The 144,179-nt window shown below is 40.7% G+C and overlaps 4 protein-coding genes across 8 annotated transcripts in view; 1 reads left to right on the top strand and 3 right to left on the bottom strand.

The window, feature by feature from the left end:
* Positions 1–37,969: 37,969 nt before the first annotated feature.
* bckdhb (branched chain keto acid dehydrogenase E1 subunit beta) lies at positions 37,970–109,499 on the bottom strand. The gene is made up of 11 exons (XM_033639803.2): positions 109,268–109,499; positions 107,779–107,856; positions 102,761–102,829; positions 97,210–97,343; positions 91,901–92,056; positions 89,152–89,260; positions 84,925–85,022; positions 81,476–81,586; positions 56,382–56,468; positions 41,017–41,168; positions 37,970–38,454 (listed from the first exon to the last, which is right to left on the bottom strand). Exons 1-10 carry the CDS (start codon positions 109,461–109,463, stop codon positions 41,028–41,030), a joined length of 1,179 nt encoding a protein of 392 aa, XP_033495694.1. The 5' UTR covers positions 109,464–109,499; the 3' UTR covers positions 37,970–38,454; positions 41,017–41,027.
* A 1,746-nt stretch (positions 109,500–111,245) lies between these two features.
* ttk (ttk protein kinase) lies at positions 111,246–121,194 on the bottom strand. The gene is made up of 25 exons (XM_033639928.2): positions 121,113–121,194; positions 120,384–120,471; positions 120,068–120,290; positions 119,546–119,652; positions 119,312–119,455; positions 119,059–119,173; positions 118,891–118,972; positions 118,633–118,757; positions 118,200–118,278; positions 117,939–118,047; positions 117,584–117,806; positions 117,238–117,344; positions 116,828–116,971; positions 116,559–116,731; positions 115,994–116,139; positions 115,724–115,850; positions 115,187–115,279; positions 114,939–115,096; positions 114,543–114,694; positions 114,283–114,407; positions 113,836–113,910; positions 113,558–113,734; positions 111,839–111,935; positions 111,637–111,722; positions 111,246–111,557 (listed from the first exon to the last, which is right to left on the bottom strand). The coding sequence occupies exons 2-25, from the start codon at positions 120,469–120,471 to the stop codon at positions 111,489–111,491; spliced, it is 3,024 nt and encodes a 1,007-aa protein (XP_033495819.2). The 5' UTR covers positions 121,113–121,194; the 3' UTR covers positions 111,246–111,488.
* A 1,852-nt stretch (positions 121,195–123,046) lies between these two features.
* ebag9 (estrogen receptor binding site associated antigen 9) lies at positions 123,047–133,902 on the top strand. Its single transcript, XM_033641737.2, has 7 exons — positions 123,047–123,356; positions 123,875–123,969; positions 124,422–124,503; positions 125,068–125,232; positions 127,084–127,194; positions 131,523–131,614; positions 132,194–133,902. Exons 2-7 carry the CDS (start codon positions 123,887–123,889, stop codon positions 132,309–132,311), a joined length of 651 nt encoding a protein of 216 aa, XP_033497628.1. The 5' UTR covers positions 123,047–123,356; positions 123,875–123,886; the 3' UTR covers positions 132,312–133,902.
* A 2,245-nt stretch (positions 133,903–136,147) lies between these two features.
* sybu (syntabulin (syntaxin-interacting)) overlaps positions 136,148–144,179 on the bottom strand; it is a 13,451-nt gene continuing 5,419 nt past the window's right edge. Inside the window, exons 3-8 of one of the 5 annotated variants that reach the window (XM_033641136.2) lie at positions 143,885–144,071; positions 142,991–143,137; positions 140,762–140,861; positions 140,442–140,594; positions 138,857–139,012; positions 136,148–137,997 (exon numbers count right to left, since the gene is read on the bottom strand). In XM_033641136.2, the coding sequence (XP_033497027.2) occupies positions 136,794–137,997; positions 138,857–139,012; positions 140,442–140,594; positions 140,762–140,861; positions 142,991–143,137; positions 143,885–144,071 (1,947 nt within the window). In that variant the 3' untranslated portion in view covers positions 136,148–136,793. Of the gene's footprint in view, positions 137,998–138,856; positions 139,013–140,441; positions 140,595–140,761; positions 140,862–142,301; positions 142,456–142,990; positions 143,192–143,884; positions 144,072–144,179 lie in introns of those variants that run through there. The other 4 variants (XM_033641134.2, XM_033641135.2, XM_033641137.2 and 1 more) reach the window with 4 other exon arrangements.

The raw sequence follows: 144,179 nt of genomic DNA, 5'->3' as shown, positions 1-144,179 counted from the left end.
AAAACTCTGGGCAGTTACCTTCACCGCAATCATTTTATCTTTCAGCACAACGATATAAAGGATATAAATATACAACCCCCTGCCTACAAAGGTCCATGCAAATATCCTAAAATTCTATAAACACCCCTGGATGAACCTCCAACTTACATCACTCCTGAACATGTCTGAGTTTAATTTGAGTGTATGGGGCCATCTTCTACCCATACAGAAACAGTTTCAGTATCTCAAATGAATGCCAGATGATAGGCCTATACGGTACGAATTCCTCACCTCAATGTTCCTCACAAAACTTGAATTTTCCAGTCCTCCTGTCCAACAGGTATCCCATAGCACGTGCTGGACTCTTGATCTCATGTCAGCCTCTAACTTTAATAAAAAGCGCACGTGATTCAGCTTCAGTCTGATATTTATGTGGGGTGTTGTATAGTGTTATTTTTTGAACGATAACTATAGCATTGTGTGATTGTCTGGATCTTGATCTGGGGATTTTAGCAAATCCGGCATAGTACTTGGAAAGACAAAAACACACTTAATTACATGTCTGTAGCATGTTCGGTAAACGCTATATGGTTTATGGCTTCGAAAGGCTGTATGTCTTGAAACCATTAACACAGTGTGCAGGGATGGTTGGGTGAGAATAAAGATCTGCATTTTGGATCAAAATGGCATTTTTGTGGTTTTAAGTCTCGAGTCAATATGTGATCCATATGGTGAAACGTCTGTTCTGCTTTTATTTAAATCATGTGTGTGAGACGTTCAAGATACACAAAAAAGCATGCTGTCTCTGTCATGTCCTAAAGTGACTGTTATTGATCTGCTGTCAGGGGACAGTGCCAACAAACATTTTAGATAACAAAACAAAACTGTTGTCTCCTTTTCACCGTGCCCTGCTGTTGTCTGCTTTGTTGTTCAGCTCTGTCCATGCTTGCTGTTGTAAACTGCTGCGCCTCTGAGCTTGATTATCACTTTGGAGCCTGGAGACAGAGTGGATAGATGAGGTATTTTATTGTCATATTGCGAGCGGTGCGACTGCTGTCGACTCTTCGCGGCTCTGGCTTCAATGGGGGACACACACCGGTCAGCATCTAACCAGAGCAAGCTGTTTTCCATCGCCTCTGCTCAGGCCAGCACATCATTATTTTGTTTGGATGCAGGCCCTGTCACATGTGTGTCACACTCTCTGGATGTTTCATCTCCACTGTAGCCGCTGGTGAACTTTCTTCCACTGCCTAGAGAGTTCGATATTTGTGATTAAGTGCTCCCATTACACAAAGGGGTCATTAGGTGCATGAATAATAAAATATTACACAGGTTTCCATGAGTCCTTGAAAACCTTGACAGTTTGTGAATATGAGGGGAAAAAATAGGGCATTAAAAGTTTTTGAAAAAAGACATAAATAGATAGTGTTTAAATTTAAGTGTTTAAATTTATACATTTTATGCAAAAATAGGAATTGTCTGTCTCAATCGCTCAACTTGTGTTTGAGAACTGTAAAGGCCCTGACACACCAAGCTGTTTGTGGTGTGTCCCGAATCATTGGCACTTGTCGACAGTTGTTGGCTTTATTTCAGCTGATCCAGCATGTTGTATCAGTTTCGGATATATGGCGGAGCCTGTCGGTGAATAAAATGACACTGATTTCAGTTCAGCGTGGTGCATGAGAAGAGAAACAGAAGTGAGGAAAGAAAACAAACAACCAGAGTCAAGAAGGCATGAGATCAAAACAAACTTGTTATATTAAGTAAGATTGTTATATTTTTTTAGCCATTGAGCTCCTGAGCAGAAATGGTTTGTATTTGTTGATGTCATTGTTTGCTAGCGCACGGTAAATATACTTTGTTCTTAGAATGTTGGGTTGTTACAGCGCTAACAGACTAATGTCTTAAATCCAAAATGTACAGCACAATTAGAAAGCTCTCTTTCTATTCAATTGTTGTCTCTTAGCTCCTGTAAAGCCTGCTAGATCTGATTATACGTAAGAATTCTCAATGTTGTAACCAAGCGGCAACCTATGACGCTGAATGAAGCTCAACCTGGTGTCACTCTGAAGTCGTCGAAATCCAGCACTTGGTCAGTGACTTATGCTATCAGACACAGATGAAAAAAGTCAGCATAACACGCCACTGAGTGCCGTTATAGATAAACGGCATCAGGGAGAAACGCAGCGGGACAAGAACAAAAGTTGAGGTGGCAAAAGTCCAACTGGGGCGCATGGGAGGGATGGTGGATAGGTCCAAGAAACACCGACTTTCACGCAGGAGGGCAGTGTTTGTGTCCCCTGAGATTATAAAGCCAAACCCTGTTCTTTTTTCCTAAAACCAACCACGTGCTTATGTTGCCTGAATCCAGCCAAGTGTGTTAGTTGTTGAAGGAAAAAAAAAACATCAATTTGTGGTGATTTACAGACGTAGTACATTTATTTTGAAAGAGACTGTATGTAAACGTTAAATTTCCTGTGAAAACAGAAGTGCATTTTGAAGGAAGACAATGCATGTTACAGGCAGAACTTGAATGTCAACAACCAACACACCCAGGGTACCTTGCACGTCATATCTGGATGTGGAAAGTCCATGACCAAATGTCGATTTGTGATGAGGTCGAAGTGTGAATGTGTTGAACACGGAAGTGCAAAAAAACTGCAGTTCTTTGAATGGCCACCCCCATGTTAAAATGCCCAACTTTAGCCTACAGCACAAACAAACATGTTTACAGGCTGGTACAATAAAGCGGGTTTCCCTCCTCACAACAACTATATGGGGGATTTAACTTCTGTATAGTTCAGCAATTATACTTTATTAAGGCTTAAAGTTAAGCATAATAATGGACAAGCTGCTTTGAGTGACTGGCTGATAGTGTCCTTGAATTCTCAGACAGATTCACCCCTCACTCTTCCAAAGCGCCAGCCTCCCACTTAAATATGGTCACTTCTAGCTCCAAAGAACCACAATGGTTCATGAGGCTGAACTCCAGGCTTCAAAATGGGAGTCCACAAACATGCTAGATTCCTCCATAGGTTTTACAGTTTAGGATTTTAACAATACTTAACCTTGATCCGTACCTTGTTGGGTCCTTGGATTTGAGGGAATAGAGCCTGGAAAGTCCTTGAAAAGTCAAGGCGATGTAGAAGAAATTGTGGTAACTGATTTCACATGTTTAGATCACCACCAGCAAACATGTATTTGTGTTCAGACTACCTGCAAATACCTCATTTGATCTGATTAACAGGGGCTCAGTGAGTGTGATAGTGAAGTCTTATCTGGGCTGAATCAACCAAGTGCTTATATGACTCAAAAACAGAAGTTCTGAAAGGCCTGTGTCACCTGACATCAGGCTGAAGAGTTTGAATAGTCAGAACTCAATAACATCACACTGTAGGAGCATCACTATTCACTCCACATGAAATATCAACATCAAAGAGCAGACAAGACAGTAAGAAACACTGTTTAACCTTGAAGCCATAAAGACGGCATATTAGTTTGTGCCAGAGGAAAGTTTTTCCCACCAAGGAACAGAGTGAAGTGGTTACAACAACAGAGAGGCGTAAGGATAAGAGGTCTGTTTCATACAGCTTGGAGTATGAGATCCATGTGGACAAAACCAAGACCATGTGAAAACATATGGATCGTGAGATTTTATGTTTTCTCGACCAGGCAACGTGCTAATGTAATGTTTTCACCCAAGAACAATTACAGAATCATGTTTTATCATTTTATGGTTAGTAGTGAAGAAATGACATGTAGTAAAAAGAAATGACAGGACACAGATTAAAAAGAAAAAGATCAATCAATCCTGATAAAAAAAGTATGTAAACAATCTGTTTTCCTCTTCAGCATAAAACTGAAATTAATGAATGAACAAAAGGTTAGAGGATCAATTTTAACATCAAAATCATTTAATCTTAATCATTATATGAATAATGAATAATCCTCCACTCTGCCCTCAACACGACAGCATCTGATTATCTGCATTCAGAGTCCTCGACTGTGCATGCGAGGGGCTAAATGTCCCCGCTCCAGTGACTCACTTCTTCACAAATTCATGACGTTGAATCAGTCAACACCGGAGCACTGCCGGGGACACAAGACGTCACTCAGAGAGTCAAAGATCAAGGGACAGGAATTAATAAGTGCCGGCTTGTATCAGAAGCATGTAACCCATGGCTCGACAGCGTCAGGCAAAGATCAGCCCTTATGACGTCTATTCATGGGCATGAATCACAGCACAGTGGCATATCATACACTAGAAAGTACGCCCTCTGGAGAGCCTGATGTCGTCTTGAACTCTGGGAACAGAGGAGAACACATCAGTCATCTGAATGTGTTTGTGTAAGAGCCAAGGTTTTTCTGATTTTTAGGGTAATTTAAAGCTGCAATAAGCAACTGTGAGAAGATGAGAGAGGAAAAAGACTGGGGAATCTACCTTTCTTCCAGTGTGTTCACAATCTGCTGAGGGACATTTTTGTCTATCAGACAGCGTTTCCCTTCAGGGCATGTCTCATAAGCTTGACCAGTCAAATGGTTAAGGTTAAAGGTGAGTTTCAAGTCAGTGGGTGGTGTTGGAATATGGTGAAGATCTTGACCATGTATATGGGAGTCGCATAAGTCCTGATTACAACTGGTATTAACATGTGTCTTGGGTAATCGGATCACAAGTGAACAGCTGCAAGCACAGGTGTGAATGCATCCAATGCTTCCTCGATGCATCTTGGGATTCAATAGCTTAAGCCCCATTCCCACCAAGCAGTCGGGTATGGTTCAGTTTGGTTGACTACATATTTTTTTCTGTTTCCACTATGAAACGTTATGGATGGTACCAATGTAACCGTTCCTTACCATCCCCATTTTTGGTCACCCCTCTGTTGGGGTACCTAGCACACAGATCTGGTACTAAAAGGTGGAGCTGTGAACACCGCAGTCCATTGATTGATCAATTGAGAACGTCACTCTGCTCAGGGCCGAGTTGTGGCTGGTTTTGAGTCTTTTGTAACCAATGTTCATGCTGTGGTGAGTTTTACATACATTGTTAAACTACAACTATAAAATGAAAGAATGTTTTGCTCTCTTGCAGCAGCTGTACATTGAAAAAAAAAAATCATATTTACTGGGCCAACTGCTGGGAACTTTTAAGGTGTTACTCAATGCATGAGCTGACGATGTGAATCCATCAGCACACTTTTTGAATGACATACACTTTTAGTAATAAGTGATTCTTCAAATTCTTTAAAAATATAAACTAATTTCAGCTGGATTGTGTAAACTGCATATATTCTAATCCTCGTTTGGAGAAAATAAAGCGGTGTGGAGCATCATTCTTGTGGGCTCTGGCAACACTAACCCCCTGCACTTACCAGAGGACTGAATGCACAAACCTGCTATTTTTGAATATCCAATGGAGAGGGACTCTCACTCCAGCTTGTCCTTTTTTGTTTTAAAATGTGGGCATACAACCTGGTCCTGTGGACGATAAATGAGGTGCAGACTTCCTTCTCTGTCATAAGTAAAATAGGAAATAGGAGGAAATACAGCGAGTGGTGGACGGAGCAGTGAGTGACAACAACACCATCCATGTTCAAGAGTACTGTTTGAGATGGAAACACTTAATGCAGGTACCATGTCTGAAGGGTTACTTTTGGTTCCAAAGGTACCATACTGAAACTGTTTGGTGGAAACAGGGCTTAAGTCTACATCTGGAGGTGGTCTGGGCCGCATATGGTCATACTCTTTGAGCTGCGTGGATGCTAGAAATTGTCCTGGGCCACACCGAAGGAATGCCTTCTCAGCTGACATCCTTGCTGCTTTGACTCAAAACTGTCTGTTGCTGCTGTTACACAGTTTAGACACACAGTGCTGATGGATCGTCTCTGAAGCCACTTTCCTCCCAGACTGGCAAACCACCAGTTAAATGTGTGCTTGGTTAGGACATGCTGACAAAGCCACAACTGTGAAACGGCTAACAAGCTCACCGTGACACCTTAATGGTTCCACTTGTTAATAACGGTTAGGTAACTTAAGCCATGGGATGCTAACAGTTAGCTCTGTCACTGCGTTTGTGTGTGTGTGTGTATGTGTGTGTGTGTGTGTGTGTGCGCGCGCGCGTGCATGTGCGCGTGCGTGTGTGTGTAGACTCTCACCAACTGTCCACGGGTTGAGCAAATCAATGCGCTGTGCACTCCACAATAAAACTAATAATCTAAACTAATATCTACCCATTTTAAATACTAACAGCTATAAGTGTGCATCTGGCTCAACAAACCTCCAGCAGGTTAAAAACAACTGCGTATTTGTTTTTTGCAAACAGAAAAAATGTACATGTTTATTTGCAATTAGCATGAGGAAGTGTGATCCAATCACAAGTGGTCGCTCGAGACACATGGAGATGCATTATAATGGCAAGTGTGAACAGACAGAGTTAGAGCTGTCCACTTGTGATCAGGTCAACCAAGACCCATAATAATTCCAGGTCTGGACAAGCTCATAGCCAAAGAAAGTTTAATTGGGAGATTTAGCTAAAGGCTAAAATGATCTCAGGCTCTGATTTGGTTGTGTAATACATCGTATTTTTCGCTGTCGTTTTTACTGTTGCAATTTGTTTTGCTGTTTTAGATGGAGAAAAAGATCTCTAAAGTAAGGATGGGATTTTTATTCCAGTCAAATGGAACTTTATGGTTAGCACTAGGTTTAAACCTTCACACAAACCACAGTCTATTCAATTCAGTAAGCATTTTTTTTGACGGATAGAAATAGATTTGTGCTTCTCTTGAGAATCATTGAATTAGCTGGAAGCAGCATTAAAGGATTTTTTTTTTCATCTCATGGGCAGTGGACAAAACTGTAAACACATCATCGATGTATTGTCACCTTATAATGTTATTGCAGACACAGAGCAGCATTTGCATGTAGTTAGAGTTGTGTGTCTGACCTCTCAATGGATTTAAGTCATCTCAGTCAGCAGGAGATAATGTTGGCAGCGTATATTTCTGCAACCACAAATACGGCACATTGGTACATTTCATGCATATCAATGTTTCTAAAGTGATGTAGTGTATAAGCTGACTTTGTCATCTGGGGTTGGTGCCATGAAAACTGAGTATTTTAAACCAAAATGTGATATTTTCCCACCAATCAGCAGCTATGGGCTCCTCTAAATAGCACTCTGAAAACTAAAATAACTGATGCCCACAGAACGGGACAAGACATAAGAAAATAGCAAAGCATTTTCAGGTAGCTGTTTCCTTAGTTCGTAATGTAATTAAGAAATGGCAGGTAACAGGAACTGTTGAGGTGAAGTTGAGGTCTGGACAACCAAGAAAACTTTTCTTCGTAGGATTGTTGGAAAGGCAAATCAAAATTCCTGTTTGACTGCAAAAGACCTGCAGGAAGACCTGCAGACTCTGTAGTGGTGTAGCACTGTTCTACTGTGCAGTGACACCTGTACAAGTAGGACCTTCTTGGAAGAGTCACCAGAACAAAACCTTTCCTGTTTAGAAGCTGTGATACTTGCCAAAGGGGGTGCTACTAAGTACTGAGCATGCAGGGTGCCCACACTGTTGCTTCAGGTCCTATTACCTTTTTGTTATTTTAAACTCTAAAAGACTGAAATAAAAAAAGTAACCTTGCTCAAAATATTGGAGAAATGTGTCATCTTTAACTTACTGCCTTTTGCACAAACTTACAATGCCAACACTTATTCTGGTGATTGGGTTGTTTAAGTCCAATATTTACCCTCCTTTTAGCTCTGTTTTGGTCTTTACCAACTCCAGAAAAAAAATATTGGCCTCCTTAACTGCTAAATGCTCCATTGTGTTTACCAGCTAGTTGTTAATCGTGTCTGCGTGTTGTTTGGTAATGGACAGGTAAAGTACAGGAGGTTTCTTTTTCTGAAAAAGTCTGCCAACTGAAACAAGAATTGAATTGAAACAAGACTGATAAGAGCTGTGAAAGAGAGCCAAAAAAAAAAGCTGCAGGCCGTAAAACCAAAACATATAGCCGAAAGACACTATATTGCCTGGTAGAGCTGAGGTGTACTACAGAGTGAGGCAATAATGCTCTTTGGTTTTATCACTACAGGCGACTCTTGTTCCATTACTCACAATCATTTGATCCATAGTTTATATAAAAGTCTGACTAGGGCAGCTTTAAAAAGATAACAAAGATTAAAATGTGACATAAACGCTGAATTACTGCATAATAAATTATAAACTAAAAAAAAAAAAAGACTCAGACTGTTTTTCAAATTGAAGTTGTTAATGACTTTGCCCTTTGTAACTTCCCTTAGTTTTATGGAGTAGACAGCATTGAGGAAGATAAGTCAGATAATGTTAAAACACAGACTGATCAGAAGGATAGGTTCACATTAAAATCAAGTCTGGTACAACACCAACGATAATTATAAGCAATCAGACTCCTATCATCTGCTGGGGCTGCATTTGTCTTTAAAATCCCATTAGGAGTTTGGAGTACATTTGCGGCAAGCAAGATTGTCATTGCCTTCCACATACTGTCCATCTGTAAAGTCTGCAGTGCAACATTTTGGTCAGAATCCATGGAAAAACATCAATTGTAATTAGGGGTTACATCAGCACGGGGTGGATGTCGTTTTCCTTCACATGGGAACCCAATTTATGGTTGAATTCTGAGGTTGAAATCACAGAGAAAGTGAAGGCGCAGCTGTCAGTCTGCTTCAGACGGGACAACATGGATGGAACGAGGAACACACAGGGTGGTACGGCACTTGAGGTTTCGCTATAGCGTTGTCTTGGGCTGCTGCCTGCATACTTGATCATACCCGGAGGGCTGGGCAGTTCGAGGTCCATTTTGAACAGTGTGTGTGGGAAACGCTACTGTAGGCTGGTCAGTTTAAGACAGGTTATTACAACAAAGCGAGGGCTTTCTTCTTGTTTGGACCTGCATGCCTCGTAACACAAGTATAATATACAGAGGATGTAGCGCACAGTTGTTGCATATAGCACAATTCAAAACAGGAAAGGGACCTATATACAGTTTCATATGATATAATCTTGGGGATCTTGGAAATGGGGTTAAATGATAGGGTGCACTTCAGTATAGAGAATAGGAACATGACACCAAAACCTCTCACGGTATAACGCTGCACAGTTTCCACTCATCCAAACATCACGGAAACCTGATGAGCCAAAGACGACACACACATGTGTCTTTACTGCATCCTTAGAGGAAAATAATATGCTGAACTAGGAACGTGGTGAACTGTGTGTAGGTCAGTGTCCACACCAGCGACACTGTGATTATGACTGACCTGAGTAAATATTTTACATGGCAGGAATGGGGATCAAGAATGAAAGGAGGATAAAAAAACCGACGGACATGTAATTACGTCAATGTCTCTGGCTCTTTGAAGCCATATCGCCCGGTACTGCGGAGGACACATGAGGCACAAGCACTGGCACAGCATGGTGCTACTCAAGGTCACATAAATACACAATAATTTAACAGGGATGAGCAATCCACAGAGTCCACAGTGGTAGAGATGGCTCAGAACATCTCTGAATTACCAGCCAGGACCTGCAGCACAATTTCCAGTAAAAAAACAGCAAAATGAAATACCGTCTTCATATCTTTCTTCAATTGATCTCAAGGCGAAAAACTGCCTTTGGGATGGGAAAGTGGAAAGCGATGCCGTGTCTCACAGGCCGTCTGGTGAGTAATAGGAATGAATGATACAGAGTGAGTCAGGATACCTGCAGCAGCTGTATTAGCTTCCTGATATCCTGTGTTAATTCCCTAACATACCGTCAGGGTTCAAAAAACGGTTTTGGTTCTAAAAACATGGCTGTCATAAAACACTGCTGTCCACAAGAGACTGATTTTGACAGGTTTGCCAATTTATGAGTGTAATTATGCTAATTTGATAATAATGAATCATGCTGCAATTTAGCCTGTTTGAGCCCAAAGCAAGCCCGTTTATAAGTCAGGGTTTTGGCATCTGCGGTTTCAAGTTTTCCTCTGTTTCTGTCTTTAATTTGTGACCTCACAGGTTAAGCACCTTGCCAAGATTTTATGTTGAATTGTAAGTTTATCTGAGTGAGTTTGTCTTCAGCTGATACTGAACGCTCCTCTGCACCTCCAGCTGGAGGGATCAGCATGCGGATCCAAATCTTTAACTACAAATTCTCACAATCCTACAGCGCTGAATTATTTCCTGGATCTCACCTGCACTCTTAATCAGCTGCCTGGCACGCAGATTGATGGAATGCTGTGAAAATCAATTAAGGGGAAACTTGGGAGACTTTTCTGTGAGGGAGGCACACACAAATCTATGGGAAGGTCAGGGAAAAAAACTATAAAGCTAAATCATAGAGTATGTTAAAAAACAGTTGCACATTATCCTCTCAGTTGGTGGTAAAGACTGAGCTCTGAGAATATTTGAAGGCTGTATTTTTCTTTCCCTGCTTTAATGAATAAAGTGTTTTAGGATATCAGATTCTGTGAAGAGGCTCTAGATTACTGCTGAGAAAGTGCTGATGTCACCACAAAATCAGACTGCACATACACATTCAATTTGAGTGTGTGTGGTCCGTGCTGATGCAGAGTATAAATGTGTGTCTGTGAGACAGAGTGAGTGTAGAAGTGGGACCTATCTTTTAAGATTCAAATTTAAGAAAAAAACTTGATCAAAACAACTTGTATTTTCATGTAAATCCTGTAAACGATAAGAGGGAGTCAGAGTAAGTTTGAAGACATTCAAAGGACAGAGGAGAGCATGGATAGACAAAGCGCTGGGTTATAAATGCAGAGTGGCTTAGCTGTATTTAGCCATGTGTCAAACAGGGCATGTGGAGATGAGAAACAGCTTTCAGTGCAAGTAAGTAACCCTGATGAGTGGGCGGGTGAACAAACAAACACAAAGACAAACATGAATAAATTAAAAGTCCGACACAGGGGGCTGGTGGGCGTTACAAAGAAGACAGAAATCAATGGGTTTCATTCATGACAAATAGTAAACGTGTGCGTATATTTGGATGGGACCTTAATTACTGTGAGAAAACAGAATGGCACCACTAGATAAACCAAAGGGGGAAATGTATTGAAGACCAAACCGATGATGGATAGAGGTGAAAAAGAGCAAGTGATGCTAAATATGAGGTAATTGTGTGTGCCAGTCTTTTCTTCACTAGCGGCTTTATAGCCTCTCAGAAAGATGACATACTGCATGGAAGGAGATCATGCAGTGAGTGAATGCCAATGAAGCCCAGATACAGCATCAGGCTCCAGAAGCAACAATACCAATCATGATTTAATTGACTGTGACAGTGTTTCACTTAGATTTCTTGATAAAATCTGACTGTCCAGCTGAGAGAGGAGAGGAGTTGATCAACATGTTATGCTCATCTGGGTCACTTTCAATTACTGCAATGCACTCACAGAAATTAAGCTTTATGAGCTGCAACAAGTGGTTTCCTAATTATATTAGCCATGATTTTTGCCTGTCAGAAAACATAGAGGCAACTATCCTAGCCTCTAGTTGGTAGGGGTTGGACAAGCAGCCCAAAAAATGGACATTACTCAGGACTGACAGAAAAAAAAAAGATTTGATTTACATTTTCATTTATAGTGTATATTCTTCTAAAGGTAACTGACCATCAATCAAAGTTGGAAGTGCGGAACAGACTGTACGGTTTCTATTAACGAAATCTAAATGTGATTATATACCACAATTACATGCAGTAGCAGTTCTACTTCTTTTATTAGACTACCATTATTTATAAAGCCTGATAACCACTTTCATAATTATTTGGTAATTCCTGTGTGAATATACTAAAAGGGGAAATGGCATTTGCATATTTTTCTTTTTATAAATTATTTCATTTTGGTTAAAGAAGTCTTTGTGTCACTCCCACCTCTGAAATCAAACCTTCCCATTGACCCTGAAACTTGAAGCCGCAAAATGGAATTTAGCCATCATTCATTTTATTATTTACACATGTACTTCTCCCACTGTGACAGGCCAAGATGTATCTCATGAAAAATGCTTATAAACCTGTCTCATAACAGACAGTTTGACAAACACAGGTGTAATTAATGAAGCTTAATTTAATCAGGGTGACTATTGTCATGGTTACTCTGTTTATTTAGAATTAAATTTTTCCCTTTCCTGCTTCCATCCAGGCCCCCAGGTACACTGCTCAGTCTTGCTTTCTTGTTTTATATTTGTGAAATTTTCCTTGTGCAGAGAAAATTCTGTGATGTCATCACGATGTTAAGTGTATGAGCCTGTGGGAAAAACACAACTGTGCATAATATTCAGAAGGCTGCATACTGTGGAAGCTTGAAACCTTTATTGGTGTATGCACTAGGTGAGCAACTACATTGTACTGAATAGGCGCCATCTTGGGGTCTGGTATCAAGGTATTACTATATACTCACCAGCCACTTTATTAGGTACACCTTGCTAGTACTGGGTTGGACTCCCTTTGGCCTTTAGAACTGCCTTAATTCTTCGTGGCATAGATTAAACAAGGTGCTGGAAACATTCCTCAGAGATTTTGGTCCATATTGACATGATAGCACACAGTTGCTGCAGATTTGTCGGCTGCACATCCATGATGCAAATCTCCCGTTCCACCACATCCCAAAGGTGCTCTATTGGATGAATGTCTGGTGACTGTGGAGGCCATTGGAGTACAGTAACCTCACTGTCATGTTCAGGAAACCAGTTTGAGATGATTTGAGCTTTGTGACCTGACATGTTATCCTGCTGGAAGTAGCCATCAGAAGATGGGTACACTGTGGTTATAAAGGGATGGACACGGTCAGCAACAATACTCAGGTAGGCTGTGGTGTTTAAACCATGCTCAGTTGGTACTAAGGGGCCCAAAGTGTACCAAGAAAATATCCCCGACACCATTACACCCCCACCGCCTGCTGCTGTAGCCCATCTGCCTCAAGGTTTGATGTGTTGTCCATTCAGAGACGGTCTTTTGCATAACCTGTGGTTATTTGAGTTGCTGTTGCCTTTCTATCATCTTAAAGCCATCTCCTCTGACCTCTAGCATCAACAAGGCATTTTCGCCCAGTGAACTGCTGCTCACTGGATATTTTCTCTTCTTTAGACCATCCTCTGTAAACCCTAGATGGCTGTGTGTGAAAGTCCCAGTAGATCAGTACTCAGACCAGCTCGTCTGGCACCAACAACCATGCCACGTTCAAAGTCACTTCAATCATCTTTCTTCCCCATTCTGATGCTCGCTTTGAACTTCAGCAGGTTATCTTGACCATGTCTACATGCCTAAATGTACCAAGTTGCTGTCACCTGATTGGCTGATTAGCTATTTGCGTTAACGAGCAGTTGAACAGATGTACGTAATAAAGTGGCCGATGTAAAAATCTATGCTTCCAACTCAATCAGCCAACTTAGAGTGTTCACACTTTTCAGTTCAGCCAGTCAGATTTTGCCACAATCTCTATGAGCCAATCATCCGCTGCTGCCAAACTTCTAAAACAGTTCATTTCTCTGCTGCTGTCAGCTGTCATTTCATCAGTCAAACCCACCTCCAGTTTCATGAGAAGCAGCTGTCCAGTGGGTCCTGCCAGCGAGCTCATCAGAGGTCCAGATCTTCAGCTACACTGATCTGTTCCTTCATCAGTGTCTAGACTCCAACAGAGGGATATTCTTGTGCAGCTCATGGCAGGAGACCATGGCTGGATCACGTAAAGAGGCTACCTGGCACATGCACCCAGGGGCCCAAAGTGTTAGGGGCCTCCCTGGCCTTCATGTCACTCAAACTGACAACCAGGAAAAGACTGAAAATGACCACAAAGAGACACAAAATTACCAAAAAAGACAGAATCACATCAAAGAGGCACAAACAACCCAAAATCTGTGTGAAGACTAAATAAAAGTGCAAAACAACGACAAATAAAGAGGCGAAACCATTATACAGTCTGTGTGTCTTGCTTCTGCGTAGAGGAGGTGGTGGGAGCTTTTGCATATCTGTGCCCAGTGGCCCATCGTCTCATAATCCACCCACGGGGACTACTCATGTAAAATGATGTCACAATGGGGTCTAATTGCCAGTGGCTTCTCACATGTTTCTCCAACTCCTCCTGTTATAAAATCCTTTAATTACTCCCATTCTTTCAATTAGTCTCTCCTGATTGAATTAAATGTTTGTTTTTCCTGCTCTGACTGTCAATAAATCAGATTCCTTTTATGAGCCGTAAAGAAACCTGAGTGCTCTGGCTGTTGGGATTCAGTTGGATTTAGAGAGCAAAATAACATGATGAGATGGACAGATTTTTGACACAGAAGAGGAGTAAGTGATGCTTATCAAGCCCTTTTTTGGCTTCAAAAATAAAGTTTGGGAACCACACTTCTAAGCAAACTGTATGAAAGCAACAATTCCTGTACACCAGCTGATTATTGTCCTGGAACAATCCCAATGCCAAGTGTTTACAAGAGCAAATTATATATATTTAAAATGCACGAGATAAAAGACATACACCTTAGAGTCTGCACACAAGGGACTTAATTAAACATTTCCAACTTGAATGCATCCTTGCCATGTCAAAGATAGACAGCAGCAAAATGGATATTTAAAAAAATGTCACACATCATTAATTAAAAGTAAAAGAATCGACACGTGTGAGAAGTCTGAGCTAAACTTCTTCCTGACACATGAATTAAATGATGTAATTCCTAAGATCTCAGCCAGTCCAGCCAGCATTTGTCAACATAACCCGCTCTCCAAAAGCTGGAAACCTGAGGACTTCAAATCAGTGATGTCATGACAAAACTAAACAGAAGATGTTTGAGATTTAATGACTACAAATGAGCTTTGTTTGATTGTGGTGTGTGTGCCCGTTCAGATCAGGATTGTCTTTCAGCAGGGATTTGTTGCTGATGTGATGATGAGACTTGGCTCTCTGGCTTCTGCTTTGGAGGAAACAGTAACAGCAGATCCCACAAGGCGCTGGAAGGTATCAAAGGCACATTATATGTATTATCACATTGCTTTATGCAACTGAACATGCAAAGCGTATTCATTTCTGCATGGTACAAGTGATTAATAGCTTGAATTTATTTTGAATTTTTCATGGTAATTTGATGATACATCATAAGAAAAGTCATTTCAACTTTAAAAGCATATCTGTCATGAATGGACCCTGATTTACTGTAATAATGTATTAGTTTCCAGGGACAAGTATACAAATAAATATTATATAAGCAGAACAATACAAAAGATGGATTGAGTATCTGGCTGAAACTAATATGCAGAGCCCAGTCCCTGGTTAGGCTTTGAAATTCACATTCACAAATCTCATCTGCTTCTACTTTCATTCTTTCAGCACCTAGAGCTTTAAACTGCTGAGCTTTGCTTTGCTCAATTCAGCCCATTTCTCATTGTCCATGTAGGATCCCAAACAGGCTGTCCTCATTCAAGTGGTATTATTACCAAGCAGTCCAACTGGCAAGCATCTCCGGAGACACTAAACCTATGGTGGTGTCTTTGTTTGGGGAAACACCCCAAGGCTTCACTGAATTCCATGAATAATTCCTGACAGCGAGGACCTGTTCGAATGGATAAACTTGTTCAGACAGAATGGCTGAGTCCAAATGTCCGGACTTAACTGCACTTGCAGACTTGCGGACTTTGCGAGCATGTACCCGGAGGAGTGCTGAGGACTGTCCAAATACACAGTTCATCTAGTCCACAAGCGGCCTCAAGTGGACTTTGTGCAGACCTCAGAGAGTCCGCTTGAGGTGCAGACTTCACCAGACCTCACCGATTTAATGACTCACAACTCATTGCAATATGGACAAATTGCAAAGTAGGCCAATGTTCAGTTGTAACAGTCAAGCTAAGTGCATTCCTTTGCTCTCCTCTTCTCGATTTGCTCTCCTCCTCTCCTCATTGTCTTCTCCTCTTTTTTCATTTAAATAGTTGTGTTCTAATTCTTATAATTATTTTCTAAATAAGCTTTAAATATTCTTAAAGAATGTCAGAGAACAGATGCATGCAAAAGCTGCAGGTCCACGCGATTCCTTTTCTCCTCTGCGCTCGTTGCGCACAGCATGTTAGAGCAGAACTGCATGTCAGATTTGTTTCAATGATTTATTATTGCCGTGGTGTGGGAGATGTAAACATTATTTCCAGTTGAGTTTTGGTTTGTAAAGACACACGGAAGTGAGAAAGCAATTCGGCATATGTCTTAGCTCACACCGGGCAGTTGGTGAACCTGACTCTTCCATAGAGTTGGAGGGAGATGGTGTAACTTTACGCCACACTAGCTGGCTTGTTGTAAAGTTTAAGAGTGGTCTACTGCTTACATTCGGCTGGCTGTGCTGAGATTTTTTAATAGTGGTTTAAATTCACAACACTGAACAACAATGGTGAGGCTTGGGGCAAACGCTTGGCTGTCCATGAAGGCCGGTCAGGGAGACAAGACATGAGCCCCTTTTACACTGCCAGATTTTCTGCGAATGTTGGGCCGCGTTGCCGGCAAGCTGTGAGCATTTAGACACACAGAGCCGGATTGGTGAGTTGATCCGAGGTGCCAAATTTTCCACCTCGTAGGGTAGTCATATTGGTGGAACCCTTTTAGTTTAAACAGACCGAGGCGGCCTTCCACAACGGGAGGGGCTGTTAAAGACTTGTGGGAGGAGCTGTTGATGACGCCGCACGTGCGACCCACTGGCGGTGGATAAACAGGAAACAGCTGATAGCAGGAATTAGTGAGCAGCTAGTAGCAAGAGGGAAACACAAACCTGACAGACAGTGTAAAGATGAGCAACTGGGGAGACAAAGAATTGCGTGCCCTCCTTCCCCTCGCAAACGAAGAGGCCATTAACCATCAGATGACGGGAACGGTGAGGAACGGACCGACTTACGAGAGAATCGCTGAAGGACTGACTAGCGTTACTTGCTCACGCCCCCCATTGCCCTGAAAAAGGCGCATTCTGTATAAACAAAAGTAGGTAGGCGGCATTTTGCTGTACTCCCCGATTTTGTTTTTATACTGCCAATGCTGAAAGAAGATTGATTGGGCTTTCCTGCAAATTTGCACAATTCCTATCTAAAAAGGGCTATGGATGCTGCTCCACAGAGTGCTTGATTTGTGTGTGTTAGCTGTGGTGGCTGTGAAAAGTGAGGGTGAAAAGGGATGTGCATCTGCATTCAGATGCATTTGTCAGGCACAGAACACGCTTCTAACTGAAAATGGATGCCACGGGCCAAATTTAAAAACTAAATAAAAAATTATTGAAAGAAAGAGAAAAAAAAGTTTTGCAAAAAGGGCATTTATGTGGTCAGAGGCCAGAAGAGCACATGCTTGAGCACTACCTGGGGTCTATTTGTGCATGCGCCTGAAGACGTGACATTTTTGACCTATTACTGGAAAAATGGCTACCATATTGCTAACTCTGATATTTCTGGTAACAAACACACAAAGGACAAAGACAAAAGTAAAGTCTCAGGCTGTTCATTGTTACCTGTTGTAATTTGAATCAGCTGTTCTACGTCAGCTTTGCTTTGAGCTCATTGCAAGCATTATCATAGTAATACAGTGTACGTGTGTGCGCATACATGCTTAAAAAGTCAGGTAATCACCAAAATCATTTTGGGTCTGACCAAACCTGAGAAAAACAGGCCAACATTTCCATCCGTAGAGCCAATATGTTTCTGAGCTGATACTGGTTAACATTATGCACAAAAATTTGGTTGTTAGATTCTCCAAATCAGTTTTTCTCATTTTCACTTCTAATTAAGTCCACACAGTTTCTTATGAGTCATTTTATTAATATAGTAATGGTTTATATAACTGGGAGCCTACTGTTTGAATTATTTTAGAGTCTGAGATGGACTGATCCATAGAGGGTTCTCACAAGTGCAGTAATACAAACGCAAGCATGTGTGTGTATATTTGTGTGTTTATAACACAGGGTTCATTGCTATTTCCCCAAATATTTGCCTTGGGTGTAGGGCTGGTCAGTGGCTGGGTGTTGGGGTCGTGGAGAGAGAGGGTGTCTGTAGCGAGTCAGTGCCTTTGAAAGAAGATCAGAGCAAGTTCTGGCCTAATTACCAGCATGTTTACACCTACACATCTGGGCCGTGCTGCCGTCTGCTGAGTGACAGGGAACAAGGAAAGATTATAATGGGAGCAGGTCCATACGGACACATTCGTTCAGTCAGGGATGAAAACACATGTAGACCACGAGGTTCAGTGGCAGCCAGTGAAAACCGAAGTTATTTAAAGAAACATTAGTTTGAATAAAGTGTACTGTTTCAGTTTGAATAATATGAGACTTATTTATCGAGGAAATGCCACAGCTTTTGTTTTAAAAACCATCCACTCTTGAATGAAAGATGAATGATCCAAATGATGTTTGACTCCATCCTGTGTGGATGAAAAGTTCAGGAAAGTAGAGTTTCTCCAAGTGAGAGTATTAACCTGTTCTATGAGTGTATCATACATGATTTTATTCCCTCCCTTGAGGGTGCTGGTTCAGTGATGCACATGTAGTCTTTTTTTCATCGATAGGACTGAACATCAGCTAGTACCTCCTTGAGCCATCAGAACATTTATTTTGGAGCATTTCCTTTGGTATATCAGTCCACAGACACACACCCAACACATATTTTAGCCAAAACTGACCTGAAATCTGGCTCTGGGGGGATACAAATCATACTCAGTCAGACCCAGAGAGTCTATGAGTAAATATCTGACTGCTAATTAATTGATGGCGCATCGTGTTGCCGCCAGTGTTCTCTCACAATTTGGCTCTGTTGGGGTTGACCATATTTTGGGTGAGGTCTTATTATCCTCAAGTCTACTCTGACCAAGTCTGACTGACCTCGGGTCCCTTTTGGATTGGGTCTCCAGCCCTAGGAATGGCAATGACAATGATAGACTACCACTTTCATCCAAACTGAAATATCTCAGCAACTATTGAGCTGGACGGACTTTTGCCACGAAATTTAGTAGATATTCATGGTCCCCAAAGGATCAATCTCAATGACTTCGGTGGTCCTTTGACTTTTCCTCTAGTGCCACCACGAGCTTCATGGATGAATGGATGAATGAATGTTAGCATGCTAATGCAATAAATGAGATGATGAGCAAAGTAAACATTAAACCCACTTAGCATCAAAATTTTGGCCTTGTCATTGTGAATATGTTAGCTTACTGATATTAGCGTTAAGCTCAAAACTTCCCTGTGCCTTGTGCCTGTGCCAAGAGCTTTTAAAAATGTATGCACATGGGGTTTGGGAAGCCTATCCAAAGACCCATTTCCGTGAGGAACTCCATCACCAACTACCTTTCCAAGTACTTATTAATCAATGATTACTCACCTTACTCAGTCTATCGCTTTAAGGTCAGGCATCTAGGCAATTCTCAGGCAACCTGATGAAATAGCCGAGAGGGACCAACCCGTGTTGACTCTGATAAATCTCTTGTGCAGATTTCTTAGGAATGCTTGTTTAGCAACCATTGCTTTATTATGTCATTTGCCACATCCAGAGAGCACATCATTATTTTCCATATCTTTTAAGAACCAGTACACACTTTTCTTAATGGAGTTATTTTCCAGCAGGAGCACTAAAAAGTAAAATGAGTATGGAGTGATATGAAACTCATGTGAGACTGCTCAATGAAAAATTGTGTTGTCATGGAGCCACCTAAACATGGTGTTGTTATTTTGATACCCTTTTATTTCAGGGTGAAATCTAAGCTCTTATTTGGGGTATCATTTACTGCACAGTTGCCATACACAACAATTAAGATTCATGTGAATTAATTCAAAAATTATAGTGCAGTAGAAGTGGAGTCCCCCTCTGCTTACTCATTTGCTCATTTGTGAACCGCAGACTAGTGACTGTGTGGAGGCGTTGATTTAAGTTTCACTTTTAAAGGAGCTTCAGCGGGGAGCCAAGGGAAATGTCTGCCAGCCGCACCCACACTTCCTGTACAAGCCTGCCTCCGTGTAGGACACAAACCCAAAACAGCTATTGGTATTAAGACACAACTTCCTCTTATCAACACTGCCACAGGGCGATTAAAACAGTTTGTTCCCAAAATGTCTATTATTATGCCTTAAATCACCCATGTCACCCATGATTAGGGGAACAAACACTTGTCTTAATTACAAGCAGCAACCACAATATTCATCACTTAAGCTATGATTCATTATTATTTATGCAACAAATGTGCCAAAAAACATTAGCTTAAACTAAATCCTTACCAGACATGGTACCACAGCTATTCATATAATGTGTAAAACCCTGCAGTACAACAATTAACTCCCTGTCACTGAAGAAAATAAACTAGTTTTTTCTCCGCAGTGAGTGGGTTGTTTTATAGTATCTCAATTTGAACCGGACTGTCATATTGAAAAGATCTGCACTGAGTCAGTGATGTGAACACCATGCCTGCTGCAGGCAGCCATTGTTTCCTCCATTGTTCTCCCTGGTGACTTAAATAAAGAGAGTCTCCAAAGCCACATGGCTCTAAATATGTATTTCTGCTGTGCTAATTAGAGACTGTCTGTCAAGCGGGCACTGAGCCCAGGACGAGGAATGGCTAAATATACCAAAACAAAAACAAAACTTCCAAACGGAAAATTATAAACATTTAGACAGAAAGTCATGGAAAAAGATGCAAATATAACTGGTAAGGTGACTTTTTGTGTGTGTGTTTGTTTTAGTGAACGGAGAGCGTGGCGGTGACAGGAGTCGGAGGTTTGGGCTCAAGCTTTGAGAATGTGGAGCGGGAGCTATTAGTGATTTTAAATTTTCACACTGTCAGTGAAGCACAGTAAGTAAGTAAGTAAATTTTATTTCTATAGCACTTTTCACAGATAAAATCACAAAGTGCTTTACAGCAAGAATAAAAAGCAATAAAATACAGAGTCAACACAGAATAACACACAACGGCACAGAAAACAGATAAAGTCACAGAGGCCTCAAAACATCAACATCAGTAAAAAGCCTGTCGAAAAAGATAAGTTTTAAGTTCCCTCTTAAAACCTTCAGTGGACTCTATGCTACGCAGAGTCAGGGGTAGTGCATTCCAAAGGCGTGGAGCACTGGCCTGGATAGAGCAATCTCCTCGTGTTTTGAAATGGGTGCGGGGGACCATCAGGAGTTTCTGATCTGATGACCTTAGTGAACGTGAGGGAGAATAGGGTCTCATTAGCTCAGTGATGTACAAGGGGGCTTGATCATGGAGTGCTCTAAAAGTAAGTATCAAGATCTTGAAATGGATTCTAAAATTAACTGGTAGCCAATGTAGGGAATATAGAATCGGGGTGATATGATCCCTTTTCTTAGACCTAGTTAAAAGCCTTGCTGCTGCATTTTGCACAGTCTGAAGGCGATTTACGGCCTTTTTGTTAAAACACATAAAAAGTGCATTACAATAATCAATGCGAGATGAAACAAAGGCATGAATAATCATCTCCATTTCAGTTCTTGAAATCATGGACCTCAGTTTTGCGATATTCCGCAGGTGATAAAAGCAGTTCTTCACCAACTGTTTACAGTGGTGGTCCAAGGACATGTCCTTATCAAACACTACTCCTAGATTTCGTAAGCTAGGTTGGACAGAGAGGCCTAACAGACCTAAATGCTGCTTTATGGGGGGAATGGCACTGGGGCAATAATTATTGTTTCAGTCTTGGCAGAGTTAAGTTGAATAAGATTGTTATTTAGCCATTTTTTGATGTCAGTCAAGCAGACAGTTAAATTATCTAATTTGTGCAGCTCGGTTTGCTTGAAAGAGCAGTAGAGCTGAACATCAGCAGCATATAGATGATAAGAGACATCGCTGAACTCTCTGATAATCTGTCCTAGAGGGGTCATGTAAAGCAAAAAGAGAATAGGGCCAAGAACTGATCCCTGTGGGACCCCGCAGGCTAGCCCTGTCGTGTCTGATGAAAACTGATTGACATGGACCAAAAAACACAGGAAGCAGCTCAGAGAAATTACACACATTCCTCTTGTTTTACAATGGCTCAATTTAGATGGCAGATTTTAGCCACACTGCAACAATGTGACTTGCAGCTCACATGCTAACCTTTTACATCTTTTGATTACACTGATGAAGTGTGAGAAATAGGCTATTTAACCCTGTCTGTAAATTTTGATATTTTGCATTTTAAAGCAATATTGATCTTTTTTTTGACACTTGGAGACAGCAGATCAAGCTGTAAACACAACTACAACAACATAATATCTATTGCTAGAGCAGAGGTCTGTCAATCTAAAGGGCTATTGGTCTGGTGAATCGAAAACCACCCCTTGGGCTGATCCAGTGTAGCCAGCAGATATCCAAGCCAAGACTGCATATGAAGTCACATAAATTTTCAAAAAGCTAATATAAAGCAAAACTGTCATAAGATGATAGCCAATGCGTTCCGCGACTGCATTTCGGCCAATACATTCCTCTTCTCAGGATTCGTAAAAAAATAATAGCAAATAGAAAATAGCAATTTCCAGGCCTTTGAAAAAATAAATAAACCCCTAAAGTTTTGGAAAAGTCACAGAAATCAAATGTTTGATATAGATTTTGAACAAAGGAAAGGCCATGCTAGCTACCCATGCTAAAGGAGCTAATGTTAAGCTAACCAGGCTGCTGCTGCTGCTCAAATGAATTCCCATCACTAGCATTTTTACACTGGTAACCAACGTGACACCCCCTGTCACGAAGAAAGTGACACTTTCAAAGTCTGACATGAATTATTTTTTATTTGTATTCTTTTTTTTCATATATGCACAAACGTTGCAGAGAATGTATGGTCATGGCGATTTCCCTTTAGGGCATGGAGAAGTAAAGAAAATGTATTGGTAAAATCGTGTATGAACCCTGGCCTCTCCACATGGACTATTTACCTGCCATTTAACATAATTGGTGCATATTATTTGGACAATAAAAATAAAACCAGAATCCATCAGACACTGAGACCAGGATTCCCTGAAAGAAGAAATCTTCTATCTCAATTAGACCTTCATGACTAAATAAAGGATAACTTAAAAAATAGAACAATATTTATTTCCGATGTATGTCCAGGCCAGAAAATCCAAAATGCGCTTTGATTTTAGCACTGTTTTGGTCTCCACCACCTCCTGATTGAGATGTCTGTCTCTTTAGCTGTGAGATGTTTTACTTTCTTGACAAGCTAGATGCTTACTTAATCTGTCTGCCATCTGGTGCCGGGCAGCTTGTGCACAGCTGCCTACTACTGCTGGAAACAAGTTGATTAGTGTGGTGGGAGTAACCCGAACAGTTAAGCTGCAGGTCCTGAAACTAAAACAGTGAGCTGAAGGGCACTAAGCACTATGTAGAGCTGAGGGGAAATGCAGACTTGGATGACAATTATCTGTCAGTTCATTGCTATAAGTAACCAATCCATTCTCATGCCCAGGGGGGTCAATTACAGCAGCTAGGTCAGTGGCAGTTTCTGTTACTGATGTACAAGGCACCTTACAGCATCTGATTGAGATACACCAGTCTTCCAACTAACTCCGATGCAATCCTGGCAATAGGTAGGTACTGTAGGTAAGGGAGGTGGAGGGGTCAAACACATCACCAGATTTTCACCCAGGAGACTGGTGTTCATGATCTGTATAAAACCAAATAAAACCTGGCTGAGTTTTTTTAACCATGTAACATAGTTATGGTGTAAATCAAGTGACATACTCTTTAAGTTACCAAAACAAATGTAGTTATTTTTAGCTTGACCATGCCAGTTCTTCTAAACCTAACCAAGTAGTTTTGCTGCCCAAAACTAAGGTAGTTTGGTGGCAAAACCTATATTTCCTGTGAAGATGGAAGTTTATTTTATTTTATTAGTTTATACTGTGGCATGTAACCAGTGGAAATTGACATAGACACTATCACATCCAAAATGATGCTAACATGGTACATAGAATGTCATAGTTTGACACGTAGGGTCACTGACCAAGCTGCTGTATTTGACAAGTTGGGAGTGAGAACATGTTGGAGCAGCACGCTTTTACATTTCATATAGTCATTTGATCCATTGTCTATATAAAAACATTGATTAGTACACCTTTAAAGGCCCACTTATCAAAATAGCACTACTAAATGAAATTAGTTTAAGATCCATATTTTTGGCAGTGTATTAATATATGACATGTGTGACACATTCACCTAACAAAAAAGAAATCATTCTTTGCCATCATATATTATGAGATATCACCTAAGTAAATTATAAAGAATTTACTTAAAAGTGTGTCTGTGAAATTGTAATTGTATCCCTGTAAACTGGTGCCAGATTCAAATTCATTAGACATACCTCTGAGGAAAGTTGGCACTGCATGATAAAGGAGTTCTTAGCAGGCGCATAGCAAAGTGTGTCTGGGGTCTACAATTTTGTTCAACTAAACTTCTGAACTATTTCCGAACTAACAAATGATTCAAGTCAAACTGTAAACCCCAGGGATGCATCAAATTTCTGACTAAAATATCTTTGCAAACGTTCAGATGTCTTCTCACCCAAACAACAGCTATATATGGATTTCCCTGCTACACCCAAAATCCTGCAGTAATCCTGGCATTTCAGACAGTAAAGGCATGCACGTCTCCAGTTTTTCTCCCAGAGAATCTCGTGCACATTTTTGTCTGTGTGTAGCACCAGAAGGGTAATAATCTAATTTACTCCTCCAGTGCGAGCTCAGCGGTGCCACGGGTCAGTCGATTCCCATCACTTTCACAGTCATTTCACCAGCCCCCCCACTCACTCTTACCTCTCTCCCAGCTCTGATAGAAGTGCTCTGACTCAGCCTCCAGGAAGGTGAAATGTTTTACTGTTCACACATTTCCCCCTCGCTGAACTCAAATGACTCCTCTCTTCCCTCCCTGCAAAATAGCGTTCCTTGAGATCCTTCAGCACCGCTGCTCAACTGCACATCTGACACATCTGGGAACCAAGAGTGGATTAAGTGCTCTGTGTCTACAAGTGTTTCTAAAAAATGAGAGTGTGTCATGGGCTGAAGAATGGAAGCCATGCCACAAGCCTGGACTGGCTTGTTCAAAGTGTAGAAATATGTGACCAGCAACAATTTCAAAGCATACCAGCATTTTTTTATGAAGTTGACTCGAAAGCTAAGCAAGTGTCATGCGTTTTTATCTAGTTGTGTTATTGGATTGGTAAAGCTGTCATTACAAACTACCAATTCATATTATAGCAAACAGTTGCTATAATAAATTCTCTGTAGTGATGAGTTCTGGGCATTGTTAAAAGTTCTCATAAAAATTTACATTATGAGAACGCTGATGTCTGGAGCTACTACTGCACATGAATGACTCTGATGGTTTGCATCCTGATTTTAATTGAACTTTCCCACTCCGCCTTTTCCCCCTTTGGTAGATAATGTCTGAACTGATTAACTACACACTCCAAAATGAGTCACTTTCTCCGAGGAAGCTCTTTATCTTCTGGAATGCTCCAGGGGAGAAAAAAAAGATGCAGCTCTGTTCATCTGCAAATATAAATCTTGGACATGCAGCTGCAATCAAAACATCATTTTGTGAAGAGTGATACGAGTGGTTTACACTTGTCCCTCTCTGTGTGAGCCTTACCACAGATGGACATCAAAGTGTTGGATGGAGATGAAGCACAGTGGACCCAGTTGATCCAGCGCATCCACGCTCTTTTTTACCTATGCTGAACTTCCCTCCAACCAGCTGCTGAGCAGAGTCTGCACTAGCTGACCACACACAGCAGATACTGAACTGGGGCTGTATACACACATAAAAGATAATATACTTAAAACCTGGCAGTGCTTCATCTGCAGACACTACATTCATTCGCTTGCTATCACATAACTCCTGACTGAAACTCCAGACGTAAGCATAAACTATATTTAATAGTTCACTCCCCAAAGAGATCTCACATACTGTAGCACTGGATCCCCCCCCCCCCCCCCCACTCCATCATTTCAGTTCAGTGCATCAATCACACAGCTGAGACGTCTGCACTGTATGTTCTGTTGGAACCATCGTGTGACTAATAAAACAGTGGAAGAACCCAAGAGGAAGGATGAAAAAAAAAGCAGGAAAATGGATTGTGACAGTATCAGATTTAAAGCCACTATGTGGAGAATTTGAAAAATTCCAACTCTGGCTCCGCCCATAGGAAGTATCGTAAAAGGTGAGCGTGCTGAACACATACAGACTGTGCCGGTTTATAGGTGTGTATTTAAGTTATGTTTGTTACTTTGTCTTATTTTGTGGCACCCTCAAGATAGGAATGATTTGATAAGCTCCAGTCATGTCAAGTGTCTGTTCTTAAATGTTGTTTTGTAATTATATATATTAGAGTTTGGTAGTGTTATGAGTCTCACCAGCTGTTCTGTTTTACTAATAGGATTTCCCATTCACTAATAGCTGAAATAGTGCTTATTAGTGTTACTCTAAACATGGATTTGTGTCCTATCAGCCAGTCTACCTGGAAGCCAGTTTGTAACTAGTGCAGTTATTAAAGCTGAAAGCAGCAGACCAAAGATATTTGGATAGAATAAGAGAATTTCTGTTCATTTTTATATGAAAAGTTAACAAAACACATGGATTACTGAAACGATTAGGCTATTCTTATTTGGGAACCTGAACTCTGATATGTTGTGATTATGCAACCTGGTAATTATGGTTCATGAGGAGAAATGTTAAGTGAAGAATTCAGTGAAATTACATACATGTGTATCAATAAAGTCAGTGATGGAAGGAAGCACGCTGCCTGTTGCCTGTCTCATTATTTCTCTGTTTACAGAACAAAGGAATAATCTCACGTCCAGGGCCTGTTACAAATCCAGTCTGAATTCTTCAAATCAGCAAATCAGAATGCTTTCCAATCCCTTATCAGATCTAGTTACAATTAGTTTTTAACTTTTGCAAATAACCAAATCTTGAATATTCTGTGTGTGTGTGTGTGTGTGTGTGTGGACGGCCATTTGTTGACGGAGGACAGAAACACTTGTTTTTAGTGGTCATGTGTTTAATGTTTACAACACAGCCACAACTGGAAAATGGGATGAGCAGCACTGAATTAAATATTGGAATAACAGGTGTGGCCTACAAGCTTTAAATACTGTACATATTGATGACATTGTTTGCCTCCTCATTTCTGTTTCTCTTCTTGCGCACTCAGCTGAACAGCTAATCAGAGTGATCTCTCACACTGACGGACTTTGCTTGCTCCACTGCTGATTTAACATGTTTAATCGACTAAAACACAGCCGACTAGTGCCAGTGTTGTGAGACACAAGGCAAAAACTAGGGCGACAGACCCTCACCGACAGCCTGATGCCCAGCCATTGGCTTGGTGTGTCAGGGCCCTAAAAGGCACGATCAGTGAGGTAGTTCCAAGTCTAACGACTCATTTCTTTGTTGGAATCCAAACTCAAAAGCCCAAACTGTATTTGTCATACTGTAATATGGTGCTTTTCTCCTTGTGCTATCCTTGGATGAATAAATCGCTGACATGCAGAGAGCACATCAATGAGACAACTGCCAAAGTTTAATTCTGGCCATTATGGAGTTAACATTAGCTTGCTACAGTTGAACTGCCATGAGGCTGTTTGACATTACAATCTGTTAAAGTGGTGGTCTGCTCAGTGTACAAATGAGAAGCCTGCTAGCATTACCACAATGCTGTGTATAAAGTTTTTTGCTAATCAAAGGAGAGATAAAAGGTTCGAGATACGAGATTTGTTAGCATTGGAGCTTAGTGAATTTGGACATTTTACCAACCAAGAATCAGATCCGGCAAAGTGGAATTAGCTATCAAATCAAATCCTACTTGTTTTAACCAGTTAAACATGGCAGCTCTGTTTACATATTTAAAGTTTGTGATGTGATAATTTTCATGTTATATATCGGACAGAAAGCTGTGCAGTGCCAAGTGGAAAATAGCACGCAAACTCTGTTCTTTGTGTAAAGAGTCACTGACTTAACCCCAACTTTGAACTGAAACCAAAGTTTTAATCCTGACTTAGTTATCCACCTTCTTGCTCACATTTTTCTAATCTTTCCAACATTATGATGACTTTTTCTCCACACAACCCCTACTAACTAGAGTGATAACTGTTTTCTCCATTCTCTAAGGAAACCATTTAAAAGAGATAAAGTTAAAAAGCTGGCGAGAGGAAATTGTATTAAGGCTGAAACTAAATCTAAAAAGCTTTGCCTGAAAAGCTGGCTTTCAAACAGCGGACAGCCAGAGGCTCTGCATGTTTTCCTTTATAGGTACAGTACACAAGTAGTACTTTGGCAAGTCATCTATCAGCATTTTAATTATCCCTCCCAAAAAAACCCAGTTCAAAAATAAAACCAAACCTGTTTCTATTGCAACCGATGATGACATAATCTCACCAATAACTATGATGTTTCCCTCACCAAAAGCCTTTCGGGTCTACAAAAGTCAATTGCGAGCTGGAGCTTTACAAACATCATGTTCCCTTCACAGTCAAACTTGGACAGATGGTACGCATTTGTGTCGTATCAGCTTTCATAGACAATAAAGTGTTGCTCCCACCGAGCTGGAGAATGGAAATGCTGCCCATGTTGAGTGGGGAACAAAGTATCATCCCTGAGTTAGAAACTGACTCCCTGTTTGCCATGGTGGGTGAAAGCGTGCGAGCCTGACATGCAACGCTCCTTCAATTAGGGCTGGAAATTATTTCTTTGCCACACGAATTAGCACCATTTACGTCAGATGAGACTGAACTACCCTCTGTGTCTAACAGGATGTCATTGGTACACAAACACCCCGTCAAGCCGACAGCCAGGCAAAATTACCTCCGTTGGACCAAGAGTGTTTTTGTCTCTCCCCCCACCCTCTCGCCTTAGCAACCATTTGTCGGCCCCAACAGTCAGAATTAAAACCACTCCTCGCCTGATTTTTTTTTCTTAAAGAAACGGATGCTGATTTTGAAGGAAGAGAAATTCATAATATCCAGCTCATTTGTGTGTGAGGGAAAGATCTGATAGACAGACGGGCAGATGTACATATGTTTTGTGTTTTAGCGCTGTTGTGAGTGCTCTGTTTGGGCTTAAAGAGGCAGTGGATCACAGCTTGGAAACCCAAATAGTATATGCTGTGCAGTGAACTCTTTCAGTCTTATGGCATCAGTGAACTAATGTACAGCGCATACTTTATGCGTGCGTATGTGTGTGTGAACTCGTGAAAGCACACTGCGTGCAGGTAAATGTTTGATGGGGTAATGAAGCTTTGGGTAAACGGAACAAAAACAGCCAGTGCTCTCCATCCGTCCCTTGTGATTCTGGTAGGCAAACACTGGAGTCTGTGTTTTTAAAGGCAAATACACATATCACATAAAAGCAGTAGTTTATAGACAGTAAAGTGGATATATGCCCAAAGATTCAACATGATATAATCTTTGGTGGTTCGGAGAGGCTTCAGTTCTGCCCTGGAGGGTAAGATTTGTATCACTAACACATCATAATCTTCTATTCTACAAAACACAATGTGAGGAATTGACTGCAGCACAAGGAACTGAACTCAGATGTCTTTTTTCAAAGTCCAACAAAGGCTTAGCATCATATCTCCCCATCACAAGGAAGTAATAAAGCATACATCCTGTTTAGCATTAGTACGTCCCAACTCTGAGTTCCACAAACCTCCGAACAGTGATGCTGTTTAGATCGGAACTGGAATAGGAGCGACGGGAACCCAGACACGGCGGCCACAAGTCTCTCTGGTTGGGTTTCGGTTTGAGAAGAGGAGAAATTGTATATTGAGACCAGTGATTGTCAACTGGCAGCCAACAAAAGCTATCCATCTGGCCTGCAGAATTTAATGAATTCAGACAATGTGGAGGGGTGTGTGTTCCGGTAGTAAGGATATCTAGTATTTTTTCCTCCTATTCTGAAGCAACCCCAAAAACAGTTGAGATAACAACAATTTTATTAGGAAGGATTTACCACCCAAACATGTTTGCATGTTCTCCCCGTGTCAGTGTGGGTTTTCTCCGGGTACTCCGGCTTCCTCCCACAGTCCAAAGACATATAGGTTGGGGATAGGTTAATTGGTGACTCTAAATTGCCCAGAGGTGTGAATGTGAGTGTGAATGGCTGTCTGTCTCTATGTGTCAGCCCTGTGATAGTCACCCTGGCGACCTGTCCAGGGTGTACCCCACATCTCGCCCAATGTCATCTGGGATAGGCTCCAGCCCCCTGTGACCCACAAGAGGATGAGCGGTTACGAAAATGGATGGATGGATGGATTTACCACCCCCAAATATGTGTGTCCTCCTATTATTGGGGAACAGTAGTGATGCATGGGTTGACCCACAGCTCACGGGGCGAGTTCGGATAAGCTTATTGGGACATTCTGAGTATGTTAATAAATTAAAGAAACATTGCGTGCAATAGTCCACCCTCCACCCCCTCTCTCAAACACACAAATACACACATGCAGCAGTGCTCAGTTTATGTCTCAGTCCTTGGTCCTGACAATTGTGCTACTGTAATGCATAAAGTTTGTGGTTTGCAGGTTTGGGTATGGTTTGGGTTGTTGATTAATGCATTATTTAACATTTCAGTTTATTTATTTTTTCTTATTATTACAATCATTTTATTACATTATTAAAAAATATTTTAAGAATAATTAAACAATGATATACTAACTAGGTCTAAATATATATATATATATATATATATATATATATATATATATTTGAAAGTCCAGCCCCCATAGTGTCTGCTTTAAAAAATTCTGGCCCTTGGATGGATGTAGTTTATGACCCCTGATTTAGACTGACAAGAAGGTTATGTGTGCTCACTGTAAGGCTGCATCAGTGTTTCCTAAATCTATTACTAAGTTTGTGCAGTCCCTAAAACCTTAAAACTATAAAAACTAGTTTGAAACTAGCGACTTACTAGCTGGTAAAGTCTTAAGTAATGTGTAAATTAGTTGCTAGGAAACATCTTTAGGGATGTCCGATTAAGCAACCAACTATGTAAAGAAGAAGACACTGTGGCAGCCCAAACTGGGGTAAACTTCCAAAACTTACAGCTTTATAGATTGCTCCAGGGATGACATTGTTTTGTAGGCTAAGGTGGAGTTAGCATCACCCTGGTTCCCTCATCAAAAAGCCTGTGGGATTTTTCCATTGGATTATTGTAGAAAATAAGCTCTTTAGCAAACAAACGTTTATGATAGCCTACTTACATGATTTGTTCAGCCAGATAATCTTCACCAATGAACACCACTTTCATGATTTTTGAAGCCTAAATGCAATCGCCAGAAGTAAAAAGCTAATGATATGCTACAGTATAAATGAACTTCTGTAGTCTGATTTAGCCCCTTGTTAGCAACCGCCTTTTTTAAAAACATATAAAAGCTTCAAAACTCACAAGCTGGGCATTTACCGATGTATTTTATGCTGTAGAACAAAACTTAAATCAGACATTATTTCAGGCATCTAACCAAAAACCCATTCAAAAAACCTACTGACTTTGAGACAAGGGAACCAAGAGTGCAAAGATGCTAACCATTTCCGGCTTTGAAGACTCATTCCTGGAGCACTCAGTGAGGGAAACAATATTAAACTCAACTGTTAATCCTTTGTAAATGTAGGTATGACTTTTTATGTGTGCATTTCAGAGCTAGTAATGATGCAGTTTAGAATTAGTTGGACGTATCTGATTATGCTAACCCAGCTAATGTTATTAGGCTATTTAGCAAAAATATAATTGGTATAACATTTCTAATGTGGTTTTGTTGTGTTATTTTTGTGAAATGTGATTTAAAACCATCAATCAGTTTACATCATTGTTAAATAATTAAATAGCATTGTATCAAGGCTGGGTCAGCTGTCTCAACAATATTTCATAGCTTACTACCTCTTTTTGCTTCATGCTAAAACCATGGATGTATAAAGAGCATAGACAGCATTGGAGGCGGGGCCTAGATAATTTGTATGAAAGTTGCTCAGTGGCGTATGACGCCAAAAAATTGATTTCCCGGGTGTAAAATTACCCATATCTTCCACCTTATTGAGCCCATAAAGCAAAAGCAATAGAAACTTTGCTGGTGAGCAGCTAACTTCTGCCAGCTGAGGTGTCTACTTACAGTTCAGCCCTCTATTAACATGAATTGGGTTAAAAGTAGTTAATCATGCAGCTCTTCTAAACTTTGGAAATGTTATTGAACCGAATGGATCAAATCCTGACAGCAAAACAAATCATTTTACAGGGGTTGTGGCACTCAAAAACAAAATGTATCCACTGATTTAAAAACATCTCTTTCACAATGTAAGTCATGGGGAAGTCTTTTTAGGGCCGATGGCATCACCTGACGGACCAGGAAGTTATAGCCTACAGTAGCTACACTGTTTGGCCAGTATATCAAACTGGCTAGAACTAGTTTGTTTGGTATTAAGACCCTGTTTTAATATTGTGATGCATTACCACTTAGAAAACGTGGACAAATAAGCTAAGTTTCAAGTTATAAAAAGCTGGTGCAGCTGGCTACTAAAGTATTACTTTGGAGCTAACACAAGTTAACCTTTGATTTAAATTGACACAGCCAGTGCCAGCAGTCATTACTGCAGGTATGTTGAACACAAATATGATAATGTATATCTAAACTGTCAAAAGCTGTGGGTGTGATACGGTGTACTGCTCATTTGCTATTTTCAATAAACCTGGTAGTGTTTTTCTTATCAGGGAAAATGAACATGTTTTTCAGGAATGAGTTCCTAATTCAATTATTGCAACAATGTAAGAAAAGTGCAAACAACCCTCAGTAAGTCTGGACTGAAATGAACTCATTTGGTATCAAACTAGCATTTTCTGTCCACCACACATCATTTATTTTACCATCATCATAACATTCCACTTTTACCACAGGATAAACTCTCCAAGGCTGTACCTATTATAATTGACTATCAAAATAAAACATGCAATGGACCTTGGATAAATGCAATCATAGCAATCCTATGAATGTGTAATGATGCTGTAAAACATGCCTCGACAAGCATTTAAATGCACAACAGGCCACATTACAGGCTAAGCGGTTCTATAATCTCCAGTAATCTCTGGTTGTACGGTTCGACATGCACCAGAGCATCTTCACCCCCCGTAGCTTCACGTCATGACCTACCACCCCTGGTTTTTTGCGTTTCATGTAAATATAGTGTGTAATAACACACTGTCAGAGCACAGATGCTATTATGGCCTTCCTACCAAGCAGAGGTCATCTTTGCCACCCCGCCCAAAAGAGGGGCCGCCTCACCACCGTGGTTAAAGGCCCTGCTTTCACCCAGACCAAAATGACAGACATGATTTTATCTTTACATTTTGACCAGGGTTTGTGGTGGAGAGCGCTGAGAATCCTATCTGGAACTTTACAAGGATTTAGCAAATTCGCACTGATTTGTGGAATTGTTTCAATTTTTTTTTTTAACACTGGGTAAACCACTTAAATCTTTGCTCTCTTTTGCCTGTGACTGCAGACTCTGGGTGCTGCAAACTGCCAAAAAGTTATGATAGGTGTCACACTGGCAAGGTGAGAGGGAGTCGAACATATCTCAGCGATTATGAGAAACAGGAAGAGAGCGTTTGGCGCAGAGGCACGCATACATTCCAGCTTTGAGCCAATCCAAGAAGACATTTACAAATGTCTCCCTTTGAAAGTTCAGATGGTGATAGGCTGTGTATGCACTGCAGAAAAGGTCTGGTCATTGTTACCATGAAATACAACAGTTCATTTCTATCACAACCATTCCAGATGTATTTATTCTTACAGGCCACAATTCAAAATACATGCTGCCAACTGGTTCTGCTTAGCAGCACTGCACATTACTTGGATACCCAACAAAACATGAGTGATGCAGTTTTCTTCTACTGCACACAAAGCTGGTCCCATCACTTTCACAAATTATTTACAAAGTGACATATTGAAAGCAGTTGCTCCAAAAAGAATGAGCGAGTCAGGCACACTGCTGCACACATCTTGATCTCTATACTCTAAAAATATTTCCAAATAACACACAAGAAATGGCCAAAAGTACAAACTGAGTAATGTTTGTGATTTTATCAGAAGATTTTCCAGATGGCTGTGCTACATGGGACCAAACCTTAGGACTCTCTCTGGTGTCCAGATCTAAATTTAAGCCATCCTGTGAGGACTTTTGCACTGTAGCCCCCGACTCTTAAAAAGCCCAGTCTGTGCCATGGGAAAACATTGCTCTGTTAATTCATTGGTCGCACTTTGAAGTCGTTCTCACCTTTCTCCTAAACTCCACTGATGAGTTGAGTTCAGCACTTGAGACGCAAATTAAAAGCAAAGACCTTGAGGCACGGGGCCATCTGGTCTGTCTTGTGCCTCCACTGTAAATGTTTCATTAGCAGGCTGATTATTCTTTCCCCACAGGCTTAAGACTCCTTGAGGAATAAATGACCATTAGGCAGCAATACTGTACACAGTAATAAAACAACATCAACAACCTAGCATGCTTTTGCAAAAATTTACATACAAAATGTGTAATACCACAATAACGAATAAATAAGTTCTTTTAGGTTTACATTTCACAAACAGCTGTTTCCACATGTTTATGTTTTCTTGTATGAAGTCAGTGTGTGGTTGAAAAAGCACAAGAGACCACAGAAGAATGACATGGCTGCAGTATTTTGTGGCGGAGGTGCTGGGTCTTAACATGCTTCTGGAATAAGAACAGGCACAAATAGAAAATAAGACTTGCATAAGAGTGCACTGAAGTGCCAGTATGTACGTGCAGGTTTGCATGCATGAAAGAGTGTGACAAAAGGTTCTCAAGTAGTAATTACTTCTAACAATTACTTTTATTATATAGCTATTTATAAAATGCTATGAGGAAAAGAAAGGTTAGAGGGTAGGGCTCATTTTAGGCAGTCAACAGGAAATCCCCTTGGAAAATCGATAAAATTGTTTCAGCATTGAACGGCTTAATTCAATTAGTCATTTTGGAGTCTCTTCTTAAGCTTAGGACACATTGTAGTCATGATCTAATCCAGAGAGAAATGCAGCCGCTCCGTGGACAGTGAATAATTGTACAACACCTGGGACACACTGACAGAACCAAGGGAAAATTTTCTGGTACACAGGTGTAACATTCAAATAAAACTTCTAAACTTATCATTTAACATGTGTTAAAGCTGCACTAATTAATGTTTACATAAAAATAACAATGGATCAAAGGACTGTAATTTGAAAGGAGTCTTGAAGTGGCTGCAGTTCCTCCTAGCTCTATGAAGTGTTTTAGCATCTTTCAGCTCAGTGTTTTGGTTTTATGGCCTGTAACTTCACGATTTTTGGTTCATTTTCATTAACACCATTTCCAGCAGCAGGCAGCTGTTTTCAACAAAAAAGATCCACTGTTTGCTACCTTCCCAGCACCAAATGGCAGACGGACAAACTTAAAAACTAGCTGGTAAATCTGGTGGAGCGTTTCAAAGATAAAGACCCAAACAGTTCTTAATCTCTCTGAACTGGAATTAAAACACAACTCCGAATAAATGTTACCATTGCTTTGCATCTGCTGGATGTTTAATAAAGCAAAAGTCTGCAAAATTTAGCCATGAGAACTAGGGATGTCCCAATCAGATCTCAAAGATAAGGAGAGAGGCAGATCAGGGCATTTTTTTAACTGATCACGATCAGTTATATTGAGCTATATACAGGATCCAATCCTTTGTTTAATGTCAGCTGTCACATGTGTTTTTACTTACATAGCTTTTATGCAGAGACACGCAGAGTGCAGCCGTTCCCAACTCTGCACTCTCCTTTTCTCCTCCACTCAGCTGAGTGCCCGTGTGTGTGTTTAAGAGCTGAGGGCTGAGCACTGTGCGCGGCAAAACACAACACAGCATAACTGACAGCAAAATGCAGTATGAGCATGTTCATTTGTTTGTTTGTTTTTTTATTTTTATTTTTTAGGACATTTTTGGCTTTAATTGATAGAATAGTGAAGTGTGAAAGGGGGAGAGAGAGAGAGAGAGGGAGCAACAGCCAGGCAACAGCCTTGTACATGGGGCGCCTGCTCTATCCACTAAGCCACCGATGCCCCGTTTGTTTGTTTTTTAACTAAAATTATGAATACTCACTTCATTAAAGCTCAGTTTGAGAGTATGTTGCGTTTCAGGCCCATGGCGTTCATCTAGAAAGGAGAGACAGACAGCGGTGCCACTGCAAAGCGCAACAAGTTCAAAAGATGTACAGACGACAAAAATAAACACTGACTGAAAAACCATTCATTCATGTAACTCAGGCAAAGGCTGCATCGAAAGCAACAAACACCAGAGAACAGGCTACTCCCTTAAAGGGAGTAGCCTGTTCCCTCCAAACAGCTACAAGGCCAAAAAGAATTACAGAGAGGGTTTGTTATTGTGGACCTATTTCCCTATCTAAAGAAAAGAAAAGAAAAAAAACACAGCTTGGATACGAGTATTTTTTTTTCGTAATGTGTTGCAGAGCGTTTCAGTTGTCAACCATATACATTGGATTGATTTCAATAACTTTAATATACTTGAAGTGCACACTGAAGAAAACAGAAGTATCGGATCAGACCTTGGTATCTGCAAGCACATTGAGTTTATGCCTGGCGTATGAAATGTGAAATCAAACCCAGCTCTAAGCAGCTTTTAGCCTCTTTTAGCTGGTTGTTTTGAGCTTTTCTCTTGCACCATCTTGAGGTGAAAATGTCAACTTTATACACAAAATATATGGTTTTGTAAAACTTTTTTGTGAGCATTCATGGACCCCAGAGGATAATGAACCTGACCTAAAAATCTGTTTGTATATCGTTGTCGGCATTCCAAAAAATTTATTGGGCAGATTACAAACAAGTTTAACTTTACACTTGTCATGCTCCCCAGAGGAACTCTACACCAAGCAGGTTATTGGTGTATGGCTGTTTTTTACTAGTTGATAATCTTCAGCTTTGTTGCAAATAACTATCATTCAAAAAGGATGAACCGATCTGAATTTTGGCATTTTGGATCATATTGAGAGCAAAACTTCTGCTTGTACACAAAGAATTGTCTAATGTTACAGGGTTGCCAAGTACTGAGAGCCCCTGTGATTTTTTGGGATTCTGTGACCTGCTCTTTAATACCGTCCAGAAGTCAGACCTTACATTTTTAGGCCCCCTCTTTGAATACCATAACTGTCAGAAATAGTCACTCCATCTAATTCTGTCACAGTGTGGTGAACTCTGCAGCCTCTAGAGGTCAGCATGTTTTACACATGATTTCACTCATGACACTTGTGTTTTCCCTGCACACACGAACTGTCAGGGTGGTAGAGCGACTGAGGACACTATCGTTTCTTGCCAGCGTGCCCTAATGGAGGCATGGGCAGAATTCCAACCTCTGACAGGCAGTTTTCATTGTTGTTTAGGTAACAGTTTACTTATGACTCAAGATTTCTCAGACACATGCATTACAAGGAGACAGGGGACCAACGATGGCCCTGATTTATACCATGACTCTCCATATCAAATTTTTGGACGACATGAGATGGACAAGATGCTTAACAAAAAAAGACATTTTCCTCACAGAAGCACTGATGAAATGGAAACGTCTTAAAACTTTACAACGGGATAAAGGTTTGTGGCAATAATGTAACGTTCTATGACTTCTCCATAGTTTTACAATTGTATTTTTTTTTTTAAATAAAAGTGCTACTGTGACTGAAAAAATGTTAGTAGTTAGTAGTTCTTCAGTTTTTCCTACAAAATATAAATCTAATGCAATAAATGTGCTCAACAAGTTGTAAAATATGTTCTGGTGTTGCAAAATTCCCAGACTTCATAAGATTTATCAAATTTGCAGACTTTGCCTGCTATATATTTTTCTTAATCTTAAGCCAGTGTGGCAATCTCATAGGAGAGGTAACTTCTTTACTTTTTGTTGCCAGAAGGACACTGTGAAATCCCAGCAATTTCAAAGCAATGCAAATCGCCAAACCAAATGTTTTCACCAATTCAAATTACTTTATTTTCCTTAAAAACCACAGATCCACTATATTAGTACAATAAGGTTCAGTTCATGTCAAACTAGATAAAGATTAAAGCAGAGCTGGACACATTCAATCAAAAGGTAACAGCACAGAAAGGCAGACAGTCATGAATTCAAAATACTATGAAAGTTTTCCCCAGTATACAACTCTTATTTAGGAGGAAATCAAATTATGTGCATAATATTGACGCCAAAGTAGAGTTTCACCATATAGAGTGGATCAAGTCATTTTTTCCCTTGCAACAAAATGAAGTTTCCCAATGCAGAGGTGCTGTAACAGTCTGTCAGCTGGAAGACACAGGGGGACATGGAGCCCATCTGGATGCTGCTTCCTGATTGGATGGTCAACAAAGTGTCTTTTCCTGGCCGTTCTCCACTGATTGATGAATGAAGGGGAAAAGGAGAGAGCGTGGAGTTCAGGGCTACCAGAAGTCGGCTCTGGAAGAGGAGAGAGGTTTAGTAAGTTAGAGGGAATAACTTGGCGGTCCACAGTGGATGGCAGATGAGGAGGAAAAGTAGAGCTGGATGGAGATGGAGAACAGTGAGGATGAGAGGTGACGTGTTGGATTCAATTAAATATTTTATTAATGGCTCCTTCGTCTTATTAATCAAGACCAACGTTTTAATGGCCTTAACTCTGACTTAGATGACACTGACAATTAAAAAGGGATTACGAAAGAGTCTGGCAGGCAGTCCGTCCCATCTCAAAAGATTATTCAACACTTATGCAACCAATGAAAGACAATAACATACCTACAGAATGAGAGCGCAGTATGAGGTTACACAAGTAAATTGGGCACATCGATGACATGTAAGCCCTGTTAACACTTTGCTTTAAATCAGTCTTGGGTGGTCTGATTACAAGTCGGCAGCTCTAAATACAGGTGTGAATACACCCAAAACAGATGCTTTACAAACCTTAAAACAGTCAACCTTCACATTGGGTGCCAGAGTGGTCCCAGTTGTGCTTATTAGGAGACAGGTCTCTCCTACCACTAGATATATCCAAACTAAAATTTACACTTGCATTGGCAGGCTTCATTGGCGCTTCAAGGACTGTTCTCTGCCATTGGAAGAGTCAGACAATGCCTGGCTTTGATGAATGGTTAAAATTAATGACATTTCTTCTTTTAAACCTTTACTCACACGGACTAATAATTACCAGGAAAGTTTTGTGAAGTCTGGTCTCACTTTTTAATGTGCATAAAGAACGAAAGAGAATGGAATGAAAATATTCCTAACTTCCTAACTAAGATAAAGGAAACCTAAAATGTTGTCAATTCATTTTCCCTCCATCAACTAATCACTTCATCAGCTAATTGTTTAAGCTTGACCAATTCTCCCTCAACAGTCACACCTGAGTAGAATTGGTAAGATTTAATACAGCCTGACTTTAGGTAGCATGCTAGCTATGCTAAGCTTCATATGATATGGAGAAGAGATGGAAAAGTATGTTAGATGGATGTGTACTGTAATTTTGAATGCCTCGGTGAAAATAATAATACCAGTGTTGTTTGTAACTGAGAAATTTTCAATGGTAGTTTTAAAAAGTGCAACAGCGGTTCCATAAAAGTTGGGATGCTGAGTATTAAATGTAAATAAAAACAGAATGCAGTGATGTGCAAACCCTTGTTGACCTTAAGTCAACTGAATACAGTCCAAAGACAAGAAATTTAATGTTCAAACTGATAAAGTAATTTTGACTTTGATACCTGCAACATTTTCCAATAATGTTGGGACAGGGGCACGTTCACCAGTTTAACCAGTTTAGTTTTGAAAGTGAAATTCTTCCAATTTTGATAAAATTATGGTTTGTAGATGGTAAAATCCCTAAATTCTTTGCAACTGTTCATTGAGAAAGGTTCTTCTAAAATTGTTTGACTATTTGCCCACAGTTTTTCATAAAAGTGGTGAACCTTGCACCATCCTTGCTTGATAACAACTGAGCCTTCCGAGGATGCCCCTCTCAGACCCAATCACAATACTTTAATCTGTTACCAGTTAACCTGTTTACCTGAGGAATGTTCCAAACAGGTGTTTTTTGAGCATTCTACAAATTTCTCAGACTTTTGTTGCCCTCGTCAGTTTGAACATCTTATCTTTGGACTGTATTCAACTGAACACAGGTCAAACGGGACTTGCAAATAACTGCATTTTGTTTTTATCTATGATTCACACAGTGTCCCAACTTTTTGGGAATTGGGGTTATATTCTTCAGTACAGAAACTATGTTGATCCCCTCTTGTTTTCTGTTATCTTAATTTTTTTCTTAATTTCACAACTGTATTTGGTTTTTCCTTCTTGGGTGAATCATGTTGGCCTCTGGACATCATGTTATTTGACTCCCAGACACCAATATTATTATTACATTATTTACCGCAGGTGGCTAAACAGAAAGCCAGTGTTAGTTGTCCAAGATAGTGACAGTGCCCCCTAGCCATGAGGCAAATTTGTAGAACGCATTATGTTTTGAAGCACCCACACAGTTTTCTGTGTAGTTTGAGCCTCTTTACAAATTGCTACTGTAATCTTCTTAAGCTATATGGACATCTTGGCCAAATGCAAATGTAGATCTTGCCACAGATAAAATTCAATGCAAGCTGGGAGATACGATACAATCCCACTTTGTTACACCAGAGCTTCAATTCAGACGTACATGATACTATGTCTGAACAGGGCCCTGGAATATGCATTAGCCTGTGGTGTCTGGATAAGAATAAAATATATATGTCCAGTGAAAAATCATATCAGACAGCTAAGTAAAAGAGTGTGTAGGAAAAAAAGACAAAATGCAATTTAAATTTTCTCTCGAATTATGATTCTTTTGTACTGACGGCAGATCATAGTTAGATATCGTGTCTTCCTAACTACATTATGGGAATATATAATGCAGATTATAGGGCAATGGTTGACAGGTACTAATATACACTAAGTGTTTGAAAAATTACATAATGCCTCTTTGTCACTTTCCTTGAAAGGGAGCTGTCAGATCTTTCCTACCTGATGAGGGTTCAGTAGTTGATCATCCTCTTAATTGCTTCGAAGCACTTCCACTTGTCTGGGATGTAGAAGGGTTCAAAGATGTGAGGGAAGGGGGTGTCATAACCGCAGACCCTACTGATGGGAGCCTCCAGGTTGAGGAAGCATTCCTCCTGCAAGGAAAAAAACACCAAGGTGAGGGGGAAAAAAATACTCTCATTATTGGGTGAAAGCCGTCAGTGCTCAAACATAATTCATTCAGGCAGGGAAGCCAAGCCAACATGTTCAGACGGCAAAGGCTCCGATCCTTCAGTGTTTGAGGGAAAGATGAGGGTTCATATAGGCTGCTGCATGTCACGAGTATGTTCGATCTGGTTTACCACTTCTCAATGCTTTGGCATATCCAACACTATCAAAAGGGGATATGTGATACTGACTCGAACGGGCAAGTATAACATGGGTATTTCAAACAGCTTGACAACTTAATTTCATTTTTATTGCCATATCTGATTCATATGCTACAAGTAGAAATGGTTTATTCAGGCTCCTTCAGGGCAGGCAAGTGCTCAGGCAATTTGGCCAGAGTGCAAAACAAGCCATGACTCGTGTCTCTATACTGGCTTCTGACCTCTTCCCATGGAGACAAAGCAGAATGAAGTTGTCCAAAACACTCCAAATGGGACAAACCCCCTGATGAGTTAAACGAACACACTTGGACGTGTGCTCACAGATTTTTAGAAAAAGACCTGAAGTACCCTTTTGCAGCTGAAACTGCAAACCTGCAAACAACTCAAGCAACTAAAATAAAAGCATACGAGTTGACTTTGAGGAAGCTGCACAGCACCGTCTTTGCGTAACGCCTGTTTGTGCGCAGTCTGTCTCCGACAGAGATGCAGAACGGATTTTGACCTGTTTCTTGTGACACTGACAGCATCACAAACTCAGCCATCTATTTAATCCCACATTACGAACCCACCAATTGGCTGCCATGGATCAGCTCGGCATTTGGCAGGGCAGGACTTGTATGTTTCACACTATGTTTTTCATTTCTTATAAAACATCTGGCAGAGTCCAGGGGAAAGTCAGTCTTCATGAGGAGCCCTTTGTGTTTTGGTACTTTTACAGCCTGTAAAAATATAACACAACAAGAGAAAAAGAAGGAGAGAGACTGCAGCAGAAGTCTGTTGCTCTGTGTGCCTGTGGAGATTACATGGTACAGTGAGAACTTTCCCGCCTGCAGGACATGTCTTGGGTTGTATCATTAAATTCAAAGGATTGCCAAGTAGGACTACAAATCCAGAATGATCAAGTTTGGATGCAGGAAACAATAAATGAAACAGGAACGAGACCAAGAGTCTGCAGCCACGCTAGCTGCTCCACAAGGCTGCATTTAGGCACAGTGATGCTTTAAGCAAAATGCTTAAAACTCACCATACTAACATACTCACAATGACAACAGTAAAATGTTGATGTTTGGCAGGTATAATGTTTACTATGTTCACTGTCATAGTTCTGTGTGTTAGCACGCTAACATTTGCTTATTAACAATAAACACGAAGTACAGTTGAGGCAGGTGGTACTGCCTTTAGCTTTATTTATGCACCAGAGTACAGGACAAATGAAAAGTTATGGGATCATCAAAGATAAAAACTCATCCTGTGGGGAACATGAATGTAAGTACTGAATTTCCTGGGAATCCTTTCAGTGGTTGTTGGGACATTTCACTCAAAACCATAAATATCAACCTTACGGGACTGCAGGAGAAAAAGAGTCTGTAGGATTCATTATCTAGGAACCATGAATATCTGTACCTAATTTTGTGACAATGCATCTTATAGATGTTGAGATAATTCACTAGAAAGTGAAACATTTGACCTTCTGCTGGTGCAACATAAAAAGTGAGAGAACCAAAAAAAGTCATCAAGATTCATCCTCTGGGCACCATGATGCAAAGTGGACGAAAAAATCTGAAGGACATTTGAGGAGTATGGATGGTGATATATTAAGTTACCTGCAATTATTGGTTTAAAGTGGAAACAGACAACTTTTCAGCTTACAGTAACTGCGAAGAACTTACATCGATACTCTTTGGTAACTGCGGCTAGCGACCAATAGCTACCGGGGAAAACAAAAATGATATCCTCAGTCTGTTTGGTTGCACGATGGCTGATGCACTTCATTTTGAGCTGTAAATTGAACCTTCATTTCATGGGGAGATGGTACCCGGTGATGGAATTAATTGCATTGTAAATGCAGGCCTTATAGGGAACCAATCTAAGCAACAAGGTGTCATTATTCTATAGTCATTATATTGTGCAATCAACATTTACTTCATAATGATAAGTAAAAGATCTTTTTCCACATTAAAGATATACTATGCATACTGGATATACTGGATTAAAAAACAAAACAAAAAAAAAACAAAACAAAAAAAAACAAAAAACAATGCACAGACTCATACAGGAGTAATCCCTCTCGTCATCATTTAGGACCCACGAGAATGTGTGGTGGTATTTTTTTCTGCAGACACTCTGCCCGCTGCCCGTATTTTCTTATTTTCCTCTTATTGTCTGTGTTTGGGACATTCCTATGCATGCACCTCCACAGAGCTCAGATGATGTTGGGGCTTTATAAAATGGTTGCGACCAGATGCCAGAACGTAAGCAGCAGGCATCCAAAAGATAAGCACTGAAATGCCGAACGAGTGTGAATCTGAGGTTGGCTTTTACTTTTACTTTGACTGGTAAGCTTGCTCACAAACCGTCATTGACACTCCTTCATAGTATGGCTTTAAAATTGTCTTCCAATTGATTCTTTGACATAAAAAGCCCATCGACAGAGGCCAGCCCAGTGGTCATGAGGTCTTTCATTTTGGTGACTGAAGAATGAACTCCCCAGACTAAGTGGAGCTCCACCTGATCTGCTGTGCAGGGCTCTATGCTGCCGGCTCTACTATCTGCCTGGCAGCTGGGCTCCTGCACACTTGGACTTGATCGGTCTGCTCCACCCAGTTAATTAACTGTGATTAGCTGTAATGAATGTACACTGAGTGGAGACAACTAGTTTAACAAACCCGCCTTTCCTTTTCACTGCTCTGTTTCCTCCTTCCTTGTGGACTTCAGAATAACCTCAGACAGGCCCAGACAACAGCCACTGTACCCTTGGTGACATGAAAACACAATCTTTGCATTTTCCAATATTTTCTTCTTTAATGCATTTATTTCATGTGCTGACAAATGCCCATGGCCCTGGGGTCTTTGAAGTGCAGTGAGAGTCAGATGTGTATTACAAGTGAATGAGAATAGCGAAAAAAAAGCCAGGGGTTCTGGATTGTGGCTTTTGTTGCAGAATGATGCTATGTTATGTTTCAGATTACATAACATTCAGTAAGCTAAACCTTGACCTTGTCATTGGTTTCTTTGGGTCTTGATCTAAAGAAATGGAAATTAAATATATCAAAAAGTCTGATCTATACCCATGAAGCTACTGAAACAGTTCAGCGTTGTTATAAGGATCATTTAAACATGATTTATGCATGTCATAACTGGCACCAAGCTAAAAAAGCTAACAGGTTATTTCTTGGGCAAAGCTCAGTCTCATTTATTGGAAACCTACAGCCTTGGGAATGTTTAAGTTGAACAGGAGTGTACTTGAATAGACTGAGCCTGGAGCAAAGCTGGATGTCAACGTCTTTGAATTACTGACAGGCAGGGGGAAGGTCCAAACAACATTAGGCTCATATTAGGGTTTCGTCTTTTCAGGTCTAGATCAATCCATATTTTCATATTTCATTTTGCCTCTGTGCAGACTTGACTTAAAAGCTCCATTTCTTGACAGTATTTTTTTGAAAGCTTGACATGCAGTGAATGAACTTTTGTCCATGGTATATATGAAATGGTGGACACAGTGTAAATTTTGTTAAGGAAAAAACTATGTCCAAAAATGTTTATATGTTTGATAATAAAAACAATGACAAAATGTATGTTTTGTTCTCAGAAACCAGACAAGGCTGAACTCAAATGTTAGCGGAGGGCTATCATTTACAGTTTGACAATGACATTTACAATGAGAGGAAATGAGAAAAGTGATTAATTATTTTATAAAATGTATAAGAAAAATGTTTTTAAATAGGAAGCCTTGGGCTGTGCTTGCAATTATTTTCCAATGCTGAATGAGCGGTTTGAGATTGGGGTGCCAACAGGTTGATAAACACCAGTAAGTAGTCAGTGCCACGATGTCTCACTATTCTCCAAATCACTCACATCGGAGCAGAATTAGCCATCAGCGCGAATCATAACTGGCCAGTAAATAAGCAGCTGTGTTTGTCTGACTGTGGATGGTGGAGCTCTGAAATAGATTTGTGGAGTTTGTTGGTTGCAGCACTGGCTGTTTGCAGCGAGCTCTGCTTGTTAGCCCCTAAAGTGCAGCAAAACAAGCAGCCACCAGCTGCCGAACAAGGTCCAGTTTAATCACCAACCCTATGAGAAGTTTAAATCTCCAGACCAACATGTTGCATATTTATAAAGAATTCAGCTGAAATAAAAATTATTTTTCTGCTTCTTTATAGTGAGATCGATAAGTCAGATTTTACAGTGAACCTGGGTACAAATCCTAGTTGTCTCAAATTAGTTTAAAATTAAAAGCTTTATAAATGATGATCACTGAGTGTGTGCTCGTAAATTATTGTTGAAACCCGTCAAAAAATCTGCTGGCGAAAAATAGGTTTCTAAATGTGTAGAAATTATTTGTAGTTCTAGAAAAAAATACATCTAAATCAAATTTAAACACAAATACAGAGAAAACACATTTTGACAAAAAGACAAAAATAATTAACGTTGACAATATTGTAATGACTTTTTGTCCACTAAAAGGTTCTGAGTTGTTGTCGGCTAAAACTGAACCAAAGCTAAGGGAAGCTAACGGATAAGAATTAGTAAAATGTGAAAAGCTATTCATAATTTTTAGTCTAAAGACTAAATAAAAAAAAAAAGAAAAGTCAAAATTAACATTTCTGATGAACCCTGAAGAGGAAAATACAAACCTTTCCTACCACCGACTCAAAATAACACAAGGTACTTTTCTTTCCTTTCATTGATGAAAAGTGACAATTAGATTATCCGTGACCATCGAGATTACAGCCTCAGGATCTATTCTCTGTTCGACTTCAGACTACCAGTCAGACAGTGCCAGGGAGTTTGCTCTTTTGTCTGGATCACATCTGTAATCTCCTCTAAATACATTTACTGGAAGTGGGAGAAAAGCACAGTAGTCTGCCTGCCACCACAGCTGGACAGAGAATGGCCACACAACTCAGATTTCATTCAAATCAGTGTTTATCTTTTGGGAAGTGCATCATTATATGTAATATACTTAAATACCAGAATAAAAATATGTCATCCTGGCAGTGCCAAAACACTTGCACCCTGCAGTGGTGCTGGATTTAAAAATACTTCACAGTGGGGGCTTAGACTTTCAGTGATGATATTGTGTCTCCTGTCACACAAAAATCAGAGTTTGTCAGAAACACCCACAGATTGGGGGTTGCAGTCAGACAGGAGTAGGAAAGTGCCAATATCACTTGCTATTACCAGCAAGGAAAGACAATGCCAGGGCCACAAACCAGCTTGATTTCAAGTAAGAACAGGCCAAGACTAGTTATAATTCTTTGATGTGTTTCTAAACTTGTAATGGCTGTTGGGCTCGTCTGACTGAGTAGCCATGAGGCCTGGGGGAGTCATGCCCACCATCTCGTTCTCTATCAGTGGATACCCGAAAGTGCCTTCAAAGGACTATTTACACTCATCACTTAGGCCATCGGAATGGTCAGCTAATATATCTTTTCTTATCTTCATAAAACCTGCACCAACATGCTAACAGTAAAATGTTATATGCCCATGTATGTCAGTAAAGCTGAAGCCAACAGAGTGCAGCTTAGATGGCTCATCTTTGATGTCTGTTGGGTCTGACAATGTTCTTCGGAGTCTGACTATATAGGGCTAACCTAGCAGAGTCTGAATTGTCATAAAAACTACAGTATAATGTACAGTGAAACCTACAGAGGATACCATAAAACAAGTCTCAGATGGGGGTGTAATAGCTTGGAGTGTTGGCTCTATGACCAACAGGGTTCCTACACAGTATGGGAAACTATGGAATTTGATTTTAGTAATTTCCAGGTTTGGATAAATATGGAAAAAGGAAAAGAGAATATGGAAAAATATTTGTGTTTCCAGATTACTTCCCCCTGTTCTGTTTTCTAAAATATGAAATCGAGAATCTTGAAAAATAAACTGCTGTTACAAGCAGAGTGTTTTATAGGATGTTTGGAGCAGGCAGCCAATGCAGCAAAAATGTTTACCGCTGTGTGAGAGAATGCTGGCAAGAGCAAGCTTTATGTTGTCAAAAGCAAGGCAAGAAATACGGAATGCAACTGAACCCGCACTCCCACAAAGAACTGCTTCTTTGACTGTACGTCACAGCCTTTAAAACAGCTCTGCCCGAATGGCCTTACAACTGTAGGCTACCAAATCCATATATCTGTGTACAAATCAGTTTGAAAGAAAATACAGCAATATCTTTAAACTATATTACGTCTCATTTATAAATAAGAACCTAAAATGAGTTGAAAAAAGTTCAATAATATAATCTTCACAGCGTTTGTGTAGCCTTGTTCATTTACTGTGTCCATGGAAATAACAACCATAAATGTATGGTTTCCTTATACGGAAAAATTTGATTACTTATCTGATGACTACATCAATGCATCACTCATTAATGTCCAGTTCAGACAAGCTTAAAATATGGGGGGAACAATAATATAATATTATTTATTTAAAGGAGAAGTCCAGTATTTTGCACTTTGAGCCCCATTTCTGGGTTGTTTATGATGAAATAGAGTGGCTAAGACCAAAACAATGATGATCGCTTATTTTCTGAGAATTTGGCTTTCCCCTGCCTGGCTTAACAGTGATGCCTATGGCCATGTGTGAACCTGTCCTAAAACCACCCTAAACGTTCATTTTCAAAGCCATGAAACTCAGTGGTCAGTGGTGTTCGTTGATGTTTTGACATAAAAATTGTAGCAAAATGTGGTTTCCATCTGCGTTTTCGCTATTCATCTCGATTTTGGAACTATTTTTTCAGCTGCCTCACACCCGTGTGTAAACTTCCGCTTGATCGTTCGTTTGACCCTGAAGCATTATACACTCCAGCCCACTTGATGGTGATAATGCTCCTTTACGTGGGTGTCGCCAACCGGCAGGAAACCATTGCAATGTAATGGGACAGCAGAAGAAGAAGGTTGGCATTGTGTTTAAAGGCATCATACTGCAAAGGTCGTTTACAAGCGAGTAGTCCATTGTGCAGTTGTTTAAACTTATTACAAAACTTTTTCATTCGTTCTCGTTCTTCCTCCAGGAGCGCACACAGCACTATTAAGCTGGCACTTTCGCTGAGCTAAAAGACCACAATGACTACAACCTTGTCGTAAACAACCCCCTTTCTGTCTCCGGTGGTCGATTACTACCAATGGACAATGAGGCTTCTATAGAAAACCAATGGGGTAGACTTTTTTCCCCGGCTCTTGCTCAGTGGTAGCCATGGCAACATCTACCCCTCGCTGGCAAGTCAGCATCTGAAATCCCTCGCTCCGAAGGGCTAGTTTCATACCCACTACCCCTCGTTATGCCCCCTACCCCTACATGCAAAAAGGAATTGGGACACCACTACCCCTCGCGGGAATGCGCAAATGTAGGGGGAGAGCCAAGTGGTAGGGCTAAGGGGGGGTATTGGGACGGGCCCCAAATGTCAAGTAAATCATCACAAAAATCACAGTTTGCTATGATTTTTATGTCAGAACGTCAACGAACACCACTGACCACTCGGTGAGTTTCAAGGCTTTGAAAACAAATGTTTAGGGTGGATTTAAGACAGGTTCACACATGGCCATAGGCAGCAATGTTAAGCCAGGCAGGGGAAAGCCAAATTCTCCGAAAATGAGCAATCGTCACTATTTTGGTCTTAGCCACTCTATTTCATAATAAACAACCCGGAAATGGGGTGCAAAGTGCAAAATACCGGACTTCTCCTTTAATATGGTCTTAAACAATTTGTAGGCGCACGTAGCTACAAAACTTTTGGCATTTGTTTTGGGCAATATAATAGAATACATAGTCAGAATGTAACATACATGTAATACCATTTATGCACATAATAAACATGTTGTGATTTGTACTCAGATGTCAAATATGATCTGAAAGTCTAAAGCAGTGTTCACATGGGACTTTATTTTTTTCACTGTCGCTCGGTTCAGCCCTTTGATATCGCTTCATCGCTCAGTTGCAATCGCTTGTCAATGTTCATTAAAAGTATAGCTGCAAATTAAAAGCAACAATAAATGTAAAAACACAAAGAGACAATACATCTGTGATCAGTTCCCTAATTTAACTTTAATAATTTTTTTTAATAATTATAAAAAGCCGACAAATAGTGTTAATTAATTGACATGAGACATTGGAGAGGTTGTCAGTCCTATTCTATAGTCTGTAATATTTTTTTTTATTTTATCATAACCTCTCGGAAATTACTCAAAAATGCATTCATTGTGTGCTTCTGAGCACACAGGCAGCATAAACAATGAAGTTACATATCATGGTCTGGCAGATCGTTGTGCCGCTTGGATGCAGTTGACAGTGACAGTTTTTTCAGCAGCCATTTTTCTTCCTACCAATAACCTATGGTTGAGGCAACTCCAGCTCCAACTCCGCTCACATGCTCTGACTCAGGCATCAGAGCCTCTGAGCTACAGCAATAGATGCATTGGTGCTGTCCGTGGTGCTTTATACTAGGACCGCCAGGATTACAGTGCCCCTCCAAGTGCCGCATTCCTGCCGGCTGGCGCGGTCACTGTTGAGATTACATTCGTTTTTTATTATTAACAAAATGTTTTTTTATTGACAGTATGAATGGTTTTGTTTTCAAATAAATATTTGGAAATGAAAATGTATGCTTTGGTGTACTTTTACAGAGTTTTGCAATATGTATAGCCTACCTGTATGTATCACAATGTACAATTTCAGTCGGAGGTATAAATGCTCAGAAGTCCAGTGTGTTTCATTTTTGTAACTTAAAGGCTTCAGAAAACATACAAGACACATTTTTAGGAAAAGTCATAGGAAGAGAAGCTTGTAGGTTTTATCTAAACAGAGTTATTTGCATTATAAAAACCGTTGTGGCGGTTCTAGGACAAGTGCATTTACATTGATGACTTCCATAGAATAAAACGAGAAATTGGAGAAGATTGAAAAAATTGTTAAAATTAAATTAGGGAACTGATCACAGATGCATTGTGTCTGTGTGTTTTTACATCTATTGTTGCTTTTAATTTGCAGCTATACTTTTAATGAAGCTGACATGTCATGACAGTCAAGCCCCCCCCCCCCTCGCTCTGTCGCTCGGAGATTGAGTGATTTTTCTCCCGGGCGAATATATGCTCAATCACCCGTTTGCATTGACTTTGTATGTAAACTCTAGCAACAAAAAAACAGGTCCGGTGTGAACACACCTTAAGAGTTTAATTATGGAAAAGGATGGAATTTTGGAATGCCAATTGTGGATAAACCCTGTACCCAGTTTTTACTTACTTGTTCATAGTGTTCATTATTTGAATACCAGCTTGGATTCCAGAATTTATTGTACATTAACATAAAAACACAACAACACCATACTCACCACTCTGCTGTGAGTTTCTTTTCTTCACAGAAAAGCTGTTGTATGATACTGTTTTCTAATAGCATTAATATTCTTCAAACCTTTTCACAGAAACAAACCCCAATATATATGACTGTGTCTTAGTCAGATGCCCCATATTACAACCAGATGTATTTACAGTACAAATAACTTTGTATTGTGGTGTTACCTTTCAAAAGAGACCAAAAACATGCATGTCATCCAAATGGTTCAAGAACAGATTTCAATTTACTTTGGGTATGTCTTAGGTTATGAATGCAAAATGCAAAATGCAAAATCTTAAATCCTAAGTCTTTCAAGGTTTGTAAAGTTTTCTCTCCATTTCTCATCTATGCAATATTTTTTTCTGGCGTGTGATGAGCCCCTACTGTGCTTCAATGTAGTTAGATATCGAGTCTTGTTTTAAAATTCAGATGCACCTCAAGACCATTTCTGCAGAACATGAAATCCAGATAAAACATTTGCATTTCTTTATTTCAGTATCACCACGAAAACTTGTATAGAATAAAATCAACATTAATTCAAAAGATTAAATACCATTGACTTGCATCAGTGATTTTAGTTCAGAAGTTTGCACAACACGTTGCAGTTATATGAAGGTTAAATGAGTGAATTGGGCTTTAGGCTATTGGGCAACTGATGGGATTGAGCAGCAGCAGACCACTGTTACATAACCTCCTTACCCAACATGGTGGTACCTGTATCCAATTCTCAAGTCTCTTATAAGAGCCCCCTTGTATAAACACAGGCCTTTGAAGGCACTTTAGTGTAACCCCTGATGGGGAAAACATGGGAAAGGTCTGCCATGATTTTTACAGTTGTGACGCCCCAGGCCTCTTGGCTTCTCTGCTTCACATTCAGATAACCCCAACAGGCAACTAGAAGTCTGATTCTAATTCAGAAAGCATTTACAGCAGAAAACGTGCAAGCCTTTATCTTCAGCTAACACCAACTGGGTCAGAGTGGAGTCAGTAGTCTTTGAACCACGTCCCGGAACAGTACCATATCTCAGCGGGGCGTGCTGGGTTGGATGTTGGACTCTGTTGGTTTAAATTACACACAAATAATGGAAAGCACTACCAGTGGAACTAGAACAAGGCAATCCAAGGGCCCCACTCTGAGACCCCCTGGGTGACAATGCCATATGATTAAATGCAGTCTTAAATATGTGTTGTGTGGAAAGTAAACTATAGTTAAGACAACTTTAGCTTCCAAATACCATCTTTAGTACTGTACTGTACACTTGGTGTGTCATCTGCACTTTTTTCTTATTGTTCTAAGAAGCCGAGAGCTCTTGTAATACGCAGTGGTTACAGTTTTATAGCATTTTATAATGTCTTTGACAACCAATGGAAAAATCATCAAATCTAAATCCACATGATCAGCCAAAATGTGTACTTGTTGAAATATGAATCAACTATAGTCAAGTCTGTCGTGGTTTGGAGAGTTAAGGGAAGGAGGATGATTCACCACTTCTCTCTGTGCATCCCTGAGGTCCATGAAAGCATCGTCTTTAGCCACATCTCATTCTGCCCTACTCTGTCCTGTCCAGTCATCAGCCAAACACTCAGGAAAGGGCCAACCAATGACACATTATTAAATCACTAGTGCTGAAGCCAAAGCTTGATAAAGGAAAATTGCCAAGCCCTACTAAACTCCCCACTGATTTTTAGACAAAAGGAAATCATCCATAAATGGATCTGTAAGGAAGGGCCTGACAGAGATAGGTAGTAGCCGAAGCCACTCTCTCCAGAAATAATAGAGTAAAGCACTCCCAGACAACAGTGCCCAGACTATACAGGCTTTACTGACAACCAGTTTCTCTTTTTCTCCCTTGATTTTGAGCTTGGGAGGGGTACTATAATGGCCACACTAGTAAACAAGAAGGTGTGGTACAAGTTGGAACCTTTAACATCAACACTGCTGTTGATCTGAATTAGTCTCAGACTCAGAAACCTCTTGTTAAAAGCTGTATTTTTTACTAGCTTTCCAGTAGGATTGCATTATCAAATGAAAACTGCCATTTTCTTTTACGCCACAAAGCAATCTCACTCACACATGACATTTCTGCTGCACAGTGTCCAGGCATTGAGTTAACTCATTAAACCAAACACTTATGACTTCATCTTAAGCTGCATCAACAAATGAGAAGGCTGTGTTATACCAGTGGTTCCCAAAGTGGGTGCCAGGTAACCCTGAGGTGCCTTTAGGAAGTGTCAAAGAGTGCTGCAAGATTTAGCGTATCATTGTTTATTTATCACATCATCACATAAAAGGTGGGGTAGGGTGAGCCCAGCCACCCTACCAAGGAAACTCATTTCGGCTGCTTGATTTTGCAATCTCATTCTTTTGGTCACTACCCAAAGCTCATGACCATCGGTAAGGGTTGATACATAGACAGACCTGTAAATTGAAAGCTTTGTCTTCTCCATTTTACCCTTGCTTGTGATCAAGACCCAGAAATACTTGAACCCCTTCACTTTGGGCAGACTCGGAGGTACTGACTATAGTACCGAAAATCCCAAAACATAATGTCCTTTGGCCACGGTTGGTGCCAGCGTGTTGCCAGAAAAATACTGACTGCAAGAAGAAGCGATAGAAAGATCTGACAATGTAAAAAGAGCTCAAAGATAGGCTGATACATCTCAGCCCTCAACACAGTCTGACATCTAATCCGACCAACAAAAATCAAGCAAACAAAAACTCCAGGGTTGCATTTTAGTCTGGACGGGCGGAAAAGGAGACTTGAAAACGGTGTAGACACCCATGTTTGCTTTCCAATTGGGTCTTATTGATGTGTCAAGCCAAAACATATCCCAATCTATGCTTTTCACTGCCTTGACCTCCTTATACTTATGTTACTTTCAGTTACAGTTTCACGACATCATCGGTACAAACAAAGAATTCTTTGGTCTCATTGTTCCTCTGTAGTATTTTCTCTAACTAAGCGACCAACTGCAGAGCAGACAATCTGCATCTTGTTTCCACTGCCATGTGCATGCCCAGTGTACCAAGTCGTCATGTGATATGCTTTTTCAGCTGTGTTAGTATGGATTATAATTATCTCTGAAACTGTACTATAATGCTTGTGTGTATGGAGATCATTTTAATATCAAAACACTGTTCTGAAAAAGAATCAGTGTGGATGCAGCCTGAGGTTGTGACCTCACGCTGCTATCTGAAAAAAAGTTAAAACAATGCTCTACAATGAATCTTATCTCCTTGAGCATCCTTGTGTTTCTTAAATGCCTGATTTATCTTGGACCTTTCCAAATGGTGGTGGCTGTAGTCAGCTTGGATTCAATGTGGTTACAGTAGATTCCTATGGTGACCCAGTTTCATGGCGAAGGGAAAACAAAATGACCACAAAATCCTCTCAAACCACTCATGCAGCATAATCCACTTCGCTTCTGTCCATCCATATTCTTGTTGTATACCAAGGAGTTGTATTTTAGCCAAAATATGGATGAACTTCGATTTTAATCCTCATTCATTATCCCCTCCCGCAAGATGCATACAAGATGGCTTTGGGGTTAAACTGTGAAGTTCAGTTGAGAAGGAGGCTCTGAGATTATCAGGTACTTTCATATATCCAGTACTGGCACAAGGCAAGCTCGATATTGACCACTAGATAAAGCTGATGTAATGGCACTAAACACATCACTTAAGACAAATGGCTTATTGGGTATTTTCGGCTACTGTGGGCTATCACATCTTTAATTTGTGGTAAAGCCATAACAAGCGTATCCTTTTCTCTTTGAAGAAGGAATATCTGATATACAGTGTAATGTTAACAGTGTGACAGGGCCCTGTGGGTCAAGCTGCATCCTGTGAAAACACAACTATCAAATAGTCTAGGGTTTTCTTTCCAGAGAGTATATTCAAATCGCCTTGAGGCCATGTGAAAACTGCACATCAAGGCAATCAGGGAACACACCAACAACTTACATCACCCGTACACCATGTGAAAACATGGAAACATGGAAATGAGGAGGATGAGTCACTGGCTGTTACGGCTCTCGTTGAAAGGGGAGAGCAACGTCTGACTGGCAGTCAATGAGGAGGGGATTGACTGATTTTATGGCTTCAGCTCTGAGTACAAGCACATTATAAGGAAACAGCTCCATGTAGCACATACAGTGCAGTGAATACAATTAGTCTGATGAACTGTGAGGAGGCGGGCATAAAAGGGAGAGGTGGAGAGTGGTACTCAGTCCTGAGAGCCTCACAAGGGGAAAAAACACCCAACATACTGAAGATAATTACCTCACCATACAAAAATAAGTTATAATTAGGATGATGGGAAGGGGAAGACTTTTCATTTAGTCATGCATCACACTCAGCTCAGAATTTGTCATCAGCTGTCTCTGGCATGTCTTGGTTACAGTGTCCAGGCCTTTTGTATTGCCAGCAACAAGCGATATTTCGTAAACCTTATATGGATAGTTAGAGCCACTGTATCAACAATCTCAGATGAGTAGTATAAACTTACAAAAGACCCTCTGTGCACCTTTGTAGACAACTGTTATTAATAGAGCTGCTCTTCTCAAGAATCGTATTACTCCTCTAGTAGTCATTCATCTTATGAATAATTCCCTTTTTTGCAATGTTTTCTCTCTCTTTTGTTTCAAGGCTTTTAGCAAAGTTGCTATTACTTTTCAGAATAAGTTGCTGTTGACGAGAAATTCTGAGCTTTAGTACTGGTCAGAAAAATGCATTTAGTCCAAAACAAACAGACAAACAAAGATCTAATATTTATGGATTATGTCTATCCTATTTTTTTTTTACTTCTATTTGAGAAAATAATGTTTAAGTTGTGGTACTATAGTTACTATAATAGTCTGGGGGGGATACAAGTAGTAAGTGTAATGTCAAAGAGACAGTGAGGTTGCTATGGGCTACATTTTCAGCCTCATAGTTATTACTCTATTTTTGATCATATTTTAGCAAACCTGCACCATAAATAAAAAAATCAGAAAAACCACATACTTTTAATACAGAAGAAAAGTTGAGGCAAGACGATGAGGCAAGATCTGAAGCCATAAGTGCCCTTTTTCTAAAAATTTCTATGAATGATCATATCTCTCTGGAAGGTATAGGTGAGGCTGAATCAAACAATACTTTTTATTTTTTGACACAACTTTCATCAGTCGGCCACTATGGGGAAAAAAAGTGTTGAATTATTCATGGGGAATAATGGTAATCAAAGTCAATGTTAGGACAAGAGTACTTCTTGTTCCCCTCTGTCTGAGAAATATATGGGAAATTAAATGATAGCATTGTTGCTCATTTTTCTGGGGACCATGTGGAATCCCCAACATTTGGGTCCCATGAATGCTAACATTTTACCTTGACAACCACTATTGTAGATAGCTAAACACTGGCAGGCAGTATAATGCCTCTGTTGACCTGATAAATCCCTCGGGGGATGCGTACCTCACAGTTTTAAAACCACTGCTCTGGGGCACTCAGTGAAAGGCTATTTTCGCTTTATTAGAAACTGGGACTTTTATTGGCAAAACCATTGCAAGCCATTAAGGCCGATAGCTTTGAAGACCACCTCCTACCCCCTGGAGCTACAGATCCCAATAAATGCTCATGAAACGGAATGTTCTGATACACAGACGGTACACACTCACCTGTACTGTAGAGCTGATTTCAGCAGCGAAGCCTCCGGTTAATGGTGCCTCATGACTGATGAGCAAACGTCCGGTTTTCACCACTGACTGAAAAACAAAGACGCATACAGATGATTACAGAAGGTTCAGCGGTCCCCTTTTTTGTGGTTTCGAAGCAGCAGTGTCTCTAAATGATGTGGTTGGCATCATCTGCAAAATTAAAACAGGGCAAGTTGCCAAATTCATGCACATCAGAGTTTAGATCTAATGCTGTTCGTAGTGCCCGCGCTGCTAAGCTGAACGGGTGAAATATCTCTCAAATCAAATAAACCTTTTTAAGATATTCACACAGGTACATGTTACCAGCTGCACAGTCAGTCTGTGCTATGTGGCAGCTCCATCACAAATGCATGTCAATAGGTCCTGAGTGTGCACACATGTGCGTGGATATCAGACCCGTGTGTGTGTGTGTGTGTGTGTGTGTGTAAAAGAAAATAACAGATTGAAAAAATATGAATTTCCCAAAGGCGATTATTTAAGTACTACTTCTTTTGCAACATGCAAAAAGCTTTCACTATGTACCCCAGCAAAGTGGGGTACACACACTTACTCATATAAACACAACACAACACAAAAGTCTGTGGGAATTTGAGTGCACACACACACTGCGCGAGATGCACTGCAAGAGGTGCCATGTTGAGGCTGTATGTGGGCTGGGAGACGGGTGTTAGCAAGTAAGAGTGGTTCACATACTGCCTGCTGTGGTATGCTATATCTGCTTGCTACCCTCAGGCTGCATGTGTCTGGCTGTGTCGCTGTGTGTGCATGTATAAAATGGATATGACACAAGACTATGAGCTAGAGGGCTGATTTAGGCTGGTATACAGGGCCAACGGGACAATCATGAACATTAGAGGTCTCAGCCTCCCAGGCATTTGCATTTGGCTTTTCTGCAACCTGACATTACTGCAGAAGGATGCCTCTGCTCCACCCGTTATCTACCACAGCATAAAACCAATACTATACTATAATCTCATCCACTTGCCACTGGTCCAGACCAAAGCTATGTCTGTTCTATGCAACTTCAGCAAACCTTTCCTCTCCTCTACACAGTTGCTGTATTTCTATTTATTTCCAGCAATAAATTGGGTAAACACCTCTGAAACTCAACTCAGAATCATTACCAAGGGCAATGTGAATGTTTTTTATACATTATTTTGAGAATGTCTTCCTTTAAACATGATTAAAAATATATGTGTCGACAGTAATATGTGTGAGTGGAATCCCTGGTCCATGTTTAGAACTGTGCACTGAAGTAACAGCACTAAACAATACACTCTTCATTTGAACACAGCGGGGTAAATATCAGACCTCTCCCTTCCCTCAAAGCCACAAACCAAGCCAAACAGCCGTCTTAACTAAATAACCCACTGAAAATAAGCATCACATGTCCATATGGCACTGTAAATTAGGCATGACATTTTTTCCCTTCAACAGGACCACATAGTACCGAACACAGGGGCATTCTGGGGCTTCATGCTGAATCTAAACAGGCAAATGTTTACATTGCTGAGGTTCCCGGTTTGGCTGTGAGGCACTAAATGACTGTGGCAAACTGGACCACTATCACAAAGTAATACTGGGAGCTGAATGTGTCAGCACTGTGTCACTCTAGGGCACTAATATTTGATGGAATGCCAGCATGCCTCTCCCTGGTAGGGCACGCTGGATTTGTATTTACAAGCGATAATTCACAAAATATTAAAGGTTTAACACCATTGTAGAAAAGCTTAATTCCAATGCTCATGTCCGTTTAGAGAGGCAACATGTTCAGCAATCTTTAGCCAGTTGAGGTAAATGAGTTCAGTGTGCAAAAATCACTGATTATATGACACTATCTTCAGGAATGTGGAAGTTCATAACAACACTGGAAGACAATAACAACAGTTGGCAATCAGCACAGTGAGGAGGAATCAAGCGAGGGGTTGAGAGGAGGGCGATGTCTTGATGTGACATGTTGCTGTTAGGTTCGCCTTCGTACGATGACTCATACAGGTGCGGTGCTGCCCAATCCTTTACCCCGCCCTTCTGCTGAACTCAGTCCTCATCTATCACACACACTCTACACAGAGATGTTAACGTAACTTTCAATTTATACTTTGACACCAGCATCACCCTGATATCCCTGCTGGTCATCTCCCTGAGGGGAGATCCATCATAGTACTCGCTGCATCAGGAGGAGTACATTCTTCAGATGCTTTTGACACAAAAGGAGCCTGCCACTGTTTTTACAATATCGTGGGATAGAACAGACTCTGGGGCCTGGGGAAAACTCCTGACCCAGTTAATAGACTTGACCCAAAACCCTGCTGCTTAAACAAAAGTGACAGGCACTGGCAAAATGCTTACAAGCTGGCACTAGCCAAGTAGGCTTTTCTAAGTGGTGTTGCATGCCAGTTCATAATATGACAAAATGCTCAAAAAATGGCAAAATGTGGTAATGTCTGGGACAGCAGTGTGGCACCGGGTGCACTGGTACAGTAGGTAATGCAGTTCATTGGGTGAGCTGAAGTCACTGCATTCCCGCCACAGTGGAAAATAAAATATAAACTGTTACATTAAATTAATGACATTTCCTCACTGTACATCCTCACTAATCAAGTAATCTGTAGCCAATGCAATGAATTAAATGCTGACGTTTCAGTGCTCATACTCATAATGCAAACATACATATGTTAATGAGGTAATGTTTGCAATCTTTACAGTCTTAGTTTGGCGTGTTAGAATGCAAATAGTTGCAAATTTGCACTTAACACAAAGTACAGCTGAGACTAATGAGAATGTCATGGATTTTGCAGATATTTAGTCAGAAACCGAAGTATTGGACACAAAGATTTTGATGATGGCGCTGACTGAAAAGCCAGAGGACCACCTATATTATATGATTGAATCATGGATATCTGGTCCAAGTCTCATGGCAATCCAGCCAACAGGTGTCGAAACACTTGAATCCACAAATGTTAACCTCATGGTGGCACTACAACAAAAGTCAGGTGACCACCAAAGTTGTTAGGATTTCTCCTCTGGGCCACTAAAGAACAAATGTAATGGCCTCTATGATCAGATTGCAACCTACTAATGAGCAGCCTTACATCCCTTCCTAACATGTAGCAAGCCAGCAAACTCTGGCTGTTGGAGCGTGAAAAACTGACCAGATATACTACGAGCGATGAGGAAGCAGAAGGAGCGGATGAGATTTTTCTTGCCATTGTTGAGATTGCTCCCTCTAATGAGTAAGGGTCTTTAGTTATTCATTCATAACAAATGTAATTTTCTTGAAAGTGCTGTATGTAAGTCTGGAAGTAGAGTAGTTGACTGTTGAGTTGCATTCCCAGGTTATCATCAACAATATTGGTGCTTTGGGGCTGGTGGTTCCATTCAGACTACCAACCCAAAGTGTCAGCATTTGACGACTTAAGTTGAGACTTAACAATCGAGTACGAGTACGAGTACGAGTTTATGAGTTTTAAAAATGTCCTAGATCTCGTCAATGAGTTTGTCTTCATCCATGCTGACAGCTGACTGGAGGGAAAACAACAAAAAACAAGGACATCAGCATTGATTTTGACGTATATAAAGACTGTGTATCTTGTATATAACTATGTATCTTTATATACAGTCTATAATTTGTACCAATGAAAATATATCCGACGTGGAAAAAACTGTGCGAAACTTTGCAAAAACAGAGCCAGGGCAAGCGGTTTCTCAAACAAGCGACACGTCACTTAGCCTGCTGGCTGATGTACCAAGCAAGTTAGGACATCTTAATTGGGAAAAACCCAAACAATCTGATGTTTGCTCATTCACATCATGTCCTGTTAGCAAGAGGTGTTACGCCTCAACTGTTCAGCTCACCTCACTGCCTGAGGTCCTCTTACACACAGTTTGAAGAGAGAAAGAAACGACACACTTGTGCTGAGCCGTTTTTGCATCCCTGACAGGAGAGTAACTTCTACATAGTAATTGTGGCTGTAGCCTTTAACCCAGTTGCTTCCGGCTGCTGGATGGGTTTTCAGGAGACAGAACCATCAGCTCTCATCGTGTGGTTTGACCCTTTTCTCAAAAGTCATCCAGTCATCCTTATTTGCCCGTGACAGCCACCTTTCATGTCCGTAAAACTGGGACTCAGAACAGGGGCAAAGACGTTATTTTTACGGCAGTGGTGAAGCCACAGGAAGTACACTGGACACTGTAAGAAGATGATCAGTTAGATGCATCCAAGGGGAGAAATTATATATCCTGAGTGAGGACAGGATAGTTAAACATGTCATGAATCTTTCAATATATGGGGATCTCTTCGTTTTAGTTGCACACCGTGGCCTTGTGCCTGACGAGTTTATCACCGAGTGGCTCCTGTCCTGTGAATCAAAGAGCATTGCCGCCCCACAGTAAGAGCAGTGACAAGAGTATTTAAAGGAAATAGCAGACTGTGTGCTGACACTAAAGTAGATCGTGACAATGGAAATGTGTAGACAATCTCAGAGTGAAGATGAGTTAAGGATGCTGGAACTGAGTGTAAGGCTGAACAGGTAAATAATGAAGGCTGTGTTTCACACACACCTTGTAAAAGACAAAGATTAACCAAAGCCAAATTTTAGTGTAAAACAATGGCTGTGATACTGAATGGTGACAAATGGATATGCATGAAAATACTGGAACTGTGAAACTGATAAAGAGCGCAAATGAGAAATTGGTGTATTGTGCAATTCCAGCAAGAAGGAAACTGATTCATCTTGTTACAAATGATTAAGTTTGTTGGAGGATCAATGGTTTGTTTAATACCATTTTCTTTCTTTTTTTTCAGATTTTGATTTGCTCTATGAATAATCTGCTGCAGTGCACAATACTCTTGGACTGAGTCTAGCATCCATTTCGAATGTTTCCTAACACCGTCTAGCTTCTGAGAAAAGCCAACAATCTCCAAGGAAGTCAGGCTATAAATTAGTCAACTTGTCATTTACTACTCAAATTTTCCCAGGCAATAATTACATGACAAAACAAGAATACACACCCAAGGCCGTGCTTGATTTAAGTGCCAGCTAGGACACTGTGGCATCACCTCAATCACACCAGTTTCATTTCAGTGCAGGGTGGACACTTGCCAATGTCAGTCTGAGTAGATAAACTTGTAATTGCTTCATGAAGCATCTGACTTTATATCTGGAAAAAAAAACAAAAAACAAAAAAAAACCCTGATTTTGCACCTCTGGCAGTACTCTCTCACCAGAGACTCACTCTAGTAAGAAAATACACTATTTGGGGCCAAACTTCAGTAGTTCACATCCACATCAGATTGTACCCTTTTCCTAGTTGGTGGAATGTTTGAGGTCAATTATGGTTCTGCATGTACAGTTCTGTAAGTTGCAGGCTTCAGACATCCCCCCCACCCAGGCTCCGAGTCAAAACGTGGGCTCCTGGTTGGTGGCGGCTGGTGGTAGTTGGGCTGGGCAACAGCTCTGGTGGCTGCAGCTTTACTACTCATTGTGCTGCAGGGCTGTCATTAGATGCCGGAGTCGTTCCGCTGGCTGCAGGGGAAATGTCATGTTTACTGCCATTCCCATACACACCCAAACCTAATGAGCAACATAGAGCTCGTCCTCCTGCGTTCACTCCGTCCTCACTTCGTCAGTCTGTCTCTTCCTTCATCAGGCTCCCTCCATCCTGTTCTTCCTGACTCTTTCCTCCATGCTGTGGTTTGACTCATCCTCGTCATCAGTTTTTCTCTTTGCTCCTCCCTCCATCCATCCATCCATCCATCCATCCCTCAAACCATCCACTTATCCTACTCTGCTTTCATGAAGCCTATGCTCCCGGTCTCAGCGCTCCCCACTCTGCGTCCTCACCACTTAGAAGCTAAAGTCAAATCTGTCAGTCTCCCATGGCATATATACTCTCTCTTACACACACATAAGCACACATAAAGCCCCACAAAGGCATGTGCACACAGACCACACAGCCACATATGCACGTGTACATAGTATGTTCAAGTCCATATTCACACATGCAGTTTATTTAGGATTGATTGATTTATATTTTCTGATAGTTACTTTCACAGGTTGCCTCCTGCTGATGATGTTTTCATGGTATTTTGGCATTGAAGTGTCATCTTAGCGACAAGGAGATGCATACATATAGTGCCAAAAAACAGTGGCGTTTTTCTACAGTTTACAGAGCACTAATTCTTTTTACAGTGTACAGACTATGGGGATGAGAAGTGAATAAAAACAGTCCATACTTGAAGTTAAACTGGGCTGCGGTTTGACTGGTTCAGAATCACATAATGTGCTTTCAAAGTTTTCAAAACACATGTGAGAGTCTTTCCAGAAGAAGTTGCCAACACTTATTTGTTGGATCTGTATTTTTACGCCACTAAATTGGTCGGGAATAATTTAAAAAAAGCGGTGATGACAAAATCTGCTGTGCTTGTACTGTAGGCGCACACACACACACACACACACACACACACACACTAGACTGTAAGTGACACCCCTCCTTCACATATAGTATGCCTCCTCTTCCCTCAGGCCGTCCATCAAAAGGCGACAGGAAGAGAAAGTTTAGCTCTGTGCCGCCACCGAGGAGTCGTCCTTGCCACTGGATCCACTGGCTTCGCTGGCTTTGCTCCCTTCCGCTGACCCTGTAATTGCGCGGTCACCGCAGGGTCCTTACTCATGCACCACCATGTGATCTCCGTGACAAATGAGAGTCGGGACGAGGCTCGACTACTTGCTGGGGCCTTTAAAGTGGCACTCTGCGATTAGCGGAGAGGGGTGAGTGCTCAGCGAACCGGAGGCCCTGTTAAATCACAGCGCTGGGAGCGAAGCAGGGCGGTAGGAAACACAAACACTCACTCACTCACTCACTCTGTGCCATACAATCACTCGCTCTCTCTCTCACGACAGAGAGAGGGAAAGTGAGAACCAGTGAGAGAGGGAGGGTGAGAGAGCATGAGAATGAAAGAGCATAGGAGAGAGTGTAGAACAGCCTCGGTGCTGGGCGGAGGGCCAAGCCATCCTCCAGAGGAGCCAGGACGCCAGAGGAGACCTCAGACAGAAATAACTCCAAACATCCCATAAAGTCCCATTAAAACCAATTCATCTCAATTACTCCCTGACACACACACACACACACACACACACACACTCTCGCTCTACCTTTATGCCCTGCAACCACACAACCACACTGTACCTCCAACTGCATCAGTATGTACACACAGACACACGACTACTACTGTACACACTCAAACTTGGTGACAGCTACTTGTGAGCATCCCAAAGGCTGTCGCGTGTATGTGCAGACGGTAAGGTAGTAAAAATCAATCAGTGACTTTTAAAGGCTCTATAAAATGCTTTACACCATAACAAAGGGTGTTTTCTGTGGATGTAACATTCCAGCCGGGGGGGGGGGGGGGGGGGGGGGGGTTAAGTTATTTCTTGTGTACTTTTTGAGTACTTTAAAGACATCTGTGACTTTACATTAACAAGTTAGCTAAAATGCTCATGGTAGATCCTCCAGGTGTGACTTACACACTCACCTTTATCACCAACATTAGTGCATATATGCATTGTTCTTTTTATAAATGCAGGACAACCTGCTAAAAACAGGTAAAAGACCCCTTTCCCATTGCCAGAGGACAAGTATGCATTTCTGTTTTTTTTCTTCTGTTGTGTTCCACTCAATGTCAAAGATGCCTCAGAAAACAGGTTAGCAAGCAGTACAAAGCAGCATGGAAGCAAATGAAAATATTATGGTGTTTAATACTTTTTTTTTATTAAACCTTTCAAACTCAGTGCTAATTTGGAACAATGTTTGAGCGCTGCTTGGATAGACACAGATGAAACTTGTGGCTGAGATGCCAAAGAGTCACAGAAGTTACTGAAGGTTGCTCCTAAAAAGGGGCGAAAATGAGCTTACCCACCAATAAGTCTTGTTTCTATTATTGCCCATCAGAGCTGGAGCTGATAAATACCCGTGACTACTGCAGAGTCACTTGTCATGGGAATGAATGCTGATTACAACCTTTCCCACGAAAGACAAAAGCCTGATGTTAGTGGGTGTTAGTCAGTTGCTGTTTTTATTCAGCAGGATAGGGGCTTTGGAAACGTCTATCTTCCATGACATGTTGCTGTTTGTTAAAAGTTGTGACTGCTGAGGGCTAATCCTACTAAAAATGTTTGGAAACTCTGAGGAGCGCAGTTGTATAACAGAGTGTCTGTGTAGACTGGTTATATTATGCATTAAAAAAAGAATGAGTAATGAAGTTGTAAAGTAAAGTAAAAACTGTGCAGCCTGCACGATTGTCAGCTGCAGTTACTGTAATGATTTATTTTGCGGTTATTTCTATTCAAAGTGCCAGGCTGTTTATTTCTTTAGAATAATAATCCTTGTTGTAAACACTATAGTGACCAGAGACTTTTATTTACTGTTGTTTAATGTTTAATTGTCTGAATTTTGTCCCCTTTATGGTTAACTTTAGTAAGGCTACACTGAGAAAGGCTGTTCAAGAATGCTAATCTGGTATATGCTGGGGTGCAGAGTGCTGTCTACAGAATTTAGTTTTGGTTTGGGCAACAGGCCTCTGTGGTGTGATGTTGCTCTGCTAGTGTATGAGTTGATGTGTTCATGTTGCTAATTTTGTAGCTCAAAGGTGTTCTTGAAGTTAACTGCTCTATCACATACCATTTGTTCTGTATTCAGCCTCAACCCCCCTTAAAAATGTGACGCAGTAATGTTTCCTCTTAGTGCTTTTGTCAGAGTCATGTAACAGTGTTGATTTGTTTCTACAAAAGATAGTGAATTAAGTGTCTTGATCAATTTTTCTGAGCAAAAATGCAAAATGTTCTCCAATTCCAGTTTGTCAAATTTGAGGATATGCTGCTTCTCTCATTTTGACATCATTGTTAATTAAATCTTTTGGGTTTTGTACTGTTGGTCAGACAAAACAAGCAACATGAAGGAATCACCTTGGCTTCTGGATAAAAATTTGTTGACATTTTTTTTTTGCTGTTTTCTTAAATTTTATAGACTACGTGATTAATTGAAAATATAATCACTCTTGTAGCCTCTATAGGTAGTTATTAGTTCTATGTAGCCTCTTGATTCAAATTTATTTCTCAGAACTATAAAACTGTGTTTGACTAGGTTTATCTTTTCTGTTCTGTGTTTCAAACTTTTTTTCTGTGTTAAGTATGAAAATCTGAGTAAAGCCAATTTTCTTTGCCTTGGGGAAATCTAAAAAGTTGATGACAGTTTTTAGCAGTGTTGTCACATTAGTGTAACAATTCTACTATGACAACAAGCCTAGAGTACAGTTTATTGTACAGTTTTCACATGATAAACTGCCTTGTTTTTGCAGCATTTGCATTTCTTGGCTCCTAAACAAGAACAGACGACAAAATTACATTGTGCAGAGAACATGAGTGTACTGTTAATATTCTGCTGATGTTGCTACATTAAAATAGAGTCAAACCTTCCAAGCAACTATGAGGAAAGACACGTCTCATGCCCATGTAAACATAACAGTGTTGGATCATTAAAAAAAAGGGTTCATCCCTTCGTGCTGAGGTTTTATGGAAATAAAGACAATCATCAAAAGCAACAACAGCTTTATCGCGGTAGTAACATCCCAAGACAACACCACAATTTCATTAAACCACCTTAAAAGTCATCATAACATACAATACAATATAGGAGGCTATGAACACAACCCCCCTGCTCCAGCACTTCACAAACCTCCAGCACAGGAAGCTTATTTAATGCGTCCCAGGACCAGTGACATTCCTACAGAAGCACTGGGACATCACAGAGGCGACTGCATCTGGCTCCTTTCATTACTGTGCAAAATGAGGTTTTGGAAAAAAAAAAAGCTGTGTCACCAGATCTATTTGTCTCTTTCATAAACAGTGACTAACCCATTTTGTTGTGATAGTCGACATAATTTACCATGACATTTTTGGAATAAATTCAATTCTATTGTGCATAGACAGTATGTTTAAAAAAAGGGGGGAAGAACATATGTTTGAGTGTACATATCCCAAGTGTTTTGACAGTATGGCTGTTTACTGTCATTGCAGCTGGATCCATTAAAGAGAGACAGCTAATGCTAGCTAGATTCCCCTCTTTTGTATAATGTGGGACAAACACAACATTCAGTTGTGCTAAAAACTCTGCTGAGTCATCAGGTGATGAATTAACATGGATAAATAGTAACATGTGGTGGGAATCAGTGCTAGGTTGACTAGCTTGAACTTGGATGCTAGTTAGCCTAGCTGGCTAGCTTCCACTGTCTGAGTGAAAAACAAATTCATCCGTACAACAGACCTTTTCACAGAAGACATTTTGACTTGTCATCGTAAGAAAATCAGGGGTGCAACTGATAACATTAAGGACTAAGTATCCCAGTAAGTTATTCCAGTGAGCCAGCATGCACAATACCAGCAGCTCCCCTAAATGCAACACAGCCATCATTAATGTAATTAAAGAGACCTGTGCTTTTCCCACAAAGACAAGTCAAAATGTCTACTGGGAAAAAGGTCTATGGGTCCTCCTAAGTGTTGAATGTTGTAAATGTCATATATCCAACAGCATAGCATGCGGGTTACTTGAGAAAGGTGGGAAAACGTCTTGTTTCAACATCTGTGGGCTGTACAGGGACCTGCCGTGTTCCAGTCAGTAGCGCACCACAAAGGTTGACACGGCATCTCCTAGAAACACTGGCTCTAAAATGTCAGTTACCAGATGCCACGGGAAACACCCACCCTGAGGAATTAAGTTTAGTCACTGTTTACACTAATATGTCCAAACACAGTATTTTCCTTTTTTTGAAAAATGGAAAAATGAGCTTTAACTTCAAGACAACTCCAACTCCAGCAGCTTCAGTATAAAAGATATCAGAGTGCTGCCAAACTGAGAACTCTGTGATGTGCAGTCAAAAAAGTCAAAACTGAACACAGCCAATGAAAGTTCAGAAACACTAAATGGAAAGTAATAATTGAGAGATTAAATAATTGTTAGCAATTCCTAATTGATAATTTTAAAAGGAAATTTCAAAAATACTGCAAGAAAAATAAGCATGACACATTAGTGAATGTGTTTTTGATTAATCTTAAGAGCTGCTGTGAAAAAGGAAAACATAAAAACCTCTGTTTAAGATTGATGAAAATGTTTTATTACTTTTTGGCTTGGTTTCAGGTTATGTAACGGATTTCATGATTTATAACTGACTTTTAAAGGATCTGGAGGATCCTTGGGCAACAAACTATCTGCTGGTGTGTGCTGTATGTGAGCGGACCTCTTGGATGTCTGTGCGTCCTTGTGACTTCAGACACTCTGCCTTTTCCACTCCGTCCTGCTATCGGCCTACAGGCTGACCTCGATGATCTCAATCTGCCCACACCTCTGGCCAAGCCCTCTTAACTAAACCGTCCTCTCCAGTGGAAAACTGACGACCTGGCCCAAAAACGCAACAAGCGGTCCAATCTAAAGTGCCTTTTGCTTTTAGAGGGCTCGCTTCATAACCAAAATTGTCACTGCCATCATCATCATTATCATTATCATGTGGTACCAAAATCGTGTTTAGCCAACAATCACTGCGTGACAGAAAATGGAAGAGAAGCGCAATTTCCCTGCCTCATTTTGATGTTTCCGCCCATTTTCAACAGTGTCTGGTAATTAATCTCATCTGTCTGATCTATATGGGAGACATCCTGGGGTGAGTGCCACAGCACACTGAGCTGTGGTAATCACCGGCTACTCTGTCTCTGTGAAAAACAACAACCATGGCTAATATTCACAATGCATCTCATTTCTCTATTTGTCTATCAGAGCTATGAGCCTATATGATTTTTCAATGCGTCCAAGTGTGGATTTGGCCACATTTCTCCAGTGAGTGACACTGGGAAGAATTTGAGAAATCTCCAGTGCCTAGCTGTGGAATGTGAGTGTGAGCTGCTGCCAGGAGGAAGAATGGAAAAGAAGTCAGTAGCAGACAGTCAAGTGGGGGGTGGGGGAGATTGAAGGAGACACAGAGGGGAGATTACTCTACCTTAAAAATCTTTGGTAAACCACAAATGGGGTTCTCCAACCACACATTTTGTGATGTACACATCTAATCTAGATTAATTACCCAAATGGGGGAAAATGAAGTGCTGGTCAAGGATTTATTCTTTTAGCAGTGTTTCATCACGCCATACTTTTCACTAGCGACACCAGGAGAGAGAGAGAAAGAGGAGCTGGACCCATCACAGAAAAATAACCATGAGTAATTTTCCACTGATATAACCACCAAAACACTGCTGCGGCACGACACATGACAGAGTCATGACACATGCACACATTTGCCAAAAGGCACGTATGGCCCCCCCTCGCCCTAAAATCCCCCTTCCTGACTCCAATTTTTATCCAGTGCTCTCTTGCGCTGCATTTTCTTTCTTTCTCTCCACAGAGTCCTGCTGGTTCGGTCCACAGAGCCCAGTGTTAACACTGTAATTACAGACGTGGGCTACAATAATAAGAATGCAGGGAGTGGGGCCCAAACCTCTGGCCACTTTCTTCCTGTGCCATTTTCTTCTACTTTGATTGTTTCCAGTGTGTGTTTGTGACAGTGGGCCAAAGATATTAGGAGCGTTGTGGTGGGCCAGTGAGCAGATACTGGCTGAGACCCCACCACTGAAAGGGAAACACAGGCATGAGCCCGGTCCGTCTGAGTGCTAATCGCTAACAGGCTGCCTGTCCCCATCCCTGGCCCGGCTCCAGACCACAGACTCAGATAAAGGAAGAGTCTGCTCACCACTGCGCTGGGTGTCAAATCTGGCCAGGTATCACCGAGGCAAGGGAATCTTAAAAATATGTAGGTTCACGATAACAATCAATGACATTTTTGTTACAATAAAACCCCATTTTAGATTCACCCACCAATTGATAAAAAACAACTGCTTAAATGTAGAGCCAGTTAATCAACAGGTTTTACACCCACTGTCTGGTATGTTTTTCCTGGAAAACAATTCCCATCATTTCAAAAAATATTTTTCCTGCAAATTGCCAACATCCTACAGACCAGTAACGTTCTCTGTGTGGAATTCTTGTTCGTTGAAATTGTGAACATTTGACGTTTTAATAGCTGTTAATAGCTAACTTTGAGAACACTCATTCCACCAATGGACATCATGAGACCTTAGACATGCACACTGTATGAGTGTGTTTGCAGAGAGTTAATTCTTAACTTTATGGCACTCCTTTACTTGTCCCTCTTTCTCTTCTCCGCCTTCTGTCTCTTATTAGCTGCTTTTACACCCACACAGATCATTCAGTGGTTGAACTGATTAGGGATCAGCTAAACTCTACAGCAATTCACAGCTCCTTGTATTTGATGGTACGTGTCGAAATCACTGGAGCCATTATTCTTTGTTGCTTTAATGAGGTGGACAACAATGGCTGATTTCAGTGTCATTTTAGTATAACTGTAGCTGCTGTTACCACACTGACAGAGGAGACAGACCATGCATGTATTAAGAAAATCAGACAGTGAGTGGCTATTTCCACAGACTGCTTACTGTCTTTTTTTGAGATTAGACAGCTCTCTGAACCTCCTGAGACACATGGAGTAACTAAGTGCAAATGGAGTCTTTGTCTGATGTACCCTCACAGTCCTATCAAGTACCCCTTCATTGACACCTACCACAGTGTTTTTTATGGATTTTAACAGGAGAATATTTATTTTATAAAGCTAATACTGTTACTATTACTTTTTCATACAAGACACAGAAAGGTGTTGGTGTTCATGTTTGGTCTCATTGTTTCTGCTCTGTTGTTTTGGTCAGGTTTGCATTGGTGCTATTTAGGTTTGGGCAATATGATGGCATATACCGTACGACAATAGAAATATGTCCACCGGTAGAGATTGGCAATATAATTTCTACCATTGGAGCTATTTGGGGCAGGCTATGTAGGGCTGGATTCTCATGTGATCTCTTGATTCTCGTGTCATAGCAATTCCAGCTACCTTACAAGGTAAAGTCATTTGGGCAGACATGTAGGAGAAGACTAAAGCTGTAACTATAGAAACCTGTGAAATTTATATTTTCAGACACCTTAAAGCTTCCATTTTGTTTTACTGTTTTGAGCCTTTTTTTAAAATCACTATCATTGTCTCATGAAACAATTGCTTTTTTTGTTTGTATGGAAGTTCCAAATAAAAGGAAATAATCAAATGTGATTAAGTACAGCATGTTTTTTTCTATCACAGCAAGTCATTTTAAGTTGTTACAGCAGGCTGTTGAGAGGCATGACAATAAACACTCTGAAAATCAGCCTCACACCATATATACATTTCTTTTTTACCAAATTTGTTTTTTTAATATTAGCTGAGGGACACCTCAGTCTTTCTGAATAATCCCTGGCAACTGTAGAATACATGAACCACTGCTTGGAAATTATTCTATAAATCATTTCTGTAATTTTAGTGATTTTTGGTTCAGTAACAACTGTTGCAGAACCAAAGTAGTAGAGTGTTAATAGAACATTTATTTCTGCAACGACCACAGAAGCTTAAAAAAACCCTCTACTAATCTAATCTTAAATCTGGTGCTATCATTGAGGGTAAGATAAGAAAAAACAAAAGCAAAGGAAAATAGTAACATTATGAATTTTGTTCTTGGGCTTTTTTCATATTCAGATTCAGATGTTACTTTAAAAAGACTACTAAAACAACGAAAACTTTACCTGCAGTGTTATTGGACATTAACGGGTTTTATTGAACCTTTTTAATAGATTCACATTAAAGCAATGATTTATTTTGTTATTTGTGGTTTTATTGTTTTAATATTACTTCTTTTTGTTGTTCATGGAAGTCATTTAAGAGGTCTATTATCATTTTATCAAATCAAGCAATTATTGCAAGAAAAAATCATCAAGACTAAATAAAATTAGTGTCAGAAACTCAGTTCATACAGTTACAATTTCACTGACGCTTTCTCACCCTGTCATTACTACTGTCCAGACAGTTTTGCAGTTAATTTTTCCTGTAGCCTTGCTCTTATTTAAATAACACTAGTCTAAAATACAGTGGAAACAAGCCATTCTTCTTCTTCACAGCAGCAACAGGCAGGTCCTGGGCCCTCATCTGGAGGCCACCTGTTGGTAGCTGTGATTTGCTGTTCTAAATCATTATCATAATGACAAGCTCAAGGTTCATCTTTCTCATTGGGAAATGAAGCGAAAAGGATTGGCCAGTGTTTCTACTGTACGTTCTTCGGTTGGCGTTCATGGAAATGCATGGGTCATAGGAAGCTGCGGCTAGAACAAGGACGTGAAGTGATGTCGCTGGGTTCGGATTATGTCATGAGACACCGCAATATACTAAGTGAAGAGGAGGGATGGATCTCTGCTGGTGAAGTACAATCAGTGAACAAGTTTATAGGTTGGGTTTCAGCATCACCAGTGTGGTGACAAGTTAAATAAAAACTGCTGCTCCATGTTCACATGCAACATGCAAAATAGGATCATGGAAGCGTGCTCTGAAGCGGTGTTTGCCAGCAGACTCATTTCAACAAATTTCCATGTGGCCGTTCAGAAACCTGGCTTCATTGGAAAAGCTCCACACATTTTCATAACTCAACATTATTGTAGCTGAAACACAAGGATAATGAGGCTACTATGAGTGGTACATGTGAAAGCCGACTTCTTAAGTGGTGGGATAGGGAAAGCATCCAGTCCTTGTAAAATATAAATTTGTCACTTTTCTCTGGCTTCTTCACAAGCAACATTTTAAAAAAAACAAGAAAATATCAGTTTTTTTTTTTCCACTTGACCACCTGACAAAAAATAAATGCTTCAAGTTGTGGAATCATTATTAAGCTGACATCATCATCATTTACTCTGTAACTGAGCTCAGGGTCTCTTGTGCAAAGCTCATGATGTTTACTATGGAGTTATTAAAAATGCTCCTGCCAGATGTGGCAGAACAATCCCGTGTCAAAACTGGAGAAACAGAAAACCCCCTGGCAGATTCTTTCCACAAAGAGCACTGATCATGAAATTAAAAGCTCACTTAACCACAATAATTCTGACACTCGGACATTTTGATGTTACATCAAGTTTTCCAAAACATGTTCAGAAGACGTTGAGAAGAGTGAGGTTGGGGATAGAAACTCATTGATATTGCTTATTTGATTTTCCCACTGGAAGAAACAGCCAGACTTCTTTATTGGTCATAAATATTTAAATGATGGTTTCGATGTTTAAAGCAAAGGGACGGCTTCAGAGTCCGTTTTTATTCATTATCAAACGATCTTTTCCATCTGAAGAAGCCAGGATCAGTTTTGCATAAATACAGACAATCACATTTGTTTTAAAGTACCATCTTTTTAATGAATATGTTCCATATTAATGTGTGGTTGCAATTTTGGAATATTTTCCATCAGTCCATGGTCTACTGCTCTGTTAAAATCTCCCTATGCCAACATCAAATGACAGATTATTCCCTCCATATAATTATGGTAGGTGGTATTAAAAACAATAACAACCACAGCCGTCAAAATAGAACAACATGTTGAGCTTGACATTGAGCACAAAGCACTGGTGGCTCCCTGAGTCAATTTGCTTTCCTGTCTTTTTCCACCTCAGTACATGACAAACAAACATATCCGAGCGTCCTGTGTCCTGCCTGACTCCCGCCTGCTCCCATACACTGTATTTACCAGCTTTCTTTGGCTCTGGACACACATTACAGCTTGAAACCATTAAGAGAAAGTGAGGGGGCAAGCAGAGCCTTGATAAGGAGGTCTTATCGGTACAGTGAGTCAACAGACTGCAGAGCACTCAGAACACGCAGGCATTGCAACCTGCATCACTTCCAAGAATCAGAACAGATGCTGCTGCACACTCCTCCATAAGCACCCCCCTACATCTCTTCCTCCTCAATTAACCATCCATTTCACTATGCCTTTGTCGGTGACTTGGACAGAAACGTTTTTATGTGCTGTGACTTGACGTATTGGTGCACTTGTGCACTGCAAGTCCTTAAGTGACTCCTCCTGCATGTTTTTTTGGAGGGTTGAACAGGTTCAGCCAAATTTGTTGCATCACTGCGAGGGCTCAGATCCAGGCAGCGCTGCAGTCACAGAGACTTCAGCTGGAGAGCAGGCCAAGAGACACATCTATTGAGGGAGAAAGTTTACACACATTTAAGAGAAGACAATGAGCTGGAGAAAACTGTTACCAGGCACACCTACAGGCCAGCCCAAGTCTCGATAGAATAGCATTGGAACCGGCATTGCTCCCAAATATACATATACGGTAGTTGGTTCAGCAAATCAAGATGTCCCAGTGTCAAAGGTTAAGTGATAAGCATTTTTGTCATGGTCTCACACAACTGACTGATGAGATCAACAATGGCTTTGATGTGTCAGAAATCTCACAGGTTTAAACAATAGCTGCAACTCACAAGCAAAGCAGCTGTTGTTTAAAATATTAGGTTTGATAATGTGTGTGAATATGGTGCTTTGGGGTCTGAAGGAGCAAATTTAAAATTACTGTCTTCACAGGACTTAAGTTTCTGTTTGTGTTTGCAGACCACGTGTTCAGCTGTGCTATGGTTAGGGGTTAAGGCTACAACCCACCCCATTCATCATCCACCTTTCTAGCCTGCAGGGGGCGAGTGTTTGGTACCAAAAAGACAGATTTTGGATGGATTATGACTTAAGGTCTTTTATGGGAGCAGATGGGACTTGCAAACTCACAGGCTAGCACAGACCTGCTAAGAGGACATGCCCCGACTAACTCACTCCCTATGGTTGAAATGAACAAAAATCTGTGGGCTGACTCCAATAATATTAAGCGAGTGAGAAAAGCAGAGATAACAGGAAGACAAGGAGGAAAAATGACAGGCCGAGCTTTGTGCTCAGCGAGTAACTAAGAGATACCAACACAACAGAGGCTATAAAAAAAACAGCTTTTTCCTAGAAGATACCAGCACTCCTTACAGAGAAATCCTCTTGGCCCACTTCATCTTATGCAGTTACCTCTTAGTAAAAGTATTAGGGATATACAGTTGACCCTTTGAATACATCAGTCATAAAAAGATGGAAGAAAAGCACGCTTTCAACTCTCAGTTGTAATGCTAGAGGCCATTTCTACAAATACACTATCAGCTTGACCAATTGAACTATCATTAAACTAAGCTTATAAATAAAAATGGAGGAGGACACTTACAAGCAAAGCCGTGCTATTAAGTTAATCATGACACCAACGCATCTGAGAAACAGTGTGTGAAAGTATTTTGGTTCTATGAAAGTATTTCGGTTCTACATGAAGGTGGCAAAATTACCGATAAAGACGAGGCTTTCTGCTGACTTTATAAAAAGCAGCTGACTTCCTCTTCAACAGGAGTATTCCATTTAAATTCAGAGAGAGCCAATTACTAAAAATTTCTTCTCAGCAAAGGTCAAAACCTCAAAATGGCTACACTGCATCCTGTAGTCTAACCCTACATCTAACAAACAAAACCAAACACATACATTTCCATATCATTTCAACAAAATGTATAGTCAATTATTTAATGTAGGCTACTTTACCATACAGACACATTGATCTTGTATAGAAAACAAATAGTTATCTTTAGCACAAATAAAACTAGTTCTAGCACATTAACTTAGGGTCTACATTTCAAGAAAAAGAAAAGACAGGGCTTTGAGCAGCCCCTTTTCTCTTTATACTATGGACATGTTTTTCTACTGTAATTCGTAGTGAGAGAACTGAGACTGCCGTGCCAGTAGTATGAATCTCAACTTGAATGAAGTTGGTGCCATTCTCACGAACACGTGCTGGTACTCATTGGTGAGCCTGGACTGGTACTTGGTTTTAATAATGTTCATAGCAGCATAGAAAGCTGACTCACAGCTGTAAGTTGATCCTAACATGGTCAAGATGTGTCATGTTACTTTGGTAAGAGCAGAGAAAACAGTCTCTGACTCAGTCTGTAACCAGAAAGTAACAGGGTCAGCTGCTTCATGCTGCCATCTCTCACACATCTCTCTTATGCTCTACTCAGTTGTTGACAAACTGTAAACAACTGCTTTGATTTTCTCAGTTGACTGAAGCTATTGCTGCATTTACTAGATTAGTTGTAACTGCAGTGAGGCAGAGGAGGAACTAGAAATGAGCTTAGCGACCTGAACTGTACAAACTCGACTGTCTGACCACTTTGCCACACTCATCCTATGACCCTTGTCAGAGGCTTGTAAGAAGCATTACATTATATGGGTTGAATTCAAAGTGATCTGAACAAATTATGTGTTATTTTAAATTCGTTCAAACTTGACTTTTTGAAAAAATGACAGCCCAATGAGGGAAAAAGGTGGGAAACAATCAAAGTTGTCCAAAAGACTCTGGAAAAATAAAAAAAAAGTTTGACATGATTTACTTTTATTGATGAAACGCACACAAGAACTCTGGAGCCATTCTGTGGGGCCTTCCCAAGTTTAGTTCAGCAACTTCACCCTGGCCACATCAGCCAACTGATGCCAGCGGGTTTGTCTTGGACAGGCCTGTTTAAAAGGACAGATGTGCTCGATGGTAGACAGAGCTGTCACGTAGTCCATTAGTAACAGTAAGCGGAGAACCACTGAAGGGGAAAATAAGAGGCTTTTTGTCGAGGTCCACTAGCTGCTGCCCAACAGGACCTGTGTATGGTGCTGTGGGAAGCGCCGTCTCCAATCATGGTTACAGAACCGATGACTGTATTATGGACCGGCCCTGGCGAGCCACTCTGATACTTCACTGGCCGGATCTGGAAAACCTGAGAATGAGGCTGAATCAGCAACGATGGACTAATACAATAATAAGGGCAGAGATTTTTTATGCTGCTGACTCGCTAATTTAGAGCCAAGTCAAACAAACGTGGATCCATGTGAGAACGGACACAATATGTTAGCTAAATGGCCATCTATACATTAAAGAAGCCATTAAACAATAGGGATGAGTTGGACCACTCAGTGAGGAATAAAAAGGTCTTATGCAGCATGTGCTCCTATAAGCATCTTTACACAACTACATCTCCACACGCAGACTCTCCAAGCACGACAGGAAGACTTTCCACAGCATATCATCTGAGCCATTGGTCTGGCAGAGGTAAACCAGCCATTTTGTTCATCCCATAAAGAACAACTATTACATTTACTGGACCGCTGTAGACAGCGGGTCAAAATAAAATACACTCACTTCTCTACGTTTTCAGCAATTTCTGCCCATGATTCCCTTTGTCAATGGGAGGGCTGAATATATTTAGATCCAAGTATAGCTGGTGGCTGCCAGAATGGATCCCTCAGAACAGAAAGATGGCATGTTCCTCCAGAGCGTTGCCTTAATGATCTCTCATGCTGAAAGACACATCACTTTTCATTTATTTTATACATCCACACTAAAATGCAACACTCTAGCTTCATATAAATCAGCTCACCACACAGCACATACACATGTGCACACACACCCTTGACTGAAAGATATGCAAGGTAAATGTGACTCACAGGAAATTTTAATTGGCTGCCAGCAGCCGGATGTGTGTCTGCGGCCTATCTCACCGTCTGCACATTCACCGCATCTGACGGCCAGTTAATAAGCAGTACAAAAGGCCAGCTTTACAGAGATGTGTGCACGCCGGAAAAGCTTGACACCAGGTGTACTATCTTTTGAATTAAGAAGTTGACACAATGTTTTGGCTACTCCCTCTCTACATCTTAGAAAAGTCCCAAAAATCTATTTCTCAGAGGATAAGAACCTTTACAAAAGGCTCCACAAAACAGTACATATTTTTTACTAAGACAAAAGGCATGTCAGCTTCTGAGAGGTTTTAACACCACAACAGGCCCCAGGACTACACAGTGATATAAAAAGTAGTGATGAAAATTTAGTGTTAATCTATAATCGAATATAATATTTAATTTCATCACCACCAAGGAGATTATGTTTTTGGTTTGGTTTGTTTTTCTGTCAGCAGGATTACGGAGAACTTAACCGGCTCGATTTTCATGAAACTTGGTGGAAGAGGGTAGCATGAGCCCAGGAAAATCCCGTCACATTTTGGAGCGGATCAGTATTATGGGACTGATACACAAGTGATTTTTCACTTTCTTTAACATTGCCTTGGCAGAGATCCGCACTCTTTGGCTGCCCTTCTACTTTTGGTCTGTTATCATCAGTTATGACAACTATGTGTTAGGAGCCCATGTGGAGCTACTACATGCCCAAGAAAAAATAAAATTCCTAAATGCTGAAAACTGATGTCTTGTTGCAATACACAAACTCTTTAGGATTGAAGCTATTAGTCAATACATGGAAAATTGTCAACCATTTTGGTAATCAATTAATTGCTACAGTTATTTAAGAGGGAAAAATGCTAAACATTAGCCAGTGGTGGGTACAAGATTATCAGACGTGTACCCCACTAATCCTTTTTTTCCCCCCATTCAACCTTTTTTTCCTTTAGTGTCTATAGATTGTGAGCATGAAAAAAAGGCCATGACGACGTTCAAAAAATACTGGATGTGCACAAATATAAGAAGGGTTTTGTTTTTTTTTTTTTGTTTTTTTTTTAAGAAAATTACATGTGAAAAAGCAGGGCTTGCATTATATTCGAGGACCAGACAACAATTTATTATTTACAACACAAGATATTCTCTTTGAATGCAAAGAGTGTATCCTACAGAAAGTCTTGCCTTATGGGTTGTTTGTAACCTTAATGCTGCTAGGCTAGTGAGTATCTACAGGTTTGTTTATAGTGTTTATTTTAGTAAGCCCTAAAGATGTTTTGTCAGTACAGTTCACTCAACAGGAGTTTCTGAAGGCTGGTGTTGTGTGTTTTGCTGCCAAAGAGGAAATGCACTCATGATGACAAGTAAAAACAAGTCGAAAGTGTCCCTCAATGACTCCAAACATAATTTCTCTGGAAATGCACCGGTTGTTGTCTGTCAAACGGCCAAGGATTAAGGTTAATGCAGATCAAAGAGCCTGACAGGAGACTGTGTGAAAATACAGACTGATATAACAGCTACACAAATCCTGCTTTAATGGTATTATTTTAGGTTTGCTTATCGTTTCATAATCAGGGTAATTTAGTATCAGGGAGAATCAACATTCCACATAAACTTTTTTTCTTGCTTCTGTGAGGATTTGCTGCATTTCTCTTTTACATCACTGTAAATTAAATATATTTTGGTTTTGAACTGCTATCAGACAAAACAAGCAACACTTTGACCTTGTGATGCAGCTTTTTCACTAGTTTCTAACATTTTTTTGGACTGAAAAATTAATTCACTCATCATAAAAATAAATTACAGGTTGATCCATAATGAAACCATAACCATAACCATAACCATGAAACCTGTTGGCCTAAAAAAAAGTGCTATATAGATATTCTCTTTAACCTAGTTCTGCATGGGTGGGTTGCTGTGTAATGAAACTCTTAATGTCTGAGCCTCAGCAGAGCTGCAGCCACAGAACCATTGAGATGTCATGCCAACCCAGTGCAGCTGTGCAGCACCCAGTAGTTAGGGCACCACTGTGCGAGGTTATTGAGGACACAAAGGGCTGTTTCTCATTTTATGCATTATACATTTGGCATGAGCTCGGCTGAAGAGAACTGTATGCACAGGCAAACGTGAGCACACGTGCCTATGCAGACACTCAAAGAAGTCACCATTGTACAAACAAAATCAGGTTCATTTGCTATTTTGGTCTGTTTTGAAGTATATCCTTGAGACATGGGCTGATACAGTAATTATTATTCCAATATAATTTCTATAAATAACAATATAATAAGCTTGATCATTTTTCAGTTAAGTATACAGCAGTATACGTCAGAATTGCTCAGTATAAATGAAGCTGACTGTACTCACTCCACACCTGCAAATAATTATTATATCTTCCAATTATTTTCCTCATTTTCCCAAACAAAAGTCAAAAATTTAAAAGGTATTTAATTTACAGTGATAGAAAATAGGGAAAGCCAGCTGATTAAACTTCTGTTAATTGACAAGTCAGTTAATGTATTAACTGTTTCAGATCTAATTCATTCCATCACCTGCTAATTTACTAAATATAAAGATACAAAGAGAGCACAAACAGCCTGTCCTTCACAAGTCAAAAAGCATTTAGTGAATTCCTAAGAGGTGGCAGCACAGACAAATTTCATGTCAAGACAATGGCAGTCATATCTACCTTTGGACACAAGAGCTTATCTCAGTGTTATGCCGCCAGCATGTTTTATGCATCAAAGGAACAGGGAGAGATATTGTATTAATGCTTTGTGCAACAAACCAGTGTTGATTCCACCACCTTTTATTTGTGCTGACAAGTCTAATGTTGTAAGCAGGGGGGTGTTTAGGGTTAGGGTGTGTTCAGGCATTTGTTTCATTCTGACTAATGCACATCTGGATATTTGCCCGTGCACTTCAGATTAATTAAAAGATAAAATAAAGGCCCTAAATGTCTACTCCTATGCATTAGTCTGGGTGATAAAGATCACGATTTAGCCTAGAATTAATTCTGTGCCTTCACTGTGATTTGATAAAAGCCTGATGAAAAAAAAAAAAAAGCTCTTTCTGTGCTCAGCCTGCAGAACACGCCAGGAAAAAAAGGATCTCAATGGAGAGAAAAAAAACTCAGGGGATACCAGTGTATCAGTGTAATGCAACAGTGACTTAACTGCCAAATATGAAAGAGAGAACAGGATCTGTGTTATGTGTGTGTGTGTGTGTTTGTGTGTAGTAGGGTTGTGGGGAAATTGGTTTATGTGTTCGACATCAACAGACATTCAAAGAGGGCATTTGGTTGGAGGAAATGACAAGGAGAGATGTTGTTGACAAGCCCGAGGTGGCAGGCCTGGCATTAGGCCCACTAAACAGCACATAAACACTCTATTCAATTTCATGGCAGTGGTTTTAATGGGGCACTACTTTTTTTTTTTTTTTTTTAAACCACATTCACTTGAGAAGTCCCCTCTTTGAGCAAACAATTTGTAACTGACTACTGCTCACTTCGAGTCGCAAGTCCTTCAGCCTTCAGTGGCAGCACAATACTACAGTCTCTGCCATCAGTTCCAATTGACTCCCTGTTAAATTACTACCCTCCTACCGCAAAATCATCCTGTGCTTTAACTGTTAGTTATAAGATTTGCTTGGCAGCAGGAGAGGCACAGTGCTCGCTGACAGAGTTGTATGTTTCTCCAAGGGAGCATGAAAATTGGATGATAAATATGCAAAATTAAATTGGATCTGGTGATTAATCTGCAAAAAGCAGCCATGTTGACACAAGAGGACAGCATGTGACATATTCAAGGGCCACTAAAAAAAGCAGCATCCTGAGAGTGAAGAGGATGTATATACACTGTGAAGCTCCTTAAGGTCCACCTAAACACACACCTTGGTTTTCATCTCCAAAGAGCTTTTCAAAACATCAGACTCTCTCCTCTTGGTTTAGTCTACTGAGACTTGAAAATGGTGACCAGGAAAGATGCCACTATTTCCCAAACTGTCTTGCGTCGTGCTCCTTCCCCACATTTCAAAATAAATAAAGACTGAATACTCGCTGGAACGCATCTTAGAGGCCTCCCAAATAAAATATTTTGTTTTGGTGAGAGCCATAGCCTGCATAAAGCTGAGGCAACATAAACTAGTAGTCAAGTCTTACCAGCTGTGGAAGGAATCCTGTTTACCAAGCACCAAAGAGAACCACACAGTCCAGAGGAACACTGCCTCTGCACCACAATAAACACATCTTCTGTAAGAAGATGAATCCAATGAACAACAGCTCTTCAACGGCAACATTATTTATGCCAAATGATGATCTAAATGATCTATTGTAGCGTAATCACTTAGGGATGCAGAACATGGCTGCGAGTCTGTGGCCAAAGATGAAAATAGAGATAAAATATTTTTAGAACACTGGTTTAATTGGCAACAGAAAGAGATGCCACGATGAAACAGTTTGTCAGCAGAAAATGAGAACTGAGATGCATCTTTGCTCAGGCTGCTGTGTTTGACATCGTATGCTTGTGTCTCTGTTACCTTACAAACGGTTTCAGTGTCCCAGGGCAGGATGGTCTGTAGATCGATGAGCTCACACGACACTCCCAGTTTCTCTTGAGCCATATTGGCCACCTCCCTCATCACATGGATCTAAGTGGAAAAAGAAAAGGAAGAATGCCTTTAAATCTAATGAGCTAATGCAGTTTACAGCTTGGCTGAGATATCACGCCTGCAACAACAGAAACTCTGTCCTACATTTGTTCTGCATTTTATGTCTGTCAATTATAGGCTTACACAAAAATATCTATAGTGACGAGCCATAAACATATACATTCTCATATGACTTCCAGATGCTGCAGAGCTGTAAAATTTCTTAGAACTCCAGAGACTTGGGTCTGATTCAAAAAGCGTTAGCAAAATCCCCCAAAAACAAACAAGCAATGATGCAGCTGGACAATATTGGATCACGTAAATGCTCCAGTGACAGAAATGCTGCAACATTGGGCTAAATATCCACGGTGCAGTATTGGCATCAGGGCTGGGTTTCTTTAAAAATTGAAGACACCAATACCAATTCCAGTACCCTTAAAGTGATAAAGATGTCAGTAGAGTTCTTCATTCAATACCCATAATTTGAATGGAGTGGGGTGAAGTGTAACCATCATTTTGAACATTTAGTTTACAACTCGGCACACTGAATGGGTGTAACAACAGAGTCAAGCTGTGTCTGTGTGAATTTGTTGGGACAGTTCAACAGTGTGGCATTGTTAGCTAGTGCTGCTGTGTTAGCTTGTGCTAATAGGGCAGATGTTGAACTGACCATTCACCAGAAGCAGAGCCCTCACTGCATTACAATTAAACATACTGAGATATAGATATTGCAATTAGGCTTGAGTGGTATCATGGTATTACGGTATACCAGGGTGATTGAAAATCCTGAGGGTTTGATTTTCAATACTGTCAAAAATACAGTTGCTCCTCTATTAAACTCATTGTATGTAGTGCACAGCACGTGACAGCAGAGGTCAGTCTGTACTAGTGGAACAGGCAGCTGGTGCTGGTGGGGATAACGTTACAGGACTGCAAAAAGCCAGCCAGCAACAGCAGAGAGAAACAGTGGAGAAAACCGCATGTTTTTGCATCTAACTCAGTGAATTTAATATATATTTTGACCACACCAGAGTTGGTGATTGTTGAAACAGTGGACTAACTAATTAAACAATAACAAGACTAACCAAGATGGTTTTGGTGAGATGAATTTTGTTTTTATCGAGTTTGAACGAAGTGTGTTTACCATGAGTTAGGGCTGTCAACGAATATTCTAAATTCAAACTTAAATTCGAATTTGAAAAAAAATGGACCTTCGAATGTGAAAATTGATATTCGATTGTGGAGAAAAAAAAAACACCACCGCAGCTGTCCTCTTTGCGAGTGGGAGGTGGGAGCGGCCACGGAGCTGCGCGGCGCAGCCGGTGTGGTTGATACAATCGGTTAACATGGGCGCCGAAAGGAAAGTGGCTTTGCTTCTCGGCGCTTTGAGGCTATTCACAGCGCTTCCGCGGGCGGTGTGGCCTGACGGGTCAGAGGGTGGGGCGAGCGAGAGGTCCGTGGTCGTTTATAACGTAATGTTATAGATAATTGTTTTATGTGTTTTAATGTGTAGGTATGTAAATGTTTTCAAAGACGTTTATGTTGAAATAAAAATACCTACAAGTAGTTATGTTTCCTTGTATTAATACATACAGAAGTATATTTCCTTGTCTTAGTTTGCTCTCTTTGGACATAATGCGAAAAAAAAAAAAATCGAATGGTTCAAACCTATGAGTTATTTTTAGAACGAATATTCGAGGCAATAAAGCTAGTCGTATTTCGGTGGGAGATAGAAACTTGAATTCAAACAGTGTACGGTTATATTTCTCTGTTTAATAAGGAAAACATATCTTTCTTAACATTTTGTTAATTTCTACTGTGTATTTATTATACTGTAAAAACAAAGAGAGGTTGGGGAAAGAAGCGAAGTTGCCAGTAGTGGGGGGTTGGGTAGTGCCGCACACTAATAGCGTCATATAGCAAATATACTCTGATGAATCTTCAGGAAGGTATGAAGGTATTAAAAATATAAAAACCTCCCCAGTTTAATTGCAATTAAAACATAAGCTGCAATACATGTTTCTCATCCTCCACAATGTGTAACTAATAAGAATTGGTTCACAGCCCAAACAAACAAACATCGTATAAAGAACAAACAAAACAAAAAAAAAAAAAAAAAAAAAAATCAAAACTGACTGTTCAAACTAAAACTTTATAACTTAACATTCACATCAGCTGCAAATGCTCTGCTGGTACACTGGAGATAAATAAAAAAGGATAATAAGAACAATAATAAAACATTGTTTTTTACTGTGCTTGCTGCTGAGGAATGCACAGCCTCTTGCAGATCACTGCCTAATAAACAGAAAGTTGAAAATAGCCATTTAAAACTCAAAACATGTTATTCTTATTACTTCATCATTCGTGTAATAAAGTACTTGAGTTCACAGAGTCCGTGTTTACTGGCAGGCGTCATTGGCTGCCTCTAAATAAAAATGGCTGTGATAAATCTGAATCATTGCAACTAGAAGAGTTGTCAACAATCACGCCAGTTTAAAAGATACAGGCCCTGGCCTCAAGCTAACAAATAATCTCAGTAACTGTAAGGAATTATTATAGAACGATGTTGCCATTACTTTCTTTGTGCGGGAGAAATCATTAATAGAGGGGCTGTTCAGACTAGGGGAAAAACATGCTCTGTTTGGGTGATCAGAAACTGAGGACTGGGCATTCATCCTTTCACTCCACTCTGTGAAAGTTGTTTTCTTTACTCTCATCTGCACAGGCCTGACGGACGAGGGGAGTAATGAGGTGGGAAAGAAGAGTGGCATTTCAGAAAGGAGAGCCATGCTTTCCACTACTTCACTGGATCCCCGCTCTTCTCTGTCCACCCTTCAACAATAATACTGGCTTTGATGGAGAAGATTTCCTTCAATGCCCTCCGACCCCCCTCCCGAGCTCCAGGTACATTACGACCTGGATAAGCCTGTTTAAGTGGCTGAGGACAATCAAAGTCGGGGATGATGCCTGGTGAGTTACAGGCACCTTGATACGGAGCTGCAGAAAATAAAATCTCTCGGATAAAAGGAGAGGCAACAATGGAAAGTGTGTGGCAGACGTGTGGTGGTAACACATGGAGAGCCTTGATGATGTGGAGATGTCTGGGCAGATACAGCCGCAGACTGCTGGCTGAGAGACCCCGCTGGGACAGAGGAGGCTTGTGATAGACTTAAAGTTAATCCACTGCTTGCCTCTCTGGCTTTAAACATCATTTAGCGGTGATGAGATTGGACTCCTTTTTTTCCCTGTGGCCATGGAAAATGATCCAAAGATAGATGAAAACTTAAAACTGCTCAGGTCACCCACTGAGTCTGTCAGTGATGCGCAGGAACGCCTACCTGTGTCCCCCAGGCAACCAGAGTGACATCACTTCCTTCCTGTAAGACCTCGGCCTGCGAGAGTGGGATGGTGTACGGCTCCACGGGAACCTGCTCCACTGAGGAAACACACACACACACACACACACACATTCAATGACAGATTATTATTCCATCAGTGCTTATGTGCAAACACATTACATGCAAGCTCACACGCAAAATAAACGAGGGTCGATTCTGAACACACTTATTAACCGCTTCACTATGCACCCTGTGGTTTTCATCTAAAATATTCAGATGCTGACCGGACCCTAAATGATAGACTACATGACAAACTGGTGAAATGACAGACAGTCAAAGAACACAGTTCCTACTCTAGAACATTTTAACTGGCCCATTTCAAATGCTTTTTCATGCTTTTTTCCAGAACCTCATCTCTCACCAGAGACAGAGTGTGCTTTTATCAGCACAATCTGACGCATGACCTAATGATGTCTTTTGCCAGCTACAGGCACATAACCCTGATTAATCCTGACGACAAAACATTGGTGGGATGGGATATCAATCAGAAAAGGGGCCACATAAACGAGGCATTGGTCCAAAAAGGGGGGCCTCGCAGCCAGTCTCTCTTTGAACCCATGTCCAAGACAAAGTGCATGTAAGTATATGGTTTGAATAATAGTTAATAATGTCTTGGAGAGCTGAAGCATGGTCATGGAAATCATTACAATGCAAAAAACTTATCATAAACTCAAACTGCCATCACTTTTAAACATACGGCTTATTAGCAATATTTATACTACCCAGACACAACATCATTATCACTAAATGCTGTTTTTTAACTACGGTATCTCTGAATCTCATTTGCAGCCATGACTTTGGCTGAAATCACGTAGAGCACAGGATTTTAAGGCGTGAGTGGACTCTGAACCAGACTGCTGAAATCAGTCCTACATGGCAAAGCAAGAAGTCATATTTACAATTAGACGGAGTAATTATACCCTGGGAAGACGCTGGGTTGAGACCTTTCTGGAAACCTTGAATGACTTCCATGATCCTTTCAAGCCTTTGGGAAGCCGTAAAGGAAAGAAAAATTGCCCATCCTGACGACTCACTATATTAAAACAACATAAAGGGCTTGAGTGAATCATATGCAACTCCTGATTTAGGCTTCCAGACGAGACAGAAAATAGGCCCTTAGTGTGGAATAATAGCATTTTGCAGAACGTTAAAATTGAATTATGAAAACTAGGTTATGGTTTAATAAGTGAAATCTCAGGCTCCATGAAACAGTACGGCCTCGATGAGACAAATGTGTGGTTTATATCCTCTTCTGCACGAAGAAAAGAGAGGCCGCTGCAATTAAAAACACGACTCCATAATCCAGGCAGAGGTCATTAGAGGCATGTGGACCTGGCACGAGAGCTGGCTCACTCTGCCCCCTTAAGAAATCAAAATAAGCCCTGAAACGCTACCAGTAATAAACCTCCTGTGTGAAATGGACAAGTGATTTGTCACACAGCTTTCAAAACATAAAGAATCTGACTAACCAGAAACAAAAAGGAGGCCGTGTGTTAATGTGGCTGAAACCATTAAGTGATGCGTTCATTATAGCTCAACAAAAGCAGCTGGTCAGTAAGCACATCCTCTTTCAAACATGTCTCCAAACTCATGTTGGCTCAATTGACTGACCCCATCAAGGGCTTTTAAAAATGTATCTATTATATTTGGCATCAGTTTGCATGGCAAGCAAGACCTCTCTTACATGTAGCACATTACTGATGCTCACGTCATCACTTTCTAAAAGACAAATAAACTATGATTCATATCAACTTAGCAACAATGCAAACAAGCACACTGCCAAGAATTCAGACACCTGCTCTTGGCTGCCCTGTTGAACCATCAATCTGAGACATCATTCCTGTATTATATTATCATACCCAAAAACTTGCTCTGACACAGTGCTTTACATTTTCCAACACACATGAACATAATTGGACCAGTCAGTTCTTCCACAGACGCTGAATCCTACATGACTTTGACCGATTTTTAGTCCATCACAGCTGTAAGGTATTAGGGGCATGAATAATACACTGGTATCAAGTACCGTCATGTTTTCTTATATTCTTTGGCTAAACTTTGTGCTTCATAGCAACAGAAAAGGGCAACACATTATATATTTACTGACTATACACTAACACATCAATCATTATCAGTAGTCAAGAGATCTAAAATTTCGCAGCAAAATTAATTTATTCAAATGGGTTCACAGCATTCAGTGACTTTGCTCACTGGTGGAAAGTAAATCCTTGCAAAATTTCTTGCATCCAGTTAAACAATGGTGAACTCTGACTCACAAATTTGTGCCGCTGACCAATAGCAAGCTGTCATGACAGTGCTGACCTTTGAGAGAATGGGGAGTTGGACAGTTAAAAAAGTGGAGGTTATCGTAGCTCATGATCTCTTTTGCACAGAATGGACTGAAGACAGTTATGACCGTTGATGTTAGCGGTTGCTAACTGACCGGTAGCAAGGAGTTTACATGCTTTTTAGCTTGAAAAGCTTTTTTCCCTTTTTAATAATACTCTTCACTAATTAATATTGGACCCTGACCACAAAATGCCAGAAGGAGTTAACAGCTCAGTACAGAAACAAGAGAAACAAGCTTAAGAAGCTATTATCAATGGCAATACTGTGGAACTTCGGCTGTGGAACCAAATATATAAGATGTTAAATGAATTTTGCTGCAAGTGCATCTTGAAAGTTACATATTTTATTGCTCTTTAACGTTAACTAGAATTACTGTCTTGTGGTTGTACGCCTCAGCCAATCGGTCAAGGTGCAGTTTACATCCATGTCCGTCCAGACTCAAATAATATAAGACTTTAAAGAAATTTAATAATAACTAAATTTTTTGACAAAATGGAAATTATAACTATCATTGTATTGACATGTATGATTCTATTGAATAATTTCCAGTGACAAACATGCTGTCTTCACTTAGCGCCTATTTTTGCAGAGGTGTACGGAGGACTGATAGAGAGCTTGGTCATATGGTGCAACGACAATCACCTGAAGCTCAATATCAGCAAAACCAAATATGATCACAATCTCCCCTCCTGAGAAATAGTGTTGAAAAATGTCCAGAAAAGTCTTTTTGCAGAACACTATGATGTCGAAGTGAAGATGGCTTTTGACGTTTTGGATATAAAATGTCATCACTTTATCATTTTATCCTATTGGACATTTTTGTTAAACTGTCATAATTAGCATGTGGATTTGTGGATTATGGTCAAAAACATGTTTGTGAGGTCACAGGGACCTCTGATCACCAAAATCTAATTGGGTCATTGTTGAGTCGAAGTGGGCATTTGTGCCAGATGTAACGCAATTCCCTCCTGACATTCCTGAGATATCACATTCATGAGGGGGAAGGACAGACGGATGGACGGACAGCCGGGAAGCATAATACCTCTGGCTGCAACTGCTGCCGGCATGGAGGCATAAAAACTCGAAAAACATTGAGGGAGGTGTGATGATTAGAGTCACTCCCTTTGTGCTGAGGAATGGTTTTTAAATCAGACCGCACAGAAACATAAGAAATGTTTTGGACAATGATCACTTACTTGGTGCCATAATTGAAACAATCACAGCAGACAGCTGTAATATTTCACAATCTCATCTGGCTCTTATCAAAGTGGGAAACTAACAAAACTTGTGAAAATCAGAGGTTTCACTTTGAGGCTGGTAGTACCAATCTGTTCTGGTTCTGCCTTTCATTACTGTAATGAGCTCAGCAATCATCTTTAAGCCTCCAACTCTGTCTAATCATGTATATTAAATTATTATCATGTAGCCTTGGCAGCACTGTTTTGCAACAGCTGCCAACAACTGTTAAGAGTTTATTACCACTTTGCTGGACACCTTTTGCACGGCAGTCTGCCCAAAGCCATGCTGGCGTTAACACTGACGTTCCCTCAAAATAGGGAGAGGAGGGAGAGAGGATTCAGCTGGGCACTGTCACAGCCCATTTAAACGGTCTGCTTCACACTTGTGGTCCTGCTGAACTAACTTACATTGTTTGCAGTCAGTCACATTGTTTGTTTGCTTTGCCTTACACCCCTAAACAGGAGGACATTTGCTTTCAATAAGGTGCCCACGCAAACAGATTGAGGGACACACGCACGAAGCTGAACATCAGAGGGGCAAATGAACACAACTAACAATGCAATTCACAGTTGAGCTTACCTGCTGCTCTGTACAAGATCTTGGGCTCAAAGAATATACAGGGGTTTTGGTCAGCGATGCAGGAGAGGAGGAGCCCCTTGGCCTGCACTGGACTACGAGGTATTACAACCTGAGGAACATATGATGCACGTTATTAGACTCAGTAATGATGCTAAGACAATTTCACCTTCACTGCCACGTCTGAAAAATATCCAACTTTGATTTTTATATTTGAACTTGTGTTCACATTTTACAGTGTGTAAAGTAGAATGGCTCCAAAAGAAGAACGTAAAATCATCAGACAGGCCAATACGGCTTAAACTGGACTCAGTCCAACTTAACTGTTTGTTAGGACTCTGACACAAAACTGCTCAATATACAGAGCAGACTAAGACACAAACAATATTACAAACTCTTAATATCAAGTGTCGTCTCTCTGGCATTGCAATTGTGTCAGATGTTAAATCTCTTAATGGTATTTAGGTCAATATTGGGGTATCAGAGCAACACTGGGCTGAAGCTGAAAAAAAGCCTGTCAGACTGTGTGGTGGGACTGACTCTCAGGCAGAGCTCACAGAGCTGATAGTATGCACAAAGATTAACATTTATCAGCCTGACCTTTACTGGAAGACAACATGTTTATTGCTCTCAGTAATGGTTACTGAGCGTGGATAAACTGTAGCTGTAAACCATACAGTCATCCACTGTCTGTGGTGTATGAGATACTGATGATAATTATATACAGTATGTATGCTCATTAGAAAAAGCAGGGTGGGATGTTATAGCCTGACATTTTTTACTTTGAGCACATGCTGTTGATTCCATTTCAGTGATGCTATCAGGGAATAACGTATCCTGCATCACATCTCTATGAGAAGTTTCTGTTTCTCTCCTCAGGCTGTTCACATATACAAACTCAAAGACCCGGGCTCTCTCTTGCTTTTATAAAAGCCTAAAGCTTGCAGATGTGTTTAGAGTTGAGCATGAAGTTAACATACCACTAAATGTATATGACCAGACAGTTATTTCCTCCAGGTGCCACTACAATAGTGCACAACAAAGCTGTTCCAGAGTTATCTGTTTCTTATTCAAGTCCCTGCATCTTTTTAAAATTGTATCATACTGACAAAGAAGCTGTTTGCCTCAACAATCAACACTGCTTTCAGTTTTCTTTAAGTTTCTTTACTTGGTTGAGCTGGAGTAGAAAACAGCTATACTGCCACTTTTGGATGAAATCAAACAACTCCAAGATGTTGCTCCAATGCGTGAGAGAAAGTGTGCATAAAGTTGAACCTGGAGGCGATGGGCTTCTTTTCAGTTCCAGTGGGAGTTGCCAAGTTATTCTTGAAATGTTTAATTACTAACAATTAACAACACCCTGTCTCAATATTTGAAAGAGGATAGTTGAGTTGTCATTGCTAACAAGAAATTGTAGTGAAAAGTGCTGTACTACCTTCGCCACGATACCATCACCCAAAAGTCAGAAATGTTGGTTTTCTGTTCATACAGAGCAAGGGCACCGTATCTTCAGAGTGAATGTAAGGCAGGACTGGATTGTAATTTAACCCTTGGTTTCCTTCTAACCCTCTTTACCTGCTCATCATCTCATCTCCTCCAGCAGCACTCCAGTTCTCACTGACTAAAATTTCCCCACCATGTTATCCTTCTAGATTTTGGTTGGTGCTATTTTATTTAAAGGAATACTTCACCCCTCATATGGCATTTTGTCTATCAATTATTCACCCTGTGTTGCATTCTTGGGATGAAAACAGATTTCCCACATGTCTCCATGGTAAACACAGTACTCAAAAAAGGAGATGAACTGAAATCAATGGGGTCCGCTTTAAACAACAGCAAAGCTACATCAAAACATCTGTTTGCAAACTCTCACACATACCTGCACTATAATCCAAGTCTCTTTTATCCAACTGTATGCTCGGTACTTCCCAAACACATGCATTAAAAACTATTTAAAACCCTTCCGTACAACCAGTCTCATGAACAGACCAGTTGTGCGTCTATGCTGTTTTCTCTGAAGCGTTCTGATATTGTTTTACTGTTGTTTCAGGACTCCTAGGCTTCATCAAGAATTTTCTCAGTTTTTGGATTTTTAATTCACCATGATGACATGTCAGAGAATTCTAGTTTTCTTCCCAAATTAAACATAAGACAGGGTGAGTAATTGATACACAAATGATCATTTGGGGTGATAAGTATCTATAAGATGTTTAAGTGGCCCTGGTTTCACTGTTGTTGAGTCTAAACAACAGACTTGTAAAGAGAATTTACAGAGAATAAAAAAAGCTATTTAATACACTTGGGGCATTGTAACATATACAATTCATCAAATTTAAGGGGTCAGCCTCAGCTTTGACTGAATAAAATCTTTCAGTCAGTTGAAACAGCTTTCCTCTTTGTGTGCTGACTATACTCAAGTGCTTCTGGGGTAAACCAGGATTTTGTTTTTTTCAGCATCTTTCATTCATTTTTCATTTGCTTTACTTGTTGAAACACTGGCCATAAAAATCACTTGTATGTCTTGTCCTTATTTCTCTCACTCTGTATTTTCTCTCTAGATTTACTTTGAGTATTAACATAACAACAATTGCAACAATGCAATTAAACCACCCTATACACCTTGATGTTCTGCTAGAGAACTTTTGAATATGTTTTTGTGGCCAGATGTGACATTGTGAAAATTGCACAAACAGAAGCAATATAAAAAGGAAAGAAATACAAGTCAGTGTCTGTAATAATTCATATGGCTGACCTTAATGCCAGGGCAGTGGGCGAAGAAGGCCTCGGGGCTTTGAGAGTGGTAAAGTGACCCATGGCCAACACATCCCCATGGAGCCCGAATGGTGAGGTTGCCACAGTCGAACAAGTTGCCAGAACGGTAGCGGTACTTGGCAGCTTCATTGACTATCTGGAAAGAGATCAATATAATTCAGATTAACACAACCGCACATATGAAAATTATATGTTACTGATCCTAATGGGACACCTGGGTTGTTGCAACAGCAAAAGCAACAAAGCTCAGTCTGTAAAAAGATAATAACAATGATGTATTGGAAACATTATGAGGGTATAATGAAGTGCATGCTGGTTTGATAGGTGATAACTTGAAAATAGAATGCTTTCTTTTGTTTTTATGAATAAAGACCACACCAGTGGAAACTGGACTAAGACTTCATGTGCCGAGCCATTCTCTCTGTTATTCCTCTTAAAGCTTTAAAAAACCTCATTTTATTTTTAACGATCACCTCAAGTGTCTGGTTCCCTTTACCGATTCCTACAGTTTCTGATACTGGGCTCCAGAGAGGTGTCCCAAGTTTTTCTCCCTGAAGCTCAGGTGGGCTGTTAATTCAGCTTTTATGTCTCTCTAAGGTCAGTTTGGACTGCATTATTTTAAGCGAGAGCACAGAAGGAGAGAGAAGGAGCTCACTCAAGGACACCAGATTTGTACCACTGTTTAGAAACGGGCACCATTATTACCTTTACTGTTTTATGTTGCCTTGACATAGGAGGGACTCACATTCATCTTGTGGAGGGTGAGAATAAACACAATGACACAAGTGTCACCATGTATGCATAGTAAAACAGCAACCTGTTAATGCTACATTACTCTTCCTCAGAATAAACTCAGGGTAGGACAACATGGGAAAGGGCTCACTTTGTTGAACACATTTCTCTGAACTTGATTGAAAAATATGCATTAATAGAGAATTTGAGGTCTGTTTATCAAACACCTGCACGCAACAAGGAATAAAATATACAAACCAGACAGAAGGCCATTCAGATGAATAAATAAAATCACTGACATTAGTGGCTGCTAGGCTTGCACACAGACTTTTTTCCATTCGTTCCTGAAAGTACTGAATTTTGCATCTTTTGCTACGAGGCCCCATCACTCCTACGCATATACATAGTACTGGGAGAGTCACATGGATACAAACCACATACATATTGCACAACCATATTCTCAACTGCATGGGTATTCAAATAAAATATAAACAGGTCCATACCAGTTCCTATAATTTCCTCCTGGCAAAGGTCTGAACCTCATAACATCTAAATTGTGTCCTGTAGCCTACCCCTATGTCTATCAAATAAAATCAATAACATACATTTCCATATGATCAACAATACTTAATGTCTCTCAAAGGTGTATGGCACTTGTAAGGATAACAAATGGCTATCTTTAACACAAATAATTGCAGACTTTTTCTTTTTGCTTAAAGGGCCAGTGTGTAAAATGGGTTGAAAACAGTGACATCAGTTGTCAAATTCTAGATTGCAGGGCTCACTCGCTCACTCCTCCCGTCGGGTAAATGACAGTGGCCTCGTAGGGACAAAAAGCCTTGCACACGAGTTTTTCAGGAGTAGGTCTATCTAGTGACGAGGTGAATATTTATTTAGAAATCAAAACCATGTTACGATATTGTAATGAATCCCTCACGAGCAGGAGACCAGAGGAGCGCTCGGGAAAAAGGCCAGTTTATTTGAGCACTCCAAAAACTCCGGTAACACTCCAGGGGGTAAAAGACTCCGTCCCAAACTCTGACTCTTCTAGCGTAACAGACACACTTCATACACACATACTCGTTTACCATCCCGAGTGGGGACCCCCTCCTCTCTCTGCTCCGCCAATCTCCAGCCCGCACACTGACTGACAGCGTAGCCGGTAAACAGAGCTCAGCTGTTTATTTAGCCTAGCAATATCTCCGGACTATAGTAGCTGCAATGGACGACTTTGAATGTGATTTCGAAGAGTTTCTTGTAGCGGACACAGACCCAGAGCCATACCTGTTTGAGCCGAAGCACACAGATGAGGAACTCCATGTGTTTGATGCTGAGCGGGCGAGAAGAGAGGCTGAATGCACAGAATGGGATTCGGTGCTGCCATCATTGGGGAGATATATCATCAGGAGGAAAAGCGCCGCAGAGAGTGCATCACAAGGAGTGAAGTTGCGTCTTCTTTTCCTCGCAGATGACGGTTCGGGTTCATTTCCTCCTGTTGTGTGGTAAGTGTGGTCTATTCGCAAACTTTATAACTAAAAAAACTTTTCACTACTCTCTGTCGACGAACTACTAACACTCTCTGCTGTTTCCTCCTCCTTCTTCCTTCCTTCCGCTGTCTTCGTTGGTTTATTTATACATGTGAAACGCGTTCTCTGGCTGGCTGGATTGTCCGCTCAGTCTGCTGTACATACATGGCGGCGCAAGATGGCGACCTCTCTAAAGCAAGGCCCTTGCTATATATATATATATATATATATATATATATATATATATATATATATATATATATATATATATATATATATATATATATAAGCATAATTATAAGGCTACGAAAACCAAACAAATTTTATTTTATAGCGATTATAGACTTGTATAAACATATTAATGGGCAGAATATTCAGATTCAGATTCAGATTGACAATAAACCATGCCAAATATTACACACTGGCCCTTTAAAGTTCTGCACCCATGACTCTGCCAGATAGATGAGCAAAAGGGTCAAAGTTCAGGGTGCAACGTTACGAAGTAGTGTGTGCAAGTTGTATGCATACTCCAAAAAAGTCCAGTAAAAAGAACTACAAATATTGCCCTGCAGTTGTATGCCCACACCACATCAGTCAAGTTTTTCTTACAGTTTACATCTCCGTCTGTCCCTGAGAGATGATGTTGAATAATGGCCAGAAAAGAGGTTTATGCAAAATATTATGATGTCACTAGGGATGGGTCATAATTTTCGAATTTCGAATAGTCGTTTTATTTTTGAAAAATCGTTTTTTTAAATGCAACTATTACTATTCGCCGTCTTATTTCCCCCCCTTTATTTGACATGCAATTCAGCTCCTAACCGCACGAGGGCAGTATAGGATTGCTACAGCAGTGTGAGATGGGCTACCAGCTAGTTTAATGCTCTTCTACAAACAGGAGAAACATGCAGAGACTACTACTCCACGAGGCATGTCCGCAGTCATTCGGGCTTTCATAGTCGAGCGCACTTCCGCATTGTAGTTTCCTGTAAAAATGTCCGTGAAAAATACATGTCGAACAGTCACCGTTGCACGCGCACAGGGCTTGCGGATGTCCGCTTTGAGTCTGCGCGGACCTCCGCGGAGTCTGTTCCGCGTACGTTCCGCCCAAGTATGTTTGGGCCTTTAAAGATGAATGGATCTCTGTGTGCATGGCTCCGGGGGGGGGGGGGGGGGGGGGGTAATTAATCGAAAAATTGTTGAATAGTTGCCATGATTTTCAAATAGTGTTTTTGCTTGTGCTGCCCATTCCTAGATGTCACAGTGAAGTACACCTTTGACCTATTGGATATCATGTCATCACTTCATCATTATATTGTAGTAGTATTTGTGTGAAGTTTGTTCACAATTAGTGTATGAATTCTAGTGTTATGGCCAAAACATGTTTTATGAGGTCACAGTGACTTTGACCTTTGACCACCAAATCTGAATCAGTTTATTTTTCAGTCCAAGTGGACATTTGTGTCAACTTTGAAGAAATTCCCGAAAGGTATTCTTGAGATATCACATTCACAAGAATGAGACAGACAAGGTCACAGTGTCCTGGACCTTTGACCTATAACAACTAAAATCTAATCAGTTCATTGGTGAGTCCTTGGGACGTTTGTGCCAAACTGAAGAAATTCCCTCAAGGTATTGTGTTCTTGAGATATGGTGTTCACGAGAATGGGATGGACATACATACAGACAACCTGAAAACATAATGCCTCCTGTTACAGCTATTGCCAGCGCAGAGGCATGAAAAGTATGACAGTCAAGGTGCGTCATTTTCCATTGATTAGAGCAGGGACAGTTTTAGACACAGTCTGTAGCCAGACAGCAGAGGGTCAGTTGCTTACACTGTTAAGTTAAGTAATAAACAATGGATTTGACTGGCTCAACTAAGTGAAACTATTGCCTTATTAATTGTCATTAATTTATTAGAAACTGGTCACAGTTCAGAATAGAACCGTAACTTGCACCAGGTCCAGGCAGCGATCTGATATTTGATGGTGTCTCCTCTACTTATAGATAGTTTTGCTGACTTACACCTTGATGTTGATGTAGCTCTATGCTCTACATTTCTGCAGCATAGAAATATGTAGCATAGTGATTTCAAACTATAATTCACACACAAATCAAACTTTGCCATTAGAGACATCAACCACAGTATTTTTTTGTTTACTGTTTTTAACCTTTAAAAGGCTGCTTTTACTCTGGTCTGTAGTCACTCAGCCATGCACTGTTATTTCCAGGAATACTTAGCCCACTCCGATATCATTTAGCATGTGAGTGGTGCTATATCTAAAAACCAGGGGGATGTGATATTCTCAGCTCTAGCACTGCCATAACATGTATTTATTTTTTTTCCACGCGTGTTGTTTTATCTCTCCCTCTACTTCCATTTGTGATTAATATCTTTTGATTTTTGCCAATATAGTTCTCAACATGCTTTGGCTGATGCAGAGAGGATATACAATGTTGCCATGGAGTCGGCGAGAAAGCCAAGGATTTCATTTGAGACTCCTTTTTGATACAGAAGAAAATGACTAAATTTGATGAATGTGAGGTATGATCTGAAGTTATTAGGTGGTCCTTTATATCAAATTTCAGAAAAACAGTTATCACTGGAATGAATGTGCTGATTCCACCAATAACTGTATGATGTCTGTGGGTCCTGGTTTTCCCGACACTGAAAAGAAGGGTTTTTGATGCAGGTTTTAGAAGTTACGTCAGTGTACTTTCCCCTCATTCTAACCCATCCCTTCAACCAAACACCTGCAAAGTGCCAGTGAATGTGATCCACTGCTGAGAGGGAGGTTCCTCCTGGACCACAGCTTCCAAAATGTTAAGTTTGAATGTTAAGAATTTTCTGTCTCATACACGACAGTAAAGTGAGACACATCATGACATGTGAAGACATCACCTTGGGCTCTAAGAAATTATAACAGGCACTTTTTGCATTTTTACATAACATTTTATGGTTAAAAAAGGAGTACTCAAGAGAAAAAAAATGATAATGAGAGTAATTATTAGTTGCAGCCCTTCTTACCTGGTCAAAAGCAGGGTAGATGTAGTCAGCAAACTGGATCTCAGCAATGGCTGTGGCACCAGCAACGGCTACACCAATACCAAATCCCACAATCCCCTGTTCACAAAGGGGAGTGTTGAAGACTCTGTCCTTACCTGGAGGAAGACAGCATATAAAGACTGAGTATAAGACTAAGCCTCTTTGCACACAGTTCAGGTAAATTACTGGGATAACCTTTCAGACACTGCTAGTGATTTTTACATGTCAAACTCACACTCCATTCAGGAACACTTCCATCTTGCAACTTTTCACACATGCCATGGCAGTGCTGAAATAGATGAGGCAGGGGACCGTCCAGCAGATGGTGTTAATGCAACACTTGTGGATGCCAACTGCTATTAAACTCAACAGAAGGGGAAGAAGTTGGGCCAAGGCCAGTGGTGTAGTGGAGGGTATACGCAGGTATTCAGGTTATAGCCACCTATTTTCCTGATCGTTTACAGTATATCCACCTCGGAATATATAGGAAAGTATATCTACTTCCTCCTTTGTAACCTACCCATCTACTTTTAGTACATCCACCTAATGAACTACAACTACACGGCTGGGCAAGGCTATTTACTGAAGGCTGGGACACAATCTTTGACTCCATGGGAGCAGGGGTTCCCACACATTCATTTATTTGTGGCAGCCCACCACAATTAAAACATCTGCTGCCACAAACAAACTTTCTATTTTTGGAGCTGGACCATTCATTATGAGCACTATTGGATATACATTTGGTTATTTACAGCACCACAGTGTCGGAGTGCAGAGCACACTCGGGGCAGAGACAAAGCAGCAGAATGTTAGGCACATTGAAAGTGAATGAAACTTCTGCTCGGTCTAAAAATTTGCCTTCACTTGCAGTAGTGATGTGAATTGCTGTGCCGAGGCTTCGAAGCGTGTGTCGAGTAATCCAGGAAGTGTTTCCGCGATGCGCGTATCGAGGCTTGTGTCGTTTCAGACGAGTGACATCATTGGTGACGTCCGAAGCCTCGCTGGCCGGCTGTACCATGTGGTTCAGATCTATATATACAAACCACTAAGTGTAATAGCTTTTTTTGTCCAGTAGATGGCTTAGTAGAGCAAATGAAGCATCAAGAAGCTTTGCCCTTGAGTGAACCAATTTGATGAAAAGCTTCAGTGCTTCATGAAGCTTCATCTGCCCATCACTAACTTGCAGAAGCTGCTTCTCTCCAATCAGATCAGCTCTGAATGGTTCGACAGATCAATCATCCACCTTGCCAGTCAGAAACTGCTGCTGAGGAAAATAGAACTGATAGAGAGCTATGCTGTGTTCACTGCCCAACTGCTGAGGCCTTGGTAAGACAAATCAACCGTACCCATGTTCTATTATGGTGGGCCACATATTGAGCCTTTTGGCAAGTGCAGACCAGATTTCATTGTGCATGTGTGGTACCTCATTGATATGACGCAGTGACTTATCTTTTTAACCTCCTTGGGGCAACGCTGGACATACGTGTACACAGCAGAGGACATCATGCATTTTTTTTCAGGAACATGGCAGACAAGAAGCTGTTTTTGTCTAGTGCCAAAGTTCTTGTAATTTGTTACATGGTCAACAATTTTGGTGGACAAGTAATGTTTTTATAATCTACTTTAATCAGAAATACACAGATTCAAATATGTCATCAACAGAGTCTTGTGACTGGTTCACTCGCTCCATGTGAAAGTGTCTTTTGACAGATGGAAGTAAACCTTCATGTGCTTGTCCCTGAAATATTATTGCTTTTATTGACAACACAGTCATACCAGCATTTCCTCTGAAGTGGTACTTGGACTTAAGATGGGAAAGTGGCGGTACAGATTTCCCTGAACATCGATCCCCGTTCCTACTAACATATGACCGCATGCAGGAAATGTTCCTCAACACCTCAGGGATCTACTGCAACCTGGGGCTACTGGGTAGGGGTGCTTACTGATGTATCAACCTTCTCAGAGAGAAAATTTCACACATAGATTTAAGGTTTAAGGTGTGGCTGTTAATATCTCGGCTCGGATCAGTGAACAGCCCATTGCGTTTAATTATTTATTTGGGCACACTGACCACAATTGTAGAGGGTGTCTAATGAATAGCAGGGTTCTCCTGATAACAGAGCAAAGCACACGCCGCCCACTTAGGTGATGAGATTGCAAAGAACACTCTCTCTTAAAATGCCATGCAGTCCTAAAATAAATGAAGTGACAAGCTGATGACTCCTCCTCAGCTGTAGCTAACCAGGCCTGTGATGCACATACACACAACATCCACAGAGTAAAAAAAATAAAAAAAATTCCATTCTCCACCCTATAATCTGAAAAGGAGCCGCAAGAGTGGGACTCTAAATTTGGGTCGAGAGTGTTATTTTTGCTCTCATCTTTGTGTATTTGCCAATCCAGTCTTTTTCTGTTTAGTTGGGATGTGTGTGCTTCTCAGCAGTGCAACTCTGCCCTTATGTGCCCTGCTCCTTCGCAAAGTTCAATTAGTGACCACAGCACCACAAACCCTGAGAGGAATGAACAATTAAGCGATCAAACTTTTGTGCCTTGCCACTCAGACTGGAGCCAACCTCAAATATGCAGCTTCATGTGAAAGTGACAGTATGTAACGTGTGTGTGTGTGTGTGTGTGTGTGTGTGTCATCAAAGCAATGAATAGAAGACAGTTAATGACAAGAAAAATACAACCAAAAGACGCAACAATAACAAAATGTGCTACCATCAAATGCGTCGCTGCATTGACGTTTATGCCTCAGTAGTTCACACGAGTCTAGAATGTGTATTCAAATAGACAGCATGTTTGGGTAACTTTTATAGCGTGTGCTGTCTGGCACCGACGCTGCTTTCAGTGAAAAAAGGCGACACACAGACACACATCAGTGAGAGGGAGAGCTAGTCAGAGCATAGGGTCAATGTGTGCTGTTGTTTTCAGGGAAACAGCCCTCAGCGGTAGCCAGCGGCGGGAGAGATGCCTCATCGAGGTGAATGCATCCGCCTCGTAAAAAGCCATTCGTACAGTGTCCACCCTGCATTAACCTCTGTTCTGTATAATGGCTGTGGGTGGCAGAGGTGCGCACCATCCCTTTCAGGAGTGAGAGGGATAAAAACAGCTTTGCGCTCGTCACTGTACACAAGGATGAGATGGAAAATAATGATCCCTCTCCAAAAGGTCAACACTTCTGACGTCAATGAAAACAAAAGGCAGCTACTGTGGGTGGATTTGACTCCTTTGCTGTTCAAAAAAACACATATACAATGATGAAAATAAACTAAAAACAAGAAAAGGCAACTGGCATCTAATTATTTTACACTACTTCTGTACCATTATAAAGAAGAAAAACAATCAAGTGCTGTCACTGAACAGCTGCTGTGCCAGTTTGGATCTGAATTTAGCTGACGACACATTGGACGGCCTCGTGCTTTTTGGAGGGGGAAAACAGAACTTGTAAGCGGGTTGTTCCCAGATTTACTACATTTAAAAAATCATTTTGATCAAAATGTTGAACATTTTTCAATAAACCCAGGAGGAACTGGTTACAACCACTAACTTTTCTTCTCCTCAGCATCAATCCTGGGCATCCACATCGCCTTTTATAGAAAACAGCTCAATGCTATTGCCATGTCTTTGGTCATCTCTGTCCCCATAGAGATTTATGTTTATTGTCTGACTGTCAACTGCGGAGTCAAACTGGAACTGCCAGTTTCTTTTGAAGGGCAAACCCTTGTTGATTAATAACTGGAGGAAATGTACATTACTAATGTAATGACCTGCAGATGCAGTGCTCCCTGTGGGTTCAAACTTTAAACATCACCCAAAGTCATTTTGACACGTTACAGTGGGAAGAGCACGGGTGTAAATAATAAAATGAGCGATGGCTGAATTCCAGTTAGCTGCTAAGTGTCACGGTCCTCGTATTGTGTCTGCTTGCTAGTTGTCACACTGTCATAACTTAGTGGGACACTTGAGTAGAACGAACCATTCTTAGGAGCTGTGTCCACCAAAGCGTTTTCCTGAGGCCAGCGATTTTTTAAAAATCTTTTGTGATAGGAGCACTGTGTATTTACAATATGCTAAACAATACACAGTAACGCCAACAGCATGACAAGCATCTCCTCTGTGCTGTGCGCGCACACACACATGCACGCACGCACGCACGCACGCACATCACAGAAGGTATGATTTTCAATACTGTCACAAATACAGATGCTCCTCTTGCTATTTAACTTATGTGGAGATGTTGTGTAGAAGCGATGTAGTGCAGTGTTGCAACTATAGTCTAGTAGGAAGGCATATTAGGAACACCTAAGCCATGACATAGCTACATAATGCAATGACATCTATCACTAGCAGTTTAGTTTTTACAAAAGAACGGTCATCTACTGTATACCTCAGTAAAATGTCAGGAAGATATAATGAACCAATGAGCTTCTGCATTCCTTTTAGCATCATATCAGCCCTTGAGCATCATATCATAGCTACCAGATGCAACCAAAGCATACACTGTCCCTCTAAAGCACACTCAAGCTCTTCTACCCAGGCTCACCTAAGAAGGAACACTTTGGTGGACACAGTCCCTTCATGTTATTATTAACAAGTGTACTTTTTCCACTATGACAAGTCACAATGTCTGTGGAAAAGACCAATCAGTAAAATTACCTCAAACATATCTTAGGCATTTCTGTACTGCAATGTGTGACCGCTTGTCAGCTGACACATGCCAATGCTAATATTTCTGTAATAAGCTCATATCTGCCTGGAATGCTGTGAAGAATGAATCCATGGAAAACAGAGTCTCTGTTGTATTTAATTCAGAGCTGATTTTGAAAACTCCAGTCATATACATATTTGAGGCATATTACAAGGAACACCTCACGAGACTTATTCAATGTGCTTGAAATACTATTTTAACATCATCTCCGGCATATTCTCAGAGGCCAAAAGAAAACATAAACATCACAAAAAGAGCTGAAGGCCTTTATCACATGTAACTAATGACATTAACATCTACATAAGAGTGTCCCAGTGAGACACACTTGTTTGTCCACAAACACAACAGGACCCTGAAATAAGAACACCTGATGCTGCCTCTCTTTGCATTATTCATTACACCTGTGCTTTTCCTGCCATGACGTGTCAAGAAGTCTGTCCGCGTGGTGTTACTGTGGCTACACTATCAGCCTGATGAGTTCTGAATGTACAAATATTAAATTTAAGCAAAGTAACTTCCAAAACAAACTTACAGCAGCGAGCCCTGTATCAGCTCACTGTATCAAGTTTGTAAGGCTACCCTGCTACAAAGGACAAATAAGTGCAAACGGATCCTTCTGGTCCTTGAGGTGAACAGTGAACAGTAATATGACCTTGCAGAGAGGAGGTGGTGAGATCGTTCACAGTCCTCTGCTGCCACTTAGTGGCAAAATCATGTAAAGCAGGTGGAAGGACAGGTCGCTGACAGCATTTCTTTTTTTTAGCACACTCAACAGTGAAGACTTGCGAATAGGGAGAATCGCAGGGGAATGAAACATCTTACCATATTTGTCTCTCAGACCCACTGTGCATCGGAATACTCCACCAAAGGCAACATCTTCCCCAAAGATGACTGCAGATAAAAACACAAAATACAATCAGTGATAAAACAGCACATTTTTTCAAGATTGTGATCATCAGCATGGAAGAACAGGATAAGCAGGGATATTAAAGCACAAATTTTAAAAAGTCAAATAACATGAGATGGGAAAAAAAAAGATAAAAAAAACAAACAAAAGATGTTAGATACCTTAACATCTTCGAAAATGGTCTTTGAAATGTGACAGCTACTACTAGTGTGTGCAACAGCCACAGCGTGTGCCCTTGCGTACAGCACATGTGGGTACCCAGTAGGGCTGCAACTAATGATTATTTTCATTGTCAACTAATCTGTTGATTATTTCTTCAATTAGTCGACTAATCATTTTATCGAAAAATGTGTTAAAATGTTGAAAAATGTCATGACAAAATGTCAAAATTATGTCATCTAATGTCTTGTTTTGTACTCACGCCAAAGGGTTTTAGTTCAACGTCATGGGAGAGTGTGTAAAGCTGCCAATATTTGAACGTAAGAAGCTGCAATAAGAGTATTTTGGGGTACTTTTATAGTACTTTTATATGAACAATGCTAAAATAGTCACCAATTATTTTAATAATCGATTAGTCATCGATTAGTCGACTAATTGTTGCAGCCCTAGTACCCAGCTGTACAAAACAAACAAAAAAAAAGCACCAGCTTGCCACTGATTGGTTACAAGGTTCGAGACAGTCTGCGACGCATTGCCCATGATTGAACAGGCTGAATCCCTTGCAACAACCCGACCTGAGCAGATATGCAACTGAGTCATTCAGACCACTGCAACTTTTCTCTGCAATGTCCTGAAACCGTTTCATTGCGTTTGTAATCTTTGGTGTGAACTGGCTTTTAGACACCTAATCGTGCAACATTTCTACCCTTTATAAGGAACTCAGAACATTACTTTGAGTAACATGAGTAATTAATTCTATAAAGCCCAGTTCAGACCAACAATTCGCGACGAGACAAAATCACTTTAGAATGTTGCAGAGTAAAGTTGCAGTGGTGTGAACCGGCCTTGATTCAAGCCGGCTGATTGTGTCACCTGCAACTCAGCTGGTCAAATCGCTGGCGGCTGGTTTTAGAACATAAAGCACTTCACCTGTTTTAACAGCCAATCGGCTCATAGTTAAGTCCGCTGGTCAAGTCAAAATGACTGCAGACAGCGTGTTTGCTTGCAGCGGGAGGTGCTCCATCCCCGCCGAGCCCCCTGTTTCTATCCTTAGTGTGTGCAGGTGTTGGACAGCGAGTCGCTGCTGCTTGCTGTATGTGCTTATGCCCCCTCACACACACTCATTCTCATGAAATGATTAATTGTTGGTGGTTATTAATATCATTGTGGAGTATTTATTATGAATACAGTCCATCTGATGCTTGTTTTGTTTATGGTTTTCACCGTTTTATCACTACTACAAATGCAACTGTGGCCAGTGTCTCACTATCACCGTCCTCATTCATATCTTAAGAAGCTATACATCATATTCAGCTACAAAATAAGCCTGAAAAGCGGGAAATCAAAACCGAAGTACAGAGAGTTGTTGCATAGAGATGATACACTTTTGGTCTGAACTGGGCTTAAGGATGCAACACAAGACTTGAACACTTGCTAAAAAAGCACTTTACCACAACTGCCTACACTTAATTCTACTGCACTAATTGTACCATAAGTTCATCTTCTTTTAGAGGTCCTAAAAATCTGTTAAAATGCAGTAACACACTGCCAAAGAAGAGCATGTGTAACTTACACAAGATTTCCATTTCTACATCATGATGTTCCTGGACACACAGTCATCCAGCGGTGACACTGAATCTTTTAATGAGACAATCAAATCTTTACAAGGTGCATATTTTGTTAGATTTATCTGACCTGTAAATACTTCAAGTGTAAAGCATCCTATTGTAGTCCAACATTTTGCATGACTCCCATTTAGTCTCACAAGGCTATGAAAATGATTTAAAGGGCCAGTGTGTAAAATGGGTTGAAAACCGTTGAAAACAGGGACATCAGTGGTCAAATTCTAGATTGCAGGGCTCACTCACTCACCCCTCCCGTCAGGTAAATGACAGTGGCCTCGTAGGGACAAAAAGCCTTGTGCAGACATGAGTTTTTAGGAGTAGGTCTATCTAACGACGAGGTGAATGTTTATTTAGAAATCTAAACCGTGTTACGATATTGTAATGAATCCCTCACGAGCAGGAGACCAGAGGAGCGTTCGGGAAAAAGGCCAGTTTATTTGAGCACTCCAAAAACTCCAGTAACACTCCAGGGGGTAAAAGACTCCGTCCCAAACTCTGACTCTTCTAGCGTAACACACACACACTCCATACACACATTCTCGTTTACGATACCTAGCGGGTACCCCCTCCCTCTCTGCTCCACCAATCTCCAGCCCGCACACTGACTGACAGCGTAGCCTGTAAACAGAGCTCAGCTGTTTATTTAGCCTAGCGATATCTCCGGAATATAGTAGCTGCAATGGACGACTTTGAACGCGATTTTGAAGAGTTTCTTGTAGCGGACACAGACCCAGAGCCATACCTGTTTGAGCCGGAGCATACAGATGAGGAACTTGGATACTGAGCGGGCGAGAAGAGAGGCTGAATCCTCCGCTCCCATTTTGCTGCACAGAATAGGATTCGGTGCTACCATCGTTGGGGAGATATATCATCAGGAGGAAAAGCGCCGCAGAGAGTGCATCACAAGGAGTGAAGTTGCGTCTTCTTTTCCTTGCAGATGACGGTTCGGGTTCATTCTCTCCTGTTGCGTGGTAAGTGTGGTCCATTCGCAAACTTTATAACTAAAAAAAACTTTCACTACTCTGTATCGACGAACTACTAACACTCTCTGCTGTTTCCTCCTCCTTCTTCCTTCCTTCTGCTGTCTTCGTTGGCTTATTTATACAAATGAAATGCGTTCTCTGACTGGCTGGATTGTCCGCTCGGTCTGCCGTACATACATGGCGGCGCAAGATGGCGACCTCTCTAAAGCAAGGCCCTTGCTATATATATATACACAGTACAGGCCAAAAGTTTGGACACACCTTCTCATTCAATGCGTTTTCTTTATTTTCATGACTATTTACATTGTAGATTCTCACTGAAGGCATCAAAACTATGAATGAACACATGTGGAGTTATGTACTTAACAAAAAAAGGTGAAATAACTGAAAACATGTTTTATATTCTAGTTTCTTCAAAATAGCCACCCTTTGCTCTGATTACTGCTTTGCACACTCTTGGCATTCTCTCCATGAGCTTCAAGAGGTAGTCACCTGAAATGGTTTCCACTTCACAGGTGTGCCTTATCAGGGTTAATTAGTGGAATTTCTTGCTTTATCAATGGGGTTGGGACCATCAGTTGTGTTGTGCAGAAGTCAGGTTAATACACACCCGACAGCCCTATTGGACAACTGTTAAAATTCATATTATGGCAAGAACCAATCAGCTAACTAAAGAAAAACAAGTGGCCATCATTACTTTAAGAAATGAAGGTCAGTCAGTCCGGAAAATTGCAAAAACTTTAAATGTGTCCCCAAGTGGAGTCGCAAAAACCATCAAGCGCTACAACGAAACTGGCTCACATGAGGACCGACCCAGGAAAGGAAGACCAAGAGTCACCTCTGCTTCTGAGGATAAGTTCATCCGAGTCACCAGCCTCAGAAATCGCAAGTTAACAGCAGCTCAGATCAGAGACCAGATGAATGCCACACAGAGTTCTAGCAGCAGACCCATCTCTAGAACAACTGTTAAGAGGAGACTGCGCGAATCAGGCCTTCATGGTCAAATAGCTGCTAGGAAACCACTGCTAAGGAGAGGCAACAAGCAGAAGAGATTTGTTTGGGCCAAGAAACACAAGGAATGGACATTAGACCAGTGGAAATCTGTGCTTTGGTCTGATGAGTCCAAATTTGAGATCTTTGGTTCCAACCGCCGTGTCTTTGTGAGACGCAGAAAAGGTGAACGGATGGATTCCACATGCCTGGTTCCCACTGTGAAGCATGGAGGAGGAGGTGTGATGGTGTGGGGGTGTTTTGCTGGTGACACTGTTGGGGATTTATTCAAAATTGAAGGCACACTGAACCAGCATGGCTACCACAGCATCCTGCAGCGACATGCCATCCCATCCGGTTTGCGTTTAGTTGGACGATCATTTATTTTTCAACAGGACAATGACCCCAAACACACCTCCAGGCTGTGTAAGGGCTATTTGACCAAGAAGGAGAGTGATGGAGTGCTGCGGCAGATGACCTGGCCTCCACAGTCACCGGACCTGAACCCAGTCGAGATGGTTTGGGGTGAGCTGGACCGCAGAGTGAAGGCAAAGGGGCCAACAAGTGCTAAACACCTCTGGGAACTCATTCAAGACTGTTGGAAAACCATTGCAGGTGACTACCTCTTGAAGCTCATGGAGAGAATGCCAAGAGTGTGCAAAGCAGTAATCAGAGCAAAGGGTGGCTATTTTGAAGAAACTAGAATATAAAACATGTTTTCAGTTATTTCACCTTTTTTTGTTAAGTACATAACTCCACATGTGTTCATTCATAGTTTTGATGCCTTCAGTGAGAATCTACAATGTAAATAGTCATGAAAATAAAGAAAACGCATTGAATGAGAAGGTGTGTCCAAACTTTTGGCCTGTACTGTATATATATATATATATATATATATATATATATATATATATATATATAAAAGCATAATTATAAGGCTACGAAAACCAAACGAATTTTATTTTATAGCGATTATACACTTACATAAACATATTAATGGGTAGAATAATCAGATTCAGATTTGACAATAAACCATGCCAAATATTACACACTGGCCCTTTAAAAGGCAGTGCTTTCTTTCATAAACTTAAAGATAACTCAGGTAAAATGGCAGATTTTCACACATTTCCATCTAATAACAGCTATAAAGTTTCCTTTCCTGTCTTAGCATCCTACCTGCTGTTGGATCACTGGCAAGAGTGTTGTCCAAGGCACTTGTAACCGACTGGAACAAGTTCATCTTCTGGGTAGGACCTAAAGAAAAACATTTTAAAAAGGACTTGTCATAAGCAACAATTCATTACTGTGCATTCGCTGAACACATTTGATAAGTGATCACACCAGTTATTGCAGGAAAGGAAATCCACATTAAAAGGAACCTTGGCACAGATTCACAGCCTTCAATCAATAAGATACACACTTCTTTGTTGAAGAAAATGTACACATGATTCTTGTGGTTTCGCAGGACTGGGTTGTTTTCCTGGAACCAGTTAAAGTGCATTTTTGAGTGCCAACATCCTGGTTGTATTCACTGTAGTGATGAGCTCATGTGCGTTGGGGGACTATCTCAGAGTATGACAGATCATATAATCACCACTCTCTTGTGTGATACAGTCATATCAAAAGTTATTTGGTGCTGTCATGCTACAATAACCAGATACACCATGCAGTGCTTTCAAATGGATAATATGCCAACATTGTTGATAAACCTATTTGGCCATTTCCCTTATAGCCTAATAACCTGTTCAGTTACTGAAATTGAAAATGTTTTGTAGTCCATCTTATTAACAATGGCAGCATTAACATGTTAAAGTTGAGTTCTGTACTACCTATAGTTGACCAAAGTTACTCCATACAAACGGCAGTGGGTAACATGGTTACAAACGAGATAGCTTACTTTTAAAGTGCCCCTCTTGTCAAAAATGTGTGTTGTCACTTTACTTTTACAGTATCTTCACTGTGCAGAATGATGTGTGTGGAGAGTTTAGCTGTCGAGGGAGGTTTTCACACTCATCTGCTAAAGGGGGAAGATTTCTCTGTTCTCACCTTAAATCTCAGTTTAACACCCAGTTAAACAACAAGATTTTAATGACATCACAACTAGTTTTGAAACCAATCATGGTCCAATATCCAGCTTAAATCTTTCCTCACTGAATGTGCATTGGAAGTTTAAATTGTCCACACCACACTTGTTTATCAGTGAAGTAGGAAACTTATTATGTTTGATAGTTTCTCTTTTTTAGATAAACAGTATTTTGCATATTCATAAATCTGTTTTCTCAATGATGAAGGAGAAGGGGTAGATATAGGTTTAAGGAAATTCAACTGACTAAACTTTTTAGTTAAACAAAAACCACATTAGACACAAGTTATAGTTATTACAAGCACAGTGTAATTAAGATATACATCTGAAGAATGTCTACTGGAGACCTTTAAACAGTCAGGTGCAAAGCGTTAAAGGTGCACCGTGGTTAAATGACTATCCAGTTTTGACAACTGAATAGATATCGCAAATACAACCCATATATCCCAACTAGACACTGTCCACAGTGCTGTTAAGTGACTTTACTTTTTAACAGCTGAACTGTTGAAACTTCCAGAGCTACAGATATGCATATCTGTCCTGTTGGTGTTGCTAACGTTAGCCGGCGCGCGAGCCACTCACCATATTGTGTCGGGACGGGGTCAGGCTGGAAGGTAAAGTGCGAGGCATGTCTTCGTTGTGTCTTTGTACGGGAGTTAGAGCTCGGAGACAATTTGAGCAGAATGGCCCCAAACGAGCTGTGAGCCCCAGTGCCAACACCGGAGATGGAAAGTTTCGAGTGTGCACCTCGGACGAAGAACCGTGCAGCGGCCGCCATGACTGTTGTTATGCCTGAGCAGGAAGGGCAAAATGAATCAACGTGTGAAGATCGTCTATTAATGACGGAACATCATCTCTCAGTGGAGGAAACTGGATGGTTATCTAGCCGAAATCCCGCTCCATTTATCAGTCTTTTTTTAACGTGACAGTTTATACTGGGGTTTGCTATCAGAATAAATTCATTTTAGCACCGGGTGAAGTTAAATCATTGTCATGGTAGAATTTAATAATACTAGCCCACAGGCTTACGAACATTACACTTGGTAACATGTCTTTGTATCACAGATTTAAGAGTTATTACAACAGATATTCGTTTAGCTTAGAATATTATGGGAAAAGCTGTAGAGAGATAGTCGAGAAAGCGAAACCGAGGCGAGTTTACTTAGGGAAGGGGACGCCGGCTTTCTGTAGTTGCCAGGAACAGTGGCAGAGTGAGACCTCTTGTTTCTGCTCCTCCATGCCAACCTCAGGAGCACATAGAGGTTGTGATTGGTCCAAAGGGAGGGCGGTGTGCGTGGTAGAGATTTTGGATGCGGCCTAAAGTGGTCATGCTACACGCTGTACTCCTGTGCCATATTCAAATCATTGACAAGAAGCAGTCTCTGCAAAGTCTTGGGTTTACGTTGTCTGCATCAGCTCGACAGTGCACGTTAACGCCACATATATATAAGTGCTTAAGCCCTGTGATGTGACCAGAAACCCAGGCAAGTTAGCCACCGATTGGGTTTTGATGCGCGTCTATATGCACTGTTACGGTACGGGTGCTTGGAGTAGCCAAAAAAAAGTAGAAAGACTCGAATTTTGCAATAATTTCTCACAGAAAAAAAACGACCTTATTACACATTATTTAGGAGGGAGGAGCTGCCTTGGACAGGCGCTGGGGGTTCGGTGCCTTGCTCAAGGGCACCTCGGCTGTGCCCAGGAGGTGAACTAGCTCCTCTCCAGCCATCAGTCAGTGCTGTGCATTAGGGCTACTTCTCAGGGAAAGTCATCTAAAAGGGCATTGTAAAATATTGACAATTTCATAATTATCTTACATATAAACTTTTCCTGAAGAGGTTTGCTGATACTCTCGAGAGTCCTCTTCAGACTGACATTATGACCATGTCAAGCTGAAGTTGCATAAGTGTTGCAACACATTTTAAACACGTTATATTTATCATATTTTACCGGAATAAAAACGTTTCGGCCTGCTTAAGAGGTTAAGCTTGTCATTTTTATTGAAAGATGGGATTTAGTAACTCAAAACAGCAACAAGATGGTGCTGTTCTCTACCTAAATTCCGTAACAGGAAAATAATGTGAAAATAGCCAAAATGATCCACAACTTGTTTCCTTAATTCAAAAGAAAAACTGTCTCATTAAGAAGGAAATACTTGCATCATTTGTCGGTTCTTTAAAATCACCATTGAAATTACTGAACTCACATTTCATAAAGCTACTATGTTCAAGCATAAGCAGCATTGTTAACTGCAAAGACGCAGACCGGGATGCAATTAAGGGTTTTTTTTGTATTATTTTCACTGGAGGCTAATTGTCTTCAGTGATTAATGTATTTTATTAATCCCAAAAGTATTTCTCTTTCAGAGGATTGGAAAAAAATAAAGGTCATACATGCATTTACTTATTGGCAACTGAAAATAAGTAGAAAAAATATCCCTATGATGTTTATCTTTAGTGTGTTTTTTGGCATTTTCATCCAGTTTAAAAAGTGTTAAAATAGCACATGTTGCCAGTTGCATGTCCTTGTTATCAGCTGACACAAATAAACCAACAACTCCTGAGAATATAGTATGTTTATTTGACTATGCTGTATATGCTTACACTTATCATCAAGAGGACAATAGCAAATATGAAGTAATATAATGATTTTGTTTTAAAGCCACAAACATACAAACATAGATTTGTTAGTTCTACATGTTACAGAAAATGTTATTGTATTTAAGTGGTTAAGGAGGGGTCTTAAGAAAAACAAAAAACAAAAAAAAAACTAAGAACTATAGACATCACATTTCTCAGGACAGTTAGGTTGACGACTTTGCGCACTCTGCAACATCCAACTTCCTGCCGCTGTTGCACATCTTGGCCAGATTCTGTAAAAAGCAGAAAGGAGAGTTATTATTTAACTCATGGATGGAGACAAAGTCTAAATGTCCACAAACTAAGTCTCACATTAGCTGCTCTGATGATGCTGTTTGGAGACTGGAGGGCTGCGAGGTCTGTCAGGATCTTCTGGAGATCACTGTTACTCGGACGTTCTGAAACACGTGAATGGAGTACAGGTCATTGTCACATAATGAAGGGCAAAGTTGGCCTCCAAGTACACAGTGTGAGAAGTGTGTGTGTGTGTGTGTGTGTGTGTGTATGTGTATACCTGGTTCAGGTGATGCCTGTGGCTTCAGCTGCAGGTATGGGTGCTCCAGCAGCTCTGCAATGGAGATTCGCTCTTTGGGGTTTCGTACCAAACAACTCTGGAAAGACAGACAATAAAAACTGCTTGGTATGTATTTTAAATCTCCTCCACAACACTTTTAAGTTAGCCTCTGTTAAGTCTACGAACTTTAAGCTAAATATGCATCAATATTAGTGTACCATGCAGCAGTCTGTAGACCAGAATATGGTATCAGTGTGTGCTGAACCCTTATTTAATGTTAACAGTAATAAAAATTGTTGCCAAGTACATTTCCTAATCTGTTAACAGTGACTGTCTGTTTCAACCTCCCTCCTGTTTATTGTTTTATTATGGTAATTATTTGACTGCATTAGTGTTGCACGGTATACCGGTACTAAAATAGTACCGCGGTACTAGAGTATTCCAAACGGTACTATACTGCATTTAGAAAATACCAGTACTTTTTAAATTGATTCAATTCATTAATCTATTGAATTCATTTATGCACACAAACGCCTTCCCTGTTCCTATTGGAGCACATATTCACAAGTGGTGTATATGACAACACCTGTATCAACATTTACAGCTGGTGCATGTGAAAAAAGACAAGAGAAAGTCTGCCTCGCAAAGGGAGACAACACGAGACAACACAAACTTGGTGAAACATTTGAGCAACCAAACCGTGACGTCTGTATCGAGGTACTTACCGAACCATGATTTTTTGGTACCGTTACACCTCTACTATTTATTGTTCTAAAGGTTTGTACCAAAAAGGACTTTTCCTTAGGAATAGTACCGAAAAGTATCGAAATTGATATTGGTATCGGTACCGAAACAAAGATTTTGGTATCGTGACAACACTAGACTGCATGTACTGCATCAAGTCTCTATACAATTTTTCCCAACCTAGTTATTTATTTATTTATTTAAGTTTTACAACACTCAAACACAGAGGATGTAATTGGGATTCTTTTTGACATACAACTCAAATTCCTAAAAACGTTTGGACACTGTGTATAACATAAACAGAATGCAATGATTTTCAATTATATTTAGACATATATATATATGTAATTGAATAAAGAACAAAGACAAGATAGTTAAGGTTTAGTCTGATCAGGTAAAACAAAAGACTGGGAAAATTTTTGAATGCTGAAAAAACATTTTAAAAGTAAAGAAGTTAATTGTCGTAACTTTTTTGCAATCTGGGTTGTATGTCAACCAAAAAAAAAAAAAAAAAAAAAAAAAAACTCTTTTATTCTGATGTAAAGTTAATTACTTGATATTAATTTCATAAAAACAAATAATTGACCTGCACCTCCCCCAAAATAATGAACTTATTCATATCATTATTTTGTGTCTCAGACTGAAAAGATTTATTTCACTTTGACTGGCGTTTTTTTTTTTTTTAATATAAAGCAGGAAATTGAAACAAACAAATCAACCAACGAACTTACTGTATAGTATACAGTCCTCATACATTTTATGGATACAAAAGTGCAAGCCAAAAATGTGTTTTAAAGGGCAACTGATCTGCAAGCTTTTATACAAACATTTACATCCATGACAGACTAGTAATGGTCAGAATTAACTGGTTTACCTTTTCATTTCAAATGACCTTTCAAACTCTAAATACCGAGACTTGTGACATTAATTTTTGTTTTCACATCAAACTAATAAAGTTTAGTTGTGGTCTTTCACCTTCAATACATCCAGCAGATCCTTCTCCGAGATGTCAGGGAACTCAATCATGTGTGAAGGATCGATTATGGCGTGCAGCTTGGCAATCTGATTGGTGATGCTTTGGAATGGAGTTTTCCCATAAGTCATGCAGTACAGGATACATCCGAGGGACCACACATCACCTTTGGGGCTGATCTTTGGGGAGGAAAAAAGAAAAAAAATCAGAAAATGTTGTCACCACTGTGTTGCAATTACAAATGATCGCTTATTGCATTTAATTGATTTGGAAAGAATACCTTTGAGCGTGCTTTTCCTGAGCGGGATGAAGTGTCTTTGATGGCTTCAGGGGGCATATAGTTCAAGGTTCCAACCTGTGTTTGACAAACAACCATGTATTAGAGCCCTTTCCACCTGAGTGTAGATCTAATACAGCTTAAATATATTTATATTAAAATCTCTATTCTCTTCACAGAATTGTATGTACTTAAAACAATACTGTGGCTGTTGCACATACATTAAGTTCTGTTTCCATGAATGCCACTACTACACTATGTGCCTACATATTTCATTATTAATCATTTAAACTGAGCATTGCCACTAGTGTAGATAAGCAGGCCATCAGCGCATCTCTACAGATTTGCATTTGAATGTCATTTGTTTTTCAGCTAAGTACTTACAACCCAATGACCAGCGCTACATGTAAGAGACACACAGGTTAATTCAGTGTATGACATCAATCTTACCTGTGAGTCTTTCATAATGCTCGTTACATCTGGTTGGATTCTGTTTGCGATGCCGAAGTCAATCAACTTTAGGGAAGCATTCACTATGACAAAATTTGCTGGCTTCAAGTCACTGTGGATGATGCCTGCACAGAAGACACGGAGGACATACACAGTACATTTAGCATGGTTATAAATGAAGATCAATTTAGAGTGCTGTTAAGTAAACAACACTGAGAACGGATGAGGGAACAGTAGTGAGAGTCATAGAGAAAGCGAACCGTGTTTGTGGATGGTATGGACGGCCTCCAGCATGTTCTTCCAGTAGAACTTCCTCTCCAGTGGATTCACAGTTTTGCGGTTTCGCAACCAAGTGTTCAGATCCAAGTTTCCACACTCCATCAGCATGTAGATGTAGCTGTTGGTTATTTCACTGGGAACACAGATACAACCGTCACGGCATTTGTAACAGAAATCATAATTGTAAGCAGACCTCAAAAGCTGTTGTATGAAAGACTTTATTTCTTTTTTGGATACAAGTATGACTGAACTGCAGCAACACCTCAACTTTCCAAAAAGACAGATGGCAACATTTTCATCTTAACAAGGACAAAACTGTTCCAGGGTTCATATAGAGTTCCTTAATACACTGTTTTTGGACATGGCCATGTACTCACTAGTCATAGAGCTTGATGATTTGATCGCTGTACTGCTGCAAGTGGTTCAGATGTTCAATCTCATTTTTGTAGCTCTCTATTGTCTGAGCGTCAGCCTCCTCAAGGTCGACATACTTCACAGCAAACAGCTGCTTTCTGTGATCAAGGACCTGATAGACCTGAAACATACAGAAAATAACAAGCCTTTGATTACAGTTGCAAACAACAACAGGAGCTGCAATGTTATATGGATTCTGTTAGTGTTTTACCTTGCTGGATCCACCACGACCAATCATCTTCAGTATGAAGAACTGTTTGCCCTTAATGGTTATGGATTCATTTGAAAATGTAGTGAGGGACGCCTATAAGGAGATGCAAACAACAGGTTAAATGTTTCTCTTGTGTAGGTAATTCCTGCATTTCATACTGCAAGACAGGTTAAACTGCTCTCTTTATATGTCCAGATGTATAGTGCTTTTCATCTCTGCTTAATTATTGTATTCATTCATGCTGTAGGACGCAGAAGAGACAGACATCTTCTTATCATGAAACCGAATTACTTTATTTGGTGGTTGACACTTTCATTATCAGTAACATCTCACACACACACACACACACACAAAAAAAGCTTTACAACTGACTAAATGTCACGTACTGACTGTTCTTGACACTGTTGTAGCCTTATCAGTTATAACATGTGTTTGTTTTCATGGAAAAACTTGGATGCATGTAATATGTTGTCCAAGTCTAAAAAATGGACTTTGCATAGAAGATAACAGCACATGTAGAGCATGAACCTGCTGTACCTGTGGAGTTTGGAAACATGGTGGCTGGTTTAGTGGTGTAGATGGCTGGTGAACAGGTCCAGCTCTGTGTGCTGCCACTGCAGAGGAAGACACCTCAGGGGCCCTCCTTGCAACAGGAGTAATAAAGCTGAAGGAGAGAACGAAGGAGGTGTGACTGGGTAAATTTTATGAAAATACAAGAGGCATATGAGGAAACGAGAAGTTCTTTAAAGCAAATTAAGTGCTAGTGATTACACTGCAGACCAGCAGACACCTAAGTCAAGACGATACCTGTTGGCACTGGGGTTTCTGTAGCCATTTGGCGTCTGACAGACTGTTTGTGGATTCAGTTTTGATGGAAGATGGACGGATGGAGTGGGGAGTGACTCGAACACACGAGGAACAGGTCTGGGCTCAGGAGGTGTTGTGCGTTTATCCTGTGAAGAAAATAATTCGGAAATATTTGATAAGCAACAAGGTAAGGTTTTCAGGGTAAAACTAAATTTGGTTAGATTAATAAATGTTTTGAAGTGGTCATAAACAAAAAGAATCAATACTATGTCAGAATGAGGGCAATACACTACAAATTGCTGTATGTAACTCTAGGAGAAAAAATAGTTGTTGAGTCATATTCCCAAGTCATCAGAAATCCATGCTTGGTGATTCCATCTGACTACCAACCCAAAGTGTCACTATCTGAAGACCTGGGATGAGACTTAAGAATCAACTTTATTTTTTACAGAGTTATATACGGCGCCTTTATCCTATTGTCGTATCTATAGAAATTACTCTTTGTCAACATGGTGACAAATAAGAGATTAGGAATGTAAGTAGTAAAGAAAGAATGTCATCAGACCTCTGGAGAAACCTGCCGGTGTATGAGAGTTGGAATCTTCCACTCTGATACAGGCTCCTTGCTAACAGGTTTAGGCTGCTCCACTGACCGGTTCACGGGGACCCGAGCAGGAAGCTGAACTTCCTGGTTTCCCCCAAAAGTAGACACACTGACTGGAACACCTGTTTGCAAATCTACAAGAAAAACAGTAGAATTTACAACCATTTAAATTATAAACCAAGTCCAAGTCAGTGCTGTATCCTCATCAGTGCGACTTGATGAATCTCTACCTGCGGGATGTTCCTCCTCTCTGGGGGGCACAAGCTGTTTCACCCCAGCTTTCAGGTTACGCATGGCCATCTCCAAAAGCTCGGCTGGCCTGGCATTTAGTGCCTGGGCTTTGTGCAGGATTGAAGTTGCTTTGATCAAATTACCTTAAAAGGACAAAAAAGGGGAGGAAGACAAACAGATATTTCACTATGTTTAGTCAGTGAATTCTTATCAGCTGTGAGAGAGCACATCTGTACAAACAACTAACTATTCGTTTTAAAGCTACTAATTTAAATGATGCCGAAAGCAAACCTGTATGTATTCAATGAAATTTGCAATTATAACTGTGTTACTGCATGCATTGGGTCTGTGTCCGTCTATCCCATAGACAAGATATCTGGGAACTAAAATGAAAACAAAGCCATTCTACCTTGAGAAACCTCAAACTGGGCATGTGCTATGTGGACAAAGGCAAAGCCTTTACAGTTGGATCTTGCAACTATAAAGTGGTCTTGGGCTTCATCTGGATCGTCGATCCTTTATAAGAGAAAGACAAAAAGAAATTTGAAATTTATGTAATTAAAATTAAGGGCTGAGCTTCCAGGAAAACACTGAACATTTGAGTTTATTGGATAAATGCTCTATTGTGCTTTTTTTTCCCCAGCATATGATTACACGTTGATACTGCAGTGGAAATGGTCATAATCTCATGTAAATACACACACCACAAAGTCTCATAACTGTAATGCAGATTAAGTATTTTCATCCACACTCACCCCTTGAGTTCTGCATATCGGACAAGTATTCTGGCACAGCTAGCGTTTTTGCTGAACTGTCTTATTGGCAGCCTGGAGAAGATTTTCGAATAACAGTACTTGAGTTTATTCAGGAGGTTGATGTCTGTGTGAGGGTTGCCTCTTTTCTCCAGGCTCATCAGATATGTCCAACACGATTCGGGGGAATTTGTATTGATGATCTGTTCGAAGTTGTACGTTACATCTGCCAGGGGAAAAACTAAATGTCATCAGAACAGCCAAAACACCAAATACACATTGTTCACAAAGTTTTATTGCCTACTCAACAAACTGCAAGACCCTCCAGGGATAGCATACTGTCGAGGCAATATAGTACCTTCCATTCTGGAGGTGTCCCTTGTGTCATGTGAATGAAGGAGTGTGGTGGTGGAGTCCACAGCTGCCTGGTCCTCCCATGGGTAATGCTCTGGACTGGCAGCTGGTGGCTGAGAATATAGTGATGTAAGAGAAAGTGATCACACCTCTTTCTTTAACTTTAGGTGAGCATCTGCACTTAACAGAGCCCTGATAACAAAAACCACACCATGGTGACTCTGACATTGCTAGACCCAAACTACTGTAGCTTGTTTATACTCACTTGAAGATCTCCATCGACAGCATTTTTCTTTGAGGACGACAGCCCGAATGCCGGGTTCACATTTGAACCAGATGTTTGCCTGAAACAAATGAAGTTTCAACAAAACATACAACACTTATGATTGAAATATACAAGACTTTGCTTGCAGAGTGAACTAGGATGTCACAAATCACAATCTTCTATTTCTCACACATTTATTACGCTGGTGTTAGTGCATGTTAAATAAAATATGTGGCAGATTGTTTGTTTTAACTCATAAAATGAAGCAAACCATTTGTGTGTTCTCCATTACTGTTTCCTAAATATGAGTAATTTTAAGATCATTATGATCATATCCTATTTACTTTGGCAACAATACTGTTTTTATGCATTACTCCCGAAGATATAATCAAATTTAACACATTTAGAAACAAACGTAAGAATAAAGAATTACCTGGACAAACTGGTGTGAATTGATGAATCATTTCTCTTTGAGGGCTTTCCATTACTGTGGTCATCATCATCATCATCATCATCCTTTTCTGGGATAGAGAAAGGTACAACGGGAACTCTCCCTGGCTGGAATACAAAAGGTCACAAGAAGAAAGAACACAACTTCAAAACTTCAGACTATTCTGGTAATTAAATTCATGCAATGTTTGAAAACACAATCAAACAAACAAACAAATAAGGGATGAAACGAAACGCTCACCATGCCAACTGGTCTCTTACGATGAGATCCAGATCTCCAGCCTGGTAACTGGTCATCGGATGATCCACTCAATGGCTCTGTGCTGCAGGGCAGAGATCAACATAAGATGTCATATTCCCTAAATCAAACAGAGGCCTTATTAAATGTTGAAAGTTGTTTTATTCTTACCCTGAAGGAAAAATGCTGGAGAGCTGCAAGTCGCCTGTCCCGTCTGATGTTCGGCATACTTTTTGGAATTCTGAGCCTTTCTTGATAGAACTTTGCATGTTACTGTTTGACAACACTGGCAAAGAGAAACACAGCAAAATGTGAAAATCAGACAATGATAAGTTGGCAGTGTTACAGCTTTCCAAATTGCTGTATAGCAGACAAATAATCTAACCATAATAATAAATGGAATAATAAATGAATTAATACTCACGTGGTACATTTTCCTTATCCTGTGAACAGAAGAGTTGTGTTTTCCCTGTTTGCATCCTTTGCCAAGCAGCCTCCAGCTGTTCCTTTGGTTTGGCACCCAGTTCCATAGCATTCTGCAATATGTAAATGCCTCTCTTTGTGTTGCCTAGTAAGACAAATACAGCAGACATTAAAATACTGCACATAACATGCCATGAGAATTAGTTGTATTTATAAGAGCCACAGACAAACCTACCTTGAGAATGTTCAAACTGTGCATGTGCAATGTGAACAAATGCAAAGTTCTGGCTGTGAGATCTTGCCAAGTTGAAGTTGGCTTCTGCCTCATTGACATCTTGAATTCTAATGAAAGGAAAACAAGAAAAACACACTAGGGATAGACTGATATGGATTTTTTAGGGCCGATGCCGATACCGAGTTTTTTTCCATCACCCTTAGCCGATGACCGATTATGGACTGCCGATTTTCTTGAGCCGATATTTGGGGCCAATACTGCTTTTGCTCCCTCAATTTACATAAAAAAAAAAAAATGACACAATGATAACAAATATTACAGGTCTCAAGTTTAAAATAAGAAACATTTATTGAACAGTAAAAAATACTAAAACACGATGGAAAGTTGAGGCAGAACAGGTAGAATATTATTATTATTATTATTATACATTCAAATAAAAAAAAGAGTTCAATGCTCTTAAATCTTCCAGTAATGTCTGGAAGATTTGATACAATGATACAAGTAATAACCTTGGTTACTCACGCTTTCAGCTCTGCAAATCTGACCAACATCCTGGCATAGCTCTCATTCTGACAGTGTTTTCCCAGTGGCATATTGGAGAATACTCTGGTGTAAAAGTCAAGTAGTCTGGTGAGGTGGTTACGATCCAGGTGAGCATCCCCTTTCTTCTCCAGGTCCGTCAAATATGAGAGGCATGACTCCGGTGAGTTTGAGCCGATAACCTGGTTAATATTGTCCGTGTCATCTGTAACAAGAGCAAGGTGTCATGAAGACTTCATGAAGTATGGACATATGGATGCTGATGTATATGGATGTTACAATGAGAGAACTCCATTACCTTCATTGAGGTACTCTTTAATTTTAGTGAGCTTTTTATAAAGCATAGCAAGCTGCTGCTTTCTGTCTGTGTGCTCCTCTTCCTCCATCTGAAATTGAAGAGTGGATACATAACATTATGCATGATCACTTTAACGTGGATATACAGCAAGAACACCAAAACCCCTTTAAAATAATGACAATTTTGTGATTTCTTACATGGTATTACAATGTGCATGAGTGATACGCATGACTGACTTCAGAGCTTTTAATAATCCTTACAAGACACTGCGCCAAATCGGCAATGTTATGAGTGACATTTAATATACCAGCAAGGATGTGGTGAACCGAGTAACGCCAAGAAAACTACAAAAAACTGTAACGTTACGTTAAGTTAGCACAATGACATACTGCTTTGTGGGTCGCGTATTCCCCTATTAACGTCTAACGTTAATAACTTTATTAAAATTCCTGGTAACGTTAAGTTAACGTTACGTATAATTGCTGCCTAACGTCAAATTCCAGACAGATTATTGGACACCGTTCTTCCATCACAAAAAGTCTTTCGTGTTTACAATCTGAATTAGCTCAGTTAGCTAGCTAGCTAACATGTTGTTAACGCAGTTGTTAACGCTAACTAGGTGGACGGCTCGGTTCCGATATGGGTCACGCAAAGTCAGAGGAAGGTAAACGTGTATAATGGCATTTTCCTTAACATAAAAAAATATATTACATTTCAACAGGCTCTCACCGTGTTTACGATGTCTTTAATCCCGTTTCACTTATGGAGCACGAAAAAGGCTCGCCCTCAACTGCCAGTTTTCAAATATGCCACTTCCGTCCCAGGCGTGTGCTGATTGGATAGTTCTTCTTCTTCATTTCGTTTAGGGCAGGTTGCAGCTGTTAATTATAATGTCTCTACCGCCACCTACTGTACCGTATGTGGTATGTAATCAGTAATTTTGTCCCTGCATTAGGCCTACCTAAAATCATAAGGTAAACAAAGTAATAATTACGTAATACAGAATTGATAATAATTGAAAGAAGCCCAACTCATTAAATTCTAAAATAAAGTGACTGGTCTTACGTTATGAAGTTGATTATTATTATTATTATTATTACTTCCTCCACCCACTGTAGAATTTGTGTTGTATAAACCGACTGCTAACATTCAGTCATAGTATTACATTCATATGCCTACAGTATCATTTACATCTTTGGACCAGGAACATTTGTGACACATATTTTGTTAAATTAAATCACTTAATGGGGGGGGGGGGGGGGGGGGGGGGGATTTTTGTTGGGATAGCATCACCATGTGGCCAGTTATATAACACTTTATATTTTGGATGTTAACTCCTGAAACAATGAATCAACCGCAACTATTTTGGCCCAAATAGGTTTTCTGCCATTTGAAATGGTTTATATAATGGTTAATATTGTGTGGCATCTTTAAGTTTATACTGATGGCTTAAGTTTTTGGGAATGACTCTCTGATGAGTCTGTCTTTGTAAAGAGTTTGTAAGCGTTAATCAATGGTTTAATTAATCATCATCGTCATCATCATCAGCTAACTCTTAGCTCTTTAATTCATCAGGAAAATAAATGTGTTACCACTTAGTATCTGGAAAAAGGCTTTGGGGCTTTATGAACAAAATCAATTTATAAAAAGCATAATAGTATTTATTTATCTATTAATATTTATTTATGATTTACTAACATTTTTTTAAAAGTGCAGTTGACTGATGAGCGTTTGCTGGTGGCTAATTGGTAATTGCAAAACTCAAGACTTTTTTTTTTTATCACACACTAACATTTCTAACTGTAGACTTATAAGACTTCTAAAAAAAAGTAAGAGACACGCAAGCATTTTTTAGCTAAATCAACTCAAGTCAATTTAATTAAACCAAATCATAAAACTGATCTCTGAACACTTTTTAAATAGAGCAGGTCCAACTCTTTCATTGATAGAAAACCAACAAATTTCAACAATTCCCACCACAAGCAAGCACTTTGGCAACAGTGGCGAGGGAAAACAGCCTTTTAGGAGGTAGAGGCCTCGAGCAAGGCCAGGCTCTGTGGTGGGTGGCCGTCTGCCCCCCATATTTCAACTCGATCAATTCCATCTTGTCTTTTATACACTACATGTTCTACATTCCTCGCTCTCTCTCCAACCACCGCCATCTAAAAATAGTGATCTTCTTATAAGCCTATTGTTGCCTATTGTCTGACACTGCCCATACCCATGGGCATATTTACAAATGCATCATTTATATTAGCTGAAAATAAAGTGGGACTTACAGCACTCTTATTTTTCTACAGCATGTTTATTTGATGGATCTGACCCCATTTTAACCTGAATAGTTTTTCTTTCACTTACAAAACATAAAGTATTGATAGACAGAATAATGCTGGGAGAATATAAATCTTCCTAGGTGACAATAAAAATGAACTAAATATATTCCTCTGTTGTTTTGATGCACCCCCCCCCCCCCCACCCCCCCCCCCCCCCCCCCCACTGCCATGTGTTGTGATAGTTCGCATCACAAACTGTATTTCGCCACCTATAAATATCTTGGTTCAGGCATAAATTCAAAGGTTTACAATTTCTCTATGGGAATGAAAAGTATCGCAGCGCCCTCATTTCCGACAGTCCCTGAATGCGGCAGGAACACGCTGCACTTCCCTGTTCCTGCTCCTCCAGCTCAAAGATGGCAGCCATGGGACAGAGATGAGCGACGACACGAATTTAGGAGTTTTGTCATGAAACCGCAGAGGGTTGCACAGCTGTTACGTGCATGGTTTTAACATGACAGCGGTATAGTTTGTCACTGCAAATATGTCGTCTTACAAAGGCAATTAAAAGGTTCAGAAATATCATGTTTTCCTGTGGGCTAAGCTAGCAAGCAACGGTTAGCAAATAAATGAACCTGTGTCTTCTGCCACTCAAGAAGAAAGCAGCAGCTCTGCATACGGTGGATTGACATCTTGCAAGGTGAGTATTGGGTTGGCAGCTAAAACGTGTGGAAGTCTAACGTGAAGACATACATTTGCTGCGTTAATTTAGCATTAATATCCGCAGGTCTTGTGTCTATCGTCAACCTTAGCTCGATGTTTATTTTATATGGTGGAAATTACGGATTAAACTAAAGTATTAACATGTCAGTACAATTGCATTTATTAGTGTTGAAGTCAATTTATTGCGACAAGAACTAAATTAGCATACATTCTACTAGCTGAGTGTATCTAAGGGTAACGTTAGCATCTCAGAGGCTAGTGTCACGGCTCTCCACATAACGAATAATAAGACTGGTTGTTGATACGTGGTGTTCATGAACGCCAACACATTTCTTTTTGAGGACTGTTTCCTGGCCAGCTATTTCCTAATTCATGCTGCCCCGCATATTTATTGGACACTTCCTCTACTACACATTATATTGTTATGGAGCTTAACAAGTCCTTATCACCATTGTAAATCCAAGTGTTAATATTTCCACGTTTCCTCCCCACCAGCTCAGTTTCATCATGGCCATCACTCAGTTCCGTCTCTTCAAGATCTGCACATGTCTAGCCAGCTTACTCTCTTTCTTCAAAAGGTTGATATGCAGGTGAGCACAGCTTGTACATATTATTCTCTTTTGTGGTAATCTTGTCAATGCAACACTACCTAATGCCAAATAAATGTTGCATGCATCTGAGCCACAACTAAATTGCTGTTTATTCAAATTAATTGCACTTTGTTTCACTTTGTTCATCATGTTCTCTGCCACCCACCATGGTATAATTTGGTAAAAGACAAATCAGATCATTGCCTGGTGGGTCACATGCAGATCCATCACTGGGATGTACTGATTCAGGAAGGGTCTCAATTCATGCTCTAAAGGGAGTGCATCTGTAATGTCTGAAGAAGATTTACTTGGCAGATTTGAAATCCCTGTCAGTGAATCTTATCTCTCTGCACTAATGAGATCTGACTGTGACTGTTTGATAACAGTTTTCTACCAGTTGCTGCTATTTCCAACATTAAATTTGTTCCTTTCGACTTGTATTAACTCTGTAGGAGTGGAAGGGGCCGCAAGCTCAGTGGTGATCAAATAACTCTCCCGACAACAGTGGATTTTTCATCATCGGTACCAAAGCAGGTCAGTATTGTCAGTCAACAGCACCCGCTCTGAAAAGCCCAGAGCCCAGAGAGTGTTCAGTATTTGGAAAGGCAGACCACAGATATAATCATTGGACAAAAATTCAAAACTTGCATGTATTTACTTCTGAACTACTAGGGCTGGGCGTTATATCGATTTTGTACAATATGTCGATATATTTTAAAGTAAAACATAGATTTAGACAATACCGTTAGTATCGATATAGGGTCAGGTTACGCCACATAACGCATACTAGTGCCACGCCGAGCTGTGTACCTACTCCTTCTCCGGAGTAGGTCCAAAAGCCAGGCCGCCTGCCCTCAAGCGGGTAGCGATGGCATCTAGCCGACCGCAGCGAACCTTTGACCACCCCATTTCAGCTTGCAACTGAAAATGTAGCCCACTTAGTAGATAATACCGGGATATATATCTTTTATCAGCATTCAGCCTGAAAATACAGTGATATGATTTTTTGTCCATATCGCCCAGCCCTATGAACTACACAATCTCCTGCATTTAAATTCCACAAATACATTTGACTTCAAAGAGTATTTTATTGTCTAGTCTGCACCGCCAGAGATTGAGGAATGGAGTTCTTGGGACGAAGAGGCTCCTACAAGCATTAAGATTGAAGGTGGCAATGGAAACGTTTCCCCTCAACCCAATGAGATGGACGACGAGCCTGATTACTTCAAAGACATGGCCCCTACCATCAGGAAAACACAGAAGGTACGTCCACAGATGGTGCAGCTGATCCAGGATTACTCAGTGGATGCAAAATATATGAAATACTGCATATCCTGAACACATTTTTTTTTCAAAGCTGGTGACAATCTTTACATGTCTCTCTGGTATTGTACTGCAGCTTAAAATAGATAAACTGTACTATTAAAGGAATACTCAGACATTTTTGGAGATGTGTTTATTAACTGTCACTTTCATCTTTGCACATTCAATAAGGACACCACTCTGTCGTGTTTAGTCTAGCTAATCCCAAAGACTGGAAGAAGCAGTAGGCTTTTTTGCAATGCAGGGTTTCTTCTGGGAAATTCTTAAGTCGAAGTGGAAAGCCACCCATAGCGTGACATGTCATCTTGTGATTAGTTTCGTTAATGTACACATTGTCTCTTGTTAGCTACCAAGCTCGTCACCAGTATATCAGTCAGACAGGTTTTCTGTGGAATCAAGAAAGTGTTCAAAGCCGGGAAGCTAACTACGAGGACAGAACCTCAGAGATACTGTGTGTAGCCACTGCTCTTGGCTGTTAGTTAAGAAAAGCTGCGATGCATTAGGTTACTGTTGCTAAACTGTTGAGTTGGCTATTTCTATATGTAATAGTAAATATTCGCTATAATAAGAAGAGTTTTTATCAGAGTTGTTGGAGGTGTCCTTGACAGACCTTGGCTAGCTGTGTCTTCCTGCTTTTAATATTTGTGCAAAACTAGACAAAATATGCTTCTGATTTGTCTTTATAGTGGACTCACTCCCGTACCTCTTGATAAGACAGCAAATAACACATTTCCCAAAATATTTGTAATTAAAAAAATACAAATAAACAAGTTAATGGTGAAAAAAAAATGATCCTGCAATGATAGATTATATAATAATGTAATAATATTGGTATGGGTGTGTGCACGTCACTTGCATTTTGTGTTTATCAAACCTTTTATTGAAATATCAGATTAGACCACTGAAATAGGTCAGTCAACAAATCTCCACTGCAATAGGAATAGCAGATAATAGATTGCAGTGCACCTTTCCTCCCCCTTTGTTTTTTCCTGGTTATAGTGTGCTGCAAGAATGAGTCCTATGACCCGGAAATTAGTTAGCAGTTTTGTGTCTCTGGTTCCTTGCCTAAAATATGTTCTGTGGTTAACACATGTATAAGAGATTTTTACATTTTGTTCCACAGTTTGAAATACATCAGTAAATACCTCACTTGTGAATTTTGAAGCTTCTCCTGTCTTAAAAATGGTGGTTGCTAACAAGCAGCTAAATGAGACTACACATGTTGTCGGGGACATTAAAGGTCATCACGCTGAACACCGCCTTTACAGTCATTGTGATGGTGGCGATGCAGTCATGTGACTGCGGTGTAGTTTTTTTAGAGCCCAACGTTAGCTTTTTACTTTTGATTGCATTTAAGCTTCAAAAATCATAAAAGTGGTTTTCACTTTTCATATGTGAAATTATTTTACTGAACAAAACATGTAAATCATAAACTTTTGTTAGCCACAGACCTTATTTTCTGCAGTAATCCAAAATCCAATTGTAAAGTCCCTTTGGCTTTTTGATAAGACAACCAAATGCTAACTTACAGATTGGCCTACGAAAAACGTCATATTGCACCAAACAGCAGTTTTCTTGAGATGTTTATAATGTATGTACATTATATAGACATCATGTGAATGAATGAAAGCATGCCATAGTGCACATAGTAGTGCATCTGTATAGTTAAAACATATATAATTACATTGTAAGTAATATAAAAACTATTAACTTTGTAGTTGGGATTGTAATGCGTCACCAAGTGCTTCAGTTAAAGCTTCAGCCCCTGTCTCTCTGGTTTCTGTGCTGCAGATAGTGCTGAAGAAAAGGGAGCCTTTGAACTACCTGGTGCCTGATGGCTCAGCAGGTTTCTCCAGCAGACTGGCAGCCTCTCAGGATATGATGACCTTCAGTCCACCCTCAGTAAGTTAACAGTTTAATACCATCTGAAGCATCAGGCAGGTTTTCCATTCCTCACACATCCACGATTTTCGTTGTTTGAAAAGTTTGGGACCAAGCAGAGTTTCTACTGTGGAGTGGTATAAAATAAAACGCAGTCCAAATAAATGGCCATACATTTCACATAGTAAATTTGTATGTGAAAAATCATCAAATCACAAAGCAAACCCAGAAAGAAAGGGCTGGAAAATGGGTAAAGATTAAAGACCCTAGCTGTAGTCCTATTAATATAGACTATAAAGCTTATTTACCTAGTGTGTTAGTTTGCGAATACCGATTTATCAGGTGTTGAAGAAATGTCATGTGGTAATGTTGCTCAGATATATAAGGAAAGTAGAAGTTGTTGTGTAAGGGGCCGTACACATGTTGTGTCTTTGACCGCCTGGAATACACAAGGTCAGGTGCTGGGTACTACTCTTGTGTCTTTTTTTATGCCGCTTTCAACAGTGAAGCGGTAGATTGCATCTGAGGTTGCTAAGCAACCTTAACAGGCACAGTATTACAGCCTATTTATCTGAAATCCTGAGTGCAGAGCTGATCTACTTCCAGGTGCTGTTTATAAGTGTGTAAGCCTATCGTCAGTGGCTCTGACATCTGAGTGCACTTGCAGTGTGTCTACATTGAAAATGATTTTGATGGCGCAAAAAACATGACATGTGTATGGCTCCTAACTTGTTAGCCTTGTGAATAACTTTGCTAAAGCTGCAGAAGGCAATACTGAAATGTCAGAACCCATAGTATAAAAAAAATTGATAGGGTGTAACGGTACACATACTTACATTGAGCTGTTCAGTACAAGGCTTTCAGTTCGGTACACATTACAAACAAACGATACATTGAATTAATCCTGTTACATTTGGAAAATAAAATACACAGATTAAATAGTGTTTAATTTAGTGTTCTCAGTGCCACTGCACTCTACAAGGCAGCCCACAGGATGTAACAGGCAACATGGTGTCTGCCTCTCCTACCCCCAAACCAAAACATTCTCCTCCAGTGAGACACACTGGGAGGCACACTACATGAAGCTAGCTCATTGCAATATGGAAAGTAACGCCATTACCAGACCAGAAATTGAAGATCCTCTGATAAACTACAGGCCTGGCATTAGGCGCCACTTTGGTTTTGAATTATGAGGGCGATGATGAGGAAGTGGTGGACAAAAAAACAATGGTATATCACATCTGCTACACATCAGTAGGCTACATCAATTAGAATATTTCTAATATGTCAACATATTTACGACGACTTCTCCACAGTGTGTCAATTGGTGGAACTAGATGAATACAAGGAGCAACACAACCTGCGAGCTAATGTTATCCACACAGCATTTAGGCAACTGTTTCCAACTGATTCAGACAGGGCAAAAGAAATCACCGTGGTGACTGATACATTTCTGGCAGTGGATATGAGATTCTGCTCAGGCTTTAGGAATGTGCTTAAAGGGATAGTGCACCCAAAAATGAAAATTCCGCCATTATCTACTCACCCATATGCCGACGGAGGCCCTGGTGAAGTTTTAGAGTCCTCACATCCCTTGCGGAGATCGGCGGGGGGAGCGGCTAGCACACCTAATGGTAGACGGCGCCCCAAACTAACGTCCAAGAACACAAAATTGAATCCACAAAGTATCTCCATACTGGTCATCCGTAGTGATGCTGCAGCCGCAACATAAAAAGTTGTTTCGAAAAACGTCATATGAACTCTGTTTTTAGCCTCACTGTAGCCTGTAGCTCTGACTGCTTCTCTGTGCTCCGCGCTCACGTGTGCGCGCCTGCGCGAGACCAGCGAAAGCATGAGCTTTGCTCACCCGTGTTTACATCACGTGACACGTGCACCGCAGGGAGAGACAACGTAACTACAGAGCTAAAAGATAATTTGCACTACGGTCTTTCAGCAAAGGACAGCCCAACATGTCTGAAGACTTTGAAATTGAGGAGGAACAGCATTTCTTTGTTGAGCCGTATTTGTTTGAGCCCGGGTATACGGACGGAACTCAGGCTACTGGATGAAGTAGCTGCCACAGCTCATGAGCCTAACCCTCAGCCAGCCGCAGAATACCGGAGTCGAGCACTGGAAACCTGGTGGTGTAGTTGTTTCAAATGCAAAGCAATGCCAACGGATGAGGAAAGTATTTGCTGCTCAGACTGGGAATTGGCGATGCCTGCACTTGAGAATCTGGACATCAGTACTGACGAGACTGCTGCTCTTCAGAGACCGTGCATCACCGATCACCCTGAGCGCACACACGTGAACGCGGAGCACAGAGAAGCAGTCAGAGCTACAGGCTACAGTGAGGCTAAAAACAGAGTTCATATGATGTTTTTCGAAACAACTTTTTATGTTGCGGCTGCAGCACACTTGGATCACTATGGATGAACAGTATGGAGATACTTTGTGGATTCAATTTTGTGTTCTTGGACGTTAGTCTGGGGCGCCGTCTACCATTAGGTGTGCTAGCCGCTACACCCACCGATCTCCACAAGGGATGTGAGCACTCTAAAACTTCACCAGGGCCTCCATCGGCATATGGGTGAGTAGATAATGGCTGAATTTTCATTTTTGGGTGCACTATCCCTTTAATGTAACTGAGCCCAAAAAAAACAAAAGCTCAACTTACAATATGATGTTAGTTTTTAAACATTAAAAAAGGGACATTTGCTTTCATTTCAGAACCAAGATTATTTTTTAAAAAAAAATTTCATAACTATAATGCTACATTTGATATTTTTAAGGAGCTGGTTTTGCTTTATATGTTGCTGAAACGACACCCCCCAAAATGGGTCACTCAGGTATAGCTCCATCATTTTTCGAAATCAAGAATCCTCATACCTAATGATGTAAGTTTTTACACCACTGTATTGTATCAAACTGAACTGTCAATTTTGCGAACCCTTACACCTCGGACCAAAGAAGTAAAAAATTCTAAAATGTTCCTTACTTTTCATGAGAAACTAGCTTGTGACAGATGAGCTAAGACAGACAGTTTTATAGAAGAAGGTCAATCACTGACTCAACCCCCCGTAATACTTGCAATGATTGTGTAATCATTGCAGTTAAAAGGGTTATTGACCTTTCACTATGCCCCGCCCCTTTGTGATGGTCCAACAAGCTGTCGGAGTAAGCATGGAGCCCACACTGTAATTAAGTGCCCTGAAGAAATATCACATTTTTGAAAAAAATGAAACAGTGATTCCAGAGAGAAGCACACTGAGGGGTCTACAATATGCACTTTAAGGATATATCCAGGATGTCAAACTGACTTGGTGGCAACAACAGGTTAAAAAGACGAAGATTTTTTTTATTTCTTTTTTTTTTTTAAATTTTATATACTTTTATTAATCCCCCTGAGGGGATTTTTTTTCACTCTTTTGTCATTAACACGCAGGTCAAGATAGTTAGAAGCTAAAGCCAAACTATAGGCTACAGATCACAGTGTAATAGTGAACCACCACTGCTGATCGCCACAGAAGACAATGAATATAAAGGGAAACTTTGCTGATATTGAACCAGCTGTGTGGCATCACAGTGTGTGCAGATGAACAGTGTTTGGCTTTGCCCCGGTGTCACTGCCAGCACCCAGACCTCTGCTGCTGGACCCCCACCACAGGACAGGTGGGGAGCTCTGGGGAAAGTCAAATAACATTCATCTGCGCACAGTGCAATGACACACAGCTGGTTCAATATGAGCAAAGTTTCCCTGCTTCCCTTCACTGGTTCCTGTACAGCAGGGTCAGTCTGTTTTTTTTTTTCACTGTTACAAAGCAAAAGCAGTATTTGTATACATTCAGTAGGCTATATCTTCAGTAGCTAGCTAGCTAACCCTTCACTTGCCAGGGTTTGATTTTGGTTTTGGAACAGGGAAGAAACGTATATCTATTTCCAACCTCTGCCCCTGGTCAAAATCCACAAAACCAGCCTGAAAATGAAGGAAATCTGAAACGACTGCATTAGAGTCAATGGAGCACAGCTGTGTTGTTGTCGGACCCTGGGCTGAGCCAGCCTGATGCTACGTCATGATTTCCCAGTCTGCATCCGCAAGCGGGACCTTGCTAAGGTTCAACTCAACAAGGACATTGAATCAGAAACATGTAAGGATGCAACAACATGAAGTGAACAGTGTCCTTCATACAGTTAATCTCTGGTAAAGCTAGAGGAGACTTCCACAATGATTGTTTAGTTAGGAGGTAATACATTATGTAAAGTATTTAGTTTTGGCCCTATTCAGAAACCATAACTCTTGAAATCTAAATGCTGTAATTATTGTACAGTGACATCCTCCTTATGTGCAGGCTGAACTGGGAGAAATGGACAACTGGCAGGAGGACGCAAATGCCTGGGAGGATGAGTCTGATGCAGCCTGGGAGGCAGAGGAGGTGCTCAGGTAATTTTTCAGGAATGCCTCTGTCCCTTTACATAGACACTGTACGAGTACCAGTTTGTCAGGATTTTTCAGTTGACATAGTTCATTATTCTTCTTTAATATTGCATCAGCCAGTTATGCAGCAGTTACAGGAACAAGTGAATGAGTTGAGTGTTTTGTAAGACGAAGGGGAAGATGAATCCCATTAGGCTTAAGGGTGACTTTACTTAATAGGATTCTCACATAGAACATTATGCAAACATACAGTAAAAGTATTTGTTTGATGTGACTTGAGTTGCTCTTCTGCTCATGGGATGACAGATGTTGTTGAAAGGAAAATGCGGAGAACACTTGAAATAGTTTTGCCAGGCCATTTTACTATTGATGAAAATTATACTGTGAGCTCACTTTCATTTTTCCATTGGAGAGCTGTAGATTCACACACTGGCCACCAGGAGACAGTGCATACCATAATTACAACACAGAGGAGCAAGGAATAAGATCTTGTTTTCCCCACTCCCAGCTGACCTAGCTTCTGTTGATGTGCGCTGTAATGACATTGCTTGCAATCGTATGTTTGTCTTTCTCTTTATGTAACAGACAACAGAAGATGGCAGAGAGAGAAAAGCGGTCCATGGAGCAGCAGAGGAAGAAGATGGAGAAAGAGGCTCAGAGGATGATGAAGAAGGAGCAAAAGATTGCCGTCAAGCTCTCGTAACATTTTAGAACCGCTCAATTTTGAGCCAAAGGGATGGGAGGGGGCAAAGACACTGAATCAATCATCAGTCTGTCTTTACAGTCATCATACCGACCAGGATTACCACCCCACACTACTTATCTGTTAGCAAACTATCCTCTTTCTCCACCCTGTTTCCACCAGCAGCCATTTTAGTCTGTTATCCAGCTGCAGCAATGAAAGTGCATCATTCTTGAGGGCAGATAACTCACCTGGTGTACTCCCTGTTCATGTGGCAAGGTCATTTTGGTCTTCAAGGGAAAACTGTATTCATGCGATCCTCTTCATCTTAGGTTAAAGGTTAGAAGCAGCATTAGAGGGTACCACTTAGAGATTCTGATTAAATTTGTCACATAGCGTAGAAAAATCTTTTGGGTTTTTTTTCCCCAGGTACATTTGTAAATAATCAGGTACCTGTACTACTTTATGAGACTCAAATAGGGAGTACACTTCCCTTTCTTTGTCTTATTTATAACCTCAAAGGCAAAGGAGTGTAATTAATTTTAAGCATCACTGTATACCAGTGACATCCCTCAGTTTGCTTGATCTTTGTGTTTTTATATTTATGTCTTTCATCGTCTTTTTTTTTTTTCTAATGAATGTTGCTTGGTAGTTGACATTATCTCCCTGTGCTGTGCAGCCCTTAGTACACTGGATATCTGCATTAAAACAAAGGCTGAGGATTATCAGTATGAGTAAGGATAAATGACCATAGACTAGAATCTAGCCCAACTATAAATGTTAGCTATGGGTTCCTATGGTAATCTCATGGCTACTGATCTGCCATTTATTCTTCTCTGTCAGTTTTTGATATTGAGGGAAATTGTCCAGTGATCACTGCTTTGATTTTTATTTTTATTTTTTTTGTCCAAGGAACGGGAATGTTACTTTGCTCTTAAATAGCTGATCCGCTCACTGCACAGACACTGATTTTCTAAAACATGGATCACCATCACAGTGTAATCTCAGACCGGATACCTTGGCTTGTTAGAAGATGGAAGAAATTTTTTTGCTTCTTTTCTTATCTGAAAATCCTGTTATGCATCATTATAATGAAATTACCAGGCAGTGTTGGCAGTATTGGTATCAGTGCCAATAGGCAAGCTGTTGTCATGGGAACATTGGCAGGTGGAGAAAGGCCCATTATAAATAGAAACATGCAGACATGATAAAATATGTCTGGACTGTGACGTCTGATAAAAGATTTGAGTGGAGCCGAGGAAGGTACATTTCCCACTGAATGTTACAGTTTGAAAAGCTTTGCAATGCTTCTAAAGAAATATTTGGTCAATGTCATCCAGCAATGATTTACTGACACTCAGAGGAGCTGTTTGTTTTAAAACTTACATGATTAAATGACTGGTTAATGCATGATCAGGTTTAAGAGTTTAATTGAAAGCAGGTAGCAGCATTTTAAGGGAATTTAAGGGAATTCCGCAAACTATCTGTAAGGATTTGTGTGTTTTCTTTGGAAATGCTCTTTTCCCAACTGTTTTCATTGAGAAAAGCTGCATGTTGTTCCATTTTGTCATTTTGCACATTTTACTTTTCAAAAAAAAAAAAGAATCACAGAGAACCTCTTTGTTTCTCACCCATTTTTGTTTCTCAGTCATGTTTAAGACTTCCTGTTATAAGAATCGTCATGGTTGAGCACAAACGAGGACAACAAGCTCAATCAATGCAGAAGGTTTGGCAGATTGTATACCTGCTGTATCAGTCCTACACAGGTTTTTAATAAAATGATTTGATTCATACCTCTAGAGATGAATAACTCTGGATATGAGTCTGCTGCCTTGTGTGCAATTTGGGAAACACTATTTGAAGTATAGTGATCAGGGTACCATTAGAGATGGATGACATATGACATGATTATTGAGCTTTGTTATGGGTAAAACATGATATGGGTTGGCAGTTTTTGTTAGCCATGCTAGCAGCGTGGATTCAGCGTTTGTCGGTCACTCCGCCACTTTGATCCAGGCCAGGGCTCAGCAATCTGTACCATCAAAATCAAAAACCTATCTAAGCTTTATAATGGAGGTTACGCAGCATTTTACATCTAAATGATCCTGTCAGCATTATTAAGAGGTTTCAAGGAGCTTTCAGGTATATGCTTTCCCACAAAGAAGCTCCTCCGCAGTGGGCTATTTATGATTTTTTGGTACTACAACTTCGTAGTGTTGCTGGTGAAAGCAAACAACTCTATCCAGCCATTATTGAATTCTCTATTTTCCCCCAAGACTTTCTTTTTTGGATTTGAAATCTATAACTAGCTTAGCTAGGGAGACTGAAGACCAGTGACGGACTCAGGATGTTAGAAGGGCTGGGGTGAAAAAGGAAAAAAGGGCACCTACTGCATGACATGGGCCCCATTGGTGCGTAAGAAGCTAGTGTGTCATGTATATGGCGAAATAGTCTATAAAATCTGCTCGTTTTCATCCAATAGGGCACATCGTCTTGTTTTGATCACTCAAGAGGGCAGCCAAAAGGACAAATACGCTTGTTTTTGTTAATCAAGAGGGCAGCCAAAAGGGCACATCAGCTCGTTTTCATCATTCAAGAGGGCACATCGTCTTGTTTTGATCACTCAAGAGGGCAGCCAAAAGGACAAATACGCTTGTTTTTGTTAATCAAGAGGGCAGCCAAAAGGGCACATCAGCTCGTTTTCATCATTCAAGAGGGCAGCTGATCGGGCACATCCTCTCATTTTCGCCACTCAAGAGGGAACTTTAGTGTGGCATTTTCAACCAAGGTAGCACCAGGGGGGCGGTTGAAACAGCTTGTTAGCATGCTGATGTTAGCATTTAGCTCGAAGCATAGCTGTACCTAAATACAGCTCCCCAGAGCTTCAAGCATCGACTCTAGTCTTTTTAATTTCACAATAATATCAATGTAAAGTGGCCTTTAACCTGGATTGTCAGTCCGTTGTCATCACTCATCTGACCCCTATCGTAATGATGTCACTCCCATCTGTCAGGGGACACTGCCTGCCTGCCAAAACCTCTCAGAGACTGACCCACTTTCAAAAAGAGAAAATGCACGTCATCTGTCTTCAGAAAGGGAACAGGCTAAATGGGTGAGTAATTGTCTTGAAAGGTGTCAGAATCATATTCTGATTATACAAGACTGCTGTGTTCTCAGCTGGTTAGATTTACAACCATTGCTTCCCACTCATTTTAATCCAGTGTCCACAGACTAGAGTGGAGATTACAGCATGATGACTCACTAGTCTGATGCCTTATGAACCGAGAGGTCATGCTTATGCAATTTAAGATACACCACCATATGGCAGAGCAGAAAATGGAAATGCAGTAATCATGGCTGAGATGGCAAGTGTTAGTTTATTTAATCAGCTTGTTCTTTTATTTTCATTTAATATGGGTAGCTGTTATGTAATGACTGTAAGAAAGCATTGGTGGTTTGTGCAGGCAACATTTGCTCCGGCACTGACCCAGTTTCCACTGGTGTAAGGGCGCAGATGACTTTTTACAGCTTCTTAGAGATCCCAGTAAAGTGGATCTAATGCACTTTACATTGTCAGCTCCACAACCCAAGGGACGTCTGAAAATACAGGCAGAGAGAGCTTTTACGTAAGATGAGCTGTCATGAGAACACTGCTTGGTTGCACTTGGCTTCAGACTCGATATTTTCCCTTTTATTAATTTATGTGAACATCTTGTGCAAATGGGCGCTCCCAGTCTTTGCTAGCATTGAACAGAAGTCTTACATAAGACAAACTTTAACAACTGTCCCTGTTTAGTCTTTTTCTCCCCCATTACAAACATGTCATGCCAAAAAAAAAAGTCACGAGTCACAACACGGAATTTATCATGCTTTAATAATAAAGATACAAGGACATTGGATGTAAACCACCAGTATTGCACATAGCTCAGGCACATAACAAGTGTCAGTTGCTTTGAAGCATCAACTTATTCTATGAACAATACACAGGCTGTACAGAATAAAGCTCTACTCCCAGGGAGGAAAAAAATATATACTTCTTCACAAAACAAAACAGTGAACTCACATTAAAGCTTTGGCTGAAGGTTTAAGGTTTCTTTTTGAACAATAACTCCGTTTTCGAACCCATCAAACAAACACTAACATTCAATCTTTCAACTCCTACAAATCTCATCGTAACATAAAGAAGTTTTTTAAACAAGGGGACAACCAGGGACACCACAGGATGATGATAACACATAACCATCTACCCAGATGATCAGCTTATACATGTAAATGATAAATAAATACATAAATAACCCCCTTCATAAATAATCCCTTTCATGTCACCATTTTGCTTCAATCATGGTAACTGTACAGTGCAAAGTAACAGTGTTGGAACCAAAATAACTGCATTGATATCATCAAGTGTTCAACAAAAATGCAACACATCTCACGAATACTCTTGAAAAGATGCTTAAGTGCTTTTAGTTCAAGGTTAGGCGTGTGCATGCGAGGTGGAAGCCTTTACGCATCCGGCCTGTCAGCAACATGACGAAGAGAGTGCAATCCCATGATGCAACAGCCCCTGATAAGAGCAGCGATGTTGTACACCGGAGCGCTTCCATCCACACCATGCCGCGAGTACAGCCATGCCACCGTGGGTAGCACCGGGGCTGCCACTGCGACCAGATCCACCAGGAAGCTGTTGCTCCAGTAACGCTTGCTGACCACATCCAGTCCCGGTGACAGACAAGGCTCCTCTTCACCGACGCTAAAATCCAGCTCCTCCATGAACCGTCGGCTCTCGGCAGGTTCATAGCAGCACATGCCGGAATCTGTGGAGGTGTCGGGGCTTTCTGGGGGAGCAGGACTGGGCATGGTGGATGGGGGAGGTGTTGAGTTGGGGAGATTGGCAGCAGTGGTGGAAGTGGAGGTGGGTGGGTTAGGGAAACCTAGAAGACTGCTGGAGGCTGACAGAGCTGTGTCCCCCGCTGTGGCCCCATGGAACTTGAGCAGCTGGAGGAGCAGAGCCTGCAGGTCTGGAGACATGGGCATTATGTCGGTCTGGATTTCTTTATCTTCTGTGTTTTGCTGTGAAAGTGGGCTCGAGGAGACGGTGAGGGTGGTGGAAACTGTGTCTGGTGGAGCTGGTGGGGGTGCAGTAGATTGATCAATTGACTGTCCCTCTTCTGAAAGTGCAGACACCCCAGGCCCATTCTCTGTCCCTGCGCACAGCTTGCCGCTAGAGTCCTGACTAAAATCTACCGCAGTGGACATAAAGACCTGCTCCAAAATGTCTGCTCTGTTGGCCATCTCGTCATTTACCAGCAGCCCGCTGTCCGCCATCGCCTCCGCCCCTTGAGTTCCCAGCTCCATCCCACCCTCCTCCTCCCCCACCATCTTCTTCCCACCACTATCAGGGCTGTCACAGATGAAGTCCAAGGTGTTTTCGTCTTGGAGGTTGGTGCCACTCTGGGCAAGCTCCATGCTTTGCAGCAGGGACTCCAACTTCCTGTTCTGGATGTTGATGTCAATGAAATACTTCTGTATTCCCTTATCCTTCTCCATCAGGCTGCTCTTCATTGTTTCCACCACCTGACGCAGCTGCTTGATCTCTTTGCGAGCCTCTTTGAGGGACAGCTGAGCCTCCACCCGGTGACACTCCTCTTCAATCCAGTCTTCCCTCATTCTGCCAAGCTGAGCCTTCAGCTCCTCCACCTCTGTCTCTCTAATAAAGAGGGAAGATAATGTCTAGAGTTAGGCTACTTAAGGAATAGTTTGACATTTTGTAAAATATGTGTATTAACTTTCTTGCCTAGAGTTAGATTGGAAGATCGATACCACTCTCAGATCTATATGCTAAAATCTGAAGCTGTGGCCAGCTGCCCATTAGCTTAGCATAATGCGTGGCTGCAGTTAGCTCAAGGAGACTGAGAGGTCATGACAAGAAAGTGTTTGATATGAAGCTGTTTAATTCACAACTTGTGGAATGTTGTTTTTAGCCGGCTAGCCATTCTTTCACTTGCAGGGTATACTTACAACCATTCCCACACAACTTCCAATCTAACGGATCCTCCAACGTTCTTATTTTTTGTTAAATCTGTGCAAAAACTGAAGTGAAAAGATAAAAGTGCCAGTAGCCAGATTGTGTTTCATGTTTACAGAGCCAGGCTAGCCATTTCCCTCTGTTTCCAGTTTTATTCTAAGCTAAGCTAAGTGGCTGTAGCTACTTTTCTAACAGATAAACTAGTGGTACGAATCTTCTCATCTGACTCTCCAAAAAACAAGTAACTGCCGTAATCATACTTTATAAATAAGTAGCCTTGTTTATCTTATGCACAGGGTATATTTCTTGCAAGATATAACTTGCTTAGCATCATGCTGTTTATTTAGCCTATATAATAGTAATTTCCCACTGGGTTCACACTTTCCAGGGTTTTATCTGTTGAGCAGAGCAGCAGTGTGGCATTACGTCACAACCACGGTTTCACTTTCCCCCCAGTGTGTCCACTATCATCTTTCCTTAAAGCCATAAAAAGCTACAGATACAACCGCAGGGGCTTCTGTGCTGCTAAATCTGAACTAACCTGTCACGGACTCTGTTCTCAGACTCCATCAGTTTGGTCTTCAGGTGTCTGATGGCCACTTCCTTCTGCTGCAGAGGGGTGAGATACTGCTCCGGGTTCGGGGGTCTGATTCCATGGTTGTCCCCACAGGAGTGGTAGCGTCCCAGATTCGCTCTTCTGTCGGTTAGAGAGATAATTACATTGGTTAAAGGCCATGCGTACCCCTTCTAGCCAACATTGTCCATCAGTTCCCAATTAGACATTTTGAAGCAACAGCAGAAAACAAACCCATTTGACGCGTACACGTAAAATCGTTTCCCTGCAGATGCTAATTTGTCTGGCTGAGAGAGTGCTGTCAGGGCAGATGCTCTCTGAAGCCTGGAATTACTGTCTGACACAGGATTATTGGCATGTAGACTAGAGGCAAAAACCCCCGAATGCTGGTTTATCTAAATACAAGCACAGTCGGCAAGGAAAGAAATCACCTTACTGGGGGGAAAAACTTAATCTAGAAGCTAATTGCATTAGCATTCAAATGCCCTTTGCATGTCCTATGATCAGTGTTTTATCGTCCTCAAAGAGAACTGATAAAAGGATTCGTGTTGTTTCGGTGGAGGATGAGTGGGTGGATTTGGACAATATGCAAAGCAGTATGTAAGCCCCTCTTTTCCACTAACACAATATCCTAGCAACCTGCGATACTTGAGGCTTTCATGTGAACGCTCTGCATCCCTGCCAGAAATAGAAACAGCCCAGGAGAAGGTAGCATGCCAGAGGAAAGGATGTCACATGACTCTTCGGAAAGCTGACAGCAAGGTGTCCTCAAGTGACAAGAGTGGAGGGTTATAATACATTTATGGAAGCTGTAAATATGAGATAAAAGAGGGCAGATTCTGCGACTGCATAAAAATTCAAAAGGCTGTGGGTTGAATTTTTTTTTTTTTCCATTTATACTGCTGAAAGAGGATTTTTAGGTTAAACCGTACGCAGGGCTAAGCTGCCAACAAGCACAGAGCCCCATTACCTTCCAAGTAACACACAGCCTGGAGCACCATGTCAGAAATTCATGGTGGTACCAAACACTTGTGAGCTTCAGGCTATTCAATTCACACATCAATTCTGCCGTTTTCAAATATTTATGACCTCGTTCTCTCCTTCAAACCAAGGTGAGTTCACTCTAATCCTGTTATGAATCGGATGCAGTGAGTAGGGTCACGGTCTGGGCACCATATTCAGACATTTGCTATATTAAATCCTCATTAATCCCAACCACAGCCAAACCATGACCGATATAATCCCAGACGGCTGCAAGAGAGTAAATGATAAAACAGTCTGAGCTTAATCCAGCCACCGCCCACTCGCTCATCGTTCATTCTGCGCATGAGCCTGAGCCACAGTCCAAATCTCTCAAGTCTACAAAAGCTACTTGTTTCTCCCTTAAGCTGGAAAGATTTGCATTTGTAATGAATGTGGAGAAATGTGGAAAGGTTAGACATGACCAGAGGGTCACATGACTGATCAACCACTCTTTCTCCCTCAACATTCCAACCAGAATCTTTGCTCTGTGATTATTAATAATGCACAATATGAGAGCCATGTTTTGTACCTGGAGGTGGGGCTGGAGTTACAGCTGCTGCTGTTGGTTGAGGAGGCAGCTCTAGGGGGAGTCCTGTAGGGAGCGTAGAGCTCTGCGTCGCGGTTGGCTGTAGGGCTCCCGGCTGGTTTGAACACTGGGAGCGGTCTGATGTGAGTGCTGCGACTTAATAAAAGAAAGCATTAGGAAAGCAATGCATTTGTTAATTCCAAAAAGGTAGGAGAAATGAAATGGTTAATGCATGAATGACGCCTCCATTTTAGCTACAACTGTCTTGTAGTCTGGGGCTGTGACCCCAGCAGATCATACAGATGATTATATGAACCTCATACCTGCGTGAAGAAACTCTCTTTCCAGCTGAAACGGAGCAGAGGCTCTCCCTGGCCTTTAGGCTGCCTGTGCTGCTGGAGGAGCTAAAATCTGCCTCACTACCTGCAGGGAGAAGCATCACCGCATTAGCATGCAAGCAGACCAGAAGCAAGACTGTATAATTTTGAAAGGTGATATAACACCATCTTCTTTCTCAGATGAAAGTTGAATACATAAGAAATAAAACACACCACAGGGTGTTTGATGCTACAGCCTCACCTGATCCGGTATGATCAAGTGGTGGCTAATGAGCAAACATTATTGTTGGCAGACTTGATGTATGTTGTGTATTAAGTCAGTTTGCTGACTTTAGAATATCTCTATAATATGCACTATATTTAAAGGGAATACATCACCCTCCATGACCATTTGTTAAGTTTGTTTTTCTTGCATACCTCTGATGAATGAGGAATTCAAAAGCAGAGAAAATTCTTGATGAATCAAAGTCATCGAGGATTGTGTTTAACAGCAAAACTATCAAAACATTGATTTACAAAGTCTGACACAACCCGTGCAGTACAATCCAAATTTCATTTATCCAGCTGTATGCTCAGTACTGCCAAGGGGTATGACTAAAACCTTACCATTTAGAACTGAAGGGAAAGTGAAACTTATCTATGGTCTGTTCAACACCAGACTCCATTGACAAAAACAGTAATTTTGCCTCGCTGAACACGCTGGGCTACTGCTGCCTCAATCAGTTAGTTGTGCGTGTTATTGTGTGACTTTGGGGATTTAAAGAGTGAGTTGAGATTCACCAAAGTCGCACAATAACATGCCAAATGGTTAAAGCACTAGACGACCAGCAGCTCCAGTACTCATGAAGGTAAAATGACTGTTTTTGTCAGTGGAGTTCAGCTTTAAACAGAATATTGATTTTCTGTGGTTGGATTCTTAGTACACTGGAGGCATGCACAAAAAAAAAGTTTTCTTTTTCGGGGATTCATTTAGGGGGTGAAGTATTCCTTTAGCATTTCACAGTTAAAATGCAGTTGTACACACATTGTGCCTCACTAATGAGGCACAATGTGTTGTTGTTGTTTCCTGCTTGTGGTCTCATACCACTCACTCTCAGGCGTTGCTGTTCAGTCTCCTTGAAGCCTCAACGTTCAGCCTAACATGAACAGATATACACTCTATCTCTGTGTTATCATGGAAACACACTGGGTCCAATTTTACTGTTACTAGTCTCTCCTTTAGTAAGCACCATCTAAAATATAGGCCCGTTAAGATTCATTGTAGAATAAAGCATCATGTTACAGTCTCTGTAAGCAGGACTTAACATCAAGTCTCCCTGATGGAGGGACGAACTACATATAGGCTGATATATTCTCATATAACAGCTTTCGGATGGGCTACTCCCCACAGTCCATACCCTTTGTTGGACTAATGTGAGTTTAAAGAGCAGGGCACGCAGACCATCTCAAACTCAACTGTTAAATCACAAAAAATGGCCACTAAATATTGTGTTGGAAGTTTTAAAGATTAAGTTCAAAGCCATACCTGAGTAGCATCTTTTGCCGTCAAACAAAACCATATTATGTGTCCAGTGATGACTGTGACAAATAAAATTGTTCAAAACTAAGTGATCCTCCACCGCTCTGTGAATCGACTAAGGGTCTGTGCACATTCAGTCTAGTAACCTCCTACTAATCAGCCTAATTGGCTAAGCTCCCAAACCCTTTACTCATCCAATCAGCTTTCTTCCTCATTTTGACTCATGATCAAGCAATTTTTTTTCCTTCCCTAGATGAGAAGTGTGGAGATTTCATGATGAAGACTGGAGTGCCCTGTTTCTAAAATATAGTATATGTAAAGAGAGCACAGATGCACAGATGACAGTTCCCTCCAGTTATTATTCCCCTCTCGCGCAAGCAGCTGCTTCCCAGCCAGTGTTTGTTGAAGTCAACATAGGAGAGAATCTGCTGGCTGCTGACATGTCACAAATACAGTTATTGTACTTTGGTCTTTGGGGAACCACTGGCATGCACATGTATACGTGCATGCAGTGTGCTGTGAATAAGCTGATGTAGAATTAACACACAAATCAGATTATTTCACACTGAATAGGATCAGCTGATAATACTGCAAGACTGTGGTGAAGATTTCAAATGTTGATCCTCATTCTGCTTTTTCTGGAAGAAAAATCAACAACATTTTCATGTTTGTATATTTATTAGTGTGTTCTTCACCTCTGGTTTTCATGGCCGACCTCAGCTCTCTCTTGTGCCTCTGGGTGCTCCGTGGTTCGCCGCTCCACTCGGCCATCACCCTCACCCTCTTCACTTTGGTCTTGCGCTCTGGGAGTATCGGCGATCTGTGGGCACTCTGCTCTGAGCCTGACGGGGTTTTGGAGGGGGACACAGACTGACTAGTGGGGCAGCCGGTGTCATCTATTGTAGACAGGCACACAGACAGTAATAGCCAAGAACAGGCAGCGTGGGGCAGGCAGCGAACACAGGCAGTCAATCAGAGCTCAAGGTTCAGCTTGAGTGTTATCTGACAGATAGCGCCACAGCTTTCACAACAGCTACTCGCTCTCAGAAAGTAGATGTCAAGTGCTTGCGTGGTTGTTTACACAGTGCACATGCACACAGTGTACGTATACACAGGTACACTCTGGAGTGTGTCATTAGCTCTGTTTGTTAGCGGGGGCAATTTAGGAGAACATGAAATAAACATACTGAATTTTTTGTTTGAGGTTGCATTATCCAGTAAGTTAAAATCAACTCCACTCTATTAAATACTCTAGAAATTACCATTCTGCATAATGAGTACTTGAACTTTTGATACTTTAATTACATTTTGCTGATCATACTCCCTTACTTCTACTTAAGCAGGATTTTTAATGCATGACTTTTACTTGTAGTGGAGTATTTTCACATTGTGGTAACATACTTTTACTTCAGGATCTGAACCACTCTGCCACCACTGCTTGATCACTGGTATATTAAGAATTTAATGTTTACCCAAGCAATCGAGAGCACTGCATTACAGTCTTGCACCTGACAACCTGGCGTTCAAAGTATCTAACACTTTCGTGAACATGAACTCAGCTGTCCTCAGACCGGAGCCGAACTTCTTACCTGAGCAAAAGCTGTTGGTGCTGATGGTCCTTTTGGAGTGGTCGGAGCTGACATCACACTCCTTCCCCTCCTCCTCTGAAAAAGGTGAATCGGACAGAGGTGAACCTTTGTCCTTTGCTCGGAAGGGGTGGAGGACCAAACGGGGGATGCGGCTGCGGGGGCTTCCTTTCTCTGGTGACTTCTTTTCCTGTTTGAAGAAACATCTGTCAGAGTTGCAGGCAGGGATGTAGCCCCCCACATGAACTCAGTGTATCATCTTTTTCATGATGACAGTATTTTCAAATTATAAAAGATT

Source organism: Epinephelus lanceolatus, chromosome 10 (assembly GCF_041903045.1).
Source record: "Epinephelus lanceolatus isolate andai-2023 chromosome 10, ASM4190304v1, whole genome shotgun sequence".
In the NCBI taxonomy this organism is placed as follows: domain Eukaryota; kingdom Metazoa; phylum Chordata; class Actinopteri; order Perciformes; family Serranidae; genus Epinephelus; species Epinephelus lanceolatus.
The sequence above is the reverse complement of the archived record's forward strand: the minus strand, read 5'-3'. Positions and strand labels throughout refer to the sequence as shown.

Coding starts and splice junctions, on each gene's coding strand:
- bckdhb (XM_033639803.2), bottom strand. CDS start 109,463: ATGGCGGCCGCTGCACGGTTCTTCGTCCGAGGTGCACACTCGAAACTT. Junction 107,857..109,267: donor CCCCGTCCCGACACAATATG/GTGAGTGGCTCG, acceptor GTTTTTCTTTAG/GTCCTACCCAGAAGATGAAC. Junction 102,830..107,778: donor TGCCAGTGATCCAACAGCAG/GTAGGATGCTAA, acceptor TTTTATCTGCAG/TCATCTTTGGGGAAGATGTT.
- ttk (XM_033639928.2), bottom strand. CDS start 120,471: ATGGAGGAAGAGGAGCACACAGACAGAAAGCAGCAGCTTGCTATGCTT. Junction 116,140..116,558: donor ACCGGCAGGTTTCTCCAGAG/GTCTGATGACAT, acceptor TTTTCTTCACAG/GATAAACGCACAACACCTCC. Junction 114,695..114,938: donor ATCATCAAGCTCTATGACTA/GTGAGTACATGG, acceptor CTGTGTTCCCAG/TGAAATAACCAACAGCTACA.
- ebag9 (XM_033641737.2), top strand. CDS start 123,887: ATGGCCATCACTCAGTTCCGTCTCTTCAAGATCTGCACATGTCTAGCC. Junction 123,970..124,421: donor TTCAAAAGGTTGATATGCAG/GTGAGCACAGCT, acceptor TTAACTCTGTAG/GAGTGGAAGGGGCCGCAAGC. Junction 127,195..131,522: donor TGACCTTCAGTCCACCCTCA/GTAAGTTAACAG, acceptor CCTTATGTGCAG/GCTGAACTGGGAGAAATGGA.